The 137,796-nt window shown below is 53.5% G+C and overlaps 10 protein-coding genes across 15 annotated transcripts in view; 4 read left to right on the top strand and 6 right to left on the bottom strand.

Annotated features, from left to right (window-relative positions):
- The first annotated feature begins 14,961 nt into the window (after nucleotides 1-14,961).
- On the top strand, nucleotides 14,962-19,303 carry ZBTB45 (zinc finger and BTB domain containing 45). Its single transcript, XM_055552134.1, has 3 exons — nucleotides 14,962-15,035; nucleotides 17,185-18,463; nucleotides 19,046-19,303. Exons 2-3 carry the CDS (start codon nucleotides 17,185-17,187, stop codon nucleotides 19,300-19,302), a joined length of 1,536 nt encoding a protein of 511 aa, XP_055408109.1. The 5' UTR covers nucleotides 14,962-15,035; the 3' UTR covers nucleotide 19,303.
- A 1,762-nt stretch (nucleotides 19,304-21,065) lies between these two features.
- Nucleotides 21,066-29,881, top strand: SLC27A5 (solute carrier family 27 member 5). Its single transcript, XM_055552144.1, has 10 exons — nucleotides 21,066-21,753; nucleotides 22,106-22,315; nucleotides 22,639-22,797; nucleotides 26,547-26,671; nucleotides 27,726-27,920; nucleotides 28,001-28,091; nucleotides 28,665-28,863; nucleotides 29,118-29,215; nucleotides 29,327-29,457; nucleotides 29,538-29,881. The coding sequence occupies exons 1-10, from the start codon at nucleotides 21,066-21,068 to the stop codon at nucleotides 29,712-29,714; spliced, it is 2,073 nt and encodes a 690-aa protein (XP_055408119.1). The 3' UTR covers nucleotides 29,715-29,881.
- Nucleotides 29,882-35,945: 6,064 nt separating this feature from the next.
- Nucleotides 35,946-42,382, bottom strand: ZNF446 (zinc finger protein 446). The gene is made up of 7 exons (XM_055552136.1): nucleotides 42,371-42,382; nucleotides 40,726-41,093; nucleotides 40,449-40,650; nucleotides 40,046-40,140; nucleotides 38,890-38,971; nucleotides 38,664-38,753; nucleotides 35,946-38,509 (listed from the first exon to the last, which is right to left on the bottom strand). Exons 2-7 carry the CDS (start codon nucleotides 41,065-41,067, stop codon nucleotides 38,130-38,132), a joined length of 1,191 nt encoding a protein of 396 aa, XP_055408111.1. The 5' UTR covers nucleotides 41,068-41,093; nucleotides 42,371-42,382; the 3' UTR covers nucleotides 35,946-38,129.
- A 2,057-nt stretch (nucleotides 42,383-44,439) lies between these two features.
- On the bottom strand, nucleotides 44,440-50,092 carry ZNF324 (zinc finger protein 324). Of its 2 annotated transcripts, XM_055552128.1 has the most exons (5): nucleotides 49,777-50,092; nucleotides 49,604-49,666; nucleotides 48,145-48,271; nucleotides 47,744-47,860; nucleotides 44,440-47,152 (listed from the first exon to the last, which is right to left on the bottom strand). In XM_055552128.1, the coding sequence occupies exons 1-5, from the start codon at nucleotides 49,810-49,812 to the stop codon at nucleotides 45,759-45,761; spliced, it is 1,737 nt and encodes a 578-aa protein (XP_055408103.1). In that variant the 5' UTR covers nucleotides 49,813-50,092; the 3' UTR covers nucleotides 44,440-45,758. The 2 variants fall into 2 exon arrangements, with proteins under 2 accessions (XP_055408103.1, XP_055408104.1); XM_055552129.1 differs by lacking the exon at nucleotides 49,604-49,666.
- An 11,003-nt stretch (nucleotides 50,093-61,095) lies between these two features.
- On the top strand, nucleotides 61,096-73,315 carry ZNF132 (zinc finger protein 132). 5 transcript variants are annotated; one of them, XM_055552115.1, is made up of 5 exons: nucleotides 61,096-61,509; nucleotides 63,932-64,012; nucleotides 64,168-64,336; nucleotides 68,670-71,538; nucleotides 72,484-73,314. In XM_055552115.1, the coding sequence occupies exons 3-4, from the start codon at nucleotides 64,237-64,239 to the stop codon at nucleotides 70,586-70,588; spliced, it is 2,019 nt and encodes a 672-aa protein (XP_055408090.1). In that variant the 5' UTR covers nucleotides 61,096-61,509; nucleotides 63,932-64,012; nucleotides 64,168-64,236; the 3' UTR covers nucleotides 70,589-71,538; nucleotides 72,484-73,314. The 5 variants fall into 5 exon arrangements, with proteins under 5 accessions (XP_055408090.1, XP_055408089.1, XP_055408087.1 ...); XM_055552117.1 differs by having other exon boundaries at nucleotides 61,138-61,498; nucleotides 72,484-73,315; XM_055552114.1 differs by lacking the exon at nucleotides 63,932-64,012 and having other exon boundaries at nucleotides 61,096-61,498.
- A 1,673-nt stretch (nucleotides 73,316-74,988) lies between these two features.
- ZNF584 (zinc finger protein 584) lies at nucleotides 74,989-84,392 on the bottom strand. Its single transcript, XM_055552137.1, has 3 exons — nucleotides 83,474-84,392; nucleotides 82,483-82,609; nucleotides 74,989-77,864 (listed from the first exon to the last, which is right to left on the bottom strand). Exons 1-3 carry the CDS (start codon nucleotides 83,489-83,491, stop codon nucleotides 76,825-76,827), a joined length of 1,185 nt encoding a protein of 394 aa, XP_055408112.1. The 5' UTR covers nucleotides 83,492-84,392; the 3' UTR covers nucleotides 74,989-76,824.
- Nucleotides 84,393-95,382: 10,990 nt separating this feature from the next.
- Nucleotides 95,383-96,363, bottom strand: RNF225 (ring finger protein 225). Its single transcript, XM_055551264.1, has one exon. It carries the CDS (start codon nucleotides 96,361-96,363, stop codon nucleotides 95,383-95,385), a length of 981 nt encoding a protein of 326 aa, XP_055407239.1.
- Nucleotides 96,364-97,576: 1,213 nt separating this feature from the next.
- Nucleotides 97,577-103,248, bottom strand: RPS5 (ribosomal protein S5). The gene is made up of 6 exons (XM_055552141.1): nucleotides 103,117-103,248; nucleotides 102,282-102,390; nucleotides 98,883-99,092; nucleotides 98,608-98,736; nucleotides 97,767-97,865; nucleotides 97,577-97,695 (listed from the first exon to the last, which is right to left on the bottom strand). The coding sequence occupies exons 2-6, from the start codon at nucleotides 102,387-102,389 to the stop codon at nucleotides 97,627-97,629; spliced, it is 615 nt and encodes a 204-aa protein (XP_055408116.1). The 5' UTR covers nucleotide 102,390; nucleotides 103,117-103,248; the 3' UTR covers nucleotides 97,577-97,626.
- A 15,173-nt stretch (nucleotides 103,249-118,421) lies between these two features.
- On the top strand, nucleotides 118,422-122,530 carry A1BG (alpha-1-B glycoprotein). Its single transcript, XM_055551263.1, has 7 exons — nucleotides 118,422-118,563; nucleotides 118,648-118,926; nucleotides 119,555-119,827; nucleotides 120,050-120,346; nucleotides 120,795-121,091; nucleotides 121,725-122,012; nucleotides 122,362-122,530. Exons 1-7 carry the CDS (start codon nucleotides 118,422-118,424, stop codon nucleotides 122,367-122,369), a joined length of 1,584 nt encoding a protein of 527 aa, XP_055407238.1. The 3' UTR covers nucleotides 122,370-122,530.
- Nucleotides 122,531-126,813: 4,283 nt separating this feature from the next.
- Nucleotides 126,814-137,796, bottom strand: part of ZSCAN22 (zinc finger and SCAN domain containing 22) — an 11,801-nt gene continuing 818 nt past the window's right edge. The window contains 6 exon segments of the mRNA XM_055552135.1: nucleotides 126,814-126,866; nucleotides 126,869-127,324; nucleotides 127,327-127,477; nucleotides 127,480-127,710; nucleotides 127,712-127,851; nucleotides 134,859-135,371. Of these exon segments, the coding sequence (XP_055408110.1) occupies nucleotides 126,814-126,866; nucleotides 126,869-127,324; nucleotides 127,327-127,477; nucleotides 127,480-127,710; nucleotides 127,712-127,851; nucleotides 134,859-135,318 (1,491 nt within the window). The 5' untranslated portion in view covers nucleotides 135,319-135,371.

The following is a 137,796-nucleotide window of genomic DNA, read 5'->3' as shown; positions in this document are numbered from 1 at the left end:
CCTGGTGTCCTAGTGGTTAGAATTCTGGGCTTCCACTGCCGTGGTCCCAGTTCAATTCTTGGTCAGGGCACTGAGATTTTACAAGCCACAAGGAGTGGCCAAAACCAATTTTTTTTAAAAAGGTGGGGGGAAGGACACCAGACAGCTTGCTGTGATCACAGTGAAGAGGTCATGTGACCATAAAGCCATACAGCAGCCTCCTTCAAGCCAAGAGAAGGGGCCTCAGAATGAAACCTACCTTGTGGGCATCTTGTTTTTCAATTTCTCAGCCTCCAGAATTGTGAGAAACAAATTTATGGCCTTGGTCTATAGTATTACTATTTTGTTTTTGTACCTAGAACCGACTAAGACAGATGACAAACTTCCCTCTGCCTCACTCTCATAAAAGTGTATGTGAATTAATATTTAGAGTCCACCAAATAACTCAAAATAATTTCCCCGATCCCAGGTCCCTAATCACAATTTCCAAGATCCTCTTTCCTGATGAGGTAACACTTATGGTTTCCGATGATTACGTCATATAGATCTTTAGGGGCACCCTTCTGCCTACTGCAGCCCCCATTTCACAGATGGAAAAACCGATCCCAGCGCGTAGACCATGTCGTCCAGGCTCCGACAGTCCTGGGGAATTTCTGGCCCCCAGGGAGGGCAGGGAGGGAAAAGATAGGAGATATCCAGAGCCCACAGCTTTAGCTCTTTCTCTGCAGTTAGGAACCAGGGGTCCTGGGACAAAGGATTTCAGGGAAAGCTCCAGGTGAGCTTGGAGAACTTGGTTATGTGTATTTATTTATTTTTCTCTATTTTTTGGCCGTGTCATGGGACATGAGGGAACTTAGTTCCCCAACCAGAGATGGAATCTGTGCTCCTGCAGTGGAAGCACACGTGTGGAGCACCCAGAGGATGACTGGAAGCTGTTAAGACGACACAGAAGCCAAACCTAATGATAGGACTCGCGCATCAAAACAACCAACCACTGTCATTGACTGACTGACACACAATGAATCCACCCTATCCACAGTTAAGTGAAAGTCACTTAGTCATGTCTGACTCTTTGTGACCCCATGGACTATATGGTCCATGGAATTCCCCAGGCCAGAATACTGGAGTGGGCAGCCATTCCCTTCGCCAGGGGATCTTCCCAGCCCAGGGATCGAACCCAGGTCTCCCACATTGCAGGTGGATTTTTTACCAGTGGGTAGCCTATCCCTTCTCCAGCAGATCTTCCAGAACCCAGGAATCGGACCAGGGTCTCCTGCATTGCAGGCAGAGTCTTTACCAGCTGATCTACCAGGGAGGCCCAAGTGTTCTCAAAAAAGAAGAGTCACCTGGAGAAGAAAATGGCAACACAGTCCATTATTCTTGCCTGAAGAATCCCATGGACAAAGGACCCTGGTCGGCTATAGTCCATGGAGGTCACAAAGAGTCGGACACGACTTAGCAACTAAAACAACAATGTGTGTAATGTATACTTCTTACTGTTGTGCGTGGCACCCCACTCCAGTACTCTTGCCTGAAAAATCCCATGGACGGAGGAGCCTGGTAGGCTACAGTCCGTGGGGTCACAAAGAGTCGGACACGACTGAGCGACTTCATTTTCACTTTTCATTTTCATGCATTGGAGAGGAAATGGCAACCCACTCCAGTGTTCTTGCCTGGAGAATCCCAGGGACGGGGGAGCCTGGTGGGCTGCCGTCTATGGGGTCGCACAGAGTCGGACACGACTGAAGCGACTTAGCAGCAGCAGCAGCAGCAAAGCGAATAAAAGTCTTTCTGAAAATGTTATAGCTTAAAATTTTTTTAAAAAAAGAGTCAGAAAAACAGGGCCATCTGCCACCACATGGTGCTGCTTCTACAGCATCTCCTCACTGAGAATGCAGACTGATGCTGTCTTCCTAAAGGAAACTGTGTTTCAGGGCAACACATGGTCCCAGTCCTTGATGAGATAATTAAATGCTAGAATTCAGAAAACATCATTTCCCAGGCGGTAATGAGTCTGGAGCAGGCCCGAATACATGCCGTATACACTGCAAGGTGAACAGCAGTGGGGACGTGACTGAGAGGAGCTAGCCGCCACTGCGCCCCCTTAGGAGCAGCAGCAGAAGAACCTACATGGGACGCGATAGCACTCATATCCTGCCAGCTGTGAGGGGTTCCAGCCAACAACATTTGGCCCGAAGCCCAGCAAGTCTTTAAATCACATTTTCCATCCATGGGAGCTGAAGGGGGTGTTGGAGGCAGGGAGAGAGGCCATCTGGATGGGGCAGGTCCTGCCAGAAGCCAGAATCCACTGTCCCCACCCATCCTCATTGAGGGGGCTGTAAACCTCCAGCCAGACGCCCAGAGCAGCGACTAGCTGGGGCTGGAGCGGAAATGGACACAGACTGCACAAGGAAGTTTCTCCTGTTATCTACTTTTTTTTAGCCACACAGTGAGGCACCCTGATCTTAGTTCCCTGACTAGGGATTGAACCCATGACCCCTGCAGTGGAAGTAGGGTATCTTAATCACAGGACTGCCAGGGAATTCCCGTGAAAGAAGCTTCTAGGTAGAGAGAAATGTTTTAAAACTGGATTGTGGCAATGGCTGCACAATATGAAGCATATGTGCTATGGGTGTACTTTATGGCATATAAATTATACTTCAATACAACTGTTGAAAAAGGAGAGAAGGTCCAAAGAAGATATACAAATGGGCTTGGAGAATAAGCACATGAAAAGACATTCAACATCATTAGTCATTAGAGAAACACGAGTCAAACCATGGTGAGATACTGATTCACACCCACTTGGGATGGTTTAAAAAAACAATTAAAATAAGAGCTTCCCTGGTAGGCCAGTGGCTAACACTCCGAACTCCCAATGCACGGAGCCTGGGTTCAACCTCTGGTCAGGGAACTAGATCCCACATGCCCCAACTAACACCCAGTGCTGCCAAATAAATAATGAATAAAACAAACATTTCTTTCTATGAAAATAACAGTATTGGCAGGGATATGGAGAAATTGGAACCCTCCTGCCTTGCTGGTGGGAATGTAAAGTAGTGTAGTCACCCTGGGAAAAAATTGGGCATTTCTTCAAATGGCTAAAGATCGACTTAGCACTTTGATCCAGCAGTGAACTACGTATGCATCCAAAGGAACTGAAAACGGTGTTCAAACAAATCCTGGTAGAGCACTGTCCACAGCAGCATGATTCACAATGGTCAGAGGTGGAAACAACCCAAATGTCCACCGAATGATGAATGGATAGATAAACATGGTATTTTCATACAATGGAGTCATAACCATAAAAAGAAACAACAAGGCACTAGTATGTGCTCCAGCAAACATGAACCTTGAAAACATTATGCTAAGTGAAAAAACTCAGATACGAAAGACAACATATAATATAATGTCATTTACGTGAAATATCCAGAATATGCAAATTCACAGAAACATACAGCAGAGATTATTCATTGCCAGGGGCTGGAGAGAGGGGAAAATCGAGAGCTATTGGAGGAAAATATTCTGGAATTAAATGGAGGTGTGATTATGCAACACTGCAACTATATTAAAATCCACTGAATTGTTCACTCTAAAATGGTTACTTTTTGTGTTATGTGAATCACCTTTATTTCAAAAGAAGAGGTGAGGCTTCCAGGTCAGTAGGGAGCAAAGGACCTAAGCAATCCTGAGTGGGTCCCAGGCAGGGACAAGCCAGCCTTCAGGGCTGTCTGTGGACAAACGGTGACGTGGGGATGTGGAGGAGACACGCTAAGAAGTAAGGAAGCTTCCGAAGACAGGCAGCGAAGAAACCATCCTCGTTTTTAAAAGATGAATCCTAAAGTTAAAAGAATTAACCAAAGACATACAGATGGCCGGCAGGCACAGGAAGATGCTCAACATGGCTAATTATTAGAGAACTGCAAATGAAAACTACAGTGAGGTATCACCTCACAGCAGCAGAATGGCCATCATTAGAAAGTCTGCAAAAAATAAACGCTGGAGAGGGTGAGGAGAAAAGGAAACCCTCCTACACTGTTGGTGGAAATGCAAGTTGGTGCAGCCACTATGGAGAACAGTATGAAGGTCCCATAAAAAACTAAAAACAGAGTTGCCATGTGATCCAGCAGTCTCACTCTTGGGCATATATCTGAACAAAACCATAAATCAAAAAGACATACACAGGTATCTTCTGGTTGCCCAGTGGTTACGATTCCATGCTTCCACTGCAGGGGGCAAGGTTTGATCCCACATGCCACACAGCCGGAAAAAAAAAAAAAAAAAAAAACAGATATATGCACTCTAGAGGTCACAGAAGCACTATTTACAATAGCTGAGACATGGAAACAATCTAAATGGCTGTTGATATAAATGGCTAAAGAAGATGTAATACATATATATAATGGAATATTACTTGACCATAAAAAAGGAATGGAATAATACCATTTGCAGCAACATGAATGGACCTAGGAATTATCGTAATAAGTGAAGTAAACCAGAGAAAGACAAATACCATATGATATCATTTATATATGGAAGCCAAAACATGACGCAATGAACCTATCTATGAACAGAAACAGATACACAGACACAGAGGACAGACTTGCGGTTGCCAAGGGTAGGAGAGGCAAGGACCAAACTTGTGTCTCCTGCACTGGCAGACGCAAACTAGTACATATAGGATGGATAAACAACAAGGTGAGCTTCCCAGGTGGCTCACTGGTAAAGAATCCACCTGCCAATGCAGGAGACGTGAGTTCGGTCCTTGGGTCGGGAAGATCCCCTGGAGAAGAAAATGGCAACTCACTTCAGTATTCTTGCCTGGGGAATCCTATAGACAGAGGAGTCTGGTGGGCTACAGTCCATGGGGTTGGAAAGAGTCAGAAATGACTGAGCAACTAAATCAGCAATCAGCAGCAAACAACAAGGTCCTACACAGGGAACTATATTCTATATCCTGCGATTAAACCATAATGGAAAAGAATATTTAAAAAATGTATACATGTGTAACTGGATCACTGGGCTGAACGCCAGAAATTAACACATTATAAACCAACTATACTTCAAGAAAACTAAAATGAAAATAAAACAGAAAGAGAAGAGTTAGCCAGCATCTTAAACATGAAATGGGCAGAGTGGAGGGGAGGAGGGCTCAGTGGGCCTCAGCCTCCATGGACATAGCAGGAAGATAGGCTGGAAGTGCAAGCCTGGGGGTTCAGCAGCAGTCACCCATGTTAGCAGGGAAGTGCTCCTCAGACCTGAGGCCAAGGGCACAGCTTCTGTAAGGAAAACAAGGAACAATCCAACAAGACAAAATTCACAACATCTGGGTGGCGGGCACAGCAGCCCAACCAAAGCTATGGCAACCTCATATGGTGCAGTTTCACTGCTATGAAATGTCCAGCACAGGCAAGTCTACAGGGATGTTAGATCTGCAGTTGCCTGGAACAGGGGTGAGATCAGAGACTCACATGCAAGGATGGAGGGATCTCAGTGGAGGTGAGAGAAATGTTCTAAAGCAGGAGGATGCTAAAGAAAGTGCAAGTGAAAGTCGCTCAACTGTGTACTCTTTGCGACCCCATGGACTATACAGTTCATGGATTTCTCCAGGCCAGAATACTGGAGTGGGTAGCCATTCCCTTCTCCAGGGGATCTTCCCAACCCAGGGATCGAACCCAGGTCTCCCGCATTTCAGGCGGATTCTTTACCAGCTGAGCCACAGAACGGTAAATTGACTAAAAATGACTGGGTCATATGTGCACATGACATGGAGAATTTATCAGAGACTGGTGTTCAGAGGTAGGAAAGATTGACACTGGGTCCCTGTGTTAGGGTGCCAGGAACTTCCAGCCCCAGGTCAAGGAGGAGCAATGGAAGGGAGGGGAAGTCACTGAGGAACATTGGTTAAAACAAGCATTTTAACCTAGCCTCAAGGGATGCGTTAACCCAAGGGTGGAACAGGAGGCCATCAGGACAGATTTACCTAGGTGTGACAAGTCCAGTGGCTTTCCCATTACCTACAAGCTTTATTTTAAAGGCTTCCCTCATAACTCTTTGTAGGGCTTCCCTTGTGGCTCAGCTGGTAAAAAATCCACCTGCCATGCAAGAGACCTGGGTTCGATCCCTGGGTTGGGAAGATCCCCTGGAGAAGGGAAATACCACCCACTCCAGTATTCTGGCCTGGAGAATTCCACGGACTGTATAATCCATGGGGTCACAAAGAATCAGATACAACTGAGAAACTTTCAGTTTACTTTTAAAAAATTTTTATTTTTACTTGAAAAAAGTTTTTTAGTTTATTAAAAATAGAACAAAAAATAAAGAGAAGACAAGAATACTTGGTAGCTTGAGAATGTGAGTGCTTCAGTGTGTGTTCTATTGTTTTCTGTGCTTCTTGTTTTCTTTTTTTAACTTTGGAAATTAATCCAAGGGCCCAGTAGGGGACCCAGGTGCGTTGACCTTGGGGAAGCAACAGTGGTGAAACTGGAGGGAAGGGGAAAGGGCACACCTATTGAAAGAGTAACATAGCCCGAGGGCAGAACTTAAACCGGTTAGAACCAAATGAATGTGTCCAAAATGGCAGACAAGGCAACTTGACTAGTTCCTGATCCTTAGTATATTACTCAGTGTAATACATGAGTATTGTAACACATTAGTATTGCAACAGATGAGTATTATAACACATTAGCAAGCTGACACACCCAGAGACACCATGACAGTTCCAAGGGGATCATCAAGAACCAAAAAGTTGGCATTGACACAATTCCAGGTGTTCAAGCTGGATTTAGAAAAGGCAGAGGAACCAGAGGTCAAATTGCCAACATCCCTTGGATCATCAAAAAAGCAAGAGAGTTCCAGAAAAACATCTACTTCTGCTTTATGAACTACATCAAAGCCTTTGACTGTGCGGATAACAATAAAATGTGGGAAATTCTTCAAGAGATGGGAATACCAGACCCCCTGACCTGTTTCCTGAGAAATCTGCATGCAGCTCAAGAAGCAACAATTAGAACCGGACATGGAAAAATAGACTGGTTCTATTTTCTAAATTGGAAAAGGGGTACATTAGGGCCGTATATTGTCATGCTGCTTATTTAACTTATATGCAGAGTACATCGTGAGAAATGCCAGGCTGGATGAAGCACAAGTTGGAATCAAGATTGCCAGGAGAAATATCAGTAACCTCAGATATGCAGATGACACCACCCTTATGGCAGAAAGCGAAGAACTGAAGAGCCTCTTGATGAAAGTGAAAGAGGAGGGTGAAAAATTTGGCTTAAAACTCAACATTCAGAAAACTAAGACCATGGCATCCGGTACCATCACTTCATGGGAAATAGATGAGGAAACTGTGAGAGACTTTATTTTCTTGGACTCCTAAATCACTGTAGATGGTGACTGCAGTCATGAAATGAAAAGATGCTTGCTTCTTGGAAGAAAAGCTATGAACAACCTAGACAGCATATTGAAAAACAGAGACTTGACTTTACCAACAAACGTCCATCTAGTCAAAGCTATAGTCTTTCCAGTAGTCATGTATGGATGTGAGAGTTGGACTATAAAGAAAGCTGAGCGCTGAACAATAGATGCTTTTGAACTGTGGTGTTGGAGAAGACTCTTGAGAGTCTCTTGGACTGCAAGGAGATCCAACCAGTCCACCCTAAAGGAAATCAGTCCTGAATATTCATTGGAAGGACTGATGCTGAAGTGAAAACTCCAATACTTTGGCCACCTGATGAGAAGAACTGACTCAATGGAAAAGACCCTGATACTGGGAAAGATTGAAGGCAGGAGAAGGGGATGACAGAGGATGAGATGTTTGGATGACATCACCAACTCGATGGACATGAGTTTGAGTAAACGCTGGGAGTTGGTGATGGACAGGGAGGCCTGGTGTGCTGCAGTCCATGGGGTCACCAAGAGTTGGACACAAATGAGCAACTGAACTGACACGATTCCTGGAAATCTCTGCCCCTTCCCCAAAATAGTTGGAATAATCCTCCTACTCATTAGCCTATAAAATTACCCAACCCATAAAAGCTAACCACATACATTTCGAGGCTGCACTCACCCTGTGCCATGGCGCACACTCTATGGACTGTGTTTCTCTCTGAATAAATCCACCTCTTACCTACCTCCTTGTCTCCCACTGAATTCTTCCTGTCATGAGACACAAAGAACCTGAGCCTCAGAAAGTCCAGACACCTGGTAAGTGATTCTAATTAAAAGATCATGGGTTCAAGTCCCAATCCTCAGTGCTCAGCTTTCTTTGTAGTTCAACTCTCACATTCATACATGACTACTGGAAAAACCATAGCTTTGACTGGATGGACCTTTGTTGGCAAAGTAATGTTTCTGTTTTTTAATATCCTGTCCAGGTTGGTCATAGCTTTTCTTCCAAGGAGGAAGCATCTTTTCATTTCATGGCTGCAGTCACCATCTGCAGTGATTTTGGAGATCAAGAAAATAAAGACTCTCACTGTTTCCATTGTTTCCCCATCTATTTCCCATGAAGTGATGGGAACAGATGCTATGATCTTAGTTTTCTGAATGTTGAGTTTTAAGCCAACTTTTTCACTCTCCTCTTTCACTTTCATCAAGAGGCTCTTCAGTTCTTCTTCACTTTCTGCCATAAGGGTGGTGTCATCTGCATAGCTGAGGTTGTTGATATTTCTCCTGGCAATCTTGATTCCAACTTGTGCTTCATCCAACCCGGCATGTTGCATGATGTACTCTGCATATAAGTTAAATAAGCAGGGTGACAATATACAGCCTTGATGTATTCCTTTCCCAATTTGGGACCAGTCTGTTGTTCCATGTCTGGTTCTAACTGTTGCTTCTTGACCTGCATACAGATTTCTCAGGAGGCAGGTCAGGGGGTCTAGTATTCCCGTCTCTTGAAGAATTCCCCACAGTTTGTTGTGATCCACATAGTCAAAGGCTTTAACGTAGTCCATAAAGCAAAGGTAGATGTTTTTCTGGAACTCTCCTGCTTTTTTGATGATCCAATGGATGTTGACGATTTGAACTCTGGTTCCTCTGCCTTTTCTAAATCCAGCTTGAACATCTGGAAATTCATGGTTCACATACCGCTGAAGCCTGGCTTGGAGAATTTTGAGCATTACTTTGCAAGCGTGTGAGATCCCACACCGGGCACAGCCCATGTCCACCAGGATAGGGCTGAGCTTGGAGACCTGAATGCTGGGCTTGGAGACCTGATCACTGGGCTTCCCCTTGATGGTGGCTGCCACAGCAGGAAGTTGGAGCTCCCTGGATGAGCTGGGAGGAGAGGCTGAGGCTTCTGACTCCTGATACAAACTGTGCAAACTTCCCTAGATGCCAAGTGGTTAGGGCTCTGTGCTCTCACGGTGGGGGGCATTGGTTTCATCCCTTGTCAGGGAGCGAGGACCCCACAAGGCATGCAGCACAATCAAAAAATAATTAACATTAAGTAAAACAAAACTTCTCCTCACCGCCGCCCCTGACCTGGTCAGAAGGGGCGGCGGTGAGGAGATACCCCTCGTCCAAGGTAAGGAGCAGCAGCTGCGCTTTGCTGAAGCAGCCGTGAAGAGATACCCCACGTCCAAGGTAAGAGAAACCCAAGTAAGACGGTAGGTGTTGCAAGAGGGCATCAGAGGGCAGACACACTGAAAGCATAATCACAGAAAACTAGTCAATCTAATCACACTAAGACCACAGCTTTGTCTAACTCAATGAAACTAAGCCATGCCCGTGGGGCCACACAAGACGGGTAGGTCATGGTGGAGAGGTCTGACAGAATGTGGTCCACTGGAGAAGGGAATGGCAAACCACTTCAGTATTCTTGCCTTGAGAACCCCATGAACAGTATGAAATGGCAAAATAATAGGATACTGAAAGAGGAACTCCCCAGGTCAGTAGGTGCCCAATATGCTACTGGAAATCAGTGGAGAAATAACTCCAGAAAGAATGAAGGGATGGAGCCAAAGCAAAAACAATATCCAGTTGTGGATGTGACTGGAGATAGAAGCAAGATCCGATGCTGTAAAGAGCAATATTGCATAGGAACCTGGAATGTCAGGTCCATGAATCAAGGCAAATTGGAAGTGGTCAAACAGGAGATGGCAAGAGTGAACATCAACATTCTAGGAATCAGCGAACTGAAATGGACTGGAATGGGTGAATTTAACTCAGATGACCACTATATCTACTACTGCGGGCAGGAATCCCTCAGAAGAAATGGAGTAGCCATCATGGTCAACAAAAGAGTCCGAAATGCAGTACTTGGATGCAATCTCAAAAATGACAGAATGATCTCTGTTCGTTTCCAAGGCAAACCATTCAATATCACAGTAATCCAAGTCTATGCCCCAACCAGTAATGCTGAAGAAGCTGAAGTTGAATGGTTCTCTGAAGACCTACAAGACCTTTTAGAACTAACACCCCAAAAGGATGTCCTTTTCATTACAGGGGACTGGAATGCAAAAGTAGGAAGTCAAGAAACACCTGGAGTAACAGGCAAATTTGGCCTTGGAATACGGAATGAAGCAGGGCAAAGACTAATAGAGTTTTGCCAAGATAATGCACTGGTCATAGCAAACACCCTCTCCCAACAACACAAGAGAAGACTCTACACATGGACATCACCAGATGGTCAACACCAAAATCAGATTGATTATATTCTTTGCAGCCAAAGATGGAGAAGCTCTATACAGTCAACAAAAACAAGACCAGCAACTGACTGTGGCTCAGATCATGAACTCCTTATTGCCAAATTCAGACTGAAATTGAAGAAAGAAGGGAAAACCACTAGACCATTCAGGTATGACCTAAATCAAATCCCTTATGATTATACAGTGGAAGTGAGAAATAGATTTAAGGGACTAGATCTGATAGAGTGCCTGATGAATTATGGACGGAGGTTCGTGACATTGTACAGGAGACAGGGATCAAGATCATCCCCATGGAAAAGAAATGCAAAAAAGCAAAATGGCTGGGGAGGCCTTACAAATAGCTGTGAAAAGAAGAGAAGCGAAAAGCAAAGGAGAAAAGGAAAGATATAAGCATCTGAATGCAGAGTTCCAAAGAATAGCAAGAAGAGATAAGAAAGCCTTCCTCAGCGATCAATGCAAAGAAATAGAGGAAAACAACAGAATGGGAAAGACTAGAGATCTCTTCAATAATATTAGACATACCAAGGGAACATTTCATGCAAAGATGGGCTCAATAAAGGACAGAAATGGTATGGACCTAACAGAAGCAGAAGATATTAAGAAGAGGTGGCAAGAATACACAGAAGAACTGTACAAAAAAGATCTTCACAACCCAGATAATCACAATGGTGTGATCACTCACCTGGAGCCAGACATCCTGGAATGTGAAGTCAAGTGGACCTTAGGAAGCATCACTATGAACAAAGCTAGTGGAGGTGATGGAATTCCAGTTGAGCTATTTCAAATCCTGAAAGATGACGTTGTGAAAGTGCTGCACTCAATATGCCAGCAAATTTGGAAAACTCAGCAGTGGCCACAGGACTGGAAAAGGTCAGTTTTCATTCCAATCCCAAAGAAAGGCAATGCCAAAGAATGCTCAAACTACCGCACAACTGCACTCATCTCACACGCTAGTGAAGTAATGCTCAAAATTCTCCAAGCCAGGCTTCAGCAATATGTGAACCGTGAACTTCCAGATGTTCAAGCTGGTTTTAGAAAAGGCAGAGGAACCAGAGACCAAATTGCCAACATCTGCTGGATCATGGAAAAAGCAAGAGAGTTCCAGAAAAACATCTATTTCTGCTTTATTGACTATGCCAAAGCCTTTGACTGTGTGGATCACAATAAATTGTGGAAAATTCTGAAAGAGATGGGAATACCAGACCACCGGACCTGCCTCTTGAGAAATTTGTATCCAGGTCAGGAAGCAACAGTTGGAACTGGACATTGAACAACAGACTGGTTCCAAATAGGAAAAGGAGTATGTCAAGGCTGTATATTGTCACCCTGCTTATTTCGCTTATATGCAGAGTACATTATGAGAAACGCTGGGCTGGAAGAAGCACAAGCTGGAATCAAGATTGCCAGGAGAAATATCAATCACCTCAGATATGCAGATGACACCACCCTTATGGCAGAAAGTGAAGAGGAACTAAAAAGCCTCTTGATGAAGGTGAAAGAGGAGAGTGAAAAAGTTGGCTTAAAACTCAACATTCAGAAAATGAAGATCATGGCATCTGGTCCCATCACTTCATGGGAAATAGATGGGGAAACAGTGTCAGACTTTATTTTGGGGGGCCCCAAAATCACTGCAGATGGTGACTGCAGCCATGAAATTAAAAGACGCTTACTCCTTGGAAGGAAAGTTATGACCAATCTAGATAGCACACTGAAAAGCAAAGACATTACCTTGCCAACAAAGGTCCGTCTAGTCAAGGCTGTGGTTTTTTTTCCAGTCGTCATGTATGGATGTGAGAGTTGGACTGTGAAGAAAGCTGAGCACCGAAGAATTGATGCTTTTGAACTGTGGTGTTGGAGAAGACTCTTGAGAGTCTCTTGGACTGCAAGGAGATCCAACCAGTCCATTCTGAAGGAGATCAGCCCTGGGATTTCTTTGGAAGGAATGATGCTAAAGCTGAAACTCCAGTACTTTGGCCACCTCATGTGAAGAGTTGACTCATTGGAAAAGACTCTGATGCTGGGAGGGATTGGGGGCAGGAGGAGAAGGGGATGACAGAGGATGAGATGGCTGGATGGCATCACTGACTTGATGGATGTGAGTCTGAGTGAACTCTGGGAGTTGGTGATGAACAGGGAGGCCTGGCGTGCTGCAATTCATGGGGTCGCAAAGAGTCGGACACGACTGAGTGACTGAACTGAACTGAAAACAAAAACTGTATGACTGTGTTGGGTTGGGGGGAAGAGTCTGCTTCCCAGCTCAGTCAGGTTGCTAGAAAAGCCAGCTCCATGAAGCTGTAGGACGAAGTCCCTGTTCTCCTGTTGGCTGTCTCCCACGGTTCTTCTGAAAATCAAGAGTCCACTACCACCACCCACACATTCCTCACCACATGGCCCTCTGCCTTCAAAACCTTGGAGTCCTCCTACTTCGAGTATTCTTCTACCTTTAAGAACCCTTATGACAAACTATGACAAACCTAGACAACGTGTTAAAAAGCAGATAAATCACTTTGCTGACAAAGGTCTGTATAGTCAAAGCTTTAGTTTTTCCAGCATTCATGTATGGATGTGAGATTTTCACCATAAAGAAGGCTGAGTGCCAAAGAATTGATGATTTTGAACGGTGGTGCTGGAGAAGACTCTTGAGAGTCCCTTGGACTGCAAGTCAGTGCCAAAGGAAATCAACCCTGAATATTTACTGAAAGGACTGAGGCTGAAGTTGAAGCTCCAATACTTTGGCCACCTGATGTGAAGAGCCAACTCATTGGAAAGGACTCCGATGCCAGGAAAGATTGAAGGCAGGAGGAGATGGGGATGTCAGAGGACAAGATGGTTGGATGACATCACCGACTGAATGGACATGAGTTTGAGCAAGCTCCAGGAGATAGTGAAGGACAGGGAAGCCTGGCGTGCTAGAGTCCATGGGGTCATAAAGAGTCACAACTTAGCCACTGAACAACAACAAAGAACCCTTATGATTCCCTAGGGCCCATCCAAACAATCCAGGACTATCTCCTTATCTAGTCAGCTGATTAGTAACCTTAATTATACCTGCTATGTACTATGAACTATTAGAATTCTCACTTAATGCCCCCAAATCCTGTGGAATCAGGCAGTCCAGGGCAGCTTTGGCAGTTCCACTCCTGTTTAGGTTGCAGTGGCAACAGCTGTCAAGACACAGGACATAGGTGAGCCACTGGTCTCACAGGTCTCGAGGTGGGCACAGCAAGAGGCCTGTGAAGCCAGTGAAGCATGATCAGTGATAAAAACTGGGGACGAGGTTGGACAGAAGAGATCCAGGGAGTTGGGCAGGCCATTGTTGAAGGACTCAGATTCTTAACAAGGACAATGAGGCCATGAGACTGGGATTTTAATTAGCTTCCTTGGGGCCTGGGCCACGGAATGCTCCCTTCCCTGCTTTGAACACAGCCGCTCAGTAGCTGCCTAAGGCAGGAGGCAGGGGCTCTGGTCTTATCCTCAAACTGGAGCTGAGAAGTCGGCCCCTCCCACTCTGGACTCCGAGCCTGCCGCACAAAGCATGGGGCCCACTGCGCATCACCTCCCTCTTCCTTCAGCCCCCATGAGTAGAGCCTAAGGCCCGGCCGGTCCACATCCAGTGGGCCTGGCTCCCCCGGGGCCCTGGACAGCCAGGCCCAACTCAAGGTCCTCGGGGGTCCAGGCTGTTTCTCTGCCCGGACAGTTCTTCCGACAGATTTTGGGCTCTAAAGTGCCTCTTTGGATTCTGACTGCTCACCACCTCCCAGCTAGACGCCAAGACCCGTCTAATCGCCTCTACCGCCTTTATTTTCTGAGCGTTGGCGCGGAGTGTGGCCTGCTGAAAGCACTCTGAACATTCCCTCCTCACACCCCTCCCTGGGGCAGGTGCGCCTCCTGTAGGGGCATCGAGTCCGGGTGCCTCACCTTCTCCCTGGGCCAAGGTAAGGTGGTGCCCGTCTGTTCCCACATTCCACTCGCAGCCCCCAGGCCCACATAGGTGGAGGCCTGGGGTGTCCTCATCTACAAGAGGAATTTTGACCTGCCGGGACCCGCCCCGGGCTTGGGAGTCCACCGCCCTCCCACCCTCACCCAGCCTCACCTTCTCCCGCCCGACAGCACATGCGAGGGCCGTGGCCTACAGATTGACAGCGCAGGCCCCGCCCCCGCCCCGTCGCTAGGGCGAAACTGCGTGGTTGCCCCGACCCCCTGCGACTTTGGCCGGAAGTGCGACCTGGCGGCGGCGACTAGTCTCCATGGAAACGCCGGAAACGTGCTCTGACCGTGTGGTTCGCCGCGTCGCGGCATCTGCGGACTTCAGTTCCGCCGGCGTCGCTGCCCGGAAGTGCGGCCTCGGAGGTGGTGAGCTGGAGGCGGCCACCGCCCGGCCTGGTGCCTGAGGAGGAGCCGGAGGTGGGGTCAGGCGAGCATCCCCCTGCCGCAGGGCCGGCGGGGAGGCCGGGGCGTGCCAGGGGAGGGGCGCCCGCACTGGGCTTGGCGCGCTCGTCGCAGACGTGAGGGGGCGCTGCAGGACGGGGGCATGTCGCGGGCCGGGGCGCGGAGGCGGGAACCCAGGTCGGCCCGGGCCGGAGCGGGCGCAGCCGAAGCCGATCGGAGAACGGGTTGCTGGGGTCGGGGGGGCGCGAGGCATGGCGCAGGGGACTCAAGAGGGTGCTCGGACCAGAGGGCACGGCGTGGGTCAAGGGGCGGCGGCGAGGATGCCTGGGAGTTGCGGCTCAAGGTGGGCCTTTGTTCCGAGCCGCCCGAGGCTCCGCTGCACCTGCAGAGACAGGAGCCTGCCGGGGCGCGGGGCGGAAAAGGAAGGGCCAGTCCCCACGGACTGGGGCGCGGGCTTTGGCCCGCGTCGCCCGGGCACAGGCTGGAAGTCCTTTAGGTGCGGGCCAATAAAGCCAGTGCAGGGGGCTTGCGGCAGAGGTAACGGCACATGTAGACTTGGTCTGCGTAAGGAATTGCCACGGAGACCCCAGAGCTAAGGAGAGTCCCGATCTGTTCTTAATAGATCTCAACAGGCTCCCTCTGGCTGTCGGGTGGGGAATAGACCGGAAGGTGGGGGAACCTTCCCTTTTGTAGAGGTGTGCAAAGTGGTCCGAGGGGTCAGATACGGAACATGAACGGCCCTCAGCAAAGGAAAGTCGATTTGGACGTAAGGAGCCAGAGGGGATGAGTCTGAGACCCCAGCAGGCTCCGAGGATTTCGAGGCCTCACCTAAACCAGACTGGTGCAGAGTGGGACCTTCTCAGGGTTTCTCATACGTTTGATAAAGGAGAAATTGAGGCCCAGCAAGCATGCTGCCTGTTTGACGGTGAAGTAGCTGAGCTTCTCAGACTCCCAGAGATCCCTGGGAATCCCTTCCCCTTTTCGGTGCCTGAGGGTGGGCAGTGCTGGGATTTCCAGGCTATAGTTGGATAAGAAGTGTCCATATTTCTCAGCCATGCTGAACCTGATGTCTCTGCTACTCCACCTGCACCCAACCAATCACACAGCCCTGGGCAGTCCACAGGCCCCTCTAGATGCCACACCCACACCCTGGGTCCCATAGGTGCCCCATAGGTCGCATCAAGATTCCAGGAAGCACAGGCTGCAAGACATGTCTCCCACTAGACCATGTATTTACCTCCCTTCCAGCAGCACCTGCCAGGCTTCCCAGGTGGCGCTAGTGCTAAAGAACCTGCCTGCCAATACAGGAGACATAAGAGACCCGGGTTTCATCCCTGGGCTAGGAAGATCCCATGGAGGAGGACATGGCAACCCACTCCAGTATTCTTGCCTGGAGAATCTTCCCATGGATAGAGGAGCCTGGTGGGCTGCGACCATAGGGTCGCAAAGAGTCAGACACGACTGAATCCACTTAGTGTGCACTCAGGACACCTGCCAGGCTACTGCCCAACCTTCTCTCAACACTTTGTGACTGTGAGCACCCTTAGACCCAGAGGCCATTCATGCCAGCCCCACCCCATTGAAGACCTGCGCATACACTCGATGTAACCAGGTTCTGAGGCAGCAGACCTCTGGGTCTGGGTCTGCAAGGGTCTTGGATGCTCCAAGGTTGAAGGCCCTGCCAAGAGGAGATGAAAAAGAAGTCCCTAGTGGTGGGAGTCTTAGCTGGCAGGGTGGGGAAGGGGGTGTTCTATATAGGGGCTCCTGCCCTCTTCTCCACCCTATTGGAGGAGAAGGTGGGGGAGGCCATGGATGGGAGTAAGTGGAAGAGGGGGTCGGTAGGACAAAATAGGGGAGGCGGGCCCAGGGTCTCCCCACTCTGGCAGTAAGCACTACCGGGAGGGCCGCAAAGCTGGAGGTGCTGGGGGTGGGGGGCGGCCACAGAAGTCCTGGAGGCGGGGAGCGGAGTCCTGCTGGGTCGGGAACCAGGACTTGGAGGGGCCAGGGGCACTGGAGAGGGCTGGGGCTCCTGAGGCCTGGGCGTGTGCGGCCCCCCGGCCCGCTGAAGGGATGGCTGACCGCCCCACCCCCACCCCCCCACCACAGCCCCGTCCAGTGCAGATTGAGGGGAGGTCCCCCGGCTCACACCGCCCGTCCCGCGCAGATGGCGGCGGCGGCGGCGGAGGCGGTGCACCACATCCACCTGCAGAACTTCTCGCGGTCCCTGCTCGAGACCCTCAACGGGCAGCGGCTGGGCGGGCACTTCTGTGACGTGACGGTCCGCATCCGAGAGGCCTCGCTGCGTGCCCACCGCTGCGTGCTGGCCGCCGGCTCGCCCTTCTTCCAGGACAAGCTGCTGCTCGGCCACTCGGAGATCCGCGTGCCACCGGTGGTGCCCGCGCAGACGGTGCGCCAGCTCGTCGAGTTCCTCTACAGCGGCTCGCTGGTGGTGGCGCAGGGCGAGGCGCTGCAGGTGCTCACCGCCGCGTCGGTGCTGCGCATCCAGACGGTCATAGACGAGTGCACACAGATCATCGCCCGCGCCCGCGCCCCCGCGCCAGGCGCTCCCGCGCCCCCGCCCGCGCCCGTGCCGCCGCCGCTGGCGCCCGCGCAACTGCGCCACCGCCTGCGGCACCTGCTGGCGGCTCGGCCCCCGGGTCCCCCCGGCGCCGCGCACCCGCGCAAGCAGCGCCAGCCGGCGCGCCTGCAGCTGCCCGCGCCCCCCGCACCCGCCAAGGCGGAGAGCGCGGCCTCCGACCCCGCGCTGACCGCGGACGACGGCGCGGACGATGACGACGACGAGGCCGACGACGAGACCGACGGCGAGGACGGCGAGGGCAGCGGCCCCGGGGAGATCCAGGCGCCCCCCGCCTTCCCCGACTGCGCCGCGGGCTTCCTGCCCGCCGCGGCGGATGGCACGCGGGAGGAGCCGTCCGTGCCCGCCGGCCTCTCGGATTACAGCGGGCCCGGCAGGGACTTCCTCCGGGGGACCTCGGCCGCCGAGGACGTGTTCCCCGACGGCTACGTCTCCGCCTGGCAAGAGGGCGATCAGGCTGCCCCCGAAGGCTGTCCGGCCGAGACCCCTGCCCCTCCCGACTGCGTCCTGTCGGGGCCCCGCCCACCTGGCGTGAAGACCCCCGGGCCGCCCGTGGCGCTTTTCCCCTTCCACCTGGGAGCCCCCGGGCCGCCGGCGCAACCCCCTCCCGCGCCCTCGGGGCCGGCCCCCGCGCCCCCGCCCGCCTTCTACCCAGCGCTGCAGTCGGACGCAGCTCCCAGCGCGCCACTAGGGGAGGCCCCGGCCCCAGCGGCTGCGCCCCCCGTGGCCCCCTCGACCACTCCCGCGCGCGCCCCAGGTGCCGAGCCGCCCGCCTACGAGTGCAGCCACTGCCACAAGACGTTCAGCTCTCGAAAAAACTACACCAAGCACATGTTCATCCACTCGGGTGAGCCGGGGTGGGTCTCTGGGCCCCTCGATTTGGAGTTAGGCCTTTCGTGAACTGTCAATGACCCAAGGGTCATCACAGCCTGGTTCCCCTCTCGGATTCGGGTGATGGGGCGGCCTGCTCTGTAACCCCGGGGGTTCTGTGCCGGCCAGCAGGGAGGGGCACGTATACCTCGGTCTTTCCCAGTGTGAGGCCGCTGGGCCTGAACGGCGGCCAGTGACCAGAGTTCAGAAGGCTCTCTGGGCGCGGCGGAGATGGAGGAGGGGCAGCCCGGCCCTGGGCCCGACACCAGGAAGTTTGAGGGGGGAGGTCTCGTCCCTGGAGGTGGGGGTAGACCTGAGTGGTCAGCCTCGATGGGCAACGATGTCCTAGACCTGCCGGCTTCCCTGCTAGGAGCTACCTGTTGGAGTCGTGAGTCACTGACAGGTTCCCATTAGGGTCTGGGAGAGGGGCGTCCCTGCCAGGTGTAGGGATTCCAGGTTAATGACACGTCTGGGTGCGGAGGGGAGTCGTGGTCCGGCACAGCGCCCCGAAGCCCCTTCCCAGCTGACCTGAGCGCGCTTCCCGCCCTGTCGCCCGCAGGGGAGAAGCCCCACCAGTGCGCCGTGTGCTGGAGATCCTTCTCGCTGCGTGACTACCTGCTCAAGCACATGGTCACGCACACTGGCGTGCGCGCCTTCCAGTGCGCCGTCTGCGCCAAGCGCTTCACGCAGAAAAGCTCGTTGAACGTGCACATGCGCACCCACCGGCCGGAGCGCGCGCCCTGCCCCGCCTGCGGCAAGGTCTTCTCGCACCGCGCGCTGCTGGAGCGCCACCTGGCCGCGCACCCTGCGCCCTGATGCGGGCCTGGGCCCTGTCCGCGCCCCGTGGGGTTGGCCTCGCCGCTCCGCTGGCGGCCGCGTCCACGACCGACGTCACACCTGTCGCGGCCTCTTGGCCGCTTTCTCGCCGCCGGCCCGCGCTGTCCCCGAGCGCAGGCCCTGCTCCTGCCCACCCTGTTCCCCAGACCCGCCTGCTTCGTTCCTCCCTTCCTGCGTACTTGGCCCTCAGGGTGGGGGCCGGCTGGGCGTGATCAGGGATTCTACAGCCTCCGAGAACTGGATCATCTCCATGCTGACCTAGGGCTCGGCCATGGAGCCGGGCCCAGGATTCACGGTCCCGACTCCAGTTCACGCCGCCCCGGCTCCAGGGAGTGGGGTGCGAGCTGCTCCTCTGACCCCGTGCCAGGCTACGAGGTCCCCAGCGCCCCGATCCGAGCCACCCCTCCCTCATCTGGCACCTAGGGCATCGCCACGGACTGAGGCCCGGCCTTGGGAGCCCTGCTCTGTAATAAAGGACTGGGGACCGTGGGGTCCAAACCCAGAAGCGCGAGCCCCGGCCCATGTGTGCCTCACCGTCTGTGACCGCCGTGGGTGTTGGGGTGCAGTGCGCCTGGGCAGCACCCCGCTGGGTAGCGCGCCCTTGGGCGGCGCGCGGCAGGATGGGTCGCTTTGCCATCTCGTGCCTCTGTTCTCTGGTAGGAGACGCCTGGCTCCCTAGAGCCCTCGATCCTGTTGGGGAGGGGGGTGCGGACAGCCCTGTCTGACAAGGGTCTGGAAGCCGCAACCCACCCCACCCCTCCTCCCTCCAACCCCCGCCCAAGACGAAGATTTCGAGGCCCCTCCCCCGAGATCATCCGGGCAGATTCTCTGGCCTTCAGGCTTCCCCTCCTGATGGCCTTGATGGTTTAACAACTCACTTTGGGGGGCAGGGGATCTTTGGGGCCAAGTTACTACTAGGCGGGGGCCTGAGCCCCAGAATTACTGTCCTGGCCTTCAGGGTCGCGAGTGCCCGGCTGGCCTAGGGGCGGCACAGACACCAGCGGCCGGCCTCTCGGGCTGCCTACCGGGGTTGCTGAAGATACCAGCCAGGGTCAGCTAGAGGCTCCTCCTCGCAGGCCTCCTTCACATCGCTGGCGGAAGGCCCGCGCACCGCCTGCAAAGTATCCCGAGCCGGGGGCAGGGGTGTGTGTGTGGGGGGGTGTGGCCTGCGGGCCCACGTTGAGATCCTAGGCCCGCGGCTCGTTTCCACGCTCCCCTGCTTAGGCTTTCCCCGCCATACCCACATTCCAGGCAAAGTTCAGCCTCCTGAACCCTGAGCCTGGTCCCCACAGATGCCAGGGGTACAGCAGAGTCAGAGCGGGGCACCTGGGTAGGGGGGTCAGGACCAGGTTTGAACTCAGGCTCTGCGACGTTCAGAGCTTACTGCCCATCTGCTGTGTCCCTGGCCCCCACCCAGCTCCCGCGGAGTCAGGTTAGGTCGGTGCACAGGGAGCCTCCCGGGAGGCCGGGTAGCGTCGGAGCTGCCTTGCTATCCTGCCTGGCTGTAAGTTCGGAGGACTGTTTCCCAAGAGACTGGCACCCAGTGGCAGGAACGGGGGCAGAGGGGCCGGCGACACACAGAAGAGCAGGCAGGGCCAAACAAACACTTGGGGTCAGGAAGGCGGGAGGGCAGAGTCCTGGGGCCCACACCTTGGCCAACAGTCCATGAGTCACCGCACAGGGGCGGGTCGCCGGCGGAGGTGGGCACTCCTGGACATTTCCCGGAGTTAGGAGCAGGTGCCATGGGGCTCTGGAGGCGACTGGCCTTCTCGTTGCTGCTGCTGCTGCTGCTTTGGGGCCTGGGGCAGTCGCCATGGGCGGCGGCGGCGGCCCCGGCCCTGCGCTGGCTCCTGGGCGACCCAGCCTGCGGCCTGCTGCTGGGCCTGGCCCTGCTGGCAGGGCCCTGGCTGGGCCCCTGGACACCGCACTGGCTGAGCCTGGCTGCTGCGGCCCTGCTACTGACCCTGCTACCCGCACGGCCGCCGCCCGGGCTCCTCTGGCTGCCGGCCGACCTGGCCTACACCTTCCTGATGCTCCGCCTGGGCCTCCGCACCTGGGCACGCTTGCGGCGCCGGCCTCCGGACACCTTCGTGGACTCCTTTGAGCGGCGTGCACGGGAGCAGCCGGGCCGCACGATCCTGGTGTGCACCGGTCCGGGGGGCCGCGCGGTCACCTTCCGGGAGCTGGACACCAGGGCCTGCCAGGCGGCCTGGGCCCTGAAGGCCGAACTGGCCGGCACCGAGGGCCTGCGCGCCCGGGAGCCCACCGCCCTGCTGGTGCTGCCCTCGCAGATGCTCCCCGCCCTGAGCCTGTGGCTAGGGCTGGCCAAGCTGGGCTGCCCGGTGGTCTGGATCAACCCTCACGGCCGCGGGCCACCCCTGGTGCACGCGGTGCTGAGCTCCGGGGCCCGCGTGCTGGTGGTGGACCCAGGTGAGAACCCCTGGACAAGGGGGTCGGAGGGGCTGGGCAGCGGGCGGGAGAGGGCGGCGGAGGACTGCTGTCCAGGGGGTCCCAGTCGGGGCTGGCTCTTAGAACAGCCCACAGCCCGCTGGCTCTTAGGACCCAAACCCAGTTGCTGGACAGAAATGCTGAAGGTCCCAGAGTTCTGTTGATTTTTTTTTCACCGTGGCTATTTGCGGGCGTTTTGCACCCCAATACTCATTACAGGTAAGGCAGGTGCGCTTCGCCGCTGCAAGGGGGGGAGGGGCCTCGGCACGTCTCGCCCCTCCCACCGCAGGGCACCCCGCCCCCGCCCTGAAGCTTCCTCTGACCCCTCCCGCAGAGCTCCGGGCAAACCTGGAGGAGGTCCTGCCCAAGCTGCAGGCGGAGAAGGTGCACTGCCTCTACCTGGGCCGCAGCTCCCCCACGCCCGGGGTGGGGGCCCTGGGCGCCGCCCTGGCCGCCGCCCCCTCAGACCCCGTGCCCGCCGACCTGCGGGCGGACATCAAGCTGCGAAGCCCAGCCCTGTTCATCTACACCTCGGGGACCACCGGTGAGCGTGCCCGATGTCCAGGCCCGACCTCTGAACTCTCCTGCTGACCTGACCTCAAGCCTGATTTGTGCCCTCAACTTGGCCTCTGAAACCCTCCTTGCCCCTGGATTGTGACCCCTGGCCCCAACGTTGACAGCCAGTGTTATCTGAATGGTCGGTGCCAGAACCTTGCCTCTGGCCGGTAAACAGCCGCTGAAACCCTGACCTTTGGAATTCATCCGCTGAACCCCGATGAAAACCCACCCACGCTGGCCATCTTTCCAGAGCCTCAAACCCCTGAGCTTGCGGGCCTGCCCTACCCTCCTCTCCCCTCTTCTCCCCAGGGCTCCCCAAGCCCGCCATCCTCACCTACGAGCGGGTGCTGCAGGTGGCAGGGATGCTGACTCTGTGTGGGGTCACAGCCGACGACGTGGTCTACACGGTCTTGCCTTTGTACCACACCATGGGGCTTGTCCTTGGAGTCCTCAGTTGCCTGGACCTTGGTAAGCCTTTCTTTCTTTGAAGTCCCCGTTCGAGCCACAGGACTCCCAGCCTGGATGTCAGGGTGGCAAGCCCAATAGGTTACCCAGAACCCCAGGTTCCCATCTTTGACAAGGGACAGAGAAGCCCAGGGCCACCTGGATAGAGGGACGGACACCCGGGGAGTCCTTCATGGCTGTGCTGCAGGCAGGAAGAGAGCGGCACTGCTGTGGGCGTTGGGTATTCCTGGCAGTCAGTGTCCCAGGTGGAGCCAGTGAAGGCACCGGCAGCAAGCCTTCCTTCCAGTTGTCTCCCTAGACACCTGGCCACAAATTCAGTGAACAGACCGCCTGGTCGGTTTTGTTGCCATTGTTGTCGTTTCTGAAATTTTAACATGGAATATATTGAAATATCAAAATTTCTTAAGTTTTCTACATGAATCCTCAGGTACTCACCACCCAGCTGCAGCTGTTGGCAGCATTTTGCTCTTCTGTGTTTTGATTATCACCTCCCCTTTACTCTCACTTTTTACTCTCATTATTTCTTCAAAAATCTTAAAACCATGGGCCATTTCAAACATACAGGAAAGCAGAGCAGATAGTTTGATGAAGTCTCTGAAATCCTCACCCAGCCTCAACAATTGTTAACATGTTGCCAATTTTATTTAATAGGAACTCCCTTCTTTCTGGATTATTTTGGAGCAGATTCTAGATACTATCTTTCTCTTTGTAAATACTGCAGTATGTATCTCTAATATGTAAGAACTTAAAACACCTGTGACCACTGTGATTATCACACCTACCTGAAAAATTAACAGTAACTCTTGGGTACTATCTGATGCTCACCTCATGTTAAAAACTTCCCAGGAGTTCCCTAGTAGTCCAGTGTCTAAGCCTGTGTGCTCCCACTGCAGGGGCCACAGATTCGGTCTCTGGTCAGGAAGCTAGAGCCCACGTGCTGCAACTAAGACCCAGGGCAGCCAAATAAATGATTACATATATTTTTTAAAAATTAGCCCAATTATCTGTCTTTTTGCAGTTCAAGTGTTCTTTGTACTTGCTTACTTGGTCTCTGTTCCTCTCCCTCCCACATTCCTGTTAAAACTACATAGTCTTTCTAGAGATGTTTTCATTTATTTTTAAAACAGTTTTTATTTCTTTGGCCGCACCAGGTCTTTGTTGTGGCATGCAGGACCCATTTCCCTGACCAAGGATCAAACCGGGGTGCCTGCATCAGGAGCATACAGTCTTAGCCACTAGACCACCAGGGAAGTCCCTGTTTTATTTTTACTTTTTTTTTTTTTTTGCTCTTTACAAGAGACTCACTTTTTTAAAAATTTTAACCGAAGGATAATTGCTTTACCATATTGTGTTGGTCTCTGCCACACATCAACATGAATCAGCCACGGGTATACATGTGTCCCCTCCCTCCTGAACCTCCCTCCCACCTCCCACCCCATCCCACTCCAGGTTGTCATAGTGTTTTCATTTATTTTAAAACAATCTTTATTTATTTATCTGGCTGCAGTGGGTCTGAGTTGTGTCCTGCAGGGCCATCAATGTGTGCCTGGACTCTATTGTGGCCCAAGGCCTTAGTTGCTCTCTGGCAGGTGGGATCCCCAGCCACGGATCAAACTTCTGTCTGCTACATTGCAAAGTGGATTCTTAACCACTGGACCACCCGAGGAGAATCCCCACGATGTTTTTCAGTTCAGTTCAGTCGCTCAGTCGTGTCCGACTCTTTGCGACCCCATGAATCGCATCACGCCAAGCCTCCCTGTCCATCACCAACTCCCGGAGTTCACTCAGACTCACGTCCATCATGTCAGTGATGCCATCCAGCCATCTCATCCTCTGTTGTCCCCTTCTCCTCCTGCCCCCAATCCCTCCCAGGATCAGAGTCTTTTCCAATGAGTCAACTCTTCGCATGAGGTGGCCAAAGTACTGGAGTTTCAGCTTTAGCATCATTCCTTCCAAAGAAATCCCAGGGCTGAACTCCTTCAGAATGGACTGGTTGGATCTCCTTGCAGTCCAAGGGACTCTCAAGAGTCTTCTCCAACACCACAGTTCAAAAGCATCAATTCTTCGGCACTCAGCCATCTTCACAGTCCAACTCTCACATCCATACATGACCACTGGAAAAACCATAGCCTTGACTAGACGGACCTTTGTTGGCAAAGTAATGTCTCTGCTTTTCAATGTGCTATCTAGGTTGGTCAAAACTTTTCTTCCAAGGAGTAAGCGTCTTTTAATTTCATGGCTGCAATCACCATCTGCAGTGATTTTGGAGCCCCCCCAAAAACTAAAGTCTGACACTGTTTCCACTGTTTCCCCATCTATTTCCCATGAAGTGATGGGACCAGATGCCATAATCTTTATTTTCTGAATGTTGAGTTTTAAGCCAACTTTTTCACTCTCCTCTTTCACCTTCATCAAGAGGCTTTTTAGTTCCTCTTCACTTTCTGCCATAAGGGTGGTGTCATCTGCATATCTGAGGTTATTGATACTTCTCCCGGCAATCTTGATTCCAGCTTGTGCTTCTTCCAGCCCAGCGTTTCTCATGATGTACTCTGCATATAAGTGAAATAAGCAGGGTGACAATATACAGCCTTGACGTACTCCTTTTCCTATTTGGAACCAGTCTGTTGTTCCATGTCCAGTTCAAACTGTTGCTTCCTGACCTGCATACAGGTTTCTCAAGAGGCAGGTCAGGGGGTCTGGTATTCCCATCTCTTTCAGAATTTTCCAGTTTATTTAGATTCAGTTTAATTATTCTTGGGAAGAACTTTAGTGCAGTGCATATGCTTCCTAATTTGTCACACCAGAGACGTCTTAAAACTGGGATCCCATCTTAGGCAAAGAACTGGGACGTTTTCATTGGAAAAATCCTTATCAACCTCCCCCCTGGTCTTAGCAGCTCTTGAAGCCCTTTCCAGAATCCAGGCATTTCACTTGGGGTTGCCAACAGAGCTGTTGCTTTCAAGGACCCAGCATCCATTTTCACAGGGAGGACATTATACTTCACCTCTGCCAAGATACAGCTTTGAAGAAGACACACACCTGCTCCCTTCCCAAGCACAGGAGCAGTCGTCCCTCTGGGTGCAGGGCTGATGATATTAGCTTGTGGGGTTTTCTGAGGATTAGAGCTGAGGTAGGGAGAGTGCCATCCACAGGGCCAGCTGCAGAGGAGGGGATCAGAAAAAGAGGGAGCACTTTCCTGGAGTGACTGTGCATGCTAAGTCGCTTCAGTTGTGTCCACCTCTTTGTGACCCCATGGACTGTAGCCCACCAGGCTCCTCTGTCCATGGGATTCTCCAGGCAAGAATACTGGAGTGGGGTGCCATGCCCTTCTCCATGGAGTGACTGTAGTGGCCCCTAAGATGTACTGATCCACATGCCCATCCTTCACAACATCCATATATCCATCCAGCAACCCAGCCCCCATCACCCATCCATCCTTCTACCCGCTATCCATTTGCCCAGCTAGACAGGCATTCCTAAGACATTTATCACAATCATGAGTGACTCCTGCTCACAGCCCTCATTCAGCAGGGCTTTGTACCAGGCACTGAGCTTTCCACACATTCTGAAGACAGGATTTGGACTCAGGTCGGGCTGTGCTCTTCTCGTGGGGACAGTCCTGGCTGGGCCAGTGACACAGAGATGAGCGTGATGCCATCCTGGGCTTCATGGGCCACAACCAGCTGGTCAGAGCAGCTTCTTACGGCAGCTCAGAGGCCTGACCTGAAACCCCTTCCTCTCCTCCCTTCCAGGGGTGACCTGTGTCCTGGCCCCCAAGTTCTCTGCCTCCAGCTTCTGGGATGACTGTCGACAGCATGGTGTGACTGTGATCCAGTACGTGGGCGAGATCCTGCGGTACCTGTGCAACACACCCCAGGTGAGATGCTCAGAGCGCCCCCGAGTCATCCCAGTGAAGGTCTCAGGGGGATTCAGGCCAGGACTCACACAGTGGCCCTCGGGACAGGGGGTCCCAAGCAAGGTTTCCCATCACAGCTGCTTTGAGGATCAGCTGTGCTATCTTGTGGTGGGGGGCGGTGGGGGGGCGTGACTTCACCTCTCTCAGCCTCAGTGTCCTCTTTGGGGAAACAGAATAATACCTCACAGGGGTGCAGCAAGAATCAAACATGTAAAGTACTGAGAGCAGGCTGTGGCTCGGGATAAAGTCACTAGACCTGAGCAGGTCTCATCCTATGGATCAGTGACACGTGGACCCCAGGTGATTCTCTCAAGGAGTGTGTGTTAGTCCCTCAGGTGTGCCCAACTCTTTGTGACCCCGTGGACTGTAGCCCACCAGACTCCTCTGTCCATGGAATTTCCAGGCAAGAATAGTGGAGTGGGTGGCCATTTCCTTCTCCAGGGGGGTCTTCCCAACCTAGGGATCAAACTGTGGTCTCCTGCATTGCAGGCCTACTCTTAACCATCTGATCCACCAGGGGGGCCCTAACGTCCCTCCAAATAAAATCTCCAGGTAACCATTCAGGAAAAGGTTCCTGGTAACTAACCCAAGTAAGGCCCCGGGATAACTCCTCAAAATTAACCTTCAAGTCAGTCCCCCAGGTTACCTTCAGGTAAAGGCCCCCCAAGTAACTCCTCCTGCTAAGGCCTCCAGTAAACACCCCCAGGTAAAAGCTTCAGATAACCACCCCTGTATAAGACCCCAGAGGTCTCCCTTAGGTCAGACCCTATAGAAGCCCTCTGGCCACCCCTACATATTCCTCCAGGTAAGGTTCCCAGGTATCCTCCACAGGTAAGCCCTACAAGTAACTCTCTCCAGGTATAGACTCCAGGTAACTACTCTAAAGTTAAGAACTCAGATCCCCTAGATACAGGCCCCCGTCACCTCCCAGGATAGCTCTCCTAGGTAAGGGCTATCTTATCCTGGGCACACCAAAGGGCAGCCCCTCCTCACCCTTCTCGGGCTGTCCCTGCAGCGGCCAGAGGACCGGACACATAAAGTCCGCCTGGCGATTGGCAATGGACTCCGGGCAGAAGTGTGGGAGACCTTCCAGCGGCGCTTCGGCCCCATTCGGATCTGGGAGATGTACGGCTCCACCGAGGGCAACGTCGGCTTCATCAACTATCCGGGGCGCTGTGGGGCCCAGGGCAAGACCAGCTGCTTACTCCGAGTGAGTTGCTGGGCATGACGGGGCCCTGACTGGGGCCGAGCCCATCGGACCTCTGCTGATGCCTCCCACCATCTACCCAGATGCTGTCCCCCTTCGAGCTGGTGCAGTACAGCCTGGAGACAGAGGAGCCTCTGAGGGACAGTCAGGGCCTCTGCATCCGTGCGAGGCCAGGTACGGGGCTGGGGAACCTCCCCAGGTGTGCGAAGGGGGGAGAGCTGTGGGCTTCTCTGTGGCTGGAACAAGCCACCCGAAGCCTCGAGGTGGCTGACGCCCAGTGGTGGCGCCTGCAGTCCTCAGCCAGGCCCTGCATCCCTGGTCTGTCTGCCCACAGTCTGGGGCCTCCCTCTCAGCTGGTCGGTTCTGCCCAGCTCCTTTGCTTCAACCTCTAGCTCTGCTGCGTCTCTGGGTGTCCATCTGAGGTGTTCGCTTGCACGGTCTGTGGAAGTCCCATCCTCCCAGGGATCCAGCTCCCGTCCTGAACCTTTTCCGAGGGTCTGCTCTCCTGGGGGCTGGCAAGGTCACAGCGGAATCTCTCTTCCCATCACCATTTGTGTCTCTCCCTTGTCCATCCTTGTTGGCCTTTTCCTCTTCTGAGGGGACTCTCTGATACCACCCTCATTTCCTGTCTCTGTCTCTGGATCCGTTTCTGGGTCTCTCTCTTCTCTGGCAGAGTCCGGGCCGTGGCCTGGGGGGCTCCTGACGCGCTCCGCCATGGCTAATGCCCGACTCCCGCTCCTACCCCAGGGGAGGCGGGACTCCTGCTGACCCAGGTGTTGCGTCACCAACCTTTCCTGGGCTACCGCGGGCCCCGGGAGCTGTCAGAGAAGAAGCTGGTGAAGAACGTGCGGCGCCCGAACGACCTTTACTACAACACCGGGGACGTGCTGGCCATGGACCACGAAGGCTTCCTCTACTTCCGCGACCGCATTGGGGACACCTTCCGGTACCGCGGGGCTCCTCAGGGCCGGACGTGTGGATTCGGGGAGGGGCGGGGCTTGGGGAAGTAGGCGGGCCTCTCCTACCAGGGGGCGGGGCTCGGTGGTCAGGAGGCAGGGGCTATCCTTTCCAGGGGTGGGCCCCTCGTACATATTCAGGACGGGACAGGCCAGGGGCCTAGGGGCCAGGAGGCGGCGCTTGGTCAGGGGTGGAACCTCCTTTCCCGCGCCCTGATCCCAGGCACCTGCTCCAACCCCGCAGGTGGAAGGGTGAGAATGTGTCCACGCGGGAGGTGGAGGGCGTGCTGTCAGTCGTGGACTTCCTGCAGGAGGTGAACGTGTACGGTGTGCCTGTGCCAGGTGCGGAAGAGTGCGCAGCCCTGTGGGAGGGGTGGGGGCTTGTTCCAGGTGGGGAGCCGCCAGGACCCGGGAGAGGGCAGCTGTGGTGCTGAGGTTGCACGTGCTCCCCAGGGTGTGAGGGCAAGGTGGGCATGGCCGCCGTGCAGCTGGTGCCCGGCCAGGCCTTCGACGGGCAGAGGCTGTACCAGCACGTACGCACTTCTCTCCCGGGCTACGCCGCTCCCCATTTCATTCGTATCCAGGTGAGCTCGGGTGGCCGGAGGGGTGGGTGGGAGGCCTGGCAGGGCGGCTGCAGTCGAGATTACAGTCTCTCCCCACGCAGGACGCCTTGGAGATCACAGGCACGTTCAAACTGGTGAAGTCCCGGTTGGTGCGCGAGGGCTTCAATGTGAGCGTCGTTGCTGATCCCCTGTTCGTGCTGGACAACCAGGCCCAAGCCTTCCGGCCCCTGACTCCAGATATATACCGGGCAGTGTGTGAGGGAGTCTGGAGACTCTGACCTCCCATCAGCTCACAGGACATCCGAAGGCGCTCCACCCAACGCTGTTCCCCCCTCCCTTTGTCCCCTCACCCACTCCCCAAACCCGACGAGCCTGGCCTTATCCCCAGCTTCACAGGCTGGGGTGACCCTGGCCCGCACCAGAGCGAGAATAAACCGGGATGTGTACACGGATGTCTGTGTCGATAGGGAACGAGCCAGAGGTGCGGGGTCCCCCTGAGGGGCAGCCCTGTCTGGAAAAGGCCAGGGGAATGGCTGGAGCCACCGCCACTCCAGGAGGAGACAAGACTCCGAGTCTGCCTGTGGCCTCTGTCGGGGCTGGGCCGGGCTGCAGATGAGTACATGGTCTGGAGAGTGTGGGGAGAAGCACCGTGAGGGGAGGTCTGACAAGGGCCAGAGGCAAGGCTTCTGGAGAATGGAGGCCATGGTATCTTCGGGCTAGAAGTGCCCTCGGGGGCATTGCGGGAGCCGCAGGCCGGCTGGCGTCAGCAAGAGCAGCTGTGCTAGTAAAGGCCCTGCTGTGGTCAGCTGCTCTTGCCATGCCTTGTGCTGGACGCTGCTCTCCAGGCGTCCCTGGGCTCCTGTGCCAAACAGCCCCTGCCAGCTGATACGTCCACTTCTCGAGCACATGCCGTGCTGCGAGTGGGGTTAAGCTGTGGCCACACACACACACACACACACACACCCCGTGAGGCCCAGTTCAAGGGGCCCTGGCCGCTGAGGCTGTCACTGCATTTCCTCTTGACAGAAGAGGTTAGCACCCATTCTGTCAACAGAAGAGCGTGTGCTGGGAGCCCAGAGAGCCATGTGGGGGGGGGGGGGGGTCTGTGTGTGCGCTGGACAGGAACCTGGGTCTATGGGTCCCCGAGCCTGCAGCATGGATTGACGGCTGTCCACTTCCAGGCTGGGTGGCCTGGGCAATGCCTAGAACCAACTGCCTCTTGAGCACTGGTTTCCTTCATTGTAAAATGGGCCTGAGAATCGTGTCCACCTCAACAGATGTTTGTGGATATTAAAAAAAAAGATGGAGGGCTTCCCCGGTGGCTCAGTGGTAAGGAATCCACCTGCCAATGCAGAGGTTTGATCCTTAGTTGGCGATCTAAGATCCCACAACATGTGCCTTGGGAGCAACACACATGCCATGACTACTGAGTCCAGGTGCCACAACTAGAGAGAAACTCACACACCGTAACAAAGTCCCAGAGCGAAACAGAAAAAAAGTCATTTCAAGGTTACCTGTGGAGTTAGCATAAGGTCAATTATCACAGTTACCAGGGGCGGCTGCAATGGCGCGCATAGCGCAGGCAGATGCACTGGTCATAGCAAACACCCTCTTCCAACAACACAAGAGAGACTCTACACATGGACATCACCAGATGGTCAACACCGAAATCAGGTTGATTATATTCTTTGCAGCCAAAGATGGAGAAGCTCTATACAGTCAACAAAAACAAGACCAGGAGCTGACTGTGGCTCAGATCATGAACTCCTTATTGCCAAATTCAGACTGAAATTGAAGAAAGAAGGGAAAACCACTAGACCATTCATGTATGACCTAAATCAAATCCCTTATGATTATACAGTGGAAGTGAGAAATAGATTTAAGGGACTAGATCTGATAGAGTGCCTGATGAATTATGGATGGAGGTTCGTGACATTGTACAGGAGACAGGGATCAAGATCATCCCCATGGAAAAGAAATGCAAAAAAGCAAAATGGCTGTCTGGGGAGGCCTTACAAATAGCTGTGAAAAGAAGAGAAGCGAAAAGCAAAGGAGAAAAAGAAAGATATAAGTATCTGAATGCAGAGTTCCAAAGAATAGCAAGAAGAGATAAGAAAGCCTTCCTCAGCGATCAATGCAAAGAAATAGAGGAAAACAACAGAATGGGAAAGACTAGAGATCTCTTCAATAATATTAGACATACCAAGGGAACATTTCATGCAAAGATGGGCTCAATAAAGGACAGAAATGGTATGGACCTAACAGAAGCAGAAGATATTAAGAAGAGGTGGCAAGAATACACAGAAGAACTGTACAAAAAAGATCTTCACAACCCAGATAATCACGATGGTGTGATCACTCACTTGGAGGCAGACATCCTGGAATGTGAAGTCAAGTGGGCCTTAGGAAGCATCACTATGAACAAAGCTAGTGGAGGTGATGGAATTCCAGTTGAGCTATTTCAAATCCTGAAAGATGATGTTGTGAAAGTGCTGCACTCAATATGCCAGCAAATTTGGAAAACTCAGCAGTGGCCACAGGACTGGGAAAGGTCAGTTTTCATTCCAATCCCAAAGAAAGGCAATGCCAAAGAATGCTCAAACTACCACACAACTGCACTCATCTCACATGCTAGTAAAGTAATGCTCAAAATTCTCCAAGCCAGGCTTCAGCAATACGTGAACCATGAACTTCCAGATGTTCAAGCTGGTTTTAGAAAAGACAGAGGAACCAGAGATCAAATTGCCAACATCCGCTGGATCATGGAAAAAGCAAGAGAGTGCCAGAAAAACATCTATTTCTGCTTTATTGACTATGCCAAAGCCTTTGACTGTGTGGATCACAATAAACTGTGGAAAATTCTGAAAGAGATGGGAATACCAGACCCCCTGACCTGCCTCTTGAGAAACCTGTATGCAGGTCAGGAAGCAACAGTTTGAACTGGACATGGAACAACAGACTGGTTCCAAATAGGAAAAGGAGTACGTCAAGGCTGTATATTGTCACCCTGCTTATTTCACTTATATGCAGAGTACATCATGAGAAACGCTGGGCTGGAAGAAGCACAAGCTGGAATCAAGATTGCCGGGAGAAGTATCAATAACCTCAGATATGCAGATGACACCACCCTTATGGCAGAAAGTGAAGAGGAACTAAAAAGCCTCTTGATGAAGGTGAAAGAGGAGAGTGAAAAAGTTGGCTTAAAACTCAACATTCAGAAAATAAAGATTATGGCATCTGGTCCCATCACTTCATGGGAAATAGATGGGGAAACAGTGGAAACAGTGTCAGACTTTAGTTTTTGGGGGGGCTCCAAAATCACTGCAGATGGTGATTGCAGCCATGAAATTAAAAGACGCTTACTCCTTGGAAGAAAAGTTTTGACCAACCTAGATAGCATATTGAAAAGCAGAGACATTACTTTGCCAACAAAGGTCCGTCTAGTCAAGGCTATGGTTTTTCCAGTGGTCATGTATGGGTGTGAGAGTTGAACTGTGAAGATGGCTGAGTGCCGAAGAATTGATGCTTTTGAACTGTGGTGTTGGAGAAGACTCTTGAGAGTCCCTTGGACTGCAAGGAGATCCAACCAGTCCATTCTGAAGGAGTTCAGCCCTGGGATTTCTTTGGAAGGAATGATGCTAAAGCTGAAACTCCAGTACTTTGGCCACCTCATGCGAAGAGTTGACTCATTGGAAAAGACTCTGATGCTGGGAGGGATTGGGGGCAGGAGGAGAAGGGGACAACAGAGGATGAGATGGCTGGATGGCATCACTGACTCGATGGACGTGAGTCTAAGTGAACTCCAGGAATTGGTGATGGACAGGGAGGCCTGGCATGCTGCGATTCATGGGGTCGCAAAGAGTCGGACACGACTGAGAGACTGAACTGAACTGAGATAAAGACATATGTCCACACCAACTCTTTTTTTTTTTTACATTTTAACAAATTTACTTTGAATCTTTGAGTGTAACAAAATAACTGTTGTTTTACATCACTATGTTTGGGTGTGTGTTAGTGTGTTAGTTGCTCAGTCGTGTCCGACTCTTGCAACCCTGTGGACTGTAGCCTGCCAGATTCCTCTGTCCATGGGATTTTCCAGGCAAGAATACTGGAGTGGGTTGCCATTTCCTTCTCCAGGTCACACCAACTCTTGCATATCAATGTTCATAGCTGCATTATTCCCAGTCCCCAAGCCTGCAAACAACCCAGTGCCCAGACAACTTAGGAATGGATAAAACAAATGTGCTAAATGTGTAAATGGCGTATTATTATCAGCAGCAAAAAAAAAAAAAGCACCTCTGATAGATCCACAGAGACAGAAAAGAGACCGGTGATTGCCAGGGGCAGGGGGAGGAGGACTTGGGGGACTGCCAACAGGGGTGCATGCTTTGGGTAATGAGAAAATGTTCTAAACCTGTGACGACTGAGGCACAGCTCTGAGAATACACTAAAAACCACTGCATCGTATACCTGCAAGGAGTGAATTGCATGGCATATGGCTGTCTCCATAAAGCTGCTAAGAAATCTCAACACTGCAATTTAACATTTTACGATGTGTGCATTTTTATTTTTTAGAATATTAAGCCTTTACCTACTTTGCTGGCTGAGTTTGTGGCGTCCCTTCAAAGTCGTGACCCAGGCCAGCATCCTGTTCTCCTGCCCCACTCTCCCCGCCCGCCCCAGCCTTGCTCAGCAGCTTTGGGGTGCGGTACCCTACCTGCCTCTGGTGCATCTTCATCGAGTGCAGGGGTGGGCAGCCTGCTCCTGGGCCCAGCGTTGTAACCATCTCCTGCTCAACCAGCCCTAGAGCTACCAAGATGGCTGAACACACAACACGTGGAGGTGAGCACCTCCCACCACGCAGGGTCACGTGCCCACCCGACCAGGGGGAGGCAGGCTTTGTAGTCAGGAGAGGCTGGGGGCACCCTGACTCCTGCTGAGGGTGTGACTGGCTCATTGGGGTGACTGCTGGCTTAGGGGGGAATCAGTCACTCTGTTTGAGGGGGAAACAGCACCCAGGGAGCTGTTTGACTCTGGGCTCTTACCAGGAACAGCATGGGGAGCAAGGGAAGGGGATTTGCTAACTGCCCTTTGAGGCTCTCCTGGTTTCTGGTGTTATGGAGGCACCAGAATCAGGCCTTACTTTTAGCCTCCCTCCTACACCCGCTGGTGCAGATGTCAGATAGACCCGCGTCAGATTGCGGTTCGGCCAACCACTGGGTCGCCTCCAGCAGGCTTAATTCGGGAGCAACGACAGAGGAAAGAGACGGAGCTGGAGGGAGGCCCAGCTGAGGACAGAGGCTCTCGGTGGCCTCGAGGACCAGATGAGACGGGGTGGGAAGCGAGTAACTGGGACCAGGCGGGAAGACACCAACACCACCCACGGTCTCGGCCCAGAGGCAGCCCAGGCGATGCTGGGGTGCGGGGTGCCCAGGAGGCTGGCCGAGGAGGCTTGGCTCAGTCACAACGGCAAGAGGCAGGGTGACCGTGCTGTGGGAGCTGGCTGGGGCAAGCAGTCTAAAGCCGATGGAAGACAGTGACGGATGTGACCCCGTGATGCGCGAGGCCACGCCAACAGGGCGACAGGCACACCCGAGCACGTGGGTGGGGTGGAGCCTGCCTGCTGTCCGCAGAGACACAGAGCTCGTGGGCTTCGCCCGCAGGATGGAAAAGGAAGGTTGGAAAAGCAAGTCCACGACGTTCTGGGGCCTCTGCCGCTGGAAGCCTTTCCTTCCCAGGAAGGCGGGCGGGGGCCATGTGTCCAGAAGACGCTGATGAGTCCGCGGAGAATTTAAAAACCCCTTACCCCACCAGCTGACCGTGAGACAGGGGGACTGTTTGAGATGATGCAGGTGGGCCCAGCGTCATCACGAGGGTCCTTAGAGGTGGAAAAGGAGGGCAGAGGAGAGTGTCGGGCGAGCCCCCTTGAGCACTGAGTGGCCACTGCCAGGCTAGAAGGTTTGGGGAAGGGCGGTGAGCGTGGCACACAGGCCTCCTCTAGGGTGGAAAAGTGTAGCGATGGTTCTCCCAGAGATCAGAGAGGGAAAGCAGGCCTGCGGGACCTGGACTTTAGCGCAGTGAGACTATGCCTGCCTCCTGACCCCAGAACTGTAATCTGTTTTGTTTCTTAAAACAAGAAGAAAAAGAAAATAAGAACAGAAATCCCATGCTCGAGAAAACTTGCCACTCCCACTCTGCGGGAGTCTGTTTTGAGGAAACACACAGGTTGCCCCCGGAGGGTCTGCTCAGGTGTGTCCTCACGGCACGGGGAGCTATGAGGGAGAGGCAGACAAGGAACTGTCGGGGCCTGGTGGAAACCCAGGAAGTGGAATCTCCACCTAGGCATCATGACACGTCCCATTTTTAGCAACACAGGGAGGTGGGCGGGAAGAGCAGGGCTCAGAACAACAGGCTGGGGCCTCGCCTGCTGTAAAACCCCACCCCCGTGTGAACACCAAGAAAAACAGTGCCATCCAGGACCACTTTTGTGACCTTTGTCCTCTGGTATATTTCAGACTTTTCTAAGTAAACAGAAACTACTTTTAAATATGGAAAATCTCCCAAGAAGGCTGCCTGCCTGCCCCCGCCCGCCCCTCACTATCTGTGTGTGGCTGGGCCCTGCCCTGGCACCTTCCTCTGTGACCCCAGCACAGACCTCACCTCTGGCTGCCAGCCAGACTGTGTTACAATGAGGAAGAACCTTTGAATTCTGTCACCTGAGTCAATCACTGAGTCACTAAGTGATGCTGCTTAGTCACTAAGAATGCTGCTTCTAAGCTTAAATTGTACATAATAGCCCACCTCTGGGAGCCCTGACTCACAGGTAGTGAGCATTTAAGCTAGAATTCCTTTGTTTAGCTCACAGGAGACCTCCTGACCACACCACCTGTGAGTGTCTACATGGAGGAGGAAATGAACACATCCTCTCTGAAGCAGGAAATGTTTCACCTTACTCCATCCCCTCACAGTGTAAGAGCAGCCTGGATTTTAACTCAGACGAGATGGTTCTTTGGGGCACAAGTCTCCTATCATCTGGCTTTTTGAATACAGGCACTACTCCTTGCCCTAACCACTCAGGCTCTTGGTTCATCAGCCTGTCATGCACCAAGCAACACAAGCTTGGATGTGGTAACGAGATCACCGGTGCCCAGTTCCACCTGCAGCCTGGCCGTGCTTCCCCGGGCCTGAGTATGGTCAACAGCTCAAAGGTCCCAGAAGACTGGGCATGGAGGAGGTGGGTCCCTGGGATGAAGGCTTCTCCCTCCCAGTTTCAGGCTGCAGTAAGCCCCCCAACCCCCGTCCAGGCGTCCTCCACCTTGCCCAGTAACGATGGTTACTGCCGTACTCAACACCCTCCTGCGACCCCTGCATGTGCCCGAGGCTGCAGGGGGCTCAATTCTTAGGCTCACATGTTTCCCTGAAATCACCTCCCACAAAATGCTCGTTTTAGAGCAGAACGGAGACCGAAGCGTACCGAGTAACAGCCCCCAAGACGTCCACGTCCTAACCCCTGGAGCCTTGAATGTCACCTCACACGCAAAGGGCTTGTGCAGATGAGAGCAGGAGGGTGGGTGGACGTGGAAGCCGTGCAGTCCTGAGACGAGGACCACCACGGTTCCTGGGGACTCTGGACACAGCCCCGAGGGCCTGACAAGGAGGAGGCAGTGTGGGACCGCAGCATCCATGGCGAGCGCTGCAGATGGAGTGAAGGGCCACCAAGCAAGGGGCGCAGCGGCCTCTACAAGCCAGAAAAACTCTTGCAGTGGATTCCCCCTTAGAGACTTCAGGAGGAACCAGCCCTGCTGACACCGTGACTGGGCCCAGGGAGACCCAATCCCGAGTCCCAGGAGGATACACGTGTTGTGTCAAGCCATCGCAGCAGTAGGAAAGTAGCACAGGATGCTGGCCAAGACCTGGACGACTGCCCAGGACCCAGACGGGCCGCCGGGGGTGGCCCGCTGTGCAGGCTGTGGGGACACAGCCCTGAGCCGCCGGCCTACAGGCCTAAGTGACATCTGTTCTCGGAGCCCATCCTTGTCCAGAAATCCTTGGAGAGAAGTTCCCTTCACGTCCACTCAGGCAGGGACAACAATGCCAGCAGTTGGGTGTGCGGCCAAGGAGCAGGCGGGCTGGACGCTGGCCCGGCTCGGGGGCCAGCTGCTCGGCAGCTCCAGGGGCTAGGCGGAGGGCAGTTGCTCTGATCCGATCAGCAGAGACCACACGCCAGGATTCTTCTGCAGAAACGTCTCCAGTTTAAAACTGGAATCTGTTAAAACTCTAAAACGCACAGTGGATAAACTTCAACTTTGCAGCTGGCTGCTGACGGAAGCAGGCCGTGCTCTCCTAGGGTTCCTGGCCCGTCCACACTCAAACCTCGGGCCCAGCTTCTGCAGGAGGAGTGGGAGGGGCCTGGTCACCAAGCCAAGTGGTCCCAGAGGTCAGGGGAGCCTGCACTAGGTCACCGGTGGGAGCTTCCAAGTCCCCTGGCTGCACTGGGCTGGCGGAGGCCTGGAGCCCAGGCCTCTCAGAAAGCTGGGGTGGGGGAGGCAGGAGACGGGGAGCATTGACTCCGGGGGGGAGACTGAGGGGGTCTGAGGGATCCCCTGGGACTCTGACCTGCTCCAGGGTCCTGGGCGGCCTCCAGGTCTCCAGGCCTCGCTGGCGCAGGGATGGGGAGACCGCCCTTCCCACGCTCAAGGGGCCTCGGGCCGGTGACTCTTGCGGTGGATGACCAGCTGGGACTTCCAGTCGAAGCTGTGGCCGCAGTCAGCACAAAGGTGGCGCCGCTGGCCAGCGTGGCCCTTGCGGTGGATGACCAGCTGCGACTTCCAGCTGAAGCTGTGGCCGCACTCCTCACAGGCGTAGCCGCGCGGGCCCGGGAGCGCGCGTTGGGGCGGGCCGGCCGGTGGCTTCTCTGTGCACTGGCCGCCAGCGTGCGCGCGGCGGTGGATGACGAACACCGACTTCCAGTCGAAGGCGCCGCCGCACTGAGTGCACGTGTAGGGCTTGCTCCTCGGCGGCGGTGGTGGTGGCGGGGCCTCGGGGCCACCGGGCCGGCCCTCGCTCTCATCTCCTGGGGAGTGAAGGAGGCCAGGTCACCTGGGGGCCCAGCACTGTCCAGGCGAGGCCTCCTGGGCACCCCGCCCGCCCCCATTCTCCACCCCCGCCCCTGCCCCACCCGCACCTGCACCCCAACCCCCACCGAGGGATCTCGAGAGGCCACTCACCAGGGCGGAGGCGTCTCCGCCCCTCGGATCCAGTGCTCAGCACCTCCGGCTGAGACTCCGCGCGGGACTCAGGCAGGGGGTGCGGCAACCCTGCTTGAGGTGGGGGGCCCATCAGGTGAGGGGTTCGCACGAATGAAGGGACGGGGTGTCGGGGGGGGGGCGGCCCTTGGGAAGCGCTGGGAGGCAAGGTGCGCCCAAGGGCCCAGACAAGGAGAGGGGGCCTCACCCAGGGAAACCACCGTGCCGTACTTCTCCAGCATCGCGTCCCAGTACAGCTCCTTCTGGGATGGTTCCAGGAGCCCCCACTCCTGCAGGGACACAACCCATCACCCACATAACTATCTACCCTGCACCCACCAGGCCGATCCTGGCCAGACTCCTGCTGGTCCCCTGAGGGATGGCAGGTTACCAAAGCCTCACCTGCTGAGATGGGAACCAGTGAGCACTGCAGATGCAGGCCCGGGAAGGGAGCTGCCTCTTGGCTCACCAGTCACCCTCAGCTGCCCCACCCCAGGTTCTGGCCGCACAGAAGGAAGCTGAGGACACCTGGATGGCCCTGGGACTGCGTGTGCTGCATGGAGCAAAAGGCCAGGGAATGGCGGGGACCCCAACCATCTCTCCCCTGCCTCTGGTTTCAAGGGTAATAGAGATCCTCAGGGAAAGTGCCCAGCACCTCAGCAAACTTGCAGGGAGGCTGGGGCGCCAGAGGGCAGGCACAGCCTCGCACCTCTGGACACAGCTGGGCCGGCTGTGGTTGATGCAACCAGGCCTTTAGGCTGCAGCTGGGCCCTCGCGAGCTTCTCAGTGCAGAGAGGGTTAGGAACAGTGTCACTGGGAAAGGACAAGACCCTGCTGCCTGCACTCAGGACCCAAGCCCTCCAGTGACGGGGCTTCCATGCCCAGCTGGTTGCAGCTGAGGGCTGACTGGCCTTGGATGAAGGCCCCGGGCCATTTCCTGGTAAGAGTGTCTCTATTCTGACCTCAGGTGTGCAAGGGAGGCCAGACTGCTGGGTGGCACTCAGGCTTTCCTGCCACACTGGGGACCCTGTCCCCTCTGCACAAGCCCATGAGGGTTCACCCCGGGTGCCGGCTCAGGACTCCTGCCAATCTCCGTCTCACGTCTGTAAGTGCGAAATCTACCTCTGCCAGTTCCCATCACTCTAAACCAAGTTCCCAGTTCCCTGATAGCAGAATTCTTTCCAAGCACTGTTCTGTCCCCCAGGCCCTGCCAGGGGTACCCTGACACCAACTCCACTTCGGGGCAGCAAAGAGGACAAGAAGCACTGGCCAAGGAGCCTGGACATCCGGCAGGACAGAGAGCAGCCCCTGAGGACACCCTCTTCCTGCAGCAGGGCTGTACTTGCCAACCAGGGGCTGCTCACCTGAAGCCGGGGTGGCTGGAAGGGTGTGGAGGTCGGTTCCTGTTGTTCGACGTGCTCCTTGTGGGACTGGGCTGGAGGTGGGGGGCTGGAGGATGCTAGGAAGCCAGGCAGGCAGGGGTCAGGGACTGTCCCTGCGAGCCAGGGCAGGCAAGGAGCTGGCATTGGTGCTGTAGCCTGGGCCCTCCTCTGGCAGCAGGAGGTGTGCTCTTTGTGTGCCAGGCACACGGCAGGTAGGCAGCCAGCCCTTCCCTCCAGCCTCCGGGGGACCCAGTCCTTGTGGGGCCTGCCTCCCAGCTGGGGACGCCAGACCCACTCCAGGAGCCCCCAGTCTCCGCACAACCTCTCCTGGACTCCCCCCTTTGCACTCTCAAAGGGCCCCAGCCCTCGTATACCCGCACCTCACCTGTCTCCTGCACATAGCCATCAGGCTCCTCCTTCACGCTGCAGCTGAGCTGGGCATTGCCCTCCATCTGGGCATCCTTTGGCCCCTCCCCAGAGGCTGCCCTGAGGGGCTCCACTGTCCCTGAGGGGTGGACACCCCCCACCAACTCCTCTGTCTTCTGCGTGGCTGGGAGCACAGCTTGCTGCAGGACATGTGCTGTAATCTGAGGGGGGAGGGAGGGTCATTGGGGTGCTAGTTTCACTCTGTCCCTCAGAGAAGCCACCACCACCACACTCACCCAGCCCAGCAGCTGCCCAGGGTCACGCTGCAGGTCTTCGACCAGGACAACCGCCTCCTCGGGGCTGCCTGGCTGCTGGCCCCGCACCCAGGCCTGAATCTCAGGGGGCAGCGCCCCCAGGAACTGCTCCAGCACCAGCAGGTCCAGAATCTGCTCCTTGGAGTGAGCCTCGGGCTGTAACCACTGGTGGCACAGAAACTGCAGCCGGGCCAGAGCCACCCGGGGACCAGCCACCTCCTGGTAGCAGAAGCCCCGGAAGCGCTGGCGTGCCGTCTCAGGATCTTCTGGGATGGCCTCGGGGTCCAAAGAAGGCAGACTCGGGGGACCCAGTGGGGATGGCATTGTGCGAGGAATCTTCCTGGAGCCACCTGCAGGAAAGAGGGGTCAGAGTGTCAGCCACAAGGCCACAGCCAAGGTGAGGCAGCTGCGTGCAGACAGCCCCAGCCCAGGGGTGGTGGTGGTGGTGCTGATGTCTAGACAGAGAGGACCCTAGTGTGGAGATGCTAGAGGCTGAACTGGGGAAAGTTTCGTGGAAGGAAAGGTCACGAGAGCTGGAACTAAGAGCAGAAGGAAGCCTTGTGAACCACTTGGAGTCGGATGGAGCTTCCAGGGAACAGCTAGATGATGCTGAACGCAAGGCCAGGGGAATTACCCCAGGCTTCCAGGGTCAGGCCGAGGAGCCGAGGGTGGGGGAGCCAGGGTGAGAACAGGCTACCCGTCCCCTCCATCTACGGGTGACGTTGATTCAAGAGGGGCACCCCGAGGGGCTGGTCTGAGCCACGGGCGAGGCAGGGGCCGACGTGCACCCCGAGACACCGTGCTCGCTGACACTATACAGCTGTGCGTGACTCACACCCTGTGGACTGTACTTGTGAAAAGCGGAAGCCAAGCAAAACAGAACCTAGGGCTGTATGGGGCGCTCCGCGGACAACCGTGTCCCGGCCCTGAGGGTCCGCAGGGAGACGCGTCCACATGGGGGGGCCTGTCCGACAGGTTGGACAGGGCCCGACCCCCAGAGCTGGCCTTCCACAGACGGAGGGGAGACGGGGGTCCTCCACGAGGAAGGGACGGCGCCCCAGACGGAGGAAGGGCCAGACGAAGGCTCGGGGGCGGGGCGCCCCGCACGCGTCGGGTGGCAGCGGGAGGGCCCACGCGCATCGAGCGGCGGCGGGAGGTGCCCGTGCGCCGCGCCGGCCGGCGCTCACTCAGCCACCCCGAGCCTCTGCGGTGAGCGGCCCCGCCCCCTTCCGCGGGGCACCGCCCCCCCATGGGCCCGCCCCTCGCGCGTTGCCCCGGCGACGCGGCCCTGACCCATCACGCGTCTGCCTTGAAGCCCCGTCCCTTCCGCTGCCCCCGTCGGCCAGCCCTTCGCGCGTTGCCTCGGCGACGCCGCCCTGGCCAATCACACGTCTGCTCCGAGGCCCCCGCCACCCCCCCACCCCCACCCCCGTCGGACTACGTTTCCCATGAGCCTCAGCACGGGGGCACAGGAGCGGCCTCAGAGCAGGTGCTCTTTCTCGGAGTCCTCGCATGACTGAGGGGCGCCCCAGTCCTCCGAGCGGCATCTGCGGCGCCGCGGGCTTCGGGGGGCTCCCGCCCCGTTCCGGCAGCCGCTCTCCCTTTGCACCCGCCCCCGAAGACTCACCAACTGCCGAGATGGACGAGTCCTCCGGGCGTTGCGCATGCGCACAGCAGGCCGGCACCTATTGGCCGAGAGGTGAGGCGGGGCGGGGCGTGACCTCTCGGCCAATCAGGCTGGCGCTCCGCCCTGGTGCCTCCCTGCAGCCTCCTTCTGGGCGCCGGCGGTCGCCGTGGTTACCGCGGGAGCACAGCGGCCCGCCTCCCGCTATTTCCAAGGCGACCGCCGGAGCGTGGCCCTGCCCTCCCAGGCGGCCGAAGTTTCCCAGAGACTCGCCTCTCGGGGTCCCAGGAGGAAGCAGGGACCTGCCGGGAAGGCTGGCCTAACCCATGGGCGTTCTCCGCCTTCCCCAGGAATTTCTCCAGCGAGGGTGGCGCTGGGGTCCGTCATTCGACTACCACTGAGCGCCCTGCGGGTGTGCGGGGACAGCAGGCACTCATCTACTGATGAGGAAACTGTCCCGTAATCTATATCCTCAGACTCTCAGACGTGCCTTCAGCTAGATGAGTCCTGCAAAGAAAGGTCTCTTCCACCATCTACCATGTGGGGAGAGCAGGAGCTCTAACAGCCTATTCAGATTTCCCTCAGTCATGTTTATTTTGGGTCTACCCTTCCAGAGGGCTTCTGGTTTTCAAGCCTTCTGGATTTCTACAGCGTGAGCCTGGTTGGACCACCCTGCACGTCCATCAGCGCCAACTCAGTATTTGGCTTTTCCCCAAATCGGTACTAGCTCCTCGATTTCCACCCACTTCTAGCTTCCGTATGCCATTGCCTCCTCTTTCACGATCCTACTTGCGGTTTTGTGTTTTATTTACGTATTGGCCACATCACGCAGAATGTGGGATCCTAGTTCCCCAATTAGGGATCGAACCCTGAGCCCCCAGCAATGGAAGCTTGGAGTCCTAACCACCGGACTGCCAGGGAATTCCCAAGGGTTAGTGTTTCACACGCTCCCTGTGGTTTCAGTGGGTTTCTGGACCAAGATGCATGTGTTCAGTCCTTCATCTTGACCTAGAAAACCCACAAAAACTTACAGTCATAACACATTCGGGGTTAAGCAGAGAGGTCGGCCTGGCAGGACACAGCCCAACATGACCACAAAGGTTTGGAGGACAACTCTGGGGCCAAGACATGGGGGCAGGGGGATACTTACGGTTGCTGTTCCTACAGAAACAGGGCTGGAGCCTCTGACCACCCCTTGGTACTGGGAGGGTGGACTCGAGGAGGGTGGAGGAACTGGGGTAGTAGGAGCCAACCACATGGCAAGAAAAGCTCAGTGAAGCAGGAAGGAGGCTGGACAGGGCACCAGGCCTAGCCTGAGGGGTCAGTAGGGCTCAGGGTGGAAACCAGGTTCCAGGAGCTTCTTCTGAGATGCAACAAAGGTTGCATGTGACTGATTCTCTGGGAACCTGTTTGATATGCAACAGGCTCGTTTGCTCTTGAGTCCCACGGGCTCCTACCACAGCGCTCTGTAAGCTGTGGGGTTTGCCTGCATCTCACAGCCACACCAACAGACCCTGATATAACCTGCTCAATGCTCTCTCATGGAGGCCTGCCTAGGGGAAGACAAGACAGAGCCAGGCCAAAGCAAGGACCAGGGCAGAGAGGTTGGGCCCAAGACGGCTGGACACTGGCTCAGAGGACCTGCCCCTGAGGAGTCTTGGGGAGCCTGACCCTGTGTGACCCCTCTCCCTACCCCCAAGTCTCCTTTCCTTCAAAGACTTGTGAGGTTTCAGGGGCGGCAGCCTGCCGGCAGGTGGAAACTTAAGAATGTGAGGTCTTGAGGTGATGGAGCTGGAGCGCTCACTGGGCTGGGGTCAACCTTCTGGGTCACCACACGTGGCCACAGCCTCAGATTCCAGGGTCTGGACCCACAAGGGCTCATCTCCCAGCAGAGCTGCAGCGTGGGGCAGCCCCACCCCATCCGGGTCCCCGACTGCTCAGGGGACAGACAGGCTGCACCTCTACCCTGAAGCCCCTCACAGGGACCAGGCCTGAAGCCAGGGCCCTGAAGCTGTGTGACAACACGTGTGCATCACGCTGAGATGAAACCCGCTTCAGGCCAGCTATGTTCATGTTTCTAAAAAGAAACCTTTATTAGAGAGTCTCTCTGGACTCTGTCTTATCAAAACCTTCTGAACCACGACCTGGAGGCTGAGGCTGCGGACCTGCACAGTGCCGTGCAGAGTTTAAAACATACCTCCAAGCCATAACTTCTAGTCTTTTCCCCTCCAATAAATGCACCGTTAACTTCCCTGGAGGTGAGACCCCGGGTGGAGATGCCCCAGGTGGAAGGCCACAAGAAGCCAACCGGGCCCCCAGCCCATTTGTCTGCCTCAGTGCCCCTACCAGGTGGGCTGTGGCACCCTGGGAAGGGGTCTCATAAGAGCGCCACACACAGCTTCAGGTGATGTCAAGTCCTCCGCCCCATGAGGGGGGCACAGGCAGGCACACGGCCACTGGATCCCACAGAAGCAAGTGCCCCACCCGCCTCCTCTGAACCTGTTGCTGTGGTCACCTCCCGTCAGGGCAGTGGGCCTGGAGAGGCTTGGATGGCGCTGACTTTAGGGAGGGCAGGACACAGGAGCTAAGCCGGGACCACAATCTGAGTGAACAAGCATAGCCAGGGAACCGGCACTCTGCACCTTGCCCCCCAGCTCCCTGGGGACTCCCCTCCTCCTGAGGGTCGGCCTCGTGCAGGGAGCCAGGCAGGCTTCACCCTCCGAGCTGGCAAGCTAAGTGTGGGGTGAAGGGGCGAGCTCTCTGCGCCTCAGCCTCCTCTGGGGAGTGGGGATCCCAGCCACACCAGCCCCTCAGCGCTGTCAGGAGAAACCGCCGCAGGCAGAGGCGGAGCTGGCGGGAGCCTGCGGGAATTGCAGATTGCCGTCTGCAGCCTCAATGTTTTCTCTTCCCCGGAGGCGGGAGCTGAGGCTCAGAGCCCAGCCACTGGTTCTAAAGCCAACAGCCACCTCCCACAAGGCCTCCTGTCCACGGGCCCGCTCCCAGGAAGCCCGGGCTGAACTGAGGCCTGGGGTGGGGAATCTCCCGGCAGCGGGGGTGCAGCGGTTCTCTACGAAGCCTCATTTGCGTGGAAACCTCGGAAATGTCTCCGGACAACCTCCATGCCCTCCAGCACCTCCCATTCTGGTGGTACCACAGTGAAGACACGCGTGAACCGGCAGCACCCTGCAGGCCTCCCCCGTCCTTTCTGCAGCCAGACCGCTTGAGGCTGGAGGGGTGAGCTGTGGCCGACAAGCGGCAGATCTCGTCACCAGGTGCAGGAGGAACCCCAGTGCCCGCGCCGAGCTCCTCCAGAGTGGAGGCCTCTGCGGAGTACCGGGCCTGTGTGCGCGGAAGCGCCCAACCACCGGCCGGGGAAGGTCGGGCCGCACCCTTAGGCCTCAGTGGTTCTCAGGATGGTGGCTAGGCCCGAGGTGGCGGGGCGCCCGGCTTCCCGCCCCAGCGCGCCCTCGGGCGATGCCCCCGAAGGCGGCCTGGACGGGGGGCGCGGGCCAGCCCGGGGCCGCCGTGCCGGCTTCTCGCCGGTGTGGAGCCTCTGGTGGTGGAAGAGGGCCGGGCGCTCGCGGAAGGCGCGGCCGCAGTGCGCACACACGAACGGCTTCTCGCCCGTGTGGATGCGCCGGTGGCTGAGCAGAACGGCGCCCTTGGCGAAGGCCTTGCCGCAGTCCGCGCAGCGGAAGGGCCGCTCGCCCGTGTGCAGCAGCCGGTGCTGCCGCAGGTTGGAGCTATGGCTGAAGGCGCGGCCGCACTGCGCGCAGGCGAAGGGTTTCTCGCCCGTGTGCACGCGCCGGTGCTTGAAGAGCGACGAGCCCTGGCTGAAGGCAGCCCCACAGAGCGCGCAGGCGAAGGGCTTCTCGCCTGTGTGCGTGCGCTCGTGCTGGATGAGGTGCGAGTTGCGGCAGAAGCTGCGGCCACAGCGCGCGCACGCGTAGGGCCGGCCGCCCGCATGGATCTTGCGGTGCTGGCTGAGGTTGGAGCGGTGGCTAAAGGCCTTGCCGCACTCGGCGCAGCGGAAGGCCTTCTCGGCCGTGTGGATGCGTTGGTGCCGCACCAGCGACGAGCTGTGCCGGAAGGCCTGCCCGCAGGCCGGGCAGCTGTAGGGTGTCTCCCCGCTGTGGATGCGCTGGTGCTGCGTCAGGTGCGACGTCTGGCTGAAGGCTTTGCCGCACTGCGTGCACTCGTACGGCCGCTCCCCGGTGTGTGTGCGCAGGTGCTTGAGCAGGTCGGAGCTCTTCACGAACACCTTGCTGCACGCCCTGCACTCGAAGGGCTTCTCCCCAGAGAGGAGGCCAGGCCCGGGCTGCAGCGCCTCACCCAGCTCGGCCCAGCCGGGCGGCTCACGCCAGGCCGGGACCATCCCTCGTGCTCCTGGAGCCCCGGGAGCACTCGAGAAGGCTCCCCTGGGGGCCTCGCGTGCCCAGGGCTTCCGCCGCTCCGACACCCGGGGCGGCTGGCTGGGCGCGGGGTGCTCTGCGAGGGCCTTGTCCCCAGGTGGTGGCCGCAGAGAAGAGGTCAGCCGGAGGCTCACGCTGGCGTCGCCCCTGCCCGGCCCCAGCCGGAGCCTCTCCCAGTAGATCACGGACACCCCGGTGGGTCTCCTCTCCCGGGAAGGGGAGATGCTGCGCCGACCCTCTGGGATCTTCCCGCGCTCACAGGCACCCGCGGTGCGGACGACCCTGGCAGGCGCCAGAGGGGAGCCATCCCCGAAGGCCCCTGGGAATGGGGTTTCTCCAGAAACATAGCCGTCCTCCATCAGAGGAGGGGAGCCTGCAGGCACAGAAACGGTGGACGACTGGGTCATCCTGGGCGGGCCGTGGGGGTAGGCGAGGGGACCCCAGACCCAGCGTGGATGAGGGGGACAGGGGCCTGACTACCTTCAGGTGCAGAGCTGACCCCGGGGTTCTCCTCTCTGCTCCTCACTCACCAACTCTGGTACTGACCGCCTGGGCCCTAGCACCTACTGACTGCCTCTCCCCCGTAGGACCCCACAAAGGCAAGACCGCAAGTGATCTGGGCAAGACTGTGTCCCCAGGGCCTGGAATGGAGCTGGCCACTCCAAGTGCTCAAGAAACCATGCACCCATAAATAAATGGCCTCACGGATGAGGTGGCAAGGGAAGACTGGAAGGGTCTGAGGCCACACACACTGGCCAAGGGTGGAACTCTGGGCAGGTCTCCCCATGGCCTGGAGGCGGCCCCAGAGCCACCTTCAAAGGGCGGCCAAAGTCGGAGCCTCTAGAAGAGGCTGAAAGTGGACAGTCAGGAGGGTGGGAAGCCAGAAAGGACCACATCCTGGAAAGGAGGCGTACGAAGCCAGCTCAAAGACTGGCCTCCAGCTCACACCCCGAGCCCCACTCACCGTGGTGGGGCCTCCTCTGGGCATCCCGGGCCAGGGTCACGTCCGCCCCACTGAGAACCCAGGGCTCGTTGCCGCGCTCCAGCTGCGTGACCACGCGGGGCCGGGACACAGACAGGCCTGCAGGAGAAGACGGGCGAGTGAGGGGCAGACGGAGGGGCTGGGGCTTCGCGGGACGCAGACAGCACCCTCTGTGAGGATGAGGAGGCCAAGGGCACACCCCAGGGCAGGGTCACACCTCCTCCCACGAGCAAGGAAAACCGTGCTGGCAGCACCAGCAGGGGACTGAGTGCTGAGACACCACAGCTAACAGGGATGCTTGTCCAGCGGGCACGCGGCTGCCAGGCGATGAGAGGTTAGTGCTGGCAGCCCAGCCTGGCTTCGTGTGTGGACCCAGCACTTACCCAGCGAGGCCAGGAGGGCGAAGTTCTCCAGCATCACCCGGCGGTACAGAGCCCTCTGCGCTGTATCCAGTAGCCCCCACTCCTCCTGGGAGAAGTGCACGGCCACATCCTCAAAGGCCATTAGGCCCTGCCAGAGTCAGAAGGTGGACACAATGAAGCTACGGCTGTGTGACCCAAGACCCAGCTCTCTGCCCCAAAAGCTACCTCTGCGCACGTCTCTCAGCTGCTACCCGCCCCCCAACAAGTCTCTGCAGGTGGAACGCCCCTGACCTGGCTGAGCCCCTCTGCCTTCCTTATCTAGGCCTTTTTAACCCCACCTGGCCATCTACATGAGGAAACCAGAGGAAGCCCCAAGGGAAGCCCCTGGTGCCCACCCATTCTCCAGCCTTTGCAAATGCTGACCCACCCCAAAGGTGCCCTCACTGCTCCTGCACAAGTAACTGCAAGTGGCGGCAGCAGAGCCCCCAGGACACGCCCATCTCTGCAGGGATGCCCTCTCCTGCTGAACTCGCCCAACATTTCGAGGCTGCTCTTTGAACCAGAGGGTTGGCTGATCCCCTGCAGTCGCCACAGGCAAGATCCCAAGGACCTGGCAGGCACACAGAAGCCACTTCCCTCCTCCAACAGTCAGACCTCCTCTATTTCCTCCTCATTCGGCTGCCGCCTCCTTTCCCTCAGCCACCTGCCAGACTTCCCCCAAGAGCCCCAGGACTGCCAGCCATTTCCATCTCCCTAGAGCCCTAAGTATCCATGCATGTCCCTGGCTGACTCCATGAGATCCCCTCCTCCTACGCTTGATTCCCAGGCTCGGCCTCACTCAGAACGCCAGGACACTGTCGTTGGACAGCTACAATTCCAGATGTCACATGGACACCTCCACTCTAAGATACCACAGACTCTTACCAATTTCCCCTTAAACCTACTTTCCCTTCAAATGCCTAATTTTGTCTACAGCACCTTCTTCGCCCCTCCCCCACTCTGTCCCACTGAGTGATAGCTGTCACTGACAGTCCCAGGGCAAGGATGTAATCAAGGGTTTTCGATTTCAGGCCAAGCTCCCAAATCCTGGCCCCACACCTGCATCCTGTTCGGTGCTCCGCGGAAAACCTTAGAATGGCCCTTCCATTGGGCACTCACGCACATCCCACTTGCTACACCAGCGTATCTACACAGAATTCTCTTCTCCACTGCCAGGACTCTGGCCGCAGCCTGCTCCCTGCACAGCGCCACCCCCTATGCTGCCCTCCATCCAGAAAACGATGGGATACGTAAAACCTCGTGACTTAGAGCATGTCCAGTCTCCAGTGCCCTGGGATAGTCTTAACTCCTCGGCCTGTCCTTTAGGACATACCCTCTCCTGGTCCCGCAGTTTCGGTTTCGGAAGCGCCTACGCTTAGGCTTCCCTCCCAGCTTTTGTACACGGGGCAACGTCCCCTGGGAAGTTCTACTCACACCTCACCCCCTTAGCTGCAAGAAGTGGGGATCCCACGAGTGCACGCCCAACCGGCCGGAACACCAGGGCCTAGGGCGAAGCGCGAGGGGAAGACATCAGGTGAACTGCCTCCCCGGCTCGGGGCTCTGGTCCCTGGAAGAGGCAAAGTGGGGTGGGGCGCCCGGGCTCTAGCTACTCACCTGCTCCTGGTCGGGCTGCGCCGCCGCCGCCGCCATTGGAACCTGCAGAAAGGGCGGGCGCCCAGACGCGGGCCTCACTCTCCCCGTCCGTCAAGGGCGCCGCGTCGGGGCTGCGTGGAAACCAGAGAGCGCGCGGCTAGGCGGCAGCCCAAGCGGCACCCGGGGAAACTGAGACCGGCTACGAGTGGTGGGCCTCCTGGCTCCGCCGCCCGCGCCTCGAGTCTCCTCCCGCGCGTCCTCGCTGCCCGCGCCTCGGGTCACAAGACCCTCCAGCCAAGCCGGCCGCGACTCTGCCCTCTCCGGCCGTCACCGGCGTGGCCCGACACCGGTAGCCAAGTGACAGTCCCAGGCGCCGGAAGTCCAATCTCGTGAGCTCTCATTGGCCCGTGGCGCGTTGCGGACGCACGCGCAGAGACTTCGGGGAGGCGTGGCTTCCGCCTGCCTGCAGGCAGGGCGGACGGCGGTGGGGGTGGTGGGGGAAAGCTCCTGTCTCCACGGCAACAGCAAAGCGTCACCGCGAGGGACGCTGGGAAGTGGAGTAGCCGGCCGTCCAGCTGTCTGTACTATTAATACTGTTTGTAAATCCTTGTATTGTAAGAGATAGCATCCATTTTGGCGTTCACTTCAGTTCAGTCGCTCAGTTCGTGTCCGACTCTTTAAGACTCCATGGACTGCAGCACACCAGGCTTCCCTGTCCATCACCATCTCCCGGATCTTGCTCAAACTCATGTCCATCGAGTTAGTGATGCCATCCAACCATCTCATCCTCTGGCGTCCCCTTCTCCTCCTGCCTTCACTCTTTCCCAGCATCAGGGTCTTTTCCAGTGAGTCAGTTCGTCTCATCATATGGCCAAAGTATTGGAGCTTCAGCTTCAGAATCAGTCCTTCCAATGAATATTCAGGACTGATTTCCTTAATACTACAATTAGTATTTGTACTTAAATTTTGCTCACCTTGAAACTGAAGAAAATCTAATGTATATCTCTGTAGGACATGTTTCCTGCCATTCTTGTACACAAAGAATATTCAAGTCCCGTCTGGGGTGCACCTTGAACCCACGGCTGGACTACAAACCCAGCCTAAACCTATATATTGGGACTCGAACACAAGGTCTTTTTCTATTGTCCTGGCTTCATGGCATAGCACGAGGGATCCCTTCAACCAGGGATCAAACCTGCACCCCCTGCAGTGAAAGCACGGAGTCTTAACCACTGGACTGCCAAGTAAGTCCCAACCCATGGTCATTTACCCAACCGGATCTCCAGATTTAACGAAGTTCAGGTTCTTTATGTCTCATCGCAGAAAGAATTCAGTGAGATACAAAAATGATAGGTAAGAAGTAGATTTATTTAGAAACACATTCCATAGATAGAATGCAGTCAGCCTCAAAGGGCCAGAACGACCATGGGAGAAACACTCCACAGTGTGGGCCATCTCAGAAAGCGAGAGGCCCCAAAACATAGGGCGATTAGTTTGTATGGGCTGGGTAACTTCATAGACTTAATGAGTGGAAGGGCTTTTCCGACTATTTGGGGAAAGAAGTGAAGATTCTCAGGAATTGGGCCACTGCCCACTTTTTGACCTTTTACCATTGGCCTCAGCACTGTCAAGGTGCTGGTGGGTGTGTCATGTAGCTTCTCTGGGGCTTCTCTGCACTGGGGAGGGGCTCTACATGTACCCCCACTTCAGCTGCCTTTGGTGTTGGTGGAGGCTGGGGCTGAACCGGGAGCCTCCTCGCCACGTCCCCGGGTACATGGCTTCCACCTACTACAACCAGGTGTCTTTGAAGATGTGTACACAGGTGTCACAGGGGTGGGCTCTCCAGCTTTCTGGGTCTGCCTGGTGGTCCTGGACTGTGAGACTGACCCCACTGGTACAGATGGCAACCCTCCTCGACTCCAGGCCTCGTGGTGGCCCCCAGGCAGGCTAGGAGTCCGCGGACATCTTTGGTGGGGGACATGATTCTGCTGACCAGGAAGGGGCAGCTGAACCAAAGGGCCTTGCCAGAGTGTGTCACATGTGGAGGCTCAAGCGGGCCCACCCCCCCAGCTTCACCCAGTCCCCCTCCCTTCTCCACGTGGATGTCAAACAGATGTTCTTTTTTTAAATGTATTTATTTGGCTGTGTCAGGTCTTATTTGAGGCATAGGGGATTTTCCCTGTGGCTTGCGGGCTCCAGAGCAGGTGGGCTCAGCAGTTGCGGCACTCGGGCTTATTTGCATCTCGGCATGAGGGGTCATATTTTCCCATCCAGGGATCAAACTTGCATCCCCCACACTACAAGGCGGGCGCTTAACCACTGGACCACTGGGGAAGTCCCAAAAGGGATTCTTGTCAGATCGACTCACTCCTCCAATCATGTCTCCCCAACCCATGCCCCACCCCCATCCCCCCCAGGATAAAGGCCTAACATGAATCCTTCTCCCTTGGGACTTTGTGGTAAAGGACTTCAGGTGTCCTGCATACCCTCCTCCAAGCCTCTGCACATGCTGATCCCTCTGAAGCAGGACAGAGGAGTTCTTTTTTTTTTTAATATATTTTATTTTATTTTTAACTTTACAATATTGTATACAGAGAGGTTCTTTTAAACAGAACCTTTAAAAGAAAGACATAGCTATGGAACACGAACGATATGGGGCTTCCCAGGTGGCTCAGTGGTAAAGAATCTGCCTGCCAGTGCAGAAGGCACTGTTTCGATCCCTGGGTTAGAAAGATCCCTGGAGAAGGCAATGGCAACCCACTCTAGTGTTCTGCCTGAAAAATTCCATGGACATGGGGTGGCAAAGAGTCGGAACTTGTTAGGCCCTAACTGCACAGGGGCTGGGAACTGACCCTCTCTGGCCCTCGAGGGCCCCATGGAGGGTCTGCTGGCAGTGCCGGGGGAGCTTCCCTGCTTCCTGGACAGGCTCACTCTGCTGGGGGCAACTGGAATGTCCTGGGGGCAACTCCCTTCCGACTGCTCCAGACTCTGTGACAATAAAGCCGGAAGGGTCACATCACCTTGGAGCCAGGGCTGTGGCCCAGGAGGCAGAAGAGAAATGGGTCGTGGCCAGGGTGCTGAGGGGCCAGATGCTCGATGACAGCAATGTCCATGTGCCTCTGGGGACAGAGTGGGAAGGCAGGGGGGGGCGCCCTGTCCTCTTGTGGTCCAAAGGGTCTTGTGACTTCAAGCCCTCCAGGGAAAGCACTGTGCCCAGGATCTCAGAGTCACCTGTGTGCCTAGAGCTTACCTGAGGTGGAATCACAGGACTTGAGGGGCACAGCGGTCTGAGAATAAGGAAGCAGGTCCCTCAAACCAGGCGCAGCTTAGCGTGGCCACCAGCTGGAGATGAGCCATCTTTCTGTGCCAGGCCAGAAAAACCAGATCCCTGTAATCACCACTCCAGGCAGACAGGGGCAGGTCCCCTCTACGTAGATGGGGAATGGTGGGGCACAGGGAACAGGCAACAGGGGACGCCAGAGCCCAGTACGCAAGGGCACAGGCTGTGAGACCTACAGGGGCCAAACTCATATCTATTAACACCATGCACAAGGTCACTGAGCAGCTGAAGTTGTCCTGAATCCTGCAGTCTTCTGAGCCATATTCCTGAGAGCTGTCACCCCACCAGCAAAAGCCAGGGAGGCTCCTGTTGCCCAAGCTGGGTTCCTGGTGACTTCAGCAGTCATGACCTTCATGGCTGTCCAGCCTCAGGGCGCAGAGGCACAGCTGTGAAGAAAGGAAAGCGGGAAAGGTAAGCACAGTTTCAGGATCTTCTGTTGGGTGTGTACTTCCTGGAGGAGCTAGACCTTAGGATTTCTTTGTGGAAACTTCTGCTTTTATAATTTTTGTATCTGTTTTATTTTTTGGCTGCCTTGCATGGCATGAGGGAATCTTATTTCCCTAACCAGGGATAGAACCCAGACCCCCTGCAGTGGAAAGTGCAGAGTTTTAACCACTGGACTGCCAGAGAAGGCGCAGCACTTGTTTTACAATATCTAACACCATGAGAATCTAGAAATCTTCCCCAAGGGCTCAGTAGTAAAGAATCCGCTGCAGTACAGGAGATCCAGATGGGTTCAACCCCTGGGTCAGGAAGACAGCCGGGAGGAGGAGATGGCAACCCACCCCAGTATTCTTACCTGGAGACTCCCATGGACAGAAGAGACTGGAGGGCTGCAGTCCACGGGGTCGCAAAGAGTCAGACACGACTGAGTGACTGAGCACACACAATAGCCATGTGAGTTCAGTGTGGTAGGCAGAACCACGGTTCTCCAAGAACGTCCACACCCTAATGCCTGGAACCTATTAACACGTTACCTGACGTGGCCCATAGATGGGAATATTATCCACAATTGCCCAGGTTAGTCTAGTATAATCACATGAGCCCTTGAAAGCAGAAAAGCACAACACAGATATTTTAAATCTAAGAATGTCCTAGGTCTGACACTCATGTCAGCTGCTCTAAAACCAAGGCCTCAGCAAGGCTGCATTGCTTCTGGGGGTAAAAGGGGTTTCCTTGCTTGTTCCAGACTGCCAGCATTCCTTGGTTCCTGGCTTTTTCTGTCTTCGAAGCCAGCAACGGCAACTTGAGTTTTTCTCACATGACATTACTCTGATTTGGTCTCTCTCCATCTCTATACCTCCCTCTTCCACTATAAGGACCCTTATAACAAGGACCCGTAATAACAAGGGTTATTACGAGGTTTCCTTCCACCCTGCCAACCTCAGACAATCCAGAATGATCTCCATGTCCCAAAGTCAGCTGATTATCAACCTTATTTCCATCTACCATCTAAATGTAGTTCCCTCTTACCCTGTAACAACATGTTCTGGACACTTAAGTCCTCCACATCTTTGGCAGGAATGGTGCTTTAGTCTGCTTACCATGCACGCTCAGTCGCTCCAGTCGTGTGAGACTCTTTGCGACCCTATGGACTGTGGCCCACCAGGCTCCTCTGTCCATGGGATTCTCCAGGCAAGAATACTGGAGTGGACTGCCATACCCTCCTCCAGGGGATCTTCCCGACGCAGGGATCAAACCAGCATCTCCTGCATTGCACACAGATTCTTTACCCACTGAGCCACCTGGGAAGCCCTGCTTACCATAAGTATACTTACACAAAAATTAAGCATTGCCTACTTGGCTACTTGTTACATCAAGAATGACTGCACTTTTTATTTTGGTAGATGTTAAAGGAAGAAATGTTCACATATTGAAGGCTAGGGAAGTCATTCTTGCTTATATATGATTTAACTTGATTTCTATGCTAACTAAAAAAGATAGCACAGAAGGAAGTCAAAGTAGGAAGTCAAGAAATACCCAGAGTAGCAGGCAAGTTTGGCCTCGGAGTACAGAATGCTGCTGCTGCTGCTGCTACTGCTAAGTCGCTTCAGTCGTGTCCGACTCTGTGCAACCCCATAGATGACAGCCCACCAGGCTCTGCCATCCCTGGGATTCTCCAGGCAAGAACACTGGAGTGGGTTGCCATTTCCTTCTCCAATGCATGAAAGTGAAAAGTGAAAGTGAAGTTGCTCAGTAGTGTCTGACTCTTCACGACCCCATGGACTGCAGCCTACCAGGCTCCTCCGTCCATGGGATTTTCCAGGCAAGAGTACTGGAGTGGGTTGCCATTGCCTTCAAAGCTGGGCAAAGGCTAACAGAGTTTTGCCAAAAGAACACACTGGTCATAACACAACAACACAAGAGAGAGGACTCTACACATGGACATCACCAGATGGTCAACACCGAAATCAAATTGATTATATTCTTTGCAGCTGAAGATCGAGAAGCTCTATTCAGTCAGCAAAAACAAGACTGAGAAAAAAAGAAAAAAAAAAACAAGACTGAGGACTGGCTGTGGCTCAGATCATGAACTCCTTATTGCAAAATTCAGACTTAAATTCCTTATTGCCAATTCAGAGTTAAATTGAAGAAAGTAGGGGAAAGGAGAGGGTGCACTGGCCAGAAATAAAGAATGTCCATGTTAAAAAAATAAAGTTTAGGGATTTCCCTGGTGTTCCAGCAGTTAATGCTTCCCAGGTGGTCCCAGTGATAAAGAATCCACCTGCCAATACAAGAGAGGTAAGAGATGTGGGTTTGATTGGAGTGCACATGCATACACACACATACACACCCACTTACTCTGGTGGTCCAGCAGCTAATGCTTCCCTGGTGGCTCAGATGGTAAAGAATCCACCTCCAATGCAGGAGACGCAGATTCGATCCCTAGTCCAGGAAGATCCCCTGGAGAAGGAAATGGCAACCCACACCAGTATTCTTGCCTGGAGAATCCTTTGGACAGAGGAGCCTCAGGCTACAGTCCTTGAGGTCGCAAAGAATTGGATATGACAGAGCGTGACACGTGCCTACACACACACACACACACACCCCGTGCTTCCATGCAGGGGACACAGGTTCCAGTTCTGGTGTGCCAACTAAGATCCCACATGAGTGTGGACACACTAGGTTTGAGCTCAGGAGGGCTGTGGTGTGTCATGCTTGCCACACTTGCTGGCAGAGCCCTGGGCGAGAGGAGGGCTCAGCCTGGCAGGGAGGTGCCACACAGGCTCACCTTGTCCTGAGAATGGGTGCAGAGCAGGTGTGAGCCACGGCGTGCTGCTCACGGCCGGACGACAGTCTGCAGGCAGGCGGCCTCCTCGGCCTCCCTGGGCTTGCTTCTGGCAAGGCCATCACTGCAAGGCAGGAGCCCTGGGGCTTAGAGGTCTGCAGCCAGGATCTCAGGGGCCCAAGCGACACTGCAGGTGAGCCTGGGGGCACCTGCCCTCATCATCTGCTGGTTTCCATCGAGGCGGGGCCCAGAACACGGGCAGGGATGGTGGGGTCCACATTTGGTGGTCCCATTCGCTGCTTTTCCAAGAAGAGTGAGAGATCCATGTTTTACATGGAGCCTTTTGATTTTATAAAGGTTCAAGACTATTCCCCCCCAAACTTCAAAGTTTATAGGTATGTATGAGCTCCACTCTTTCTATGTATATAGAGAGAGCTATATATAATGTTGGTTTCTGGGCTATCATTTGTGACTCAGGACAAAAGGCAAACCAGGAGCCCAGGGGTCCCCAGACAGGAAGGCACAGGGCCCAGGGTTCGCTGCACAGCACTCTGCGGCCACTCTCAGGACGCCTCTCCACTCCCTCCCCATCATTGACCTGAAGCCGACGTTCCTGCAGGCCTGTGGTGAGCCAAGCTTGGGGCCTGTCTGCCTGAGCTCTCCCCAGCGTTCCAAGGCGTCAGTATGTCCACTGAACTCAGACCTTCCCTTCCGCCGACAGGGGAGCTTGCGATCAGAGCTGCAATCAGGTGTGCCTTTGGGCCTCAGGCTTCCGAGCAAAGGGTGGGCTCAGCTCCCTGTACCAGAGCGGTCAGCTGTGGTCAGCGAGGCCTCATGGCACTGCCTCCCATGCCTGGGAGAAGCCTTTCCCCTGCCTGTTACCCTCCCCACCCAGGTTCTGTGCACTTCATGGAATACCCATGTTTCACCAGTGGTGCCAGAACAAACCCAGGTCCACTGGTTCTGAGTGTGCAATCCCTATCAAAACCACAGCCGACATTCTGAGCAGAAACTAACAGGCTGACCCTAAATTCATAGACATGCAGAACACAACAGGGAAAACAATTGTGCTAAGAAACAAAGTTGCACTTTCCTTACTAAACTTCAAAAATTTCTAAAAAGCCAAGGTAATCACGACAGTGTGGTCCTGTCATTAGGACAGAAATATAGATCAACAGATTTAAGAGACCAAAATAGCCTTAACTGATTTCCAACAAAAATATAATGTGGAAAGATGGCCTTTTCAGCAAATGGTTCTGGGAAAACTAGACATTCACATGCAAAAAAATAAATTCAAACCCCTATCTCAACTATACGTAAAAGTTACCATGAAAAAGACCATAAATGTAAGAGCTAAGACTATAAAATTTATAGAAGAAAACAGAGGAGAACTTTTTGACTTTTGGCTAGGCAAATAATTTTTTTAGGTATGATACAAAGACAATATATAAATAGAAAAACTAATATATTAGACAATGAGTGTAAAATTTAACATCAAAATGTAAAATTTGCTCTTCAAAACACATCATTAAGAAACTTTCCTGCTGGCCCAGTGGCTAAGACTCTGCGCTCCCCATGCAGGGGGCCTGGGTTCGACCTCTGGTCGGGGAACTAGACCCCACATGCCACAATGAACCCCCGGCACAGCCAAATAAACAAATCTTTTTGTAAAAAGACACCATTCAGAACATTAAAAGATGCGCACACAGCCTGGACTGGAGGGGAGTCTGGCGGGGGTGACAAGGGAGATATGTGTATGTAGGGCTTAGTCCCTTCACCATTCACCTGAAACCACGACAACTATGTCTGTTAACTGGCTACCCCCCAATGCAAAATAAAAAGTTTTTTTTTTTAATAAAAAACACAAATAAATAAAATAAAAGTTAAAAAAAATGAGCCACAGACTGAGAAAAAATACTTAGAAAATACTTACACATGGTTTCTAAATACAGAATCTATGAAGAACTTTATGGCTCAAAGATAAAGACAACCCAATTAGAAATAAGGAAAAGATCTGAATAGACGTTTCACCGAAGGAAACAGACTGTTAACACGCACGTGAAAATACCATTGTTTATGAGAAAAATGTAGATCAAAAGCCCAATGAGATGACTGCTTCAAGGGTAGAGAGTTTCAGTTCAAGATAATAAAAATGTTCTGAAGAAGTACAGGGGTTAAAGTGGCACAACTGAATGAATGCCACTGAACCATACGCTTAACAATGGTTAAAGTGGCAAGTGTTGTGTATATTTTGCCATGACTTTTAACGCCGTTGCGATACCATTTCGCACCACCAGGATGACAGCGCCAAGCTGTCTAGGTGTTGGCCGGGTGGAAGAGCTGCAGTCCTACAGTGCTGCTGGGGTATAAAGGGCACAGACCCTTTGGGAAATGGTTTGGGAGCTTCCAAGGAGTTAAACATAAATTTGCCAGGCTTCCCTGCTGGGCCAGTGGTTGACAGCCTGCCTGCCAATGCAGGCGGCATGTGTTCGATCCCTGGTCCAGGAGGATCTTCTATGTCTCGGGGCAACTAAACCCGTGCACCACAACTACCGAAGCCCTTGCTCTCTATAGCCTGTGGTCCACAACCACAGAAGCCACCGCGACGAGAAGCCTGAACATTACAACGAAGCGGAGCCCCCACGCGCTGCCGGAGGACAAGTGACGGAGGGAAACGTCACAGGTCCGGACTGGGCCACCCGATCAGAAAATAACCAAGGTGAACGATCTGCTGCTACTCAGGCTGTGATGCTTTTGATCTTGGACCATGGCTGTCAAGGTCCCAAGGCAAACAGCGCTGCGGTTGTTTACACGGTGGTCTGGGAGGAGAAGCAGGTGGACACAGCCACCACGAGGGCCAGCAGCGCCTCTCCTGGGGAAGATGACAGCCTGACCTGGTGAAGACAGCACCACATACCAGCAGAGGCCTCACTGGCCTCACTAAGGAGACCTATTTCTTCCCCAAAAAAAGGCACATGCTCTTGTCCTCAAAAGTCACTGGGTCCTGCAACACCAGGCAAGGGGCACAAGAATATGATCTAAGCACTGGCACTGGACCCAGGCCCCCAGTCTTCGTCCTGCCCACACCTCCCCTTGCGTCTCCAAAACCCCGTCCCCTGACACCCCTGCTCGCCCTTTCATCTCTGAGGGTGTGGGCCCTCCTCCTGGGTGTGCACTGTCCCCACATCCACCAGAGTTTAGACAGTTTCTCTTTCCTGCACCCACCTCCTCCACTCGGAGACTGGTCCTTCATCTGGACATCCCACACTCATCTCAGGGCCCATCTGGAACCACAAGCTGAGATTTCCCTTCCAAAATCCCATCTCAGGACATAACCTGGTCCAGGCCACCAGGGCAGGGCAGTCTAGACATCAGGAAGCTAAATGGAAATTTCCTGTTCACCGGCACGCGGGTCAGCTCCACCTAGAGCTCTCCAGACAACTCAGATTCTACTCCCACATAATCCAACTGCTACTCTTCTGCCAAACATACTCCTTCTCCCAACCTCCGCTCTCCATCTCATTCTTTATCTGTAACACTTGGGATAGTCCTTTATCCTCCACTACATTCACTCTCCACTCGTAAATGGAAATCCCATCGATTCCACTCTGAAAATCGTATCGGGAATCTGATTATTTCTCCCACCTCTCCTATTTCTATTCTCGAGAGGTCACCGGAGAAACATTTGCAGCAGCACCCTCCTGAAGCTGCCTGCTTTCAGCCCCCACCACAACTCCGTGTTCACGCAGTTGCAAAATCCTAACTCAGATCATGGCCATCCATATGCTAATGAAAATCTGTGGCTCCCAGATTCCAAAGCCCGTCAACAGAGGTGGGACTCCCATGCTCACGCTGTCGGTTCCCGGCAGTGGAGACTGCAGAATTTTCCCGAATGCTCCCAGGCCAGTCTCACCTCCGAGTCTTCGCACATGCACATCCCTCCGCCTGCACCCTCCACATTTTATCACACTGGACTCTGAAATGCAGACTTCCACCTACGAACGCCCCAGTGTCCTGAGCACCGAAGCCTGGGGTTCAGTAGGGGACCTGCGGCACTGGGGTTCAGAGTCCACCCAGGTGGAGGCCAAGAGACCCTACTTCACCCGGCTCTCTTATCATGCCCGCAGTCCAGCTACATGCTGGGTCATGACCTCGGAACGGGTGGCTTTGGAGCCTGGGGCCCTTCTCCGTAAAGCGGATACGACGCACAGGGCGACGACTCCGGGTCGGCCACGGGCACAGACGCCTTGACGGACGACCCGGAGAACAACCCCGCGCCGGGCGGTCCCCCGACAGCCGAGGAAACAAGACCCCGGGGAGACAGGACGTTTGCTGAGGTCACGGGACATACAGGGCACAGTTGGGACCTCCTAGGCTGTCGTACCTGCCACTCCCGTTTCCGCGGGCCTGAGGAGCCCCCTGGACACCAGCCACGGTCCTACAACCAGGTCCATCCGCCCGCGACCGACGGAGAAGCAGGACAGAGAAGCAACCATCTGAACCCAGAAGTCCCGCCCTCCAAGGCGTGGCCGTCCCGGAAACGCCTATTTCCTGGGCTATCATTGGTCAATACTGGTGTAAGCGCACGGCGAGGGAAGTTCTGGGTAGTGTAGTTCATGTCGCGTGAGCCGTGATGCGGTGCGTCCAGCCTAATCACCTAGGCAACGACTCGGCGGCACCGCGATAGGCTCAGGGAAAAGCGTCATAGACGTCCACGAGCCTGGAGCCAGTGAGGGTCAGGATTTGGGCGTTTTCGCCTGGCCTCAGAGCGTGGGGCGGGACTTCCGGCGTCGCCATTGCAGTCTTAGTTTTGTGCCTGGTGGGGCTTCAGGAGACACACCCTGGGACGTGAGGCGAAGGCCCCCAGGGGGACGTTCTGGGATCCTCTTCGCACCTTGGCACTTCCTTTTACCCTCGGCTCACCGCTCCTCCTTCCTAAGCCTCGGTTTTTCCGCGCCCCGCCTTCGTCCCAAGTTCCGGGGAGGCAGCTTGCGTTTCATACTGGGGACGGTCGAAGCACTGAGTGCGACCATCAACCTGCGTCACCCCTCCCAGTGTTTGCGGGGGGGGGTTCCGGTGAGCGCGCAGGCTCGTCACGGCCGCCGCCTGACACGGCCCCGCCCAGCCCACAGGCTGTGACCGGTCTTGCAGAGTCGCTGATGGACCCGAGGCAGGTGAGTGGCAGGTGAGAGGAGACAGGTCCTCACCTGCTGAGATCCCCGCCCTTGTGACACTGGGGTCTGTTAGGGGATGGTGGCGTCCCGAACTTGGCCTGCACATGAGTCTGGGCCCCTGAGAGTCACTTTCCCCTGGCATCCCGAACCTAGGCCAGAGGTTATGTGGAGCGGATCACATGGGATAAGATCTGGAAAGGTGTCCGTGACACAGACCAGTATGTGCCAATTGCTTGGAGGTGGGCGTAAGGTGACAGTGTTGAGGGAAACGACAGATCTCCATTTCTTCTGGTGGAAATAGAGAGCAGAGGGACTGGAGACAGGCCTGGAAAGGGAGGCTGGGGTGCTGGGCCTCTATTCTCAGTGTGGTGCGGGTCACGGGAAGTTTAGCGCAGAGGAGGAGGTGATCTGAATCAGATCTTAACAAGCCTGTGGATGCTGGGTGAGGAGACTGGAAGGTGGGATGAGGCTGGAGGCCCGAAGATCATGGAGGAGGTGACTGCAGTGGTCCCGGTGTGTGCTTTTGGTGGCTAGAGCAGGGAGGTGCCTGCAAGGTAGGAGAAGTGGTTGGCTCCTGGATGTAATTTTTAGGGTGGACTAGATTTCCTGATCACTTCATGGCAAATAGATGGGGAAACAGTGGCTGACTTTATTTTTCTGGGCTCCAAAATCACTGCAGATGGTGATTGCAGCCATGAAATTAAAAGACGCTTACTCTTTGAAAGGAAAGTTATGACCAACCTAGATAGCATATTCAAAAGCAGAGACATTACTTTGCCAACAAAGGTCCATCTAGTCAAGGCTGTGGTTTTTCCAGTGGTCATGTATGGATGTGAGAGTTGGACTATAAAGAAAGCTGAGCACCGAAGAATTGATGCTTTTGAACTGTGGTGTTGGAGAAGACTCCTGAAAGTCCCTTGGACTGCAAGGAGATCCAACCAGTCCATCCTAAAGGAGATCCATCCTGGGTGTTCATTGGAAGGACAGATGTTGAAGCTGAAACTCCAATACTTTGGCCACCTGATGCAAAGAGCTGACTCATTTGAAAAGACCCTAATGCTGGGAAAGATTGAGGGCAGGAGGAGAAGGGGATGACAGAGGATGAGATGGTTAGATGGCATCACCGACTCAATGGACATGGGTTTGGGTGAACTCTGGGAGTTGGTGATGGACCGGGAGGCCTGGTGTGCTGTGGTTCATTGGGTCACAAAGAGTCAGACACAACTGAGCAACTGAACTGAACTGAGATTTCCTGATATGTGGCAGGGAAATATGGTTGACCCTGAATATTTTTCGGATGTGGAAGATGGTTTGAGGAGTAGATTTCAGAGGGAAAATAACTGTTTTGGCCATATCATATTTGGAATGTTATTGAGACTACCAAATTGAGATGTCAAGTGTATTTCATGCCAGGTCGAAACGAGAGACGTCCGCCGGCGGGAGGCTTGTGCTTGCACACTGCGAGCTGGGTTCAGGATGATGAACAAGCCTCTGAGTAGAGTGTAGACCTGGGATGAAAAAATGAAGCACAGGGTCTTCCTTGGTGGTCCAGTGGCCAAGACTCCACGCTCTCAATGCAGGGGACCTGGGTTCAGTCCCTGGTCAGGGAACTAGATTCTACCTGCCACAACTAAGATCCCACACAGTGCAACTAAAACACAGCACAGCCAAATAAAGAAATACAAAAAAAAAAAAAAAGGCACATAAGTAAGGTAGGATGACAGTGGGCCTGAACTTAGATTGTTTTACCTTTCTACATCTCACAGGGTTTTCTGGCCATTCTCCTTACGTCCAGGGGGGTTTATTAGGCTGCTGGAGTATCAGAGACAAAAAGGCTCAGCCAAGCTAAGTGTTGCCACACCAAGAGTGGGGACAAGCAGGTCAAGGATTTGTGTATTAGGAAGGGCAAGGACAGCTATGACTGGTGAAGGGACAGCATGCATAAGGTTAGAGCTGGAAGAGAATAAGGGTGTTTGAGATTATTACTCCTGGTTCTGGGGTGCAAGATTGGAGCAACAGAGCCAAGAAGGGAGGCTTTATCTAGAGAGGTGATGGCTGTCTCTGTTAGTGGGAAGTTTTTGCAGTCAAGGACAGTCCAAGGTTAGCATCGGATCCTGCCTGCCTCTGTTGGCAAGCTAAGTGCATAGTGGTAAACGAGTACAGGGGAACGTGCCTGTGGTGTGGCCAGGGAGAGGGACGATGATACTGTGGGATGTGGGAAGTAGAGGTTTGAGGATTGATGTGTACGTGGTAAGGGAATGAGGCCTGATACAGAGGCTTAAGGAAGAAAAGAGAGCCCAGATTTTCTTAGATTTGGGAGGTGAGACCTGAAGGACACAAGGGAAGTTGGTTAGTAGGGAGAGGGGTGTCATATGACAACTTAGAGCTCAAACAGCATCCATCTACCCACCTTCCTTTTGTCTTTCTCGTTAGGATTGGTCTGAAAACAGTGGCCAGTGGGACTGTGAGGAGAGCGGGGCACCAGTGGGGCCAGCACCTGTGGTCTTCTCAAAGGTGAGGGCCTGGTGAAGGGGGTGAGCTGCAGGCAGGTGGAGGGAGGATGGACGGGAGTCATGAGGAGAAGAGATGCCAGCGGGACACGGGGCAGAACACTGAGTCGCACATCAAGGGCCTGAATGTGCCTGCTGGACCGTTTGTTTGTTTTCCAGCCCACCTATTGGCCCCCTGGCCTTGCTGTCTCCTCATGGGGAAGCCTGGTGGCCTTCGAGGAGGTGGCCATGCACTTTTCCAGGGAGGAGTGGGAGCTCCTCGATGAGGCCCAGAGGCAGCTGTACCACACTGTGATGCTGGAGACCTTGGAGCTTGTGACCTCACTTGGTAAGGCCCTCATTCCCTTCCCTGGCCTGTGGGCCAGCATCTGCCTTTTGTCTTCTCCCCATCCCCAAGCTGGACCAGGGACACTGCTTCCTGCCCGGGTTTCATGTTGTAGCTGCTGTGAGTGCTGGGCCTGGGCTGTGTGCACCCCCGTTTCTCCCTGAGCAGCCTCATGAGGAGTCCTAACAGCTATTAGGTCCCACAGGGGCCTTGTAGGAGCAGAGGTTGGGGATCGGCATTCTGGCCTGCCTGAAGGGTCCTGCTCAACTTGACCAGTGCCTGCCTGGCTGATCTAGTGTGGGGCCATGCCGAGGTTCTGCCCCTTCCCCAGAGACTTTTTTAAATGGCTTTACTGATATATATCATAACATTCACCCTTTTATTTTTTTTTTACAAAAATGAATTTTAACGTCCACCCTTTTAAAGTGTACGGTTTAGTGGGTTTTCATGTTTTCAGTGTATAAATCTCACCATACTCCATAGAACTTCTTGAAGAGAACATAGGCAAAATATTCTTTGACATAAATCATACCAGTGTTTTCTTAAGTCAGTCTCCCAAAGCAATGAAATAAAAACAAACAAATGGAACCTAATAAAACTTACAAGTTTTTCCACAGCAAAGGAAACCATAAAAAAAATGAAAATACAACTTAGAAACTGTGAGAAAATATTTGTAAATGATATGATTGACAAGGGTTTTAATTTCCAAAATATACAAACAGCTCATACAACTCAATAACAAGAAAATAACCCCATTGAAAAAATGGGCAGAAGACCTAAATAGACATTTCTCCAAAGAAGACATATAGATGGCCAAAAAGCATGTAAAAACATGCTCAACACTGCTTATTATTCAGTTCAGTTCAGTTCAGTCGCTCAGTCGTGTCCAACTCTTTGCAACCCCATGAATCGCAGCACGCCAGGCCTCCCTGTCCATCACCAACTCCCGGAGTTCACCCAGACTCACGTCCATTGACTCAGTGATGCCATCCAGCCATCTCATCCTCTGTCGTCCCCTTCTCCTCCTGCCCCCAATCCCTCCCACCATCAGAGTCTTTTCCAATGAGTCAACTCTTCACATGAGGTGGCCAAAGTACTGAAGTTTCAGCTTTAGTATCATTCCTTCCAAAGAAATCCCAGGGGTGATCTCCTTCAGAATGCACTGGTTGGATCTCTTTGAAGTCCAAGGGACTCTCAAGAGTCTTCTCCAACACCACAGTTCAAAAGCATCAATTCTTCGGCGCTCAGCCTTCTTCACAGTCCAACTCTCATGTACATGACCACTGGAAAAACCATAGCCTTGACTAGACGAACCTTTGTTGGCAAATTAATGTCTCTGCTTTTGAATATGCTATCTAGGTTGGTCATAACTTTCCTTCCAAGGAGTAAGCATTTTTAATTTCATGGCTGCAGTCACCATCTGCAGTGATTTTGGAGCCCCCCAAAATAAAGTCTGTCACTGTTTCCCCATATATTTGCCATGAAGTGATGGGACCAGATGCCATGATCTTTATTTTCTGAATGTTGAGTTTTAAGCCAACTTTTTCACTCTCCACTTTCACTGTCATCAAGAGGCTTTTTAGTTCCTCTTCACTTTCTGCCATAAGGGTGGTGTCATCTGCATATCTGAGGTTATTGATGTTTCTCCCAGCAGTCTTGATTCCAGCTTGTGCTTCTTCCAGCCCAGCGTTTCTCATGATGTACTCTGCATATAAGTGAAATAAGCAGGGTGACAATATACAGCCTTGACGTACTCCTTTTCCTATTTGGAACCAGTCTGTTGTTCCATGTCCAGTTCTAACTGTTGCTTCCTGATCTGCATACAGATTTCTCAAGAGGCAGGTCAGGTGGTGTGGTATTCCCATCTCTTTCAGAATTTTCCACAGTTTATTGTGATCCACACAGTCAAAGGCTTTGGCATAGTCAATAAAGCAGAAATAGATGTTTTTCTGGCACTCTCTTGCTTTTTCCATGATCCAGCGGATGTTGGCAATTTGGTCTCTGGTTCCTCTGCCTTTTCTAAAACCAGCTTGAACATCACATATTGCTGGTTCACATATTGCTGAAGCCTGGCTTGGAGAATTTTGAGCATTACTTTGCTAGCGTGTGAGATGAGTGCAGTTGTGCGGTAGTTTGAGCATTCTTTGGCATTGCCTTTCTTTTATTATTTTTTGCTTATTATTAGAGAAATTCAAATGAAAACTAGAATGAGGTGTCACCTCACACCAGTCAGAATAGCCATCATTAAAAAGTCTACGGATAACAAATGGTAGAGAGCATGTGGAAAAAGGAGCCCTCCTGCACTATTGATGGGAATGCAAATTGGTGCAGCCACTATGGAAGACATTATGGAGGTTCCTGAAAAAATGAAAACTCGAGTTGCCATATGATCCAGCAATCTCACTCCTGGGCATATATTTGGAGAAAAAACAGCAATTCGAAAGGATAAGTTTACTCCAATGTTCATTGTAGCACTATTTACAATAGCCAGGACATGGAAGCAACATAAATTCTATCGACAGATGAATGGAAAAGAAGATGTGGTGTATGTATACAATGGAATGCTACTCAGCCATAAAAAAGAAATAATGCCACTTGCTGTAACGTGGGTGAACCTAGAGACTATCATACTAAGTGATGTAAGTCATAAGGAGAAAAGACAAGTACCATGTGATATCTCTTATATGTGGAATCTAAAATACAACACAAATGAACATATCTGTGAAACAGAAAAAGTCTCACAGATATAGAGAACAGACTTGTTGCCAACGGTGGGGGCTGGGAGAGGGATGGATTGGCATTAGGAAATACAACCTATTATATATAGAATGGATAAACATTAGGTCCTACTGTATAGCACAGCGAACTATAATAGGGAAGAATATGAAAAAGAACATATGTATAACTGAGGCAGTTTGCTTTATGGCAGAACTTAACAATAAATTTTTTTATTTTTTTTAAATTAAGGATAATAAACAAATGGACTTCCCTGGTGGCTCAGACGGTAAAGCGACTGCCTACAATGCGGGAGACCCGGGTTCATTCCCTGGGTCGGGAAGATCTCCTGGAGAAGGAAATGGCAACCCACTCCAGTATTCTTGCCTGGAAAAATCCCACGGATGGAGGAGCCTGGTAGGCTACAGTCCATGGGGTCGCAAAGAGTCGGACACAACTGAGCGACTTCACTTTCACTTTTTCAATAAACTACTATCACCATACTCTTAATTCTAAACATTTTCATTACCTAAAGAGAAACTCTGTACCCTTTAGCAGTCACTCTTCATCCTCCCTCATCCTGTCCTGAGTCCTAGGCAACCACTAATCTACTTTCTGACTATACAGATTTGCTTATTCTATTAATAGATATTTTATACAAATGGAATTATGCCATATGTGTTTTCCGTGACTGGCTTTTACTTGGCATAATGTTGTTGAGGTTCATCCATGTTATAGAACATATCAATAATCTTTCATTTTTATGGCTGAATAATCCAGCATATAGGTATACCAGTTTTGTTTATCCATTCATCAGCTGATGGACATTTGGCTTTTTTCCACTTTTTGACTGTTAGAAAAATTATGGCTGTTACAGACGTTCGTGTACAAGCTTTTGTGTAGATACATGTCATTTCTCTTCCGTAAATGCATAGCAGTGAAATTCCCAAAGTGTTTCCCAATTGGCGGCGTCATTTTACATCCCACTGCAGTTTATGAGTGTTTCAGTTTCTCTACTTCCTCATCAAAAACTTGTTACTATCTTTTTTTCTTAAAGCTATCCTGGTGAGTTTAAAGTGGTATCTCATTGTGGTTTGAGCTTGCATTTCTGTAAAGACTAATGGGCTTCCCCGGTGGTGCAGTGATAAAGAATCTGCCTGCCAGTGCAGGAGATGGAAGAGATGTGGGTTCGATCCCTGAGTCAGGAAGATCCCCTGGAGTAGGAAATGCCAACCCGCTCCAGTATTTTTGCCTGGAAAATTCCATGGACAGAGGAGCCTGACAGGCTGTAGTGCATGGGGTCACAAAGAGTTGGACATGACTTGAGCACACGCTGTGCACACAATACTAATGATGTTGAGCTTCTTTCCATTTACTTTTTGTCCATTTGTGTATATGTATCTTTTTTTGAAAAATGTCTTTTCAGGTCCTTTACCTCTGAGTTCTTGCCTCTGTTGAGGGCCCTATCCCGCCAATGAGCCTTTCACTCTAACTCTGCCCCACCTGGCCTATCGGCAAATCCTTGGCCCACTCCTGTATGTGTCAGTGATACATTTCTAAGGAAGTCACCCTTTTCACTAAGTGGCATGCTCACGTTAACCAGAAATTTCTCGGCTTTCAGGCTGTTGGCCTGTGGTGGGAGACGAGGAGGTGCCTTCTGAGAAGAGCGCTTCTGGAGAAGCCGTGTCACAGCTCAGAACTCCCAGTGCGCCTCCTTCCACGCAGGAGGCTGACGGCCGCGGCACGTGTGAGCCACTCTCGAGAGACAGTTTGCAGCTGGACGACCATCAAAGACATAGTGGGGAGACCTCCTGCACATGTTTAGCATATGGAAGAGAGTTTTGGTTTGGTGCGAATCTTCACCAGCATCCAGAGTACAATGGAGAAAAGCCTTTCCAATGTAACAGAGACAGGGACTTGTTTGTAAAAAGCTCAACAGGCTCTTTGTCAGAGAAACCCATTACATGTGGGTTAGGTGGCCAGGATGTCTCAGACGGCCATGACCTCCAACCCCCAAGCATGGATGGCAGTGGGGAGCCACATAGCAGCACAAAGGTCAGGGAGGCCTCACTGCACCTTTTCAATTCTGGGCAGCTCCCAGACGTCCAGTCCTCACAGAAGCCCTTCAACTGCAGTGACAGTGGGAAAGCGTTCCAGAAGACTTCTGTCCTCAGCCACCAGAGCGCTCACTCTGAAGAGACACCATTTAGATGCGCAAGAGTTGAAAATTCCTTAGAGGAGAAATCAGCCCTTATTAGTGACCAATGGTTTCACACTGGAGAAACATCTCATGTATGTAAAGAGTGTGGCAAGGCTTTCAGTCACCCATATAAACTGAGGAAGCATCAGAAATTCCACACAGGAGTAAAAGATTATGCATGCAGCGACTGTGGGAAAACTTTCAGCCACAAACTCACCCTTATTCATCACCAGAGAATCCACACAGGAGAAAGGCCTTATGAATGCAGTGAATGTGGGAAAGCCTTCAATAACAGGTCACACCTCGCTCGGCATGAGAAAGTTCACACAGGAGAAAGGCCTTTCAAGTGCAGCAAATGTGGAAGAGCCTTCAGCCAAAGCTCCAATTTCCTTCGGCACCAGAAAGTCCACACCCACATAAAACCTTATGAGTGCAGTCAGTGTGGTAAAGCCTTCAGTCGCAGCTCTGCGCTCATGCAGCACTGGAGAGTTCATACTGGAGAACGGCCGTTTGAGTGCAGTGAGTGTGGGAGAGCTTTTAACAACAACTCCAACCTTGCTCAGCACCAGAAGGTTCACACCGGAGAACGGCCTTTCGGATGCAGTGAATGTGGGAGAGACTTTAGCCAAAGCTCTCACCTCCTTCGCCATCAGAAAGTCCACACCGGAGAACGGCCTTTCGCATGTGGTGAATGTGGGAAAACCTTCAGCAATAGCTCCACCCTCATTCAACACCAGAAAGTACATACTGGACAAAGGCCTTACAGGTGCAGTGAGTGCAGAAAAGCCTTCAGTCGCAACTCCAGCCTGGTTCAGCACTGGAGAACTCACACTGGGGAAAAGCCTTATGAGTGCAGTGAATGTGGGAAGGCCTTTGCTCACAGTTCCAGTCTGATTGAGCACTGGAGAGTTCACACCAGAGAAAGGCCTTATGAGTGTAATGAATGTGGGAAGTTCTTTAGCCAAAAGTCCATTCTTACGAAGCATCAGAAAGTTCACACTGGGGAAAGGCCTTATGAGTGCACTAAATGTGGCAAGTTCTTTAGCCGTAAGTCCAGCCTCATCTATCACTGGAGAGTTCACACTGGGGAAAGGCCTTACGAGTGCAGTGCATGCGGGAGAGCCTTCAGCAGTAACTCTCACCTCATTCGTCACCAGAGAGTGCACACACAGGAAAGGCCCTATGAATGCAGCCAGTGTGGGAAAGCCTTTAGTGAAAGATCCACACTTGTTCGACACCAGATAGTTCACACCAGAGAAAGGACTTATGAGTGTGGCCACTGTGGGAAAATCTTCAGTCGCCTCTGCAACCTTGCACAGCACAGAAGGATCCACAGCTGAATGGAGCCTTATGGAGATGGTCTTTGGGAGATCTTCAGCCACATCAAACTTCAGGCAGCAGACTACAAAGAAATTCCCTAATGTGTCACTGATATGGAAATGCCTTTAGAAGCTACCCTGCCCTTTCTGAGTGGCCTAGGAACCTACACAGCACTGTCTCCCCTCTGGAGCGTAAACCTCTTTCTAGCTGCCTGTGGCCTCTGAGAGGGTCAGGGAATGAACTGACCCCGTGTTGGTTGAGAGATTCATTAATAAAGACACATGACAGTCCTACACGTTATGTACCTAACAGTGCTTCAGGGTACATGAAGCAAAAACTGATAGAACTGCAAGGAGCAATAGACAAACTCACAATTATACTTTGGGAAGTTCACACCCTCCCAGATAATCAGTAAAGGCGTGAAGACAACACTTTCAACCAGCTTGACCTAATCAATATTTATAGAACTTCCTGTCCAAGAGGACAGAATAGACATTTTTTTCACATGCACATAGAACATTTACCAATATGGAGCATATTCTGGGCCATAAAAGAAGGCCTGATAAAGGGATAAGAAATAATACACGGTATGGACCTTGACTATAACAGAATTCTATAAGAAATAAAGAACGGAATGATGTGTGGAAAACCCTCATTCAGAAACTGAATATCACACTTATAAATAATCCATGGTCAAAGATGAAATCAAAAGAAAAATTTGAAAGTACTTGGAATGAAAATGAAAACAGCATATCAAAATATGTGGGATGTACCTAAAACTGTACCAAGGGAGACATATGTGTATGTGTATATATATATGTGTGTGTGTGTGTGTGTGTGTCCATGTATACTGGTGAAATATTAATAAGCCTTATGGATTGTAGAAGAATCATTAAATGCCAGGTTTTTTAAAGTTCCAACAAAAGAAGCAGACATGACTCCAGGCCATGAAGTTTCTCTTCACTGAAAGGTAAAAGCCAACTGCAGGGTCATGCGAGCCCCCAGAAGACAGACAAGGCCAGACTTGGGGGGTCCTGAGATGAGGGGCACCAGGAGGGGCCTCCCTGACACACTGAAGGGCCCTTCACAGCCCTGCTCACAGCTGCCAGTTGTGTGCTTTCTTGAGGGATGTCTGTCTCCCATGTCTTAGTCCATTCCAACTGATGTAACAAATACCATAAACTGGAAGGCTTAAAAATAACAAATTTCTCACAGTCCTGGAGACTAGAAAATCCAAGATCACAGTGCCAGGATATTTGGTGACAGGTGAGGATCCTGGTTGACAGCCATCCTCTGTGTCCTCACAGTGAAGGAGAAGGGGTCCTTGGGGGCCTCTTATGAGACCACTAATCTCAGTCACAAGGGTTCCTCCCTCATGACCTCTTCAACCTCCCAAAGGCCCCACCTCTAAATACAGAACACTGATGGGTTAGGGTTTAACCTAGGTATTGGGGGACACAGCGTTCGGTATACACCACCCTACTACAATGTCAGTTTCACGCATGAGGGGCCTGTGGATTTCGTCCTGCCAGGGGAGTGAAGTCTCTAGGGCTCAGCAGCCGCTCACAGCCTGGGACAGGTGTGCCTGCACTCATGTGAGTGCAGGACGGGATAAGCACCACTCTTTCCCTGAGGTCTCCTACCTTCTCGCTCCCCAGGGTCAGCTCCGAGAGGGCTGTGATCTGGGCCAAGTACCGTCCCTCAGGGCCACCAGAGATCCCCCGGGGGTCCTACTGGGTGCCAGGCTTTTGCCTGAGCTCCGTGGTAGATGCATTTCATCTCCAGCTGATGTGCAATACAGAGATTTAATGTGCAAAGGGACTAAAGAACAGGGTCACTGCGGAGCAACCGCAGCTCTAAGAGAAATGAAGCACAGGTGAGAGTGACGGTGACGGCTGCTACTGCTTGCTTTTAGGTGGGAAGGAAAAGATCTGAGACGGGGACTCCAGGAACCTTTTCAGCCAGAAGGAGCAGCAGTGCAGAGGCACCTGGCAGAGATGACCCATGGAGGGACCACGGGGGAGAAGCAGGCCGAGAGGTCAGGAGACAGGTCATGCCGCCCTGTCAGTGGGGTGAGGAGTCTGGTCAGTCTGCCCTAACCCCCACCTGCCTGGACATCTGGGCCCTATTTGGCTCTGCCAGACTTTGACTCTGCTCCATACAGACCTCCATGCTCAAGGTGAAAGGTTGTTGCTGAATCACGTGACAACACCGGGATCCTTGGCCTCTGGAAGAGAAGAATTCAATCCGGGGCCAGAGACGAGGCTTGATCACTCAGAGCTTTTGTGTAGTAAAGTTTTATTAAAGTATAAAGGAGATAGAGAAAGCTTCTGACATAGACATCAGAAGGGGGTAGAAAGAGTACCCCTTTGCTAGTGTTAGCAATGGAGTTATATACTCTCCAATGAATCCAAAGAATGTCTGGAGGTTGTAAAGATCTCACCAGACCTACTCCCATAATTTACATTTTAAGATAGCAGAATTAGCCAGAAGGTTTAATCCAGAGACTACCTTCAGGCAGGATATATTATTGTTATATAATCCTTGTAAAGACCAGACCTACAACCTACCCCCATAATTTACATTTTAAGATAACATGATCAGCCAGGTTTAATCCAGAGACTGTCCTCAGGCAGGATACATAATCCTAAGGAATGTAGAGGAAAAAAGAAAGTTTGTCCTTTTTTCCTCCTTGAGAATTGCAGACCCCTCTCTCCTTGGGGACCCCTAGACTTCTTATCAACCTGCCTAGGAAATGACTTTCTCATTGTGGGCAAGGTCTGTGTCTCACTGGTATGATTATTTGGCTGCAGTGTTTGTTCTCTCTTTGGGAACTACAGATACCATGCTACGAGTAGATGCTTCGACTAATTTTACTCAACAGGCACTGCAAGATTCTCAAAAAGCTATTTCAGCTCTTAATGCTGAACAACCACAAATTAAGTGGTTTTACAAAACAGATTGGCTTTAGATATTTTGACAGCTGCCCAAGGAGAAATGTGTGCCAGTATTCATACCCAGTGCTGTACATACGTACCTGATATGAGCACTAATGTTACTTACTTTTCTAAACATGAACAAGATGACTGGGGCTATGAATACTCCTGAAGCCTCAGTTGCCTCACTTTGGGAGACGTTAACTAGTTCCCTATGATGGAAAACTATCTTAATGACAATAATTCTGATTGTTTTATTTTTGCTGTTTGCTCCCTACATCTGTAACTGTGTAATTGGATTTGTTTCTAGTCGCATGAAGGTTTTTAGGTTACGGATGGTGTCCAGGCTCCTAGGAGTGCCGCAGCCTCCTCCAGCTATTACTTGGGGCCCCTGGGTCAGAGGCCCTCAATATGAGGGTCATGAGAATATGTTGCCTCAACAATTTAGGGACTGCACCCCTAAACAGCAGGAAGTAGTTATGGGATGAAAATGACGTCCCTTTCCTTTGGCAGCATAATTCTCCTAAAAGAAAAGGGGGGAATGAGCGAGTCATTTCCTAGGCAGGTTGATAAAAAGTCTGGGGTCCCCAAGGAGAGAGGGGTCTGCAATTCTCAAGGAGGAAGAAACTTGGATTGGTGGTCAGGAAGCTCCTAGCCTTGCTAGGAATCGAAAGTTCGGAAGCTAGATGGCGCTCTAGCTACAAGAGCACCTCTGAGGTTAAAGGTTACTCGGAACTGCAATGGGGTTCCTTTCCTTTGGTAGCACTGAGTAGACGCGTATACTGATGTGGTGACGCTTGGAAGAAACATCTCAGTTTTATGTTCATATCGGTCTTATTGTGGTCAGGAATATACTCAGGGTCATGCACAGGCACCAAGGTGATGAATGTTTCCCCCAGCGGTTTAGCCTGGGAGGCATTCCGGAAGGTTACTCTGATTGCACCCCGGGTGGCATCAGAGGTAACGGTGAAGAGCTGGACGTCAGTTAGGGATGCCATCAGGTCTACCCCTGGTACATCCCCACCCCATCTTGGTGGTAGAACTGGGAGGGACGAGTACGGCTAGGGATGCCATCAGGTCTACCCCTGGTACATCCCCACCCTGTCTCGGTGGTAGAACCGGGAGGGACGAGTACGGCTAGGGATGCCATCAGGTCTACCCCTGGTACATCCCCACCCTGTCTCGGTGGTAGAACTGGGAGGGACGAGTACGGCTAGGGATGCCATCAGGTCTACCCCTGGTACATCCCCACCCTGTCTCGGTGGTAGAACCGGGAGGGATGAGTAGGTCACCTGCGTCGGTAAGGGACAGACTAAATCCGACCAGGGAAGGAAAGCTTTGGTGTAAAGTCTGTCTACACCCCCATCTAGAGTAGGGAGGGATGCCTCCAGTAGAAAGATGGCACTGGTCGCTTTTTTTCTCTCTTACAGATGGGAGCTAACAACTCCAGACCCCTCTCTCCTTGGGGACCCCTAGACTTATTATCAACCTGCCTAGGAAATGACTCTCTCAAAGGTAGACAGTTATCACACACAGGGATTACACACACGCGCGCCCAAGCAGGCCTGGGGTGATGTGTGCCTTACGGTGCTGGAAACACCGAGCAGACGGGCTGAGAACTTCCTGCCCCCGTGGCTGCCACCCCTCCTGCCAGCGGGGTGTCTGAGAGGAACTGCTGAAGCTAAAGGCGGCAGCAGCCTTTATGTTCCAACCGACACATGGTCCTGGCTGAGCACCACTCAGCCCAAAGCCTCCAGTCTGGGGTTGGCTCTCCCCAAACACGCCTCCACTAATGTTTTGTTCTTGACGTGAAGCACTGTTTGTAGACCAGAGACACAGTGACAACCACATAACAAGTTTCACTGAACTGACATTGACCTTGTAAAAGAGTAGTTTCCAACATTTTATCAAAGGGCCCACAACCAGCAGATCTGGATCTATATGTGGATCAACAACTTCCTTCCCTGGAGCCCTGTGACAGCAAGAGCAAAAAGTCAAGGCTGCTGTCTGTAGACACACCAGGAATCCCAGCCAGGTCATGAAAGCTGAATCCCAGTATGACGGGATCTTCTTTCAGGCCCAGGGTGACGGCCAGGAGGTGAACATGCCCAGAAAGGCTCTGAGGATCCAAGGAACCTGTAGGCTATTTGCTGACAGTGACCTTGGACACTGGGAACAGGCTTGAAATTCCTGAGAAACTGCCTGCCTCCCCCCAAAACCACGTTTCCGGCACATCCGTGGATTCCTCTTCAGAACCAGCTCAAGCCTCAAATGTGCCAGGCCCCCCTGCTCCACAGGACTCCTCTCCGTGCTCCTGTGCCCACTCATTCTGCCCAGCAGCCCCTGCAGAACGTACGGCCACTCTCAAACTTACCTCCACGTTCTCAGTTTCAGAGAGCTCAGCTTCTGAGCTGATTCTAGAAGCAGCTTCTTCTGGCCAGCACTGGAGGCTGCAGAACTTTCCCCAGAAACAAGGAGCCCAGCTGATTCCTGTCCCCAGTCACACAGGGATCTTCTACCCACCACTCCATTCTTCAGGCAAGCTCTGGGCCCAGAGGTACACCTGACATCCAGGCCAGAGGTCCACCCACAGAGCCCTTCAGTCTTCCCCCCGACGTCTGAAGCTCCAGTGCCAACCTTGACTGGAGCTGGCCTTTGCCATCCTGCTGTCCCCGCTGAGGCAGACAACAATCAGGGACCTCCAGAGAAACAGCGCCCTCTATTCATGAGCCCAGTTTGGTTCTCAGTCCTTCCACACACACAGATCAGAGCCCACAGATTAAGGGTGGTGTACACAAAAAGGTCTTTATTAGACATTCCAGAACCACGTGAGACAGTCAGTCCCAGGGCTGGATAAATCCACGACAGGAACCAAACGTGGCGTCCACAGAGTCCATAAAGATGGCTAACCTTCCCTGGAAGCCCCTGCAGACACTGCTCAGCTACTCTCGGCCAGAGCTAGGTCATGTCCACACCTGAACCGGCTGTGGGGAGGGAATAAGACCTCATATAGAATCCAGCGCACATGACTCTCCCTTATGGAGGAGAGAACGGCTTCCCGGAGCACACAGAGTCACTGATGCACACCACGGGAGCTGTCAGCTCGGAGGGGTGGGACGGCTCCCGTCACAGGAACTGGCAATGGCCCAACACTGCCAACAGCGGCCTGGCCGGAGCGCAGCGCACCTGCCCCAGTCGGTGTGGGCGGCGGGCGGCGGGTTCCGCTTGCAAACGGCCCCTCTCCCCAGCCTCCCTTCTGGACTGAGAACTTGAGCATGCACCAGCCGCGGCTGATGGCTTCCTGCCTGCCGGCCGGCCCCCTATGACCTTCCCGCAGCGTGGACCTTCCTGTGCTGGAGGAGGGTCGAGCCGTGTTTGAAGGTGCGACCGCACTCGGAGCACTCGTGGGCCCGCTCCTCGGTGTGGAAGCGCTGGTGGCGGTTGCGGTAGGACCTGGTAGTGAAGGTCTTCCCGCACAGGCCACACTCGTAGGGTCGCTCGCCGGTGTGGACCTTCCGGTGCTGGTACAGCCCCGAGCGGGTCACGTAGGCCTTCCCGCACTCGCCGCAGCCGTAAGGCCTCTCTCCTGTGTGCACCCTCTGGTGCAGGATGAAGCTGTGGTTGTATTTGAAGAGCTTCCCGCACTGCCGGCACTCGTACGGCCTTTCTCCGATGTGCACCTTCCGGTGCCGAATGAGGGTGGACAGCACGCTAAATGCCTTCCCGCATTCACCGCACTGGTACGGCCGCTCTCCGGTGTGGATTCTCTGGTGCAGGACGAGTGCGTCCTTGCGGTTGAACGTCTTCCCGCACTCGGCACACTTGAAAGGCTTGATGCCAGTGTGAACCTTCTGATGCTTCCTCAGTTTAGAGGGGTAACTGAAGGCCCTGCCACACTCATTGCACACGTGGGGCATCTCTCCAGGGCGAGCGTTCCAGTGAGGAACCAGGGTTGAGTTCTCCGTGGGGCTGCTTCCACCTGCTGGGCCCCTGATGGGCCTCTCTCTGGCCTGAGCGACGAGGTGGTCGAGGAGCGTGAAGGCCTGGAGGAAGGCCCGCCCACAGTCACTGCACCGGAAGGGCGTCTGCGCCGCATGGCCGCCCTGCTGCCGCGGGCCAGCGGAGCCGGGTGGGCAGGCCTCGCTGCACTCGGGGCTCCCGCGGGGCGCTCCCTCTCTGCAGGCAGCCTGGGGTTGGAAGAAGCCTAAAGTGGCAGGGAAGACCTGTCCAGACGTCCCACACAGACAGGGCTTCTCTGACAGGCGGACTCGGCAGCTCTCTCCAAGCTCGAGAGGGGTGTCCTCATCCTGCAGTCTACACAGACAACCTGGGACGGAAGAGGCGGGCACTGAGAGTGGGCCTGCAAGGGAGGAGGCACCTTCAGCACCGGTGCCTGTGGCACATGCCCACGGAGGTGTCCACAGACTTGCAGGAGGTAGCAGGGAAAGGTTCGGATGAGGAGGGGCTGGCCCAGGGGAACAGGGCTCTGCCTGACCCCAGAACAGGGAAACTGCGACAGGGACGAGGAGACAGAGACAGGAGCACTGCAGGGAGGGGGTCACGGTCTTCAAGTCATGCTCTGCCGAGGGCTTCAGCTAGGCCAGTGATGCTGATGACACCAAGCTCTGTGGAGAGGATGGCTGCCCCAGTGTAAAGATGACTGACAGAGCAGCCAGTGTTCATGGATTACTGAAGGACGTGTGCATCTCAAGTCACACGCAGAGCAGGTCGCAGCGGACAGCTCTGCAGTGGCACAGAGAAGAGGGAACGACAAGACAGAGGCCAGAGAGGTGGGTCATCCAGAGCCTCGGTAGAGACTGCAAGACCACACGGTGAGTCCAGAAGAGGGGCAAGGTGGGAGTAAGTTGTGGTCACTGGCCCCAGCACCCAAATGCCAGTGCACACAGATACCCATCACTGAAACCAAGGCCTCCCCTAGCCCCAGTCACTGAGTCTGGAACCCTTCCTGGCCTCTGCTCTGCTGACCACACTGTCCACCATGTTGGGCACCCAGGCCTCTTCCTCACCCTCCATTTGGGCAACCTTGGGGGACCTTGAAGGTGCAAAGCCTAAGAGGGAGAAGAGTAATAACATGCCAGCCCAAATCAAGGCTGACCCACCCTACAAAAACAGAGGAAGCTTGTGTCACCATGGCAACCATGAAGGATATCAAGTATTAGAACACGGGACTCGACATTTTTTTTAAAAATTGTCAGAGGCAATTGAATGTTCATTTATTTTTTATTTATTTTTTTAAATTGAAATATAGTTGATTTACAGTACTGTATTAGTTTCTAGTGTACAGCAAAGTGATTCACTTATATATGTGTGCGTATATATTTTTCAGATTATTTTCCATTATAGGTTATTAGAAGATACTGAACATAGTTCCCTGTGCTGTACAGCAGCTCCTTGTTGGAACCTCTTCTGTACATTTAAAAATGTGTTAAGAAGGTAAATATCACGGTTTGTTTTACCACAATTTTCTAGAAAAGAACCCCCTGTGAGGCAAAACTGACAATAATTAAAGAAAGAATTAAGACAATAATATTTACAGACTTCAATTTCTAACTTTCATAAATGGATAGGACCACTAGGCAGAAAATGAAGAAGGATATAATACTTGATTAACGCTAAAACTCAACTAGACCTCTAAGACTTCTATAGAACATGCTACTTAACAGAATACATATTCTCTTCCATTCTGACATGCACATGGAACATTCTCCAAAAGAGACCATTTGCTAGGACATAAAACAAGCCTCAGTAGACTTCAGAGTAGAAAGCAACAACAGAAAAAAAAAAATTGGGAAATTCACAAATATTTTAGAATTCTTTCTCATCATGGTTTATTACGATATGAATATACTTCCCTATGCTATACAATAGGACTTTGTTGTTTATCCATTCTATATAAAATAATCTGCATCTGCTAGTCACAAACTCCAGTCCACCCCTCTCCTGCTCCTTGCCCCATCCCCTGGCAACCAAAACTCAGTTCTCCATGTCTGTGAATCTGGAAAACTCACAAATTTATGGAAATTAAAGTACTCCTAAATCACCACAAGGAAAATTATAAAACACTTTGAGATAAATGAAAGAGAACACAACATACCAAAAGTTATGGGGAAAAGTCTTGCTTAAAAGGAAAATTATAGCAACACCTCTGAGCTGCCTTATTCACAACACCTCTGACACCAAATCCATGGGGGGCTTTCCATACCATTTCTCCAACTCCAACTGGGTGTTCAAGGATTCAATTCAATTCTGACACCAGATACGTGGAATTAGCACCAGATCCCATAGGTTACAGGCTTGGTCTCACAAGACTGCCCCTACCTCAGGCATCAATTGAAGTCCCTTGCCTCCCATACTTCTGATAGCTGTAAATCTGGGATTCTCACAATTATTGATTCCTCTTCAGGTTCAATAAGTTGCTAGAACAGATCAGATAACTCAGGAAAAGAATTTACTTACTATTACCAATTTATTTTAAAGGCTATAACTCAGGAACAGCCAGTGGAAGAAATGAAAAGGGCAGGGTATGCCAGGGGTGGAGACTGAGGATGCAGAGGGTAAGAAGGATCCATGCCCTTGGTGGCACCATTCTCCTAGCATCTCAGATGTGTCCACTAACCCAGAAGCTCTCTGAACTGGTCATTTTGGAGTTTGTATGGATGTTTCCTCACATAGGCATGACTGATTGAACCACTGGCCATTGATGATTGGCCCAAACTCCAGCCCCTCCCCCAAAAGTCAGGGTAGGGAAGTGAGAGGAGGAGGCTGGGCGCAACTGAAAATCCAACCTTCCAATCATCCCCCGATATTTCTGGTGACCAGCCCCTATTCTGAGACTATCCAGGGGTCCCCAGCAACTGTCAACGTTCATCAGCATACAGAAGCATCTCATCACTCCAGAGACTCCAAAAGTTTTAGGAGCTGCATGCCAAAGAGTTGGGAACAAAGACAAAATACATATTTCTTATATTGTCACAACACACATAGTAAAAAAGATCTCTATACGTATAACTCAATCACTCTGCTGTACCCCTGAAACACTGTAAATCAACTGCATTTCAATTATAAAATGAATTTTTAAAAAAAGACCTTCAACCAATATCCTAACTTTATACTTCAAAGAACAAAAAGAAGAAAAAAACCCAAAAGTAGAAGAAGGAAGACAATTAAAAAAAAAGAAACTGACTGAAGAAGAAATAGAATAGCTGAACAGACTTTAGAAAAAAAAACTTCCCCACAGAAAAAATCAAAAAAAGCTAGGCCGAGATGGTGTCACAGGTTAATATTAACACAGAAATAAGGATTAATGCCGATATTTCAGAAACTGTTCATAAAACAGAAAAGAAGGGAACATTTCCCAGTTCATCCATTGAAGCCAAAATTATCCTCATACTCAATCCAAATAAAGATACAAGAAAAGAAAACTGTACCACTGATAACTCTTATAAATATAGAAAATCAATTACTGTAATATACCACGTTAATAGAATAGAGGACAAAAATCACATGATCATTTCAATAGATATAGAAAAGCACTGCACAAAATCTAACAACTTTTCACAATAAATGCACTCAACAAGAGAACTTCCTCACCTGAATAGGGCATATGTAATAAACATATAGCTAACATCATACTTATTAGTGAAAGACTGATGAGTGCTTTTCCTATAAGAACTAGAACAAGAAAAGACGTCTACTCTTACAATTTATATCCAATAGCCAAGTTGGTTAGGCAAAGGAAGAAGTAAAAATATCTCTATTCACAGATGTCCTGACATTATATATATAGAAAACACCAAACAATCCACTGAAAGATCTATTAGAACTAATAAATGAGTTTAGCAAGGTTGCAGAGTACAAGATCTGTATAGGAAGATCAATTACATTATGTAAAATCTAAAATGAAATTAAGAAAAAAATTCCATTTAAAAGAGCATAAAGAAAAAGATAAAAAGGAGGGGGGGAAGAGCATCAAAATGAATAAAATACTTAGAAATAAATTTAGCCTTGTATATTAAAAACACTGTTTAAAAAATTAGAGCTAGTGGGTTTCCATGGTGGCTCAGTGGTAAAGAATCCATCTTCCAATGCAGGAGACACAGGTTCAATCTCTGGTCCAGGAAGATCCCACATACTATGGGGCAACTAAGCTCCTGAGCCACAACTACTGAGCCTGTGCTCTAGAGCCTGGGAGCTGAAATTACTGAGCTTACTTGCTGCAACTACTGAAGCCCATGTGCCCTACAGCCCACACTCTGCGACCAAAGAAGCCACCTCAATGAGAAGCCTGCATATGACAAGAAAGAGTAGCCCCACTGCTGCGACTGAAGAAAGCTCACCCGCAGCAACCAAGACCCAGCACAGTGCAAAATAAATACATAAAATTATTTTTAAAAAATATATGGAGCTAAATAAACAGAAATACCTTCATGTTTATGGGTTGAAAGATATTAAAGATGGCAGTCCTGGAATTTTCTGGAGGTCCAGTGGTTAGGACTCCACGCTTTCCCTGCCAAGGGCGCGGCTTCAATCCCTGATGGGTAACTAAAAGCCCACAAACCACTCAAAGCAGCAAAAGAAAAAAAAAAAAAAGGTGGCTATCCTGCCCGAACTGATCTACTGATTTCAATTCATGGTTGACATCTGGCCCAGGGAGGGCCCTATAAAATTTCTTTTGGAGGAGGCAGACAAAACTCAGAGCACAGAGGGGCCAAAGCTTCAGCAAAGTCACACAGTCAGAAAGAGGCAGAGCTGGGATTTGTTGGGCAAACTATAAACATCTGAACCCCAAGCCCTACTCCAGGAGCCTGTGGGGCAACAGGTGTCAAAGCTGCCAACAGGGCTGCTCGGGGGGGGGGGGGGAGGAAGGGCACACAGACTCTGTGGGCTTTAGGATAAACAGAACTTCCCATGGAGAAAAGGCAGAGGTGGTCAGTCTGTTAGGGAAAAATGTGACTTACCCAGTGAGCCAATGAGTCCAAAGTTCTCCAGCATAACATCACGGTACAGGCTCCTCTGGGTCAAATTAAGGAGACCCCACTCCTCCAGGGAGAAATACACAGCCACATCCTCAAAAGTCACTGGGCCCTGTAATGATGCATTCCACTGAGTCTTAGGGTCAATAATGGGCAGAAAGCCAACCAAAATATGGACAGAGAAACACACCCACGCCCTTGACCCGTGCCTCAGGTCCTGCCACATCCCTCACTGCCGTCATGGTTCCCTGTGAGCCCCCATCACTCACAAGCTCATACCTCTCTCCTCCTAAGACCCCTAGCTCAGAGGATTCCCAGGGCCCCCAATACCATTGGTGCCTCTCTCATCGTGTTGCTATTAAACTCTGCATCCAGCCCACAACAGGCTGCCATCGATGGACGCCTTGAAGCACACAGGTCTATCCTATTTCCTGCCAGTCAATTCCCTGTCTCCCAGGGATCACCATTCGGAAGTAACAAAACCCACGGTACCGTCTCTCTCTCAGGCCTGAGTACCATACTCCAAAGGCCCTCCACTTTGCCCTCCTGCACGCCAGGCACGTAACTCTGTACGGCAGCACGGTACAACCCCACACCCTCAGCACAACCTCACCAGTCCACCCCACTGACAACTCCCGCATGCCACTGTGCACGCTGGTGTCTCCAGGGTGCTACCACGGGGAGCAACTTCAAGCCCATCCTGCCTCGCCCCCCGCCCCGCCACACTTCCAACGGCCCACGGCCAAGGGTACCCCCCGGCTCTGCACAGAAGACCTCCTCACCCTGCAACCCTCTGTCGCCAGGAACCACACCACACACGTAGCTCCCAGATCCCCGTCCCTCCTCCGTCTCTGTCTCTGCACAGACTGTCCCTTCACCTGTCAGAGCCTTCCTCACCTCTCACAGGCCATTCAGAGTCCAGACCTGCTGGGTGGGGATTCGGGTGCTGAGAACCTGGGGCGCACCTCCCACTCACCTGCGCCTCCTTTGCCATCGGAACCGAATGGCGGAAAGTTTCAGCGGGCTCAGCTGAGATCCGTACCCGCCAGCCCGCCCGAGCCCCCGGCCGACTGAAGACCAGGAGCCGCTTCGGGAAGTTCTCGGGGGACAACAGCAAGTCTCAGCAAAAGGGACTCATGGCCGAGGTCACGGTGCGAGCAAAGACGCGGTGATGGTCTCTGCGGTGAGAGCGCTGCCCTCAAAGTGCCTCACAGCGCGGGTCAACGCCGGAAGTCCAGCCCCATTGCCCTCCCCGTGACGCAGGGACCAGCGGAGGCAAAACGGACACCCGACAGCAACGTCCGAAGCCCCGGCCGGCCAGGGCCGCCAGGTGGCACCTCTGTCCGTGTGCCTCCGTTAACTCGACTCCCGGGTCACCCGTGACCCGGTGTGGGGCGCGCGCGAACTACCTGTCGCGTAACTGACGTCACAGACTGCGTCTGTACAGATGTAGCCGATGGCAGCCAGGAGAGGGGCGTTTCCGGGAGAGCTCCGAGGGCGGGCCCGGGACTTTCGGTTGGACATTTGGACCTGGTCGCGGGCGGAGGACACCTTTGTCCCACCCACCTGCCTTTCCCTTATTGGCAAATTTATTTGTTTGTTACAGACCAAAGAGTATAATTATACTGGTTTTGTTGCTTTTTAAAGTAAGAAATATGAATTTACACTTTTTTATACACGTCAGTCATTACAGTGCACTACAGGATAGTTTTGCTCCATGAAAAATCTCCTCGGTTCCATCTATTCACCCCTCTCTCCCTTCCCCTGAGACCACGGCAACCACTATTTCACTCTCTCTAGTTTTACCTTTCCCAAAATGTCATAAAGTTGGAATCATACAGTATGTACCTTTTTCAGCTGACTTTTTCACTTAGGAATACACATTTAAGATTCCTCCATGCCTTTTTGTGGCTCCAGAGCGCAGTTCTTTTTATTGCTAAATAATATTCCATTGTATGAATGCACGAATTTCCTTATTCATTTACCCATGGAAAAGCATCTCAGTTTGACTCCAGTTCTAAGCAATTACGGATAAATTTGCTATAAACATTCCTGTTCCACTGTCTGGGTGGACATATTTTCAATACATTTGTGTAAATACCTAGGCGTGTGGTAGATGGATCACATAATAGGAGTGTATTTAAGTTTATAAGAAACGACCAATTGTCTTCCTAGTTCAGTTCAGTTCAGCTCAGTCGCTCAGTCGTGTCCAACTCTTTGCGACCCCATGAATCACAGCACGCCAGGACTCCCTGTCCATCACCAACTCCCAGAGTTCACTCAAACTCACGTCCATCGAGTCGGTGATGCCATCCAGCCATCTCATCCTCTGTCGTCCCCTTCTCCTCTTGCCCCCAATCCCTCCCAGCATCAGAGTCTTTTCCAATGAGTCAGCTCTTCGCATGAGGTGGTCAAAGTACTGGAGTTTCAGCTTTAGCATCATTCCTTCCAAAGAACACCCAGGACTGATCTCCTTTAGAATGGACTGGTTGGATCTCCATGCAGTCCAAGGGACTCTCAAGAGTCTTCTCCAACACCACAGTTCAAAAGCATCAATTCTTCGGCGCTCAGCTTTCTTCACAGTCCAACTCTCACATCCATACATGACCACTGGAAAAACCATAGCCTTGATTAGATGGACCTTTGTTGGCAAAGTAATGTCTCTGCTTTTCAATATGCTATCTAGGTTGGTCATAACTTTCTTTCCAAGGGCTATATAATTTTGCATTCTAGACAGCAGTAGAGTTCTGGTACCGCTTGTCAGTATTTTGGATTTTAGCCACTCTAATAAATATGTAGTGACATTATTTAAATTTGAAATTCCATAATGGCATATGATGTTCAGAATATTTTCATCTGCTTCTCTCTGCCATCTGTGTATCTTCTTTGGTGTGATATCCAAATCTCTACTTTTTCCTTTTTTTGGCTGCACCACATGGCATGCGGGAATCTCAGTTCCCAGACCAGGAATCAAACCAATACCCTCTGCAGTGGCAGCACCCAGTCTTAGCCACTGGACCTCCAGGGAAGTCCCCATTGCCCTTTGAAAATTGACATCAGGGCTTCCCTGGGGGTCTGTGCATGCGTGCTAAGTTGCTTCAGTTGCGTCCAACTCTGTGCAGCTGTATGGATTGTAGCCTGCCAGGCTCCTCTGTCTATGGGATTCCCCAGGCAAGAATATAGGGTGGGTTGCCATGTCCTCTTCCAAGGGATCTTCCCAACCGAGGGATTGAACCCGTCTCTCTTATGGGTAAGTGTGATGTCATCTGCATATCTGAGGTTATTGATATTTCTCCTGGCAATCTTAATTCCAGCTTGTGCTTCATCCAGCCTGGCATTTCGCATGATGTACTCTGCATATAAGCTAAACAAGCAGGGTGACAGTATATAGCCTTGATGTACTCCTTTCCCTATTTGGAACCAGTCTGTTGTCCTATGTCCAGTTCTAACTGTTGCTTCTTGACCTGCATACAGATTTCTCAGGAGGCAGGTCAGGGGGTCTGGTATTCCCATCTCTTTCAGAATTTTCCACAGTTTATTGTGATCCACACAGTCAAAGGCTTTGGCATAGTCAATAAAGCAAAAGTAGATGTTTTTCTGGAACTCTCTTGCTTTCTTGATGATCCAACGGATGTTGGCAATTAGATCTGAGATTCCTCTGCCTTTTCTAAATCCAGCTTGAACGTTTCATGTACTGTTCATGTACTCAGTTCACGTACTCTTGAAGCATGGCTTGGAGAATTTTCAGCACTACTTTGCTAGCATGTGAGATGAGTGTGATTATGTGGTAGTTTGATCATTCTTTGGCATTGCCTTTCTTTGGGATTGGAATGAAAACTGACCTTTTCCAGTCCTGTGGCCACTGCTGAGTTTTCCATATTTGCTAGCATATGAATGTAGCACTTCCACATCATCATCTTTTAGGATTTGAAATACCTCAACTGGAATTCCATCACCTCCACTAGCTTTCTTCATAGTGATGCTTCCTAAGGCCCACTTGACTTCCAATTCCAGGATGTCTGGCTCTAGGTGAATGACCACACCACTGGGGTTACATGGGTCATGAAGATCTTTTTTGCACAGTTCTGTGTATTCTTGCCATCTCTTTTTAATATCTTCTGCTTCTGTTGGTCCATACCATTTCTGTCCCTAATTGTGCCCATCTTTGCATGAAATGTTCCTTTGGTAGCTCTAATTTTCTTGAAGAGATCTATAGTCTTTCCCATTCTACTGTTTTCCTCTATTTTTGCATTGATCACTGAGGAAGGCATTCTTCCTTCCTTTCTTTCTTCCTCTCTTTCTTCCTTCCAGCACATGCTGTAGTCAAGATTGCTGGGAGAAATATCAATAACCTCAGATATGCAGATGACACCACCATTATGGAAGAAAGTGAAGAAAAACTAAAGAGCCTCTTGATGAAAGTGAAAGAGGAGAGTGAAAAAGTTGGCTTAAACCTCAACATTCAGAAAACTAAGATCGTCGTATCTGGTCCCATCACTTTATGGCAAATAGATGGAGAAACAATGGAAACAGTGAGAGACTTTTTTTTTGGGGGGGGGGCTCTAAAATCACTGCAGATGGTGACTGAAGCCATGAAATTAAAAGACACTTGTTCCTTGGAGGAAAAGCTATGACCAAGCTAGATAGCATACTAAAAAAGCAGAGACATTACTTTGCCAACAAAGGTCCATCTAGTCAAAGCTATGGTTTTTCCAGTAGTCATGCATGGATGTGAGAGTTGGACTATAAAGAAAGCTGAACGCCGAAGAATTGATGCTTCTGAACTGTGGTGTTGGAGAAGACTCTTGAGAGTCCCTTGGTCTTCAAGGAGATTCAACCAGTCCGTCCTAAAGGAAATCAGTCCTGAATATTCATTGGAAGTACTGATGCTGAAACTGAAGTTCCAATACTTTGGCCACCTGATGCAAAGAACGGACTCATTGGAAGAGACCCTGGTGCTGGGAAAGATTGAAGGCAGGAGGAGAAGGGGACGTCATCACAGAGGATGAGATGGTTGAATGGCATCACCGATTCGATGGACATGAGTTTGAGCAAGCTCCTGGAGTTGGTGACGGACAGGGAAGCCTGGCATGATGCAGTCCTTGGGGTAGCAAAGAGTCTGACACAACTGAGCTACTGAACTGACTGACTGACTGACTCATGGATCCTGCATTGGCAGGCATGTTCTTTGCCACTAGCGCGACCTGGGAAGCAATGGTTTAGAATCCACCTTGCAATGCAAGGAACACTGGTTTCATCCCCGGTCCAGGAAGATCCCATGTGCCTCAGAGCAGCTAAGCTCAAGCGCACCGCAATTTCTGAGCCCAGGCACCTACAGCCTTGCTCTGCATCGAGAAGCCACTGCAATGAGAAGCCCACACACAACAACAAAGTGTAGCCCCCGCTTACCACAACTAGAGAAAGCCCATGTGCAGCAATGAAGAACCAACACAGCCGAAAAATAAAATAATCCTTTTTTTTTTTTTTTTTAATTCAGCAGAGGCCCACAGTCCTCTCACAGCCCACGAGTACCTGAGAGCAGGGAGCACAGCCTGTGTGAAGCCAGGCACACCCAAGGCCAAGTGTACCCCACCCCCACCATTCCCCAAGTGAAGAGTGAGTTTCAGAAGGGCAAAGAACAAGGCTATAATGGAAGTAGGATTCACACCCTCATCTCTTCGGCTCCAGAGTTCACATGCATTGCTGAGTTGGTTCCACTGGCTGGGAAGAACAATCCACAGGCTGCTGTTTTAAAGGGTGGATCTCTGCATATGTATGATTTTATTGGTATGAAATGCCCACAATAGTGAATCCATAGAGACAAACAGTAGACATGGTTGCCAGGGATTAAGGGGAAGGAGAAATGGGACATGACTTGAATCAGGATGGGGCTTCTTGAAAATGTTCTGGAATTAGTGGTGATGGTTGCATAACTATATGATCATGTTAACAACAAAATGAATTGTAGACTCTGGGCAAATTGTATGAATGTGTTTAGATTACATTTCAAGAAACCTATTGTGTTTAGATTACATTTCAAGAAACCTATTATTAAAAATAAAAACGAGAAAATTTCTGGAAGATTCCTTGGAAAAGTCCCATATCCAATGTAGAGTTTTTCATGGCCACTAGAGTGGAAATATCCATGCCCAGTGAGCGGCATGCAGCTCTCAGGTCCCTCCTGGCTCGTCTGCCACAGCTTCTGCAGAGACTGAGAGGGCAGAGAAAGCCACAGCTTAGGAGGACATGCCCAGCTGCCCTGCCAAGACGTGCCCCTAAGGGAGACGCTCCCCATCCGAGCCTTCTTTCCCCTTGAGACGGAGGGTTCCAGCACTTCCCAGGTCGGCCAGGGGGTGGGGTTAGGGTTAGGGAGAGCACATCTGAGTCACGCTCTTCCTTTGTAATCTAATCTACCTGTGTTCGCATTAGTCTGCGTTAAAATTTATTAGATTAGCACTAGCTGAGCACCTGGTTCTTGCCTGGAGAATCCCAGGGACGGGGGAGCCTGGGCTGCCGTCTATGAGGTCGCACAGAGTCGGACACGACTGAAGTGACTTAGCAGCAGCAGCAGCTGAGCACCAAGGACCGCAGGGAGGGGACGTGTCTGTCCAGTGCGCTGAGCCTTGCGCTCAGCAGAAGCGCCACCGGTGTGATAACAAACCGGATCACTGTGTCCTCCCGCGGCCCCGCGGCCGGGTGGCCGAAAACGCCCCAGAGGTCGTCATGATAGCTTCGCTTCAGGTTCCCGCCCCTGACTGACTGGGCACAGCCGCCTCCCGCAGGCTCTCCCTCTAGACCGCAGCCTGACCGCTGTGCGCGCGCAGCGCTACCTCGCGAGGGGCCGGGTGCGGGTGAAATCGCCACAGCGACGGCCGCCGCGGGCGCTCCTCTGGTTTTCAGCGCGAGATCGTCTCTGTAACCTCCCACCGGCGCGGGGAGGGTGTGACGCACGCGCAGTCCCACGGAGCAGCGCGGCGAAGGCGGGCCAAGTTGCCAGGGCAACTACGGTCACGCCCCCCCAGCCCGGAATGCGGCCTCCGATTGGTCCGCGTTGCCGACACCCCCTTAGATTTCCCCGCCTCGAACACCGCTGAGGTTCAGTTCAATTCAGTCGCTCAGTCCTGTCCGACTCTTTGCGACCCCAAGGACTGCAGCACGCCAGGCTTCCCTGTCCATCACCAATTCCCGGAGTTTACTCAAACTCAGGTCCATCGAGTCGGTGATGCCATCCAACCATCCTCCGTCGTCCCCTTCTCCTCCTGCCTTCAGTCTTTCCCAGCATCAGGGTCTTTTCCAATGAGGCCCTTCTTCGCATCAGGTGGCTAAAGTATTAGAGCTTCACCTTCAGCATCAGTCCTTCCAATGAATATTCAGTGTTGATCTCCTTTAGGACGGACTGGTTGGATCTCCTTGCAGTCCAATGGGCTCTCAAGAGTCTTCTCCAACACCACAGTTCAAAAGCATCAATTCTTTGGCCCTCAGCTTTCTTTATGGTCCAACTTTCACATCTATACATGACCAACGGAAAAGCCATAGCTTTGACTAGATTGAGCTTTGTTGGCAAACTAATGTCTCTGCTTTTTAATATGCTGTCTTGGTTGGTCACGGTGGCTCAGCTGGTAAAGAATCCGCCTTGCAGTGAGGGAGACCTGGCTTCCATCCCTGGGTTGTGAAGATCCTCTGGAGAAGGGAACAGCTACCCACTCCAGTATTCTGGCCTGGAGAATTCCATGGACTGTACAGTCCATGGGGTCACAAAGCTCTGGAAACAACTGAGCAATTTTCACTTTCACTAGGTTGGTCATTGCCTGGAAAATCCCATGGACGGAGGAGCCTGGTAGGCTGCAGCCCATAGGGTTGCTAGCAGTCGGACTTCACTGAGCAACTTCACTTTCACTTTTCACTTCCATGCATTGGAGAAGGAAATGGCAACCCACTCCAGTGTTCTTGCCTGGAGAATCCCAGGGACGGGGAAGCCTGGGGGGCTGCCGTCTCTGGGGTCGCAAAGAGTCGGACACGACTGAAGCGACTTAGCAGCAATAGGTTGGTCATAGCTTTTCTGCCAAGGATCAAGCATCTTTTAATTTCATGGCTGCAATCATCATCTGCAGTTATTTTGGAGCCCAGAAAAATAAAGTCTGTCACTATTTCCATTGTGTCCCCATCTATTTGCCATGAAGTGATGGGACTGGATGCCATGATCTTTGTTTTCTGAATGTTGAGCTTTAAGCCAACTTTTTCCCTCTCCTCTTTCACTTTCATCAAGAGGCTCTTTAGTTCTTCTTCGCTTTCTACCATAAGGGTGGTGTCATCAGCATATCTGAGGTAATTGATATTTCTCCTGGCAATCTGGATTCCAGCTTGTGCTTGTGCTTCATCCAGCTTGGCATTTCTCATAATGTACTCTCCATATAAGTTAAATAAGCAGGGTGACAATATACCAATATTAAATAAGCCTTGAGGTACTCCTTTCCATATTTTGAACCAGTCTGTTCCATGTCCTGTTCTAACTGTTGATTCTTGACCTGCATACAGATTTCTCAGGAGGCAGGTCAGGTGGTCTGGTCCCATCTCTTGAAGAATTTTCCACAGTCTGTTTGATCCACATAGTTAAAAGCTTTCATGTAGTCAATGAAGCAGAAGTAGATGTTTTTCTGGAATTCTCTTGGTTTTTCTATGATCCAGCGGATGTTGGCAATTTGATCTCTAGTTCCTCTGCCTTTTCTAAATCCAACTTGAACATCTGGAAGTTCTCACTTCATGTACTGTTGAAGCCTGGCTTGGAGAATTTTAAGCATTACTTTGCTAGCATGTGAGATGAGTGCAACTGTGCAGTAGTTTGAGTATTCTTCAGCATTAATCTTCTTTGGGATTGGAATGAAAACTGACCTTTTCCAGTCCTGTGGCCACTTAGGTTTGCGAGCGGGAAGAATAAAGAGGTAGGGAAACTGGTGTATGGAGGAGAGAGTTGAGACTGCTGGGCCCCAGGAGGAAGGAAGAGTGAGGGTCTTCCTGGCCGGGGCCAGGGAGTGGACTTGAAAGGACTTGTTCTTCAGAAGGCTCTCTGGTCCCTGCTCGAGTCCATGCCTTGTCCTTCCCTCAGCCTGATTTCCCATCTCTAAGCTGGACACTTCTGCTCTCAGCATCCAGCGAGGGCCCCCCCGTGGCCTTGTGCCCTCAACCTCAACATAAGAGGCAAACCCATGGCCGGACATGGGTGTAGTGTGGCCAGAGGCCTCCCTGGCCCTCATGAAGAGAAGCCGGCTGGATCCTAGTGGTGTGGAGCGTCCCGCACACCTTGTTTGCAAGGGGAGGAGACCTGGGAGGGCCTGGGAAAGGTTTGGGGAGTGGAGGGCCCCGTGAGCGTGCAGGGAGAGGTCGTGTGTCCAAGATGATGGCTGCCTCTCGCCCTCTGGACATCAACTGCCCTGCCAAGTCCCTAGGTCCCATGGCACCTCCAGTGCGCCCTAAGTACAGAGCAGGCGCTCAATAAAAACTTATGGAGAAATGAAAAATTCTTCCTGCAAGTTTATCATCTCCCGTTTTACAGAAGATAGAATAAAGTCTGACAGGTAAAGGTCTCCCTGGCACCATGCCAGGCACTGAGACGCCCACCCCCCACCACCAGCGTTCTCCCCCCACCCTGTGTTCATAGGCATCAGGACCATTAAGAAGAGGAGCAAGACTGGGGCAGGTGTGGAGGGTGCACCCAGCAGGGATGGAGCGGGCCCAGGCAGACCTGGAGAGCACAGCGCCAGGTGGCCACAGAGGCTGCAGGTGCCCAGAAGTCCTGGCCCAAGTGGTGGTTTCAGGCAGTCCCTTTGTTCACGAGGAGCAGGCGGGTGCACATCAAGGTAGTAATCAGCAAACAGGGCCACTCAGCGACCCCTGAGCTCTGTCATCAGCTGCATTTTACAGGAAGCGAGAACGAGGTTTCAGGCTCCCATCTGGGAGGGTAGAGAAGCAACCACTCCCCACGGTTTGGAGGGAGAAGCAGGTTAGGACAAGTGTTACCAAAATGTATGCGTGGGGGTGTCTGGCTGCTCACCGCTCAAAAGGCTGGTGGAAAGGAAAGTTTGCTTTATTTCAGATGCTGGTGAGTGGAGTGGAGGGTGGCAGCCATCTGTCCAAAGGCCAATTCCCCCCCTCTGACAAGCAGGCAGTGAGAGCTTTTATAGACAAAGTTGGGGTGGGGGGACAACATGCAGAAACAGCACCATCATCTCTAACAGTCTGCTTCAAATTGGTCATCAGTGGTCTGACCAGCATCATCTTGGTTGTTTTAAATACAGTTGTTCAGTCCCGGGTGCAATTGTTCCCAATACTTGGTGATCAGTTCTCAGAATTGTAGCAGCTCAAACCCTGGGTACAGTCTGGTCATCATGTATCTGGTGACCAACTTCTCCAGCTGGTGTTTTGGTATCTATAAGACAGCTCACAGGACATGGCTCAGAATGTTATCTATAGCCCTTGAGAAAGAACTGGAGGTCCTTGAATACACCTAATGACTACATCATTATTATTTAGTCTCCTTAGACTGTTTTCCTTTGTTTCTCACTTCCCTGATTAAACTTCTTCTTGGACTAGACTTATCCGCAGGCAGAGGGCAGGCAGAGAACAAGGTCTGGGAGCAAGGTCCTGCTCTGCTTCACAAGGAGGAGCCAGCCCTGCCAGCGGCCCTAAGCCAAGAGCTCCCTCCCTCAGGCCCCCTGCCTTGGGGCCAGATGGCGCTCCCCTGAGCGTTCTTTTTTTTTTTTTTTTTTTTTTTTTAATATTTATTCATTTATTTGGCTGCACCAGGTCTTAGTTGCAGCATGTGGGATCTAGTTCCCTGACCAGGGATTGAACCTGGGCCCCCTGCACTGGGAGCTGAGAGTCTTAACCACTGGACCAGCAGGGAAGTCCCCTCCCCTGAGCATTCTTGAAGGTAGTATTCCTCCAGGCAGCCTTCCTTGAGCACCTTCAGGCAGAAAGGTGCTCTTTCTCTTCTTGCACCCAACAGCCAAGGGCCCCTTTCTGGGCACCCCCATGGCCGGGCCCATCTCTGCTCATTCTATGCCCTCACCTCAACTCTTCCCAGCCTGTAGTGGAGGAGGCGAGGGATGAGGAGGTTGATATTTGAGACCCTATGAAAGCTGAATAATGCCCCCCCCCCCAATACCTAGAATCTGAATCTGTTACTTAACAGTAAAGATGGACTTTACAGAGGTGATGAAATTAAGGATATGGAGTTGGAGATGTCCTCGATTATCTGGCTGGGCTCAGTGCAATCCTGGTGTCCTTTTCAGGAAGAGTGCAGCAGGAAAGTGAGGAAGAGAGTGAGGAAGATAAGTACCATGTGCTGTTGTAAGGAACTGAGTCAGTGGTGATTTGTTGCAGCAGCTGGGCAAACCTACACAGACCACCAGTCAGCCCTGCTCTTGCCTGACCAGTTTCCTCCCTGTGGGGCTGGGCTGGGCCTGCCCCATGACGCAGCACCCTGGTCCAGGCCCCTGCAGGCATCATTGGCCCAGATGTTGGACAGGAACTGGTCCAGGGAGACACTCCCTCAGACAGAGCAGCAGATCCCATCGGAAGCAGCTCTGCTGACGCGCCTTGGTGAGGATGCCCGGAGCCAGGTGAACCGAGGTGCCCGCAGCAGTCCCTGAAGGGCCGTCCCTCTCTACAGAGCTATTCGGCACTCGTTGTGTGCCAGGTCCTGAGGACACACATGTAAACAATCAACCAGGTGCCCCCAGCCCCAAAGAAGTGACATTTCTCCCTGGAAAACTCTGGACGCCGCTCTGCCGCATAGCACACCAGCACTGGGCGACGTGAGGCAGACAGGGCCCCAAGGCCTGTGGGGAAGACAGAAGGCCCTGGTCCAGTTTGTGTGGCGAGGGGCTGCCCCACTGTGATAATTCAGGAAGGCATCCGGGAGGAGGACCCCCTCCCTGCAAACTGCTGTCCACAGGGAGGGTGGAGGCCCCTTGCCCTCAGTGCTGACGAGGTGCTGAAGGAGTCCTGGAGAAGGGCAGAGACTGACCCTGAGCATTCGCGGGGTGGAGATGCGGGTGATGGGGGCTCGTGGTGGGGAGAGGGGCCGGGAACCCTTGGGGCAGGCCAGGAATGTCAGGAGAGATCCCCACCGACACGGCCTGACCTGGAGGCAACCTGGGCCGCTCTGAGCCAGACTACAGCTGCCCTCACAAGAGGAGGCTTCTAGAGAACTCCAGAAGCCACCCACCACAGTGGGAGCGAGGGCCGCTGCAAGCTGCTGCTCAGGGCCCAGATGGGAGCCCGTCTGGGAGGCCTGGGCCCCTCCCCGGCATGCCCCAGCCCCAGCCCGCCGGGTGCACAAGGCCGCCACGCAGGCCCTGCATGGAGACGGCTGGATCCCACCCAGGCCCAGCCTGCAAGCAGCAGAGTGGAAAACAAACTCCCCAGCCCAGAGAGAAGCAGGGTGGTTGGTCCCAGCCACCCGCAGAAGTGGGTGCGGACCCAGGGAAAGCCCAAAGTATGAGTCAAATCAGAGACGGCAGCCCCCGTGCCAGCCAGGGCTGAACATCCTCCTGGGGCGCTGATGACTCGGGGGACACTTCTGAGGCTCAGGGTCGGGGGGTGCCCCTAGCAGGGCCCCGCGGGATGCTGCCCAGGGGGCTGGAGTTCCAGGAGAGATGGGGACCAAGGGCACCCCTGGCCCGTTGATGGGTGCCTCCCCGCGGGGCCTCGACGCCCACGGGGCTCCCCCAGCTGTGGCCCACGGGCACTGCAGTCGGGGCTGCTCCTTGGGAGGGTCCCTGCCTCCTGAGGACGCCCGGAATGAGCCGCTGGGCCTCGCTGGAGCAGGGCGCCCTAGCCGCGCGTCCGCCGAGATCTCCGGGGCGATCACGGGGAGCCTCGGGACTACCCTCGGGTCCCCGCGCCCCGTGCCCGCGGGGTCCGTTCAGGGCCAGCCTCCGCCCCCCGCGCGCGCTCCGAGGGTCCAGCAAGTGTCTCTGTGTCCTTGGGGAGCCCCTCGGTCTCCAGCGCGTCCTCCGAAGCCCCCGATGGGGCGGCGTCCGGATCGGGACTCGAGTCCGGGTCGGGGGCCTCGGGGAGCGGCGTCCAGCCGCGGGTCCGGAGCGCCTGGGCGGTGGGCCGAGGCGGGAACCAGGAGAGGCCGGGCGCCGGGGCGAGCGCCACGAGCTGGGGCCGCGCGGGGTGGGAGGTGGTGGCGCGCGGGATGAGGAAGAAGATGTAGACGCCCGAGACCACGAGCCCCGCGGCAACCAGCACGGCCAGGACGACGGCCGCGTGGAAGAGCCAGGCCGAGCGCGCCAGCGACAGGCGGCGCGACAGCGGGCGGCCGAGGCGCAGCGGCGGCGGCGGCGGCGGCGCGCGGGCCTTGCGCGGCCCGTGCCCGGGCGGCGGCGGTCGCAGGTAGAGCAGGCCGCGCCGGCGGTCGAAGCGCACGGAGCCTGGGGGCGCCGGCGGGGCGCGCGCGGGGCTGGGCAGCAGGCCGAGCTGGGTGGGCAGTGCGGGGAGCCCGCGGCGCGGGGCCAGGCGCGTGGGCGCGCGGCACACCGGGCAGGCCACCGCCGCGCCGCCGCCCGCCGTGGCCAGAGACAGGCGTGCCAGGCACTCGAGGCAGAAGACGTGGCCGCAGTCCAGGCTCTTGGGCAGCTTGAACACGCCGTCGAAGGGCGACACACAGATGAGGCACTCCACCGGGGAGGCGGGGGCCAGCATTGGGCCCGGGCTGCCGTCCGCTTCCTCCTCACCGCCCTCGTCCTCGTCCTGCCCCCTGCCGGGGGAGCGCGGGTTGCACGCGGAGCCCGGGGTGCTGGGGCCCGAGCCCCGGGGGGCCCGCGGGCGGCGGAGCCAGGGTGGCCGAGGGCAGGGCATCCGGGCCGGCCTGCGGGGAGAGGCGGTCAGCGGCCTGGCTCTGGAGGGACCACCGACACGGGGAAGGGTAGCCAAGAGGAGCAGAGCCGGGAGGAGGCGGCTGGAAGGGCAGGAGGGTGCGGGCAGTGGCGGGGGATGTGGACCCGAGGCCGCCGGCGGAGGGGTGGGGGTCTAGAGGCTGAGGACTGCGGACAGATACCAGGAGCACGGCCGACTCAGAGCCAGACTTGGGGACCCCAAGGCGGGAGCCGAGTGGACCTGAGGGACTTCAGAAAAGACCCGACGGGCTCTCAGGAGAGCTGAGCAGAGACAGACCGGGGAGACCACAGATCAAAGGAGAAGCAGGGGAGGGAGGTTCCCCAAGCACAGACCCCAGCAGCCTCTGCCTACCTGGTGGTGCCTCCACCCTCGGGCTGACACTTCAGCGCGGGTTCTGACCCCATCCCTAGACCTGCCTGGAGGTGGACACTGCGCGTCCCTCCCCGTGGGCGGCGCCCACGGTGGGGCCACGCCCCCCAGCTTCCCACCAGACCTGTCCGACAGCCCCCAGGAAGGTCCCGACAGGACTGAGCGCACAAGCCTGACCTCAGCAGTGTTGGGGGCGGCTGGAAGCACAGGTTGACAAGGGCATGACAGTTCAGGGCCTGGGAGGGGGAGCCCTTCCACCTCCAGCCTTCCCCAGCTCATGTCACTGTGGGATGAGAGGTATCGGGGGTACCAGTGTGTCCATGTGGGGGGGGGGGGGGGGACCCGGGCCGGGGACCGAGTACCCAGAGCCACCTTCTGGGGTCCTGGGGGTTGAAGGTGGGCAGACCCACAGTGCACTGTACTGGATCACCGCTGTGCGGCCAGCAGACGGGGGGAAGACACTTTTGTAGCCCAAGGCCCAGGCCCTGACCCCAGCTGCTCCCTGGCAACTCTCAGGGTGGGCTGCACCTCCCAAGTGCCCGCCCAGTGCCATCTCTGCCAGGACAACCCCACCCCTCTCATTTCCGACACCTGCTGGGACGGTCCAGGCAGCCAGGCCTGCAGCCCAAGGTGCCGCGGTTTCTGAGTCAGCGATACTTCCCGAGCTGAGTCCTCCCTGGTGAATCCAGGTCTCCACAGGCCGAAGACACGCTAGGAATTAATGCGGCCAACTCCTCAGACACCAGGCTCAGCCCGCCCCTCACCCTCGGCTCCCACTCAGCCCCCGCCAAGGACAGACACGGAGGAGGGGCCGCCCCACAGGGCAAACAGGTTTATTGTGGCTGCAGCCAGCGATCAGCGGTTAGACTTGGCCACGCGCTCCAGCTCGTCCTTCTTCTTGATGGCGTAGGAATTGGAGGAGCCCTGCAGGAAGAGACGTTTAGCTCAACGCGGACCCCCTTCCCCCCACCGCCACCTGCAGCATCCTCGCCCACCTTAGCTGCGTTGATGAGTTCATCCGCCAGGCACTCCGCAATGGTCTTGATGTTCCGGAAGGCGGCCTCCCGGGCGCCGGTGCACAGCAGCCAGATGGCCTAGGGGCAGGGGGCCAGCTGAAAAGGTGCCCCCACACCAGGAGGGCTCACGGTTCTCCGGTACCAGGCCCCCTAACACACCCTGCCGACCACGCTGCCACCCACAGGCCCACCGAGCATGGTAATGGGAGTCCACGGTGCTGCCCAGAGCAGGCCGCTAGGGCTGGGATCAGACAGAGGGCCACGGAAAAGGGTGTCAAAGGCTGAGGCCTGGGTCCCTGATGGAGCAGATTTAAACCGGCTAAGACGGGGAAAGCAATGTGTGCTCCTGGCCCGGAAGCCTTGACTGAAAACAAACAACTGTAAAGGGTGTGCTGCTGACAGCTCCACAAACTGGACCAGTGACGCAACGTGGACGACAGATCGCTGTTCAATTCCTTGCAGGTGATGGCGGGGACAGACTAGACTATCTAGGAGACACCCGCTGAAGTGTTAACAGAAAAACGGTCAGAACACCTGCAATGGGTGGGTTCTCACACGGTCCAAGAAAAGAGAAAACAACATAAAAACATACACCCAAATGAAACTGGCCCTTCAGCCAAATGATGCCCAGGAGAGGGCCAGAGCAAGGATGTGCTCTGTGGGGTGGGAACCGTGGAAGGCTTCCTGGAGGAAATGACACGCAGGTAAAACATGCAGATGTGAACATCCCCAGTTGCTAGCCTCTGCCCCAGGCAGCATTCTGAACCAGCCTGGTGGCGGTTCCTGGGTGCCCGCATGTGCCCAAAGGCCCCAAGCCCACCTGATTCACACGGCGCAGTGGGGACACGTCCACGGCCTGCCGCCTCACTGTTCCAGCTCGCCCAATGCGGGTGGAGTCCTCCCGGGGGCCGCTGTTGATGATGGCGTTCACCAGGACCTGCAGGGGGTTCTGGGGGGCGCAGGGGGACGTGTGTGAGCCAGACGCCCAGCCCGCATCCCTCCCCATCCCTGGAGGACCACGGCATGCGTATGGTGGGGGCGCTGTTGGCTGCGGGTTGCCTGAGGGCACTCTCCCTGCCTGGCCCCGAGCCCTACCTCGCCAGTGAGCAGGTGGATGATCTCGAAGGCATGCTTGACGATGCGCACGGTCATGAGCTTCTTGCCATTGTTGCGGCCGTGCATCATCATGGAGTTGGTGAGGCGCTCCACGATGGGACACTGCGCCTTGCGGAAGCGCTTGGCCGCATAGCGGCCCGCGCTGTGGGGCAGGTACTTGGCATACTTCTCCTTGACAGCAATGTAATCCTGGGGCAGCGGAAGAGGGGACGGAGGGAGCTCACTCAAGAGCAGGAAGGACATCCGAGGGTACCAGGGGGACCCAACACCCGCTTATGGGAGCCCCCACCCACCTGTGGGCTTTGGATGTGAGCCCATACCTGCCGCAAAAATTAAAATCTAAGCAAGTGACCCTTGGAAGGAAAGCTATGACAACCTAGACAGAGTATTAAAAAGAAGAGACATCACTTTGCCAACAAAGTCCTGTATAGTTAAAAGCTGTGGTTTAAAAAAAAAAAAAAAAAGCTGTGGTTTTTCCAGTAGTCATGTACAGATGTGAGAGTTGGGCCATAAAGAAGGCTGAGTGCTAAAGAACTGTGTGGTGCTGGAGAAGACTCTTGAGAGTCCCGTGGACTGTAAGGAGAGCAAACCAGTCAATCCTAAAGGAAATCAACCCTGAATATTCATTGGAAGGACTGATACTGAAACTCCAATACTTTGGCCACCTGATGCTAAGAACTGACTCATTGGAAAAGACTCTGATGCTGGGAAAGACTGAAGGCGGGAGAAGGGGAGGACAGAGGATGAGATGGCTGGATAGTATCACCGACTTAATGGACATGAATCTGAGCAAACTCTGGGGCACAGTGAAAGAGAGGGAAGCCTGGTGTGCTGCAGTCCATGGGGTTGCAGAGTTAGATAAGAGTTAGCAATTGAACAACAAAGTGTCTTCTTCACAAGGTCACTAGAAGAGTACTTTCCTAGTAATGGGAAGAAGGTTGTGGAGAACGACGGAGATGATGGCCCACAACTCCAGTTTTCTTTAACAGTGTCCTTCACTCTTCACTGACATTTTGTATCAAACAATTCTTTGCTGTCCTGCGCACTGTAGGGTATTCAGTAGCACTCACCACTGACACCCAGACAAGTGCCCGGACATTGCCTAGTGTCCCTAAAGGGCTGACAGGGGATCCATCCCAGAGAACCAGTTTTAAAAGAATCATTCAACAATCTTGCCTATGGATACATACAGGTCCCAAGACAACATCTAGTAAACACTAAATCATTGGGGGAGGGGCTGAGTCAGAGGACTCCATGTACCTGAAAAGGACTACTTCTGACCTATTTCCAGGATGAACCCTACATTAAAAAGTCACTCTACCACAAACAAACAAGAACATATACAAACAATGAGTTTCTACAAAACCAAGGACCGACAGCAAAGAATACAGGATTCTGACATAGGCATGACAGACTGGAGTCTCGTCTGGAGAGAACCATTTGCACAAACAAAACTATACAGAGGGGTGTACATGCAGGGACTCGCACTGTGCAAGAAAAAATTGTGAATACCAAACACCCCAGCAAGCATTTGGTTAAGTTGCTGGGCCCCATGGTAGAGTCCAATACAGCTTTGTAGTGAGAATTTTTTTTTTTTTTTAATATTTATTTATTTGGCTGGACAGGGTCACAGTTGCAGCATGTGGGATCTAGTTCCCTGACCAGGGATTGAACCCAGGCCCCCTCCACTGGGAGTGCAGAGTCTTAGCCACTGGACCACCAGGGAAGTCCGATAGTGAGAATTTTGATACCATGCTGACTTCTGCTTCCCCAGCCTCTTGGAGAACACCAGGGAAAAGTGAAAAATTGTTTTTACATTATTAAAGTTTTGTACCAAAAAAAGCAAGAAGGAAAAAAATAAAGAGGCAAACACACACGTGACAGACCATCATGTGGCCTGCCAAGACTAAAGCATTTCCTGTCTGGTCGTTTTAAGTTTGCAAACCTCCTCCAATAGACCCATGGAATAAAACAGCTCTAGAAGACACTCAGAGTGAAAAACAGGTTTGAATTTTCTGTTGGGCTCAGTGCCTAGGTACTGTAATATACAAGAAAAATGACAGTTCTCAGTTGTGTTGGACTCTTTGTGACCCCATGGACTATACGTCCATGGAATTCTCCAGGCCAGAATACTGGAGTGGGTAACCTATCCCTTCTCCAGCGGATCTTCCGGACGCAGGAATCAAACCGGGGTTCCCTGCATTGCATAGAAGCAACAAATAGTAATGCTGGTTGGGTGGCATCACAATGGACGTGAGTTTGAGGAAACTGCGAGAGACAGCGAAGGACAGGGAAGCCTGATGTGCTGCAGTTCACGGGGTCACAAAGACTCAAACATGACTTAGCCCCTGAACAATACTAATGCAGTCAGAAAACATAAATTTCTTTTTATAAGGGCCCCACAAATGTCCTAATGAGCCCAAGTGTAAAGCAATGTGGGGGCAACGCTGCAGTGGAGAGCTCCCATTACCAACTTCAAAACCTATTACAAAGCTGTAGTCAAGATTGTGAAACTGGCAAAAAAAAAAAAAGGCATACAGACCAATGAAATAGAGTTCAGAACCCAGAAATAAACCCTTCCATCTTTGCTGAATCGATATTCAACAACAGTGCCAAGATTATTCAATGGGATAAATAGTCCCTTCAACAAATGGTGCGGGATACATACATATACCATATAAATGAGACTTAAGTAACATTTTATGGCCTAAATTGTTAAGATGCACAAAACTCCAAAAGACAAAAATCAAATGTACTAGGACAACTGGATTTCCTCCCACAAAATAATAATTTGGGGCTTGTACACTTAAAATACTTGTGCAAATGGAGGGACGTGAGCACCTGAGGGTTTTGGTAAACTTAGGGCTCCTGGAACCAACATGCCCTCAGACACTGAGGGACAACTGGAAAGTGTTTAGATTTTCAGGCATTTGAATCTTTGTAATTTGACTCTTCTCTCCAGGGCACAACTTCTGAACTTGATGAATATTGCCCATTTTTATTTAATTCTAAAACATATAATTCAAATTTTATAGCCTGAACGAAATATTTGCCATTTTCAATACTTGAGTAAAATAAGAAACACCTTTAAAAAACAAAATGTATAAAACTAAAAAATAAATTTTCTGTATATTTCCCTACAACACAAAAAAAACTAAACCACCTGTGGGATGTGATAATTATTGTGGAAGGAACCATCTCCTGGGAAAAACTGTAGCAACCTCTAACAGGATACAAAGAAAAGCAGATATGGTGAGTGTGGTGGTCCAGGAATCCCTCCTTGACCTGTCCCACCTTCAACTCTACTTGGGAGAAAGGCTACAAGTTTCAAGTGACCCCGCCCCCAGCTGGGGAACATAATCGTAACACCCTCCACACCTGCAGAGAAATGTCATTGATCTGCACGTCATCGGTGCTCCACTTTCCAAAGAGCTTGATGTCGGGGGTCTCTGCTACTGCGGGTGCAGCTGTTTCCCACTCCGTCATCCTAGGGAGAAAAATCGTCAAAGCGCAGGCATACTTACAACTGACTCTGAGGCCAGCTCAGAGCACAACCTGAGAAGTGGGAAATTACCAGCAACCAAAGAACGCTGGGAATTACCTGGGGCCACCGTGCTGAATGCTAGAAAAACCACGCATCTGTCAGCAAGCCACACCTGTCTCTTACCCAGGAATCCTGAGGCTCAGAGCTGACAGGCACCCTCTCAACAGTTGCAGGGCGGCCCAGGTATGGGCAGGTTGAGTCCAAATGCCCTGACGGTGCATCCGCTAGAATTCAAACCCCAACCATGTTCTTCCAGAGCTCTGTGAACCTACAGATCCACAACTCTCCTTTGGACTCAGCTCCCTCATCAGTAAAGTATAAGGGTTTCGTGTTTCACCAATACAAAAAGTGGAGTCCGACCCCGAGGGGATCTTTAGGGGCTGTTATGTAGGAGAAAGCGTCTCCAAAATGTGAGTCTTGTATGTAAGGAATCTTCTTACGTAAATAAAGTACAACTGCAAAGACCAAGGCAACCGCCAGCAACTTCTCCAGTACGCCGCGAGGCAAGGCTACGGCGGCGGCGGCGCTGAAGCCAGAGGGCGAGGGTAACTTTCCGCGCGCCTCCATCCGGTCACCCGCACGAGGAAAGGCCAAGGGCACGGGGCGCACCAACAGCTTCCGGAAGACCCAGGATCGCCCCTCGGACCCCCTACTCCGCGGCAGCCTCACCTGAAGACACGGCCGAGGCGTCTCTATCGCTCGGCGTGGACCACGCGCCGCCCAGACACAGACAGGAAGAGGCCGCGCTCCGCGGGCCGAGCCTTTTAACTGAGGCGACAACTTCCGGGTCAGCGAAGGTGGCGCGTGCGTATGTGGACTCGGCCTAGTAATAGACCAATCCAGAACGAGCATGTAAACGCGCCCTCAGGGTCAGACGGAACACGTATACATTCACCGCATGCGTTCTCGCAGAAGTGGGCCCAAAAGCCAGTCTGGCGGAAGTCCAACTTCCAGCCCTTGAAAGCTCGTCGAGGGGCACTTGCACAGGCGCAGAGGTCTCTTTGAGGCCAAAGCCACCATGTCTAATAAGGTCAGAAGTCTGGCCCGCGGTGATCGCTACACCGACACGCACGCGTTGCAGGCCGGGTCGGCTGAGTGGTCCCGGGATGTCTCGACTGCGCTCCTCTGTGGTCCCGGCCCCGAGCGTGTGGCCAGGCTCCACTCGAGTGTCCGCCCCCCGCCACACTCCCGCGGCCGGGGTTGCTTGGGGCCTGAGCCTCCGAGAGGGAACCCCTCGCTTCACCCCCTGCCGGGGTCCTCTTCCCCAGTGTCTCTCCTTGTTCCCCGCTTCTTGCCCCATTCCGCGTGCGGGAGGAAATCGGGGAGGGGTTCTGGGGGACAGCTCCCTCCCTTTCTGATTCAGCTAGGGCCTGTGTTGTTGAGGTCTCTAGTCGAGTGCATGGGCCGCACCGTGATGGGTGCCCTGTCCACTCTGCAGCCGCACTCAGTGACCCCGGCGATCGTTGTAGAGAGCACGTGCCAAGAGTCACACACCCAGCCTAGACCCTGGAGCCGAGCTGGGAGGTGGACGCCTCTTCGGCGGGCTTCGCAGACGCAGCGACCCACCAGCTGTACACCCGTGCTGGCTGCAGATGGCAGGAAGCGGCACCCGACAGAACTGAGTCCCCTGAGCCTCCTCACCTCCAAGTGTCCATCTCAACCTCCACCGGTGGGAGTTCCCCTTCTGAGACCCGAAGGGGTTCAGCCTCGTGACTCAGGGAGTCCTTCATTTGTCTCCAGCAACCCCACTTGTCCACCGTCCCGGCATATGAATTGCGGGTGCTCAGTAGCTGCGGTGTTTATTGACTGACTGACTGACTACTGACTATAAAGACTCGCTCATACCCCATCTCAATTCCTGGAGCTTTTCAGAAACTCTGGACTGTCTCAATTGCAGCTCATGTCTTTGTCCAGGGGGGACACAGGACTTGAAGCTGGTCTGGGCAGGGAATCAGACCTCAGGCTCTAGGGGGGTGGAAGTCTGGGAACTGTGCCCAGAGGCCAAGCCCCACCCCACCACCACCCTGCAACCTGTGGCCTTCCCCTGGCCTCTGCCCTGCTCTGTGCAGAGCAGCAGTTGGGCTTCCCACCATGGTCTGTGGGGATGGGGAGGGGCTGACTAGGCTGTGTCTGGTCCTGGGGGACGCAGCTGGGGAAGTGCTTCCCAGGGGAAAACAGGAAGCTAGGAGTAGGCACTGGGCACTCTCACTCAGCAGGATATAGAGGGCCCCCCTCCAACCCTGCCTCTTTCTCATCAAAAGCTGACAAGGGCCCACCCCTCTGAACCTGTTTCCCCTGTCTGTGAAAATGAGAACTAAATCAAACACGGTGAGTAAGGAGTCTGTGGCCTGGCCATCAGTGGTCACTTGATAATGGACATCTTTATAGACCTGACAAAAGTGACCACCGTGCAGTGAAGAGCAGGTGGGAGGACCTGCTGTAAAGCCCTCTGTGGTGGGGGGTTGGGGGTCACCTTGCTTAGCTGAAGATCACACACTATTTGCCAGGGCTAGGGTAGTCCCACCTCTCCACGTCCCCAGACACAGGCACAAAGTCCGGAGTCTGATCCTGTAAGCCTCGGGATGCTGTTACTGTGTTCAGGCTGGAGGGGGCAAGGCTCTATAAACCCCTCCCTCCGCCCCAGCATACCCCGCCACCTCCCGCCACCCCCACCCCCACCCCCGCCCCTGGCCCAATTCCTGGTGCAGCAAGTTCAGTCTGGGCTAAGGAGCCCTGGCCATCCTCTGTGCCCTGGTTTTCCAACTGCTCCATGAGGGTGGAATGTCTGGCTTGTTCTCTGTGTATCCCCAGCTGGAAGTACAGCCTCTGCTCACAGTAACTGTGGCACGTCTCCAGAGTCTTGCTGCTCACACTGTGGGCTTCAGGCAGACACTGAGTCGCTGGGCCTCCTTCCTCCATGAGACACCAATTTCAGACCCATAGTCCTTCTGTCCCCTGTTCAGAACACCTCCTCACTTGGTTCTGTCCCTCTTCCTGGCCACCTCTTTTTAAAAAATAAAATTAAAAATTTTATTTTTATTTGGCTACACCGGTTTAGTTGTGGCATGTAGGATCTAGTTCCTTGACCAGGGATCCAACACTGGCCCCCTGCCTTGGGAGCACAGAGTCTTAGCCATTGGACCACCAGGGAAGTCCTCCTGGCCACCTCTTAATCGAGGTCAGCCTTGGGAAACCCCTTCCTAATCCCAGGTAGGCATGAGGAATCTAGGAATCAGACCATTTGCTCTTCAGAACAACTTGATTAGGTAGTCATGGAGGCCCAGAGAGGTGCAGTAACTCACCCAGGGTCACACAGCAAAAGGGGGCAGAGCTGGAATTCTAAGCTGGTTGCCCCAGAACCTGACCTCTCCTCCCTCAGCTGGCCTCTCCACTTCTCTGCATCATGTCTGCCCCAGTGCCAGGGAGCTCAGCACCTACAAAGTGCCCAATAAATATGTGTCCAATGAACAAATGAGTCCAATCAACTCTAGGCCTTTCCACTGGATCTGGCATGATTCAGAGAGGGGCTCTTTCTGCCCCCCTAAGCTCCTCCCTTATTAAAGAAAAGGTCCATGAACCAGTAACCATATACTTACCAAGAAAGGACGGTCTCTTTGATTTCAAACCTGCTCAAAGGAACAAATTAATGTGAACAAACAAGCATATTTATCATTCCTCTAACTCCTGCAGGACTATTAGTCTTCCTGCCACCACCCTCCCCCCCACTCCCCGCACATACACAACACCCGCACCCATCTCCTTGGCAGAGAGCAAGTTGATCTTTCCCACTGCCCTGGCCACTGAGCATCAGTCTGGGCTCACAGGGATGGGTGACTTGTCCAGAATGCTTGTTATAGGACTAGCGCTCAAGGCAAGGGAGATGCCTGGGCCAGCTCACCTGCTAGGTGGGCTATCTAAGCCCATTCCCCGTCCTCAATTTGCTTAGTTGTAAATCAGGACCACATGTTCAGGGTGGCTCTTCTGAATGAGGGCCAGAGCGGGCAACGGGACGGAAAGTGCAGGGCTGGGGTGGCGATGCCCGAGCAGCTGCAGACCTGTCTCCTCATTTGGCAGCACTTGGGGTGGAGAACAGAGGGGAGGAAGAACTTAGGACAGGGTATTAATAGGGGCTCTCAGAGGCTTGGATTAAGGGTAAGTCCAGAAACACATTTCGAACATCCAAATATCCAGAGTTAGTGGGTACAGGATCTCAGATTTTGGAGGCCAGATGTATGAATTCAGAAGTCTCACAGATACAGACACTAGCGGCTGCGATCTGGAGATGCAGGGCACAAATTCGGAAAGAAAGGGGGACAGGGACTTGAGGAGGGGGAACCCAACGCCTTAACTGGGTGAGAAACGGATACATGGATTTGGGCGGTGGGACCCAATGGCAGGAACTGGGGTAGAACCTGGCATCCGGACTCGTCGGAACTAGAGGCGGGAACTTAAGTTAGGCCGGAGCAGGAGGACCCGGCCGTGGGGATTTCGCGGGGGGTCTAAGGACACAGTTCAAACGTTCGGGGGAACGCTCCGGCCTCCCTCTGTCCTGCGAGTGGAATCGACGAACAGCCGGGACCCACACCGAAAGCCCCGCCCTCCCCTGGGCACGACCAATCACTAGCGTAGAAGTGATTGTCGGCTGGGTGATGCCATGTGTCTCCAAGGCGATGGCGAATCGCAGGAAGGCTCCAGCTTTACCCGGACGCTGGAGTACTTACCGCCGCCTGCGGAGAGGGGCTGGGCGCGGAAAAGGTGGTGGTCGCCACGGTAACTGGGAGGCCTGGCCAAGCCAGGAGACGATCGCCGGCTCCTCTCTCGCCGGGTGCTCAGCCGCTGAACGCCGAGAGGGGGGGCGGTAGCGCCTGGGTGCTGCCCTGGGGTGGGCTGAGGGTCTCGCCCTTAAGCCCGTAGGGGATGGGGCGGGGTCACGGAGCTGGGGTGAGGGATTGGGGCAGATCAGCCCCCGGTCATGGGCCGTGGATACGTGTCTAGCTGCATGGGTTGAGCCCAGGATGCGTGGCTTTCTTGTCTGGGCCTCGGTTTTCCCATCTGTGAAGTGGGGATGTAACTGGTGATGGAAGTAAAACCCAATGCTGCAAAAAAAAATATTGCATAAGAACCTGGAATGTTAGGTCCATGAATCAAGGCAAATTGGAAGTGGTCAAACAGGAGATGGCAAGCGTGAACATCGACATTTTAGGAATCAGTGAACTAAAATGGACTGGAATGGACGACTTTAACTCAGATGACCATTATATCTACTACTGTGGGCAAGAATCCCTTAGAAGAAATGGAGTAGCCATCCTAGTCAACAATAGTCTGAAATGCAGTACTTGGGTACAATCTCAAAAAAGACAGAATGACCTCTGTTCGTTTCCGAGGCAAACCATACAATATCACAGTGATCCAAGTCTATGCCCCAACCAGTAATGCTGCAGAAGCTGAAGTTGAGCGGTTCTATGAAGACCTACAAGACCTAAAACTAACACCCCAAAAAATGTCCTTTTCATGATAGGGGACTGGAATGCAAAAGTAGGAAGTCAAGAGATACCTGGAGTAACAAGCAAATTTGGCCTTGGAGTACAGAATGAAGCAGGGCAAAGGCTAACAGTTTTGCCAAGAGAAAGCACTGACATCCTCTTCCAGAAACACAAGAGAAGACTGCACATGGGCATCACCAGATGGTCAATTCTGAAATCAGATTGATTATATTCTTTGCAGCCAAAGAAGGAGAAGCTCTACACATTCAGCAAAAACAAGACTGGGAGCTGACTGTGGCTCAGATCATGAACTCCTTATTGCCAAATTCAGACTTAAATTGAAGAAAGTAGGGAAAACCACTAGACCATTCAGGTATGACCTAAATCAAATCCCTTATGATTATACAGTGGAAGTGACAAATAGATTCAAGGGATTAGATCTGATAGAGTGCCTGATGAACTATGGATGGAGGTTCATGACATTGTACAGGAGGCAGTGATCAAAACCATCCCCAAGAAAAATAAATTGAAAAAGGCAAAATGGTTCTCTGAGGAGGCCTTACAAATAACTGAGAAAAGAGAAGCTAAAGGCAAAGGAGAAAAGCAAAGATATAACCGTTTGAATGCACAGTTCCAAAGAATAGCAAGGAGAGATAAGAACGCCTTCCTCAGTGATCAGTGCAAAGAAATAGAGGAAAACAACAGAATGGGAAAGACTAGAGATCTCTTCAAGAAAATTAATGATACCCGGGGAATATTTCATGCAAAGATGGGCTTGATAAAGGACAGAAATGGTTTGGACCTAACAGAAGCAGAAGATATTAAAAGGAGGTGGCAAGAATACACAGAAGAACTATACAAAAAAGATCTTCACGACCCAGATAATCACGATGGTGTGATCACTCACCTAGAGCCAGACATCCTGGAATGGAAGTCAAGTGGGCCTTAGGAAGCATCACTATGAACAAAGCTAGTGAGGGTGATGGAATTACAGTTGAGCTATTTCAAATCCTGAAAGATGATGCTGTGAAAGTGCTGCACTCAATATGCCAGAAAATTTGGAAAACTCAGCAGTGCCCACAGGACTGGAAAAGGTCAGTGTTCACTCCAATCCCAAAAAAGGCAATGCCAAAGAATGTTCAAACTACTGCACAATTTCAGGCATCTCATACGCTAGCAAAGTATGCTCAAAACTCTCCAAGCGAGGCTTCAACAGTATGTGAACCATGAACTTCCAGATATTCAAGCTGGATTTAGAAAAGGCAGAGGAACCAGAAATCAAATTGCCAACATCCATTAGATCATGGAAAAAGGAAGAGTTCCAGAAAAACATCTACTTCTGCTTTATTAACTAAGCCAAAGCCTTTGTGTGGATCACAATAAACTGTGGAAAATTCTTAAAGAGATGGGAATATCAGAACACCGTACCTGTCTCCTGAGAAATCTGTATGCAGGTCAAAAAGCAACAGTTAGAACTGAACATGGAACAACAGAAAGTGAAAGTGAAGTCACTCGGTCGTGTCCGACTCTTTTCGACCTCTTAGACTGTAGCCTACCAGGCTCCTCTGTCCGTGGGATTTTCCAGGCAATAGTACTGGAGTGGACTGACATTTCCTTCTCCAGGAGATCTTCCCAACCTAGGGCTTGAACCCGGGTCTCCCGCATTGTAGACAGATGGTTTACCGTCTGAGCACCAGGGAAGTCCAACAGGCTGGTTCCAAATAGGGCAAGGAGCACATCAAGGTTGTATATTGTCACCCTGCTTATTTAACTTATATGTGTGTGCTTCCTCTGTCACTTAGCTCACTGCAAAACAAATGCGGAATGAAGTTTTCCCTTTTTAACTTTTCTTAAAGGTGAAAATCCTCTTCAAAGATTCTTTCATTTAGCAAAAATAGATTCTAATGTAGAACTTTCTTCACAGCTAAGTGGCATAAAGCAAACTTTTTAAGAGTGGATGATACATATATTGGGGTGCTTTGTTACTCAATCGTAGATAACTGCCCAGGTGTTAGGACAAGTGGGCCACTGAAATGTTGTAAAAGCAAAAATGGGGTGCCTTCCAATTTCCTAATACCTACTTATTGGAGAAGAGATGGAAAAGTTATGATCACAGAGGTATAAAGAGATGGCCCACAGCCCCAGACCCACCCAGAGGCAGCTACAGGGAGCTGAGTGCCAGAAATACTTTCCCTGTGAGCTCTGTTTTGCATCCTTTGTTTCCACTGGGCAACTTCAGTGTGGAGTTTCAGGTCCCTCAGGGGTCTGCATGGAGCTGAATGGGGAGGGACAGGCCAGAGGCCCCTGCTCATTCCTGCGGCTGCGTGACTCTGCCCTGTTTCTGTCATCACACCTCCTCTGCTGACCGGCTTTCCAGCCTCCCTCTTATATGGAGCATTGTGACCACATTTAGGGCCCTCCCGGATGATTCAGGACACTCTCCCTATCTCCTGATCGCTTATCAGATCTGCAAAGTCCTCTTTGGCATATGAGGTGGCACACTCACAGGCTCTGGGGATTAGGATGTGGATCTAGTTGGGATCCGTTATTCTGCTGACCACACGTACACATTGCACTTTCCATGCTGGTCAGCAGCAGGTCCACTGCAGGGCTGGCACAGCCACCAAATGACAAGCACTGGGTGTGGCTTGTCAGATGGGCTGTCTGGGAGGATGTTCAGGACAGCTGGTGAAGAGGGTGGGTCTGAGGAAGGCGGAGAGAGGACAGTGGAGGGGAGGGGAGAAACCAAGCCTAGAGAGGCCAGGAGTTCTTTCTTGACCACTTACTTCAATCCACTGAACCGGCTGCCTTCAGCTCCTGCTTTTTTCTTTTTTTGTTTGCTAATTCGAGCAGCTTGTGGATATTAGTTCCCCAACCAGGGATTGAACCCATGCCTGCTGCAATGGAAGTATGGAGTCCTAACCACTGGACTGCCAGGGAAGGCCCTGAAACTCCTTTCTTTATGTCTTTCCTCTTTTTACTGCTTTCAAGACTCTTAAGGAAATCTGGCCAAGTCATCCAGAATCCCTCAGTCACTGAAGTTTGCTTTTCCCCTCTTAGGAACGGCCAACCTCTCCATTCCTCAGCTCTTCCATGTCCTGCAAGGAGGACTCCTGAGTTGGAGGCTGGCCCTGGGATGGATGCTTGAACACCAAGTGCCCTGAGCAGGCTGATGCCCCATGAGCTGTCCTGGGACCTCAGGCGAAGCCGAGGTGGAGCCTGGGCCCCCAGCAGACAGAGCTGAGAGGCCCTCTCCTGCGTCTGGGGGGTGGTAGGTGGCAGGACAGCTTGCCCAGGGCATAGGCTCCCTGAGCACAGGCTCCCAGGGCTGGGGCCCGGTGTGAGCCCTGGTCCAGGAGCCTGATATTTCAAGGGACCTCATGCGGGAGCCCCAGTCCCACTTCAGTTCCCAGTGTGACCCCAGGGGTCCTACCCCTAAAAACTCCCTGTAGTCCACCAGGGCACTCAAGTACTTCTCGGGTGCTGTTCCCAGCATAAGCCCTAGGGGGCAGGGGGTGGGACAGGAGGTCATCCAAGGCAACCAGTTTCTGTAAAGCAGACCCTGCAACCAACCCCAGCGAAACAAGTCCCTCACACAGGTGCCCACGTCCACCCTCCAGGACTGCCCAACAGCAACAGGGCCTTTGGGAGGTGGGCCTGAGGCAGCAGATAATTCACTCCAGGGAGTGGCCCTTTCTGTGCACCCAGAGCAGGAGGTCCTTTTGCAAGAAGGAGAAGCTCCTTCAGCAGCAGTGCACCCACAGGCTTGAGAGGTCCCAGTTCTCTAAGCCTGTTGAGCCCTGGGAGACCCAGCAGTGAGAAGCCCCAGGGAGTGCACAAGAGTCTTCAGCTAGTGCTGGGGCCTGCCCACACCCGGGGGCACCCACGCACCTTCCCTCCTCTGCAGCCACCCTGGCAAGGCCTTCCTGTTCCACCAGGGTAGGCACGCGGGCAAGCGGCCCTCCGCGTGCTGGTCAGCCACCACTCCAACCTCACGGCGTGGTGACCCCCACCAACAGCTTCAAGCAAGCCCTGACACGGCCGCTGGGCAGGGAGACAGGCCTCACTGAAGCAGGGCATTCGATGTCCAGACACCCACAAGGATGGAGAAGGGGACACAGAGTGGGAGCAGACCGTCGGGGCCGCTGAGTGCCACCTGGGGGCCACATCGGCCGACATCATCACGTGTGTCCGTATGTTTGTGGCTCAGGAGTCCCGGGAAGGGCGGGCACCGACGCGGGTTACATAGTGGGCGGGAGGCCTAACCGGCACATCTCGCCCAGCAGAGCGAGCAGGCTCAGCGTTACCTGTGCGGCCCCGGGGCTCGCGGCTCTGGAACGCGGCTGCACATACTAGAATATGCCCCGGAGCTCTGACACCCAGATGCTCGAGCCCCGCTCCGAGATTCTGATTTCACCTCTGGGAGCGACCTGCTCACCCGGACGTTTCAGAGCAGCCCGGGTGGTTCCACCCGCGACCCATCCACGCCTTTCCCAGTCCGTATGTCCCAGAAGTCAGACAGGGGACAAGGACTATTAAGCATCGTCCTGGCCAGTCACCAGCTTCTCCCGGGCCAGGTGCGCCCGGGAGTGCCGGTCCCGGACGCCATCTCCTTGGCGACGACGCAGGCTCACTCCTTGCGGGAGCCCGTTACCACGGCAACCGGAGTCCTTGGGCGGACGGAGAGCCAAGCGCTGCAGGACTACACTTCCCAGCAGCCCCCGCGAGCGGGGCGTACCAGACGGCTCAGCGTGTCAAGAATCGGCCTGCAATGCCGGAGACTCAGAGACGCGGGTCGAGAAGATCCCCTGGAGGAGGGCACGGCAGCCCGCTCCAGTGTTCTTGCCTGGAGAATCCTATGGACAGAGGAGCCTGCGGGCTGCGGTCCATGGGTCCGCAAAGAGTTGGACACCACTGAAGGGACTAAGCGCGCACCCGCGGGGGCGGGGGGTCCCGCCCGTCCTCGCAGCCGCGCCCCTCTTCAGAGCAGTGGCCCGGAGCAGGAGGGTGGAAGGCTCCGCGCTGCGAGCGGGCGGGGACGCGGGGACCCGCGCCGGCCACCCCGGAGAGTAACAGGCATCTCGCGCGTTCCCGCGACCCCAGCCTGCAAGCGGGGCGCCCAGGCGTCCGCCACCCCGGCTCCCACCCGAGCGCCGCACGCGGGGTCCCGGCGCGGCGGACCGGCGCACTTCCGGTCCGCTGGCTCCGGCCCGGGCGGGCACCGCTGTCGGCCGTTCAGTTCCGGGCGGGCCTGTCCGTTGTGTTTCTGGCTCCGGCTCCCGCGTCCCGGTCGTGGAGGCCGAGGCCCGGGCGGCTGCACCACCGGGAGGACGGGCGTGGGAGGGAGTTTGGCCGCACGCAGACTGCGCTCCTCCCGCCCTGCTGTGCGTCCTGCTCCGCCCTCCCGCCGGGTGCAGGGACAGACGCTAGGGTTCTCCCGGGCCCTCGGTGGGGGTGCGGTTGGCTTAAGATAAGAGGTGGTGGAGCCGCCCCCGGCCTGCCCTCCGCGCTTCAAAGCTGCCTCTGTTGATTTCCAGGAAAATCTTATCAGCTTCAGGGGTCGTGTCCAGGTGCTGAGGACGCTGAGCCTCGCTCACCTCCTTCCCACGGAAGCTGGCATGCGGTCTGCAGGACGCGCATGGGCCCCCCAGCCTCCCTGCGGGCCCGAAGGTCCTTGAGCCCAAATCTCATTCACCGGCAGCCAGTTAGGAAGTCTGGGCCAGCCCGCAGCGTGGAGGTCGTGGTCTCCCAGGGCAGACGGGAGGTTACTGTCAGACACCTGGAACAACTGCAGTTCGGGGTCAGGGACGGGCTCCCGGCTGCCCTCGCTGAGCGCAGCCCCAGATCCTGGGTCCGTGGCTGGCAGGTGGTCAAGTACAGGAGAGGTGGCTCGATGGTGCAGCCTCGGAGCAGGGCAGCAGAGGCAGAGACATAGCCACACTCTGCAGCTTCCATCTGCCAGCTCTAGTGCTGGGAGGCCGGTTTCTGGCCCAGCAGATGTGCAGAGGAGCCACCTGTGGGGGCAGGGTGTCCGGAGGCGCCCTCAGCCCTGCCTCCTGTGAGTCCACCGCCCATTCCTGCAAGACCGGGCTGCGGCTTCCAGGTACCACCCCGTCACCCGCGACCCTCTGTCCGGCACTGAGCAGTCATCGGAGGGCATCACTGGGGATCAGGAGAGGCCGCCTCCCCATGCAACCCACCCATCCCGTCGAGGGTGCTGGGCTGGTCTCTGCACGTGTGGCTACAACTGACTGGGCAGCTTGAAACAACAGGATTTGATTCAGTCCTACAGGCCAGGCGTCTGAAATCAAGGTGTTGGCAGGGCCACAGCCTCCGAAGGCTCGGCACTCCTGTGGGGTCCCCTTCTCTGTGAGGGGCCGGGTTCACACTTGGGTGGCAGGGTCCCCACATCAGCACTCATGGCTCCCTTCTGCGTGGGGACCCCAGATCCTCGCCTGCTGGCGTCCCTGGGCTGGCTCCGTTAGTAGAGGGTCCTGGCAGCCACCCCAGCAGCTCTGCAGTTGGTCCCCTGCAGGGTCAGCCTGGCTTCTTGGAGGCAGACCAAGGAAATCTGTTAAACCTGCAGAGGCAGAGACTCAAGCGAAGCTGGGGAGGTAGCAGCCTGGGCCTGTCCTGCAGACCACCCCTCGCCCCGCCGCCCCCCACCAGAGAGTAAGGCCTGACCCCTGTGGGAGGCGGACGCTGAATGAGGTGGGCAGTGGTGGGAGCCAGCGCCCCCCGGGTGTGGAGCCAGGGCTCCAGGGTCAGACAAACTGAGCCGCACATCCTGCCGGAGTCAGGCCTCGTGGAGTCACAGCTCCTCATCTGTGGTGACTTAAGTGCCCTGCACTTGGCCTCCACAGGGCAATAATGGGCCCTGCGCCCCAGCACGCTGCCCATTATTCCCAGCAGGTGTCTCCATCTTCCCACAAAGCATTTTCTTCTTGAAGCAAGTGGATTAAGAGACACCTGGTTGAAGAGAAGTCTGTGCCATGGGGAGAATGCTGTCAGATCAGATCAGGTCAGATCAGCTGCTCAGTCATGTCCGACTCTTTGTGACCCCATGAATCACAGCACGCCAGGCCTCCTTGTCCATCACCAACTCCTGGAGTTCACTGAGACTCACGTCCATCGAGTCAGTGATGCCATCCAGCCATCTCATCCTCTGTCGTCCCCTTCTCCTCTTGCCCCCAATCCCTCCCAGCATCAGAGTCTTTTCCAGTGGGTCAACTCTTCACATGAGGTGGCCAAAGTACTGGAAGTTCAGCTTTAGCATCATTCCTTCCAAAGAAATCCCAGGGCTGATCTCCTTCAGAATGGACTGGCTGGATCTCCTTACAGGCCAAGGGACTCTCAAGAGTCCCTTTGAACACCACAGTTCAAAAGCAGCAATTCTTCGGCACTCAGCTTTCTTCACAGTCCAACTCTCACATCCATACATGACCACAGAAAAAACCACAGCCTTGACTAGACGAACCTTTGTTGGCAAAGTAATGTCTCTGCTTTTCAATATGCTATCTAGGTTGGTCATAACTTTCCTTCCAAGGAGTAAGCATCTTTTAATTTCATGGCTGCAGTCACCATCTGTAGTGATTTTGGAGCCCAGAAAAATAAAGTCTGACACTGTTTCCACTGTTTCTCCATCTATTTCCCATGAAGTGGTGGGATCGGATGCCATGATCTTCATTTTCTGAATGTTGAGCTTTAAGCCAACTTTTTCACTCTCCACTTTCTGTCAACCCCGCATTAATCTTCGGATGTAAAAACTGCTTGGTGTGCAGTCAGCTTGACCATGGACAAAAAGCTGATGTTTTATTTTACCTAACAATTCCCAAGACCTTGTTTTTATTGTAAAAATATTGCTTAAACACATATGCACTCACCTCCTGTCAATGCAGTCTTGTCCCTGTGGCAGGGCTTGGATGACTTCTGGGTGTTGGTGGGTGGGCTGGCCCCAGCCACCTCAAGTGGACACCCCAGCATGCCAAAGGCAAGAACACCTTATGCCCTGAGTGCCTTCTGGTTTTGAGATGCAACTCACAGAACATAGTTGAGCCATTTCCAAGTGTACAGTTCAGGTTGGTTTGGTTGTTATTTCAGTTCATGTATTTGCTGTGCTGTGCCGTTGTCACCATCACCGGTTCCAGTACGTTTCCACCTCCAAACGAAACTCTGCTTATTAAGCCATTGCTCCCTTGTTCCTCCCCTCAGCCCCTAGCAACCACTAATTCACTTTGGATCTGCTTGTTCTAGATTTTTCATATCAATGGAATCATACAATATGGGGCCTTTTGGTGTCTGGCTTCTTTCCCTGACTGTGATATTTTCTGTGGTCTGACCATGTACCAGTATTTCATTCCTTTTTATTGCTGAGTAATATTCCATCCTATGGGTAGACCACAATTCATTTAGCCATTCATCAGTTGATGAACATTCGGGTTGTTTCCACCTTTTGGCGGTTAGGGAAAATTCTGCAGTGAACATTAGTGTACAAGTGTTTGCTTGAACGCCTGTTTTCACTTCTCTCAGGTGGACATGTAGGACTGGACGTGTGGTGTACTGTTTGACCACTGGGGGCACGTCCAGGCGGCCGTCCACAGCGGCTAGCTGCACTGTTTTCCATTCCCAGCTGCCACATCAGGGTGCATTCTGCACTTCCCTTTCCCCGGCCAGCTCTTCCTGCCCATCTGTCCTCGGCAGGGCAGACTCTGTGTAGGCCGGGTGCTGGATGCCTGAGCAGTTAAGCCGCAGTGGGTGACACATGACAGGGCCTGCCGCCCACCGCTCTGCCCGTCCTGGCGTATGAGTGACACCTTTTGGAACCTGCGGCTGGTCTACTTACTTGCACAACAGGCTTCAAATTCTAGAGAAACACCTCCCTTGATCTCCGCCAGGAGTCACGGCTGCTGACCCCGGCTCTGTCGGCCTGGGCTGGCATTCACTGTGGGTCAGGTTGTTCCCACCTGCTGCTGGGCGTATGAGTGACGTCTTTTGGAACCTGTGGCTGGTCTACTTACTTGCACAACAGGCTTCAGATTCTAGAGAAACACCTTCCTTGACCTCCCCCAGGAGTCACAGCTGCTGACCCCGGCTCTGTCGGCCTGGGCTGGCGTCCACTGTGGGTCAGGTTGTTCCCACCAGCTGCTGAGCCAGCGCACCTGGCTCCCCACAGCCCCATTCTCAGTGTCTCAGGTGGACAGGCAGCATGGCGGCCAGCCCACGTCCCGCCTGGGATGAGCATCCTCGGACTCCAGCCCATGAGCTCTGGGAAAGCGGAGCTTATCCGTCACATCCTCCCACGTGGCGACGGGTGACCGTCAGGGCCCTGGGGACAGTTTGGCATGGGGCATGGCATGTCAGTGTTCACCATCACCCCAATATCCTCACGCCTGCTTGGAGAAGGGGCTCCCGGCACCCATCCTTCAGTCTCAAGCTCCAGCTGGCTAATTTGTCAGGTGGAGAAACCGAGGGACAATGTGGTGAGTTGCCACAGAGCATGGGAGGCACTGGATTTCCAAGGAATTACCCGATCAATGCCACCAATGGGGGGAGAGGCCTTCACCTCCCTGGGTTGAAGGCCAGGCCCACACAGGCCCAGAGGGGACGGGAGATTGTGCAATGGCCACATGTGTGTGTGATGAGTGTGTGTGATGTGTGACCTGTGTGAGAACCTCAGGTCCTGCCTGTCCGTATGGCCTCCTTGTTTCTCTGGGGAATGCCTCAGACCAGTTACTTGCCGAACGCAGGACCAGACGGGATGCTCTTACTCGGGGCTTTCAGCTTCCGGGTTCTGACAAGCAGTCCCTGACGAGCAGAGCAATTGCAGGTCCTGTGGCCCCTCACTGTCCGCAGGCCGCACCTTCCTCTGCAATCTCACCTTTAACCAACTCACCGTGGCTGATTTCCACTCAAAAACCTTTTCCCCAGAGCTCTGACCACTGATTCATCTCTGCTGCTGTAGTTGAGACTTTTTGTTTAGTCACTAAGTTGTGTTGGCTCTTTGGGACCCCGTGGACTATAGCCCTCCAGGCTCCTCTGTGGAATTTCCCAGGCGAGAATACTGGAGTGGGTTACCATTCCCTTTTCCAGGGGAGCTTCCTGACTCAGGGATTGAACCCGTCTCCTGTTTGGCAGGCAGGTTTTTTGTGGTTGGGATATCCAAGGGAAAAATAACCTGCCCGCGAGGGCTGCCAGCGGGATCCTGAAAAGAAGCGGTGTCCAGTCTTTCTGACATGTCCGGGGCCAAAGCGTGCAACCTGACAGCCGCTAGTCCCCAGACGACTGCGTGTGAGCGATTTGCAAAACTGCCCGGAAGGCAGCAAAGCCATTCAGCGTGGCTGCTGACTGTTGCTGCGGCTGGGCCTCTGGGGGTCAAGGTTCGCCCTTTGCCCCTGGAGCCCAGCTTTCCGGGAAGGACGCGGGGGTGAGCCCCGCCGCCCCGGCTGCACCTTATAACCCCACAGACAGCCCTGAGGCTGCGGGAGGTGGACCATGTCTGCTTGGGCAGCCCTCCTGCTGCTCTGGGGTGAGGCCGGGTCCCGGGGTGGCCGGGGGCTGGGGGGAACGGCAGTGAGGCCTAACAGCCGGGTCTCTGCAGGTCTGGCCCTGAGCCCGGTGACTGAGCAGGCGACGTGTGAGTGGGCCGGCCTGGGCACGGAGGGTGCTGCGGGGTGAGCCAGCGGCTGGGTGCCTGGCTCTGACTGCCTCCCCTACGCAGTCTTTGACCCCAGGCCATCCCTGTGGGCCGAGACCGGCTCACCGCTGGCACCCTGGGCCGACGTGACGCTGACCTGCCAGAGCCCGCTGCCGACCCAGGAGTTTCAGCTCCTCAAGAATGGCGTGGGCCAGGAACCGGTGCACCTGGAGTCCCCTGCCCATGAGCACAGGTTCCCGCTGGGACCAGTGACCAGCGCCACCCGGGGCCTCTACCGCTGCAGGTACAAGGGCAACAACGATTGGGTCAGCCCGAGCAACCTGGTGGACGTGACGGGTGCAGGTGAGTGTGGTCCACGGCCTGGAGGCAGGAGGCGGGCTGCTGGGGAGGCTCCTCTGCTCACACCTCACCCTCCCTGTGCTCTTGCTGCCACTCCGGAGCAGCTGGTGGCCTCGGGCAGTTCAGGTGCTGTCTCTGAGCCCAGCGTCCCCATCTGTAAAATAAGGGTGACTGGGCTTCCCTGGCGGCTCAGTAGTAAAGAATCCACCTGCCAGTGCAGGAGAGGCCAGTTCAATCCCTGGGTCGGGAAGACCCCCTGGAGGAGGGCATGGCAACCCGCTCCAGTATCCTTGCCTGGGGAATCCCACGGTCAGAGAAGCCTGGCGGGCTACAGTCCGTGGGGTGCCACACAACTGGACAGACTTAGTGACTGAACAAAAAGAGGGTGATGTTTTCACCAACCCTAGAAGGCTGTGAGAATAAATGATTGGATCCCCAGGAAGCTGCGGGCAGGCTGGCCCCATGCCTTCCGCTTGTATTCCCGGATCACGCCCCCATCGAGACACCCATCTTGGCTCCCTCACACTGTCAGGAGCTTGGAGGTCCAGCTCGGGCTGGGCCCCCATGTCTCCCAGCTCAGGCAGAGCTACCCGAGACCCCTGTCCCGCTGTGACCCCTGCCCCATCTGCAGAGCCCCTGCCCCCACCCTCGCTCTCAACCAGTCCCGTGTCCTGGATCACACCCGGCCTGAACACCACACTGCTGTGCCTCTCGGGACTTCGAGGTGTGACTTTCCTGCTGAAGCTGGAAGGAGAGGACCAGTTTCTGGAGGTGGCTGAGGCCCCAGAGGCCACGCAAGCCACCTTCCCAGTCCACCGGGCTGGGAACTACAGCTGCAGCTACCGGACCCACGCGGCAGGCACCCCCTCGGAGCCCAGCGCCACAGTGACCATAGAGGAGCTGGGTGAGTGGGTGGGCCAGCCCAGAGGGCTTCCTGGGGGAGGAGGCTCCTGGAGGACGAGAAACTACCCTCGACCCTGAGCAGCCCCACTCAGGACGGTGTGGGAAGCAGCGGCCTGCCTGGGGAGCTGCGTCGGAACCCACCACAGGCAGGCTGTTCCTGGGACAGAGGTCTGGGGGCTGGGCTTCCCCAGCGGCCTCCCCAGTGACACACCCCTCCCTGCAGACCCGCCGCCGGCGCCCACGCTGACAGTGGACAGGGAGTCGGCCCAGGTCCTGAGGCCGGGCTCGCCTGCCTCACTCACCTGCGTGGCGCCCCTGAGCGGCGTGGACTTCCAGCTGCGGCGGGGCGCGGAGGAGCAGCTGGTACCCCGGGCCAGCACCAGTCCGGACCGCATCTTCTTCCGGCTGAGCGCGCTGGCCGCGGGCGACGGCGGCGGCTACACCTGCCGCTACCGGCTACGCGGCGAGCTGGCGGCCTGGTCCCGGGACAGTGCGCCGGCCGAGCTGGTGCTGAGCGACGGTGAGCCTGCGGGACGAGACCGCGGGGCTGCGAGGGCTGCGAGAGCCGGGACGGAGCCCGGACGCGGCCCTGCCCGTGCCCGGGGCGCGCTCTCCCCCGCGAGCGAAGGCGAGGAGCGCAGGGCCAGCCCGGGTGGGCCCTGAGGCCGCTGTGGAGGGAGCCAAGGGGGAGCTGCAGGACCCCTAAGGGCTCGGACCAGGGACGTAAAGCTCAGGAGAGGTTGTCGGGGGCTCGGGGGTGCTCCTTCCACAAAACGCGCCAGCACCCCGTTTTCCTGCGCTTACGGACTAGTGCGGAGAGCGTAGGAATGTCCGCGTCCGGCGAGGACCGGGCCGTGTCGGGAGGAAGGCTCGGGGGTGGTCCCCGCCGGCTTCCCGGGAGGGAGCAGGGCGGATCTTTCCGGGGGAGGATCCGGTTTGTGCGCCAGCCTCCCGCGCGCTCCCCGCAGGGACGCTCCCCGCGCCGGAGCTGTCGGCCGAACCCGCGGTCCTGAGCCCCACGCCGGGCGCGCTGGTGCAGCTGCGGTGCCGGGCACCGCGCGCCGGCGTGCGCTTCGCCCTGGTGCGCGAGGACGCGGGAGGGCGCCGGGTGCAGCGCGTCCTGAGCCCCGCGGGCCCCGAGGCCCAATTCGAGCTGCGCGGCGTCTTGGCGGTGGACTCGGGCAACTACAGCTGCGTCTACGTGGACACGTCGCCGCCCTTCACGGGCTCCAAGCCTAGCGCGACCCTGGAGCTGCGCGTGGACGGTGAGCTGCGGGCACGGCGGCCCGGAGCCCCATTCTACCCGGGTGCCTGTCCCGGGATCCGACGGGAGGCGCCCGGGGCCTGAAGTGAGGGGGAGGGGTCGGCCGCCAGGGCCCCGGGGCACCCCGCCTGGTGGCCTGTCTGCCGCCGCCGTGAGCGCCGGGCAGGTGGGGCGCTTTGGTGGAGATCGTGGAGGGCGGATCCAGTTTTTAGGGTTCAGACTCCTAACCGCTCTGCACCGGCTCGTGCGCCACGCGCCTGTCGGTGGTCGTCAGATTAGGACCCCGGCCCTCCTGGAACCCAGGTGCCTACGCGGAGGGTCGAGGTGTAATTCTCGCCGAGCCCCGCCGGCCCTGGGTCTGTGTGCTCCTCGGATTTCCGCGCCCGGGCCTCCAGGGGGCACAGGTCCCACCTCTGGGCCGCTGCCCCGGCTGTGCCCTCCGCGGGAACCCCACTCCGCTGGGCGGGTGGCGTTTTCCTCCTGGGCGCTGTGTGCCCGTGATGGAGACCCCTGGGGAGCTCAGACCTCATGGCAGGTCTGGGGGGTGGGGCGGGGAGGCCCGCGGGCTACAGCGCTGTGCCCAGGGTCGGAGGCGGGGCAAGGAGCCTCACTTGACCTCCCGCCGCTCGCCCAGGGCCGCTGCCCAGGCCGCAGCTCCGGGCCCTGTGGACTGGGGCCTTGACTCCGGGCCGCGATGCCGTCCTGCGCTGCGAGGCCCAGGTGCCCGACGTCTCCTTCCTGCTGCTGCGCGCGGGCGAAGAGGAGCCCTTGGCGGTGGCTTGGTCCACCCACCGCTCCGCGGACCTGGTGCTGACCTCCGTGGGGCCCCAGCACGCCGGCACATACAGCTGCCGCTACCGCACCGGCTGGCCCCACTCCTTGCTGTCGGAGCTCAGCGACCCGGTGGAGCTCCGGGTGGCAGGTGAACTGAAGCCCCAGGAGGAGGGGGTTGCGATCCAGGTCTTTGCCCCGACGGTACTCTCCTCCAGGGCTGAGCTTTCATGCCCCCTTCCAGCGCTGACATTGGCTGGTGGGCCTAGACTGCTGTGTGTGTGTGTGTGTGTGTGTGTGTGTGTGCGTGTGTGTCGGGGGACTGCAAGGGAGGGCGGGGTGTGGTCACGAGCACCTGTAGGGGGCGGTGGGGGCGTGTTTCCTCGCGGGGAGCTGACCAGTCCCCGCCCTGCTGAGGCCTCAACGAGGCCCGCCCTGACTCATCAGGGAGGACGCAGGGATCCTCCCTCCCCACCATCTCTTTTGTCCACTTGGTCCAGGAAGCTGACCCAGTGGCCGACCCGGGTGCTGATGGTTTCCTCGGGGAGTCCTTTCTCCAGCCTGCCTCCGATGCCTTGTGCTGCAGCCGGAAGCTGCAGTTCTCCCTGGGAGCAGGGGGAATGGCCGCCTGTTCCTGATCCATCCTAGGAACTAATAAATGTGCAGACAGCCTTTAAGACGTGTCTCTGTCCCATGGTGGTCCAGGTGCGGGAGGCGGGAGCCCCCGGGCTGGGATCCTGAGTCCTGAAGGTGGGTGGGCTCTGGGATGGATCCTGACGGTGGAGGCCCCTTCTCCTGCCTTCTATTAAGCTTTCTCCTGCTCCCCAGTCCCCTCCGCCCAGCTCCCGCAGGTGTGGGAGGCAGCTGAAGCTCCGGACCTCCTTGATCGGATGGGAGGCTGTTCAGAGGCTGCATTTTGCAGCTCTCTCTTCCCGGCTCAGCGGCCACCAGGTAGCGATGCGGGACTGTGTCCCGCGCCAAGGCCGGGTCGCACACCCCGCAGCCCAAGGCCGCGGGAGGGGAGGATTCCTCTCTGCTCTTCCCCACGGTCCCCGAACCGGACCCCTCCTGGACCACTGACCGGCCCTAGCCTGGCCCTCCAGGTGCTGACATACATCAGTTGTGAGTAAGGCTAGCATTATCAACTAATGCTTGCTGCTGCTGCTAAGTCGCTTCAGTCGTGTCCGACTCTGTGCGACCCCATCCCTGGGATTCTCCAGGCAAGAACACTGGAGTGGGTTGCCATTTCCTTCTCCAATGCATGAAAGTGAAAAGTGAAAGTGAAGTCGCTCAGTCGTGTCCAACTCGTAGTGACCCCATGGACTGCAGCCTACCAGGCTCCTCCATCCATGGGATTTTCCAGGCAAGAGTACTGGAGTGGGGTGCCATCGCCTTCTCTAATCAACTAATGCTTGGTAATCTGTTTTTGCAAGAAATTTGCCTATTTCTTGAACGGAGAGGTCTGATTGACTGGCACAGAGTTGCTCATAGCACAGCTGTAGTCTTCTCACGCCTGCAGGGTCTGTAGTGATGCCACCTCTTTCATGACTGATGCTGTGTCCCTTCTCCCTCTCTGTCTAGCTGGAGGTTTATCAGTTGTATTTATCTTTATATTTATCTTTATCAAAGAAGAGATTACCTTTTGAGAGTGCTCATTTTGGTACTGCCTCTTTTCTATTTTGTGAATCACTACTTGTGTTATTCCCTTCCTTCTACTTAATTCTGAATTAATTTCTTTTTCATTTTCTTCAGGTGGAAACTTAGACCATTCACTTTTGGGGATAAACATTAGTAACAGCTTAAAATCAGACTTAAAACTTTATCTTAGCTTAAATCATGGGAAATTACTTATTTCTGGATGAACAAAGTTTGACCTTTGGCAGCTTCATCCATTACAATCCAGTTGGTTGATGACATTGGCCAGTTCTTTTGTATCCTTACTGGTTTTCTGTTTTGTTCTGTTGATTCTAGTGAGAGGGGTGTTGAAGTCTCCAATTATAATTTGTGAATTTGTCTATTATTTTCTTTCAGCTCTATCAGTTTTTATTTCCTGTTATTTTAAGGCTTTGTTGTTAAATGCATACATTATTTGGAACTGTTATGTCTTTTTGGTGAACTGTCTCTTTATCACTATGTAACTTCTATGTTCCTAGTAATTTTCCTTGTTCTTAAATCTACTTGGTTTGATATTAATATAGCCATTGCAGCATTTTTTGATGTGGAGATTTCATAATATATATCTTTCCCCAATCTTTTACCTTAAGCTTACCTATATAATTACATTTATTTTTTAAATATTTATTTATTTGGTTGCACTGGGTCTTAGTTGAGGCCTGAGGGTCTTTGTTGGGTCTTTGTTGCATCATGCAGGACCTTTCCCTGGGACACACGAACTCTCTAGTTGTGGCTCAGCAGCTTCGGAGCACGTGGGCTCAGTAGTATGGTACTCAGTTTCTACGCAGCATGTGGGATCTAGTTCCCTGACCAGGGATCAAACCCATCCCCTGGATTGCAAGGTGGATTCTTAACCACTGGACCACCAGGGAAGTCCCTATATCATCATACTGAAAGTTAAGTTTCTTATTTTCTTTTTTAAAAAAATTCATTCTGGCAAATTCTTTTAATTGGTATGTTTAGATCACTTATATGTAACAATGTATAAGCTTACGGTTTGGTCTGCCTTTTTCTTAACTGTTCCTTTTGTTATCTGTCAGTTTCCCCTTTCCTGCTTTCTTTTGGGTTGTTTCTCAGCTTCCTTTTTAACTCACCTGAGTTTTTGATCATCTGTTTCAGTTCATTTCAGTCACTCAGTCATGTCCGACTCTTTGCGACCCCCATGGACTGCAGCATGCCAGGCTGCCCTGTCCATCACCAACTCCTAGAGCTTGCTCAAATTCATGTCCATCGAGTTGGTGCTGCCATCCAACCCCCTCATCCTCTGTCATCCCCTTCTGTCTTCAGTCTTTCCCAGCATCAGGGTCTTTTCCAATGAGTCAGTTCACATCAGGTGGCCAAAATATTGGAGCTTCAGCATCAGTCATTCCAATGAATTCTCTTTGTATAGTTTTTTAAAAAGATTTCTCTTGGGATTACAGTATGCATACTTAACTCTTTGCAGTCTACTTAGAATTAATACTTTACCATTTAAATGGGATGTAAGACCTTAATAAAGATTCATTTCTTCCCCTGAACTCCTTCTCCTTTGGATAAACAAAGTAGATACACATCTCACAACAAAGTGGGTATGATAGGTGCTCTGAGTGCCAGGGTGGGGAGGAGATTCAGTTCCTGAGTGAAAGAGAGTGGGAGGGTGGGGCGGAAAGGGGGAGTCAGATGCCAGCAGTCAGGGCCAGTGCTCAGAGCCTGCATCAGGTGCTGCACAAGGCAGGTCTCATCATCCCCTTTCCTGACCAAGCCGGTCACTAAGGCTCAGGGAAGTCACTTACCTGGGGTCCCCAAGGCGTCCTGATGTTAGGTTCATGTCTGTTCCACTTCCTGCAGCCTGCTAGGGGCCTAAGGGCAGGGGGACAGGCATCTCTCGCCTCTCAGTCTTCTCTTACGTCCTGTCAGTTCCTCAGCATCTGAGCCTCAGCCATGCTGTGTCTAGGTACATCTAGGACTCTCTGAGACACTACAAGATCTCCGTCTCCCTGGGTCTCAGCCTTCCTGCTTTTAACCTCGCTCGTCAGAGGTCTTTGTTTACTCATAACACAGGAGGAATGAATTCCAGATCTAGGGAGAAACACAGGGAGAGATGGTATAGATGACCAGTACACAATACACAACTGTATGGTGGGGGGTCAGGTTCACACGCCATAGAGTCATCAGAGAAACAGATGGAAGAAGGCTGATGCCTTGACAGGAACTTGTAACCCATTCAGGAAGCTTTGCTAGAAGGTGACACAGTGGAGAGCTTCCCATGACTGCGGAGACACGACCAGATTCGGGTTGTGGAAAGAGCCTGCTGGAGGCCCGTGGGAGAAGGAAACAATCGTGTGTGTGTATGTGGGGAGTGTATGTAAGTGGCATGTGTGGTGTGTGTGTTGGTTTGTGTGTGGTGTATGTGGTGTGGGGGAAATGTGTTTGTCTATAGTGTGCATGTGTGCTGTATGCATGTGGTGTGTGTGATATATGTATGTGCTGTGTGTATATGCACGTGGTGTGTGTGATATATATATGTGGTGTGTGTGTATGTATGTGGTGTGTGTGATATATGTATGTGCTGTGTATATGTATGTGGTGTGTGTGTGTGATGAAGGCAGGAAGGCGTCAGGAAGGAGACCCCCTGCTGGAATCCCGGGAACAGGGGATGTGGGCCCGCAGAAGGTAATGACGGTGAAGATGGAGTAGTGGAGGTAAAACCAGCAGCCTGACGACTGGTGGGCCGTGCACGGAGTGGGCAGGGAGAAATGGATGCTGTGCAGGGACAAGAGCACCCAGAGAGGCTGAGGGTCGGAGTGGGTCTCGTGGAAAAGGCAGCTCCCAGGCTGGCCTCGGAGTCGGACTTGAGCAGGCGGAGAGAACAGTGTGTGTGAAGTAGGTGGGCGCGGGCAGGCCCCAGTTACACAGGAGAGGGGCGGGCAAGGAGGGCAGCCACGCGGGCGTGTGAAGACGAGCCTCCCGCCCGAGCACCTGGGGGCCCCTGAGTCCTGAGAGCAGCGCGACCTGGGCTGTCCCGGCTTCAAGGATCAACGCACCCGCTGGATTCAGCTGTCCTGAGACGGCCCTGAGTGGGGAACGGAGGGCAGCCGGGGACTTCTGGAAGCTTCGCCGGCTGGCCTGAAGAGCCTCCCTCAGCGTCCCTGAATGAAGTGCTGTCCCCCAGCAGCCCCAGATTCTGCCCGTAAGCCCCTTGTCGTTTCGGGGACGCACCAGTCCCCAGTCCAGCTGTCCTGACTCTTCTGGAATTCAGGTTCCTTGCCAGCGCTGCGCCGCGGCGGGAGGCGCGCTCGTCACTGGAGGACGCTGACGTGGAGGCGCAGGTGAACCATGAGGGCTGAGCTGCTTTCCCGCAGTCGTCGCACCGGTAGGGCTTCTCGCCTGTGTGCACGCGCTGGTGCTCCAGGATGGAGGAGCTCTGCGCGAAGGCCTTGGGGCACTCCCGGCACTGGTAGGGCTTCTCCCCGGAGTGCACCCGCAGGTGCCGCACCAGCGCCGAGCAGTTGCTGAAGGCGCGGCCTCAGGCGCCGCACTCATAGGGCTTCTCGCCGGTGTGCATGCGCTGGTGCTGGGTCAGATGCGTGCTCTGGCTGAAGGCCTTGTCACACGCGTCGCACGTGTAGGGCCGCTTGCCCGTGTGCGTCCGCCGGTGCTGGCTGAGGTGGGTGCTGCGGCGGAAGGCCTTGCCACACTCTCCGCAGGCGTAAGCCTTCTCACCGGTGTGCACCCTCCGGTGCTGGCTCAGGTGGGTGAGCCGGCCGAAGGCTTTGCCACACTCCATGCATGCGTGGGGCTTGGCCCCCTGTGCATCACCCGGTGCTGCGCCAGGTGCGCGCTCCGGCCGAAGGCTTTCCCACACTCGCTGCAGGTGTAGGGCGTCTTGCGGGCCTGGCTCTTCTGGTGGGCCTCCGAGGGGCTCCGGAGGGTCTTCCCCCACTCTCCACACGTGGAGGGGGGCGGTTCCTCCCCGAGCACGTGCCTGGAGGCTCTGTCCCACAACCATCCGGTGGATCCCATCTTTCCTCAGAAGGAGTCTTCTCTCAGGAGGTGAGGTCTGGCCGCACGTGGGGGCTATCCCCCAAGGCACCAGCTTCACAGCTGGGCTGGGCTGGGGGAGCGTCCTTGTGAGGCCCTGAAGTTTTCCTGAAATCCATCTGGTGGGAGACAGACTGGGCCCAGGTTTCCTCTGAGTCTGGCCTGCCTCTCTGGGCCGCCCTGGGATTCACAGTCATCACCAAAGGCGGCTCCCGAGGGAGTCCCTCCTCCCAGAATTTCCGCGGCCCTGTCCCAGGGCTCCAACTCCTCCGAACCACTCTGCTTACAGCTGATGTCTGTGAGCTCAGATCCAAGCGCCAAGCCTGCAACAGTTCAAACCACAGAGTCACCGCTTTTCTCATACCAGGCCTCCCCAACTCTGCCTCACCCTGGCCTCACCCTGAAAGGCAAGGTGTGGGCCACTCCTGACATGTGGTCCTCTCTCCAAAGAAAAGTTTCTCACTTGGTGTCTTGGATGGTGTCCTCCAACACCATCAACTACCTGCATCACACACACAGACGGCCAATGGGCACATGGAAGGGTGCGCATCATCGCTAATTACGAGAGAAATGCAAATCAGAAGTGAGATACCACTTCATGCTGCTCAGAATGGCCATTATCAAAAAAGTCTACAAACAATAAATGTTGGAGAGGGTGTGTAGTGGGAATATAAATTGACTTGGTCACTATGGAGAACAGTATGACATTTCCTCAGAACACTAAAAATAGTGTTGCCATATGACCCAGCAATCCCACTCCTAGGCATATGACCAGACAAAACTCTAATTTGAAAAGGCACCCCTGTTCATATTGTATTTACAACAGCCAAGACATGGAAGCAACCTAAATGTCCACTGGCAGATGAATGGATAAAGATGTGGTATATATACACAATGGAATATTACTCAGCCATGAAAAGAATGAAATAAAACCATGTGGAACAACATGGATGGGACTAGAGATTATCATACGAAGTGAAGTAAGTCAAAAAGAGCAAAATAAGTATCACATGATATCACTTATATGTTGAATCTAAAATATTGCACAGGGACTTCCCTGGTGGTCCAGGGGTTAAGACTCCCTGGTTCCACTGCAGGGGGCGTGGGTTCAATCCCTGGCCAGGGAACTGAGATCCTGCATGGCACATGTTGCAGCCAAAAAAAAAAAAAAAAAAAGACAAAAATGAACTTACCTACGAAATAGAAACAGACTCACAGACCACAGACATAGAGAACAGACTTGTGGTGGCCACGGGGGCGGAGGGGTAGGGATGGATTGAGTTTGGGGTTGCAGATGCAAACTAGTATATATAGGATGGATAAACAACAAGGTCCTACTGTATAGCACAGGGACTATATTCAATGTCCTTGAATAAGACATAATGGAAAAGAATATGAAAAAGAATATATATGTGTGTATAACTGAATCATTTTGCTAAACAGCAGAAATTAACACAGCATTGTAAACCAATATATTAAAAACCCTGTGTTACAGGTTTCTAGTCACCCCTCACTCACTACCTCCCTCTCAAACCCTCCATTCTTTAAGGCTCCTGATTTTGTCTCAAATATCAGAAGGAAATCCCTGGGGCTGAACTGATCTGAGAGAGCCAGACGCCTGAGGACATGCTTCCGGGGCTGGCTCGAGCTCCATCCCACCCCCTCATTCCCTGCTGCTTGGACCTGGACGAGTCTGCAGAGGCTCAGTAAAGACTGGTTGGATGAGGGAATCAATCCAGGCTGCAGGAGACTTGCCCTTGAAGCCCAGGCAGATACCTGGGGCTGTGGGTGGTGGGTGATGCCCACCTGACCTCCCCGAGCCACCTTGGAACCCAAGGCCCACTCTTCATAATCTGCTGGGAAGGCAGTGCACACCTAAGGGGCAGCTGCAAGCTGGCCTGTGAATGGGGTAGGAGCGTGCCTGAACTGACCTGCTCTTGACGGGTGTGTACGGTCCGAGGATGCTTGACTGGGCATTGTTTGCTGGACATATTCCAGGAAGGGGGTGGCTGGAATAACTGTCGGTTAGGTCCACAGTAGTGCTCTAGCTCTGCCGCTGACCAGCTCCAACGGTTGGGCAGTCTTGCCCTCATTTGGGCCTCAGTTTCCTCATCTGGAAGATGGGATACTATACTGCTTGCCTCTCAGGGCTGCCGGCCATCATCAGGTTCTTGTTCTATGCTAGGCTCCAACTACCCCGGCTGATCCAGGGAGTTCGAAGCGGGGACGGTGTTGGCGAGGATCAGGATACAATAGCTTCAATTAGATATTAATTAGAGATATAAAGAGTAATAGAATGAGGATAGCTCAGTAGGAAAATTCAGTGGACAAAAGAGGCTGAGTAGCTTGGTTTGTGTGGGAGACCAATAAAACTTCAAGACAAGAAGTTTGCACCACTTACGTAGGTCGCAGGCATCCTTCTGTTCTCCCAAAGGAGAGGAGACACTGAGGCCTCCCCGGTCGAATATTAGAAGCCCAGGCATAATTAGTAAGCGTGGTGGGTTCCACGCTCCAGATGGAGACTCAGCCAGAGTTTGAGAGAGAGAGAGAGAGACATGGGGAGACCAGTATTTCAAGAAACTGATCCCAATTCTTTATTTTCCATGGTCTACTTTTATACACTGAGATGTTATGCAAAAGTCATGCGGGGTCAGCAGTCCTGACTTTTATCAAAGTCAGGGGCTTCATACAAATGTATACAGAGGTCTTAGGGGTGTTACATCATCTTCTGGCCAGGGGGCCTGCTGACAATTTATGACCCTCTCCTTGTGACAGCGGTCAGTCAACCAGGACACTTATTTCTCCAGGGGTGATTATTCTTAAAAAAGACTCCACCTTCCGAAGGTACCAGTTACATTCCTATAGGGTGAGGGTGTAGTGAGTTTTAATTAAGGAAAGAATTTACTTAGCCTAAGGTCTAACGTGATTAATATCAAAGGTTAATACTTATTTCTTCTATATATTCATTAATGTGTGTAAGGGCAGGGGATGTGGAGACTTAGCAACAAACATTGGCTCAACAAATGAAAAACCCTTCACCAATACAATTTCTAATCAGCCCACTATACTTATACTAATGGTTTTCTAACTTCTCTAAGGAACCTGTTTTTAGAAGGTTTAAAGCATCTCGTGCCTCTCATGGTTGGGAGGCTGTGAGCAATCACATGTGGCCGGACAAGCCTGTCAGGCAGACTAGAGAACCTTCAGAGGAGTTTGTAGGTTGAAACACTCCTATCACGCTCAGGAATTATTATTAACTGGAGCTCTAAGTTAACTCCTTCTCCGAAAGAGGTGGTGGGGGACAGCCCCCCGTAAAGTCAGAGGTGTAGGTGAGAGCACAAAGTAGTAAAGTAGGCAGGCTCTGGTTATGGGGGTAGATGCTCGAGAATTTCCAGGGGGACTCCTGAGGCTCGATCCTGCCTTTGCGTATGTCAAGCCTCCTTCCTCATGACCTTTGCCACGGGCGGAGTACCTCACGCTGGCCCCCAACAAGTGGGTAACTTCCATTGCCTCGTGTAAGCTTCATTCTGCTCTCAGAAAGAGGCACTTTGACCACTGTGTTCCGGGCAAGGAAATGTATGCCCAACTGAGGGGAGGTCTTGAGTAACTGGTACAGGACCACATGATTAACACAGAGAGGTTGAGTAACTTTTACAAGATCACACAGCTAGCTAGTGGCCAAGTCGGGATTTCAGCTCTAGAATCGTCACCCCCTCTAAGCTGACTGTGCGTGCGTGCTAAGTCGCTTCAGCCCTGTACAACTTTTTTGCAGCCCTATGGACTGTAGCCCACCAGGCCCCTCCGTCCATGGGATTATTCCAAGCAAGAACACTGGAGCAGCTAGCCATGCCGTCCTCCAGGGCATCTTACCAACCCAGGGATAGAACCCTGCCTCTCATTTTTCCTGCTTTGGCAGGTGAGTTCTTTACCACTAGTGCCACCTGGGAAATCCCTAAGCCCACTCAGTTCAGTTCAGATCAGTCATTCAGTCGTGTCCGACTCTTTGTGACCCCATGAAACTCAGCATGTCAGGCCTCCCTGTCCATCACCAATTCCTGGAGTTCACTCAGACTCACGTCCATCGAGTCAGTGATGCCATCCAGCCATCTCATCCTCTGTCGTCCCCTTCTCCTCCTGCCCCCAATCCCTCCCAGCATCAGAGTCTTTTCCAATGAGTCAACGCTTCACATGAGGTGGCCAAAGTACTGGAAGTTCAGCTTTAGCATCATTCCTTCCAAAGAAATCCCAGGGCTGATCTCCTTCAGAATGGACTGGCTGGATCTCCTTACAGGCCAAGGGACTCTCAAGAGTCCCTTTGAACACCACAGTTCAAAAGCAGCAATTCTTCGGCACTCAGCTTTCTTCACAGTCCAACTCTCACATCCATACATGACCACTGGAAAAACCATAGCCTTGACTAGACGGACCTTTGTTGGCAAAGTAAAGTCTCTGCTTTTCAATATGCTATCTAGGTTGGTCATAACTTTTCTTCCAAGGAGTAAGCGTCTTTTAATTTCATGGCTGCAGTCACCATCTGCAGTGATTTTGGAGCCCCCAAAAATAAAGTCTGACACTGTTTCCACTGTTTCCCCATCTATTTCCCATGAAGTGATGGGACCAGATACCATGATCTTCGTTTTCTGAATGTTGAACTTTAAGCCAACTTTTTCACTCTCCACTTTCACTTTCATCAACACAAGAGAAGACTCTATACATGGACATCACCAGATGGTCAACACCGAAATCAGATTGATTATAATCTTTGCAGCCAAAGATGGAGAAGCTCTTTAGAGTCAACAAAAACAAAACCAGGAGCTGACTGTGGCTCAGATCATGAACTCCTTATTGCCAAATTCAGACTGAAATTGAAGAAAGAAGGGAAAACCACTAGACCATTCAGGTATGACCTAAATCAAATTCCTTATTATTATACAGTGGAAGTGAGAAATAGATTTAAGGGACTAGATCTGATAGAGTGCCTGATGAACTATGGATGGAGGTTTGTGACATTGTACAGGAGACAGGGATCAAGACCATTCCCATGGGAAAGAAATGCAAAAAAGCAAAGTGGCTGTCTGAGGAGGCCTTACAAATAGCTGTTAAAAGAAGAGAAGCAAAAAGCAAAGGAGAAAAGGAAATATATAAACATCTGAATGCAGAGTTCCAAAGAATAGCAAGGAGAGATAAGAGAGCCTTCCTCAGCGATCAATGCAAAGAAACAGAGGAAAGAGTAGAATGGGAAAGACTAGAGATCTCTTTGAGAAAATTAGAGATAGCAAGGGAACATTTCATGCAAAGATGGGCTTGATAAAGGACAGAAATGGTATGGACCTAACAGAAGCAGAAGATATTAAGAAGACGTGGCAAGAATACACAGAAGAACTGTACAAAAAAGATCTTCACGACCAAGATAATCACGATGGTGTGATCACTCACCTAAAGCCAGACATCCTGGAATGTGAAGTCAAGTGGGCCTTAGGAAGCATCACTACGAACAAAGCTAGTGGAGGTGATGGAATTCCAGTTGAGCTATTTCAAATCCTGAAAGATGATGCTGTGAAACTGTTGTACTCAATATGTCAACAAATTTGGAAAATTCAGCAGTGGCCACAGGACTGGAAAAGGTCAGTTTTCATTCCAGTACCAAAGAAAGGCAATGCCAAAGAATGCTCAAACTACTGCAGAATTGCACTCATCTCACACACTAGCAAAGTAATGCTCAAAATTCTCCAAGCCAGGCTTCAGCAATATGTGAACCGTGAACTTCCAGATGTTCAAGCTGGTTTTAGAAAAGGCAGAGGAACCAGAGATCACATTGCCAACGTCTGCTGGATCACGGAAAAAGCAAGAGAGTGCCAGAAAACATCTATTTCTGCTTTATTGACTATGCCAAAGCCTTTGACTGTGTGGATCACAAGAAACTGTGGAAAATTCTGAAAGAGATGGGAATACCAGACCCCCTGACCTGCCTCTTGAGAAACCTATATGCAGGTCAGGAAGCAACAGTTAGAACTGGACGTGGAACAACAGACTGGTTCCAAATAGGAAAAGGAGTATGTCAAGGCTGTATATTGTCACCCTGCTTATTTCACTTATATGCAGAGTACATCATGAGAAACGCTGGGCTGGAAGAAGCACAAGCTGGAATCAACACTGCCGGGAGAAATATCAATAACCTCAGATATGCAGATGACACCACCCTTATGGCAGAAAGTGAAGAGGAACTAAAAAGCCTCTTGATGACAGTGAAAGTGGAGAGTGAAAAAAGTTGGCTTAAAGGCCCACTGGTGTTCCACTAATTCCCCCAACCCCTCCAGCCTTACCCTTTTTTCCTTCTATTCCAGAAACACTGCACCACCTGCTCTTCCTAGAATGCAACAGTCCATGTCGTACCACAGGGTCTCTGCCTCCCACCATCCCTCTGCCTGGACTATGGTTCTTTTCTACTGTTTCAGAGCCATTTTGCAGTTTCTCTGAAGACTCTCCTGACCCTACAGGAGGATGTGGCTTCACACAGCCAGGAGGTGGCAGAGCAGGGGTTGGATGTACCAAGACTCGAGGATTCTCTGAGCTCAAATTCCATGCTCTCCCTGTCCACGGCCCCCACCCCGGTTCCTGGCATGCCCACCCCACCAAATGCTACCATCAAGAGGGGCCAGGCGCTTCTGGGACACAGCCTTCACTCCCTGCCCTGGACTGTCTCAGGACTGGGTCCTCCTGGCGTCCCATGAGACCTCCCTGGGCTGCAACATCTGAGTGGATCTCTGAGCAACGGAGCCCCTCCTCTGACCTGGGGCAGGTCTGTCTTGACCCCAGAGGTCAGCACAGGGAGCGCTCCAAGGCAGAGCATCTGGACACATGGCATTTCTGCCCCCTCATCTGGCAGCAGCCTCCTGGTCCTTCTCTGGGGAATTCCCTTGCTTACATCAGTCCCTGGGGCTTTGGCCAGCCAAACACAAGCACAAGACCCCAATCAGTTCAGTGAGGCTCAGCTTGGGGATGGTTCACTTGTACCTATGGGGTTTCCACATGGATAAGATACAAGCATGAGACTGCTGGACCAACTATGTCTTAGGTAGCTTAAGAAGCTACTTAAGAATGAAGCTAACATAGGAAAACTCAACCGAGAAAGGAGAACAAGAGTCCTGAGGATGTCACCTGAGCTCCTCATACACAACCATGAAACCTCCCTCCTTGGCTTCTGTCAGTTGGAGCTTGGCTTTTGGTCACTGGCAACCAAAACAGAACTGCTTACTGAAGCGTGTGAGGGTTTTGGTGAGTGACCCCAAGTCCAAATCTACACCTGTACATTCCAGCCCAGGCTTTGCCCACAGTGCACTGCGAGCCAGTCGCCCCCCCTTAGCTCTCTTGTCCACTGCCCGAGTCAGATCCTCCACCGGCACAGTGGCCTCCTTGCCACTCCTGGGGAACTGAGCACCCAGCCAAGACTGAATCTTGGGGGGCAGCGCGCCCAGGAACTGCTCCAGCGCCAGCAGCTCCAGCATCTGCTCCTTGGAGTGCACCTCGGGCTGCAGCCACTGGCGGCAGAGCTCCTGGAGCCGGGCCAGCGCCTCGCGAGGGCTGGACGCCTCCTCAAAGCAGAAGTGCCAGAAGTGCAGGCGTGCAGCCTCAGGGTGGACGGTGCGGCCAAAGCTAGATTCCTGGACCTGGGAGAGGCTGGCCTCCTCCTCCTCCATCTTCACCCGGAGAAAGCCATTCTGTTCCCAGGGCACTGGGCTCAGGCAGCTCTTGGGCATGGCCATTGGGCAGCAGACCTTCAGTGAGACACAGGATGGCTGGAGCCTTGGAACTGGGTCTGCAGGAAGATCAAAACTTGGTCATCCCATGACCCTGGGTCCTGCCTCAACACAGATGATCAAAATATTCAGGACAATGCCCACTGGGTGCTGAGAACTTTTCTAAATGCTTGCAGAGAATAATTTGTTGAAAACTCACAACAAACTCAGGAGGTGGAAGCTTTATTTCCATATTATAGGTATGAAAACAGACAGAAGAGAAAGATTTAGCCAAAGTTTCCCAGACAGTGAAAGGGAAGGCTGTTGCTGAGCTGCAAACTCATGCAGCCTGACCCCTCAGACAGTCTGCTTAAGGCATACGCTCCTTTCACATACGGAGGGTCCGTCTCCTACCTCACACACACCCCAGTCCCCAGGGAGCCACAGGAGCATCCCCTTACTTTATTTGCTAATTATTTTGTAGCTTCTGAGATTAATACTTAGATAACTAACATTCAGCCTTTCTTTGCTAATATATGTATTTCAGGCTATAAATTCCCCTATAAACATAGATTTAGCTGTATACCCATAAGTTTGGTTTTGCACCTTCATTATCATTTAGTTAAAAATATTTTCTAATTTTTTTCTTGTGGTTTCTTCCTGAACCATGGGCAGCTTAGAACTCTGCTGCTTCATTTCCAAACAATCCAGAGTTTTCTAATTGTCTTTTTATTACCAATTTCCAGATTAACTCTGGTGTGCTCAGAAAATGTGTTTTGGTTAATTTTAATCCTTTGATATGTGCTGAGACTTGGTTTGTGATCTGGTGTATGGTTAATTGTGGTCAATGCTCCACAAACACTTAAAAATAATGGAAAGCCATGTTAGGTAAGTGACAAAAGACAAAACAGATAAACTGGACTTCATCAAAATTAAAAGCCTTTGCTATTTGAAGCACATCAAGAAGGTGAAAAGGGGAATTCCATGGCAGTCCAGGACTCGGAGCCTTCACTGCCCAGGCAGGGGTTCAATCCCTGGTTGGGGAACTAAGATCCTACAAGCCATGCAGCAAGGCAAAAAAAAAAAAAAAAAAAAAAAAAAGAAAAGAAAAAGAATAGGCAACCCCAGAATGGGAGAAAATATCTGCACATCATATATCTGATTAGGGACCTGTACCTAGAACAACTCCATAATAAAAAGACAAATAGTTCAAAATTAAAGAATGAGCAAGTGATTTGACCAGACATTTCTCCAAAGACATGCAAGTGGCTAAAAAGCACATGCTGCTGCTGCTGCTGCTAAGTCACTTCAGTCATGTCCGACTCTGTGTGACCCCATAGACTGCAGCCCACCAGGCTCCCCCATCCCTGGGATTCTCCAGGTAAGAACACTGGAGTGGGATGCCATTTCCTTCTCCAATGCATGAAAGTGAAAAGTGAAAGTGAAGTCACTCAGTCGTGTCCGACTCTTAGTGAACCCCATGGACTGCAGCCTACCAGGCTCCCCCGTCCATGGGAGTTTCCAGGCAAGAGTACTGGAGTGGGTTGCCAGTTCCTTCTCCAAAAAAGCACATGAAAAGAAGCTCAACATTATCAGCTACCAGAAAAGTACAAATCAACACCAAAATGAGATACCATTTTATACCTGCTAGGATGTAATACTCAAAATGACAGATAACAACTGTTGGCACTTAAGAAATGACCTTGGGCACAAGGAGAATTGGACATTAATAAAACAGGACCTCAATCCTGACACTTTTCAGTGGCAGCTTGTGATTTCTGGCAAAGCTATGCTTAGCCCCTAACTCCACTGGAAATCTCACTTGGTTCTCTTGTAACCTCGTCCTTTCCATTATCCCAATTTCTCAATTCCTCTGTCCCTGTTAATCTCTTGTTCTAAAGTCCCCCTTAGTCCTCCAGGACCCACTTTAGCTTCGTCTTCTCCAAGAGCTGGCCCAGCACCTGGGAGCAGGCTAAGTAGTCCCTTGTGTGCCCCGGGGCTCTGTGCTCGAACCATGTTTCCCCAGAGAGTTTGGGTATGCTGGGGACGCAGTGCCCACAGAAAGTGCACAGGTAACAGGTGCTGAGCAAATGGAGGGAACAGGAAAGGTGGAATCTGATACAGGGAATCATTGCTGGGGGGGGGGGGGGCGGGGGTTGGTGTGCAGAGTGGCCAACCTCCCTTTTGTATGCCTGAAACCACTTTAGGAAAATCCCTGATGATAGTATGAGATACATGGATACAGAGCATGCTCAATCCACTTCCAACTTTCTGACCTCACATACGGTTGAGAGCCTCTGTCCACAACTGCTTAACCAACTTAGGGGAGCAGTTCTTTCACTTCTTGTAATTACATTATTAGTACTTATTAGTACCTGGCCTGACAACAGGCCTGGCACACGGCAGACACGCAATAGATGCACAATCTGATGACTCCATAGCCATCTGCTGGATTTAAACCCATAGAAGGTGCTAGGACATCATCCCAGCTGGGTGACTTCAGGT

The sequence above is a fragment of the Bubalus kerabau genome, chromosome 17, assembly GCF_029407905.1.
Source record: "Bubalus kerabau isolate K-KA32 ecotype Philippines breed swamp buffalo chromosome 17, PCC_UOA_SB_1v2, whole genome shotgun sequence".
In the NCBI taxonomy this organism is placed as follows: Eukaryota; Metazoa; Chordata; class Mammalia; order Artiodactyla; family Bovidae; genus Bubalus; species Bubalus kerabau.
The sequence above is the reverse complement of the archived record's forward strand: the minus strand, read 5'-3'. Positions and strand labels throughout refer to the sequence as shown.

Bases quoted from the DNA above. Each gene is read 5' to 3' on its own strand.
- RNF225 (XM_055551264.1), bottom strand. From the start codon at position 96,363: ATGCCCTGCCCTCGGCCACCCTGGCTCCGCCGCCCGCGGGCCCCCCGG.
- ZNF584 (XM_055552137.1), bottom strand. The intron at 77,865-82,482 runs GTAAGTCACATT...CCTCCCTTGCAG, and splicing joins TGGACTCATTGGCTCACTGG to GCCCACTCTCAGTGCCCGCC.
- ZNF324 (XM_055552128.1), bottom strand. From the start codon at position 49,812: ATGGCGGCGGCGGCGGCGCAGCCCGACCAGGAGCAG. The intron at 49,667-49,776 runs GTGAGTAGCTAG...GCTTCGCCCTAG, and splicing joins CGCAGCCCGACCAGGAGCAG to GCCCTGGTGTTCCGGCCGGT. The intron at 47,861-48,144 runs GTAAGTGCTGGG...CTTCTCCTGCAG, and splicing joins CGCCCTCCTGGCCTCGCTGG to GCCTGTCTGTGTCCCGGCCC.
- A1BG (XM_055551263.1), top strand. From the start codon at position 118,422: ATGTCTGCTTGGGCAGCCCTCCTGCTGCTCTGGGGTGAGGCCGGGTCC. The intron at 120,347-120,794 runs GTGAGCCTGCGG...CGCTCCCCGCAG, and splicing joins CGAGCTGGTGCTGAGCGACG to GGACGCTCCCCGCGCCGGAG. The intron at 121,092-121,724 runs GTGAGCTGCGGG...CCGCTCGCCCAG, and splicing joins CCTGGAGCTGCGCGTGGACG to GGCCGCTGCCCAGGCCGCAG.
- SLC27A5 (XM_055552144.1), top strand. From the start codon at position 21,066: ATGGGGCTCTGGAGGCGACTGGCCTTCTCGTTGCTGCTGCTGCTGCTG. The intron at 21,754-22,105 runs GTGAGAACCCCT...CCCCTCCCGCAG, and splicing joins CGTGCTGGTGGTGGACCCAG to AGCTCCGGGCAAACCTGGAG. The intron at 29,216-29,326 runs GTGCGGAAGAGT...CGTGCTCCCCAG, and splicing joins GTACGGTGTGCCTGTGCCAG to GGTGTGAGGGCAAGGTGGGC.
- RPS5 (XM_055552141.1), bottom strand. From the start codon at position 102,389: ATGACGGAGTGGGAAACAGCTGCACCCGCAGTAGCAGAGACCCCCGAC. The intron at 97,866-98,607 runs GTGGGCTTGGGG...CCCTGCCCCTAG, and splicing joins CACTGCGCCGTGTGAATCAG to GCCATCTGGCTGCTGTGCAC. The intron at 97,696-97,766 runs GTGGGCGAGGAT...CTCTTCCTGCAG, and splicing joins AACTCATCAACGCAGCTAAG to GGCTCCTCCAATTCCTACGC.
- ZNF446 (XM_055552136.1), bottom strand. From the start codon at position 41,067: ATGCCATCCCCACTGGGTCCCCCGAGTCTGCCTTCTTTGGACCCCGAG. The intron at 38,972-40,045 runs GTGAGCAGCCCC...GTGTCCCTGCAG, and splicing joins TCCAGCCACCCCGGCTTCAG to GAGTGGGGGCTCCTGGAACC. The intron at 38,510-38,663 runs GTGAGTGGCCTC...TTCACTCCCCAG, and splicing joins GCGGAGACGCCTCCGCCCTG to GAGATGAGAGCGAGGGCCGG.
- ZBTB45 (XM_055552134.1), top strand. From the start codon at position 17,185: ATGGCGGCGGCGGCGGCGGAGGCGGTGCACCACATCCACCTGCAGAAC. The intron at 18,464-19,045 runs GTGAGCCGGGGT...TGTCGCCCGCAG, and splicing joins GCACATGTTCATCCACTCGG to GGGAGAAGCCCCACCAGTGC.
- ZNF132 (XM_055552117.1), top strand. The intron at 64,013-64,167 runs GTGAGGGCCTGG...TTTGTTTTCCAG, and splicing joins CACCTGTGGTCTTCTCAAAG to CCCACCTATTGGCCCCCTGG. The intron at 64,337-68,669 runs GTAAGGCCCTCA...CTCGGCTTTCAG, and splicing joins GGAGCTTGTGACCTCACTTG to GCTGTTGGCCTGTGGTGGGA.